At 33.1% G+C, this 144,179-nt stretch overlaps 3 protein-coding genes across 3 annotated transcripts; all 3 read right to left on the reverse strand.

The window, feature by feature from the left end:
• Positions 1–7,209: 7,209 nt before the first annotated feature.
• LOC128225818 (receptor-type tyrosine-protein phosphatase alpha-like) lies at positions 7,210–14,450 on the reverse strand. Its single transcript, XM_052935714.1, has 16 exons — positions 14,328–14,450; positions 14,062–14,149; positions 13,773–13,846; positions 13,569–13,605; positions 13,335–13,438; positions 12,918–13,028; positions 12,402–12,553; positions 12,103–12,238; positions 11,739–11,888; positions 11,332–11,413; positions 11,120–11,193; positions 10,107–10,244; positions 9,709–9,834; positions 8,079–8,239; positions 7,607–7,745; positions 7,210–7,281 (listed from the first exon to the last, which is right to left on the reverse strand). The coding sequence occupies exons 1-16, from the start codon at positions 14,364–14,366 to the stop codon at positions 7,210–7,212; spliced, it is 1,683 nt and encodes a 560-aa protein (XP_052791674.1). The 5' UTR covers positions 14,367–14,450.
• Positions 14,451–15,346: 896 nt separating this feature from the next.
• LOC128225819 (multiple epidermal growth factor-like domains protein 10) lies at positions 15,347–20,836 on the reverse strand. The gene is made up of 5 exons (XM_052935715.1): positions 20,815–20,836; positions 20,540–20,680; positions 16,347–16,481; positions 15,864–15,972; positions 15,347–15,479 (listed from the first exon to the last, which is right to left on the reverse strand). The coding sequence occupies exons 1-5, from the start codon at positions 20,834–20,836 to the stop codon at positions 15,347–15,349; spliced, it is 540 nt and encodes a 179-aa protein (XP_052791675.1).
• A 3,616-nt stretch (positions 20,837–24,452) lies between these two features.
• LOC128225821 (uncharacterized) lies at positions 24,453–90,517 on the reverse strand. The gene is made up of 14 exons (XM_052935718.1): positions 90,512–90,517; positions 82,102–82,165; positions 81,545–81,772; positions 72,017–72,220; positions 69,361–69,486; positions 66,123–66,263; positions 65,230–65,370; positions 32,091–32,321; positions 29,811–30,050; positions 26,826–27,062; positions 26,091–26,321; positions 25,815–25,952; positions 25,494–25,631; positions 24,453–24,559 (listed from the first exon to the last, which is right to left on the reverse strand). Exons 1-14 carry the CDS (start codon positions 90,515–90,517, stop codon positions 24,453–24,455), a joined length of 2,232 nt encoding a protein of 743 aa, XP_052791678.1.
• Between the last annotated feature and the right edge of the window lie 53,662 nt (positions 90,518–144,179).

Here is a 144,179-nt window from a genome sequence, read left to right on the forward strand (position 1 = left end):
ATCACAAACAAGAAACATAGAACAGCACAAAACTTTACAAACAGCGCACGGTTATGGCCTCTGAAGGTCTACTGCTGGAGATGTGTTCGAGTAGGGCGCGTTTCATATGATTTCTTATATACGTCTCGCAATGTATATCAGAAATACAAATGTGCACCTCTATACAACATTGTATACGTCTACTGTGTATGGCACTGATAAAACAGACTGCTCTGGTAGAATGTTAATCTTGAATAAAGCAAGTAATGTCAGAGTTTATTAGCGAATATAAAAAACAATATGGTTACAAAAGAAAAACATGTATACAAGTACAAATACTATTCTTAATGTGTTGATATGTTTTGTTTAATTTAAAAGCATGAACAAACACCAACTAGCAACTGACAGTTACTTACTAGAACAAGCATTCGTAATATCAATTAATTTTCAGTTGCGTTGCTACGCGTTTTATTTACTCAATTTGTCTCCCATAATTTCAAATATTTATTTAATACTTATGTGAAAAACTTCAGAAACAAGCTCAGTAGCCAACAGTTTAAACACCAACCCCGTTTAACGGCGCAGGCACAACGCCAAAAACATAAAACACAAAAACGAGACAGTCTTGTTTCGTTTTTGTGTTCTATGTCTTTGGCATTTACCCTGTGCCATTACACCACGGGGTTTATGTATAACCTTTCGAATACTGAGCTTGTGTCTGTACTTTTTCATATAACTATTGGAATTATAAGTGAAAGGCCATCTTGCCCTAAAACTTTACCTGGACGCCGACGTAGGTGTATACCAATTGCTGCAAATTAATCAAGTTTAATGACTATATTAATGTTTGTGTAACTTCTTTGTTATTGTATGTATAAAGGTTATTGATAATTGGACTTTGATCTTAAGTCATTACATTTAAAAATGTTGTCAATTTAGTTGCTATTTTGTTATTTGTTAAAAATCAATATTGAGTGGATGCACATTAAAACGTTGCCAATGCAATGTTATGAGTAACATACCGCTAATTTATCATAGAGATTTTCTCGATCATTCTTCATCTTTTCCCTGTTGTAATTCCACAACTTATGAATTTTGATTTCAGGAGCGCCGTCATTAACCCTGTAGAAGTCGCCCTCGTTTGCATATGTTGGGGAGTATATCAATAATGAACATGGGATAACATATCAACATGGCATTATTAATGTATCTTGACAAAGAAACACGTTATAATTATATGCTCAGGAATATGAAAGAAAAAACCTTTATCAATAATAATCAGTGTTTGTACGTTTATGTTTCAATTGATATTTGTTTTTTTATAGTGAAGTGTTCGAAAAAAAAACAGTCCAGGGAAAATCCAATTAATTACCTTTAGTCAACTAGCAAATTCTAGCAATTCGAGATTCAAGCAATAATTATTATCATTAACCATCGCCGACACGACGTTACGTTTACACATTTAAACCCATCATAATCAATATATACCGTTGTTCCAATACATAGGCTCATTTGAACCATTATTTATCATTACAAATGCAAAAGATTTGGCCCTATCTGATCTTGCCGGAGATTTATTTGAGAGGTATGCTTGTCTCTATTCAGTTTTCTGGGAAATGTAGTACGATTTTCATTTATACCTGCTACCGTGTGAGAAATATAAGCGCCCTGACCCCTCGCTAACAGGGTGATTATTGTACAGGCTGATCTACCGGATTGCTAACACACTCTGAACACCTGTTAAGGTAAGGATACTATTAAGTAGAAAATGCATCAAAATATATTATCAAAGCAAATATTAAACTTACAGCAATATTTGCAAATTTTCAATCTACAAGCATATCGTATCATTTAACGTCTTATCTTTATGAAACATACATAATACAAAAAGCAACAACAAGAAAAAAAACTAAAACTCATGGAGTTAATACATTAGTAAGTATTTTACGTGCACAATTTATGAGTCACTTATTTATTATTAGTTTCTTTTTTCTTGTGTTCATCAATTCTTAAGAAAATAACATAGAAGGTATTTTAATATGATGTAGGTTACTATCGCCTGCGTATAACCTTATATTTATATCACAAATGCACAAGAAGTTAAACTCATCTTCTATGTCCACAGTAGCACATATGTTACAGTATCTTAGATTTCTGTCAATGCGATTTCTTCCATTCGCCCAGTTTCAATTATTAGACTGTGACATGATGTCCTCATTTGTGTCAATAATTATAACAAATAGTGGTGAATATTTTACTGTAAAGATGAATCTCGTATTCAAAGATACCCTAAATTTCCTGATACACAGTTGCATATAACAATCATATAATATGCGTTTTAAGCTCGGTAAAGATATATCTTTATCAACTAAATACGGCTGTTCCCTCACATCACCCAAACAATACATATACAACAAGTTTTTCACATTCGACAACCAGTTTTTTTATTCAGTACGTTATGCACGGAACATGCATATAATGTTTTCATTATGCAGTTTATTAAAACACAGCAACTTTAACCAGTACGTCATAATTTTGTAATATAGATAGTAGGCGTCTTCACAGTTCAACACAAATAACAGCATGGCTCGGAGATAAGTTATCACCTTAAGTTCGTTTACAGAAACGCAAATGTATACTCTCTATTGTTTTGGAGTTTTTAAAGCCAAACACTTCTGATGAATAATTGAGTATAGACACTCCAAACGCCTCAAACAATTTGTATTTTGTCTTCGCTGTGAAACTCAAATCTTAAAATTAAACTATAAAACGTGAAAGGCCTTTACGGCTTTACCACACAATTGATTTACGTTTGAACTGAATGACCCATCAAAGTTAAAAAAAATCGTTTCTAAATAATATACGTTGTCCACAATCTCGAAAGAAATGACACCATACATCCAGGGTTCATAACTGCGTAAACGACCGCGACGTCTAAACACAATAAAAAATGTTTTTATTCAAAATGTACTCTTAGCCTCAATCTAGCACAGTAGGCCTTAAGATTGCCCAAACTGCGATGCATGTATTTTTCTGTTTCGGCTACAATCACCATATCGTTAGCATACAACATTACAATAATACTGACTTCTTCAAATGTAATCCACTATCAATGTTTGACTGTGAAAGAATTTCCAGGTCTTCTGTAAAGATGGACCAGAAAAGGGGAGAACAAATATCACATTGATTAAAACTAACTGATATTTAAATAAAAGCTGAAATTTGATTATAATGTTTAAATTACGATCGAACAAAAGCATACAAAGATCTCACAGTTTTTAGTATTTTACTATTTATTCCTATTTTAGACATATTGAACCACTGAGCATTTCTATTCATGCTGTCAAAACATTTCTTCTTGACTACGCATGCGCTATAGGAGGACATCCGTTATGTAGCGTCTGATCAATTTAGGATCATAGACAAAATATGGTGTCAGTTGTTCAAAATCACCACAGAAGACGAACTGTGCATCCGTTACTTTGTTGTTTTTGTCACACCAAATAGTCAGTCGTTTATTTATTAGTGAGGAATATTTTTTTTTCTAAACAGCTCATAAGAGTAATTCCCCTGTAGTTGTTAGACACCGCGTCGTCGCCCTTTTTGAAGACAGGAACGATAATTCCCTCCCATGTTTGCCTCTTTTCACATGTACTTGTGTTGAAATAAAACTTGGAAGTATTAGCAATTAACATGTCAGTACTCATCAACATAGTAACACGGAATGAGCAGTGACACTGAGAACTGTCACCTAGGCACTTACAGATTCAGTAGAGCCTTGCAATGAGGTTTTATTGCTGTACATTTTCAGACTATAACGATTTAAACAAATACATTGGTTACATCTCGTTTTCGGTGGAAGAGCCCTTACCCGGTTTCCGTCCTGTTATTTTGCGATATTGTACATCCGGTAAACGAATGCAGCGTGCCGTCTTTGTTTTGTTTTAAATTTGATGACTATTTAATAAATTTATAAGTTTAAGTTACTAACTATATACATTTTTTTGTATTTCAGGCAAGATTGTAACGTTTTAATCGATTGTGCATTATCGATTAAATCCGGGTTTTTTTTATCCCGCAGTGAAAACAATGAAATGCGGCTAAGTTATAACACTTCTGGTGTCGAAGCATTGTGCTCTTCTTAATTTAATCATTCTGATGTTTTGTGTTAATATAACTTATATCTTAGATTTCTTAAACCCTTCAAGATTTCCCCCATTTTGAAAATAAATAATGAAAAATAACACGGGCGATTGATAAAACCCAGTGTTTTTCGGCAAAAACGCTTTGAACCAAAATTCGAGGGTCAATATCACTTTCTTCTTAACACATAAAGAAAACAAAATACACTACCATCATTTTTAAGTGAAGCCTCCAATCGACCATTGAGGCCAATTAAGTCGTAATTAAAGGATTCTTGAGTTTGCGATAACCGGGATTTGCAAACACAGAGTGGAGGTTTTTATAAGTGTATTGGATTTGGTAACGAACGGTTTGTACCCCTGATCTGTTCCGAGAATTTTTCCCCACCAACCGGTGAATCATGGATAAACACCAAACGAACCGTTCGCGTTTTCACATTGCTCACAATGACATGTAGTGTTACAATTATACCAAAAAAAGATGTATGCCACAGAATGAAATTGTTCATGGTTTGTTCATATTACAATAATCCAACAATATGTTCCTTATTAGCTAAATTCACATTAAAAACTGAATGGAAATTCTGAGATTGTTTCTGTAGTTTTTCATATAAATATTAATCAATTCATTTCGATAATCAGGACAATACGGAGATATTTTTTTCAGAAACGAAGCGTTTTCATTTACATGAATAGGTTACAATTGACCAAATTACTGTCAATAACACATTTATACCCGTTTTCGTAAGCTCAATGACCGGATCAATCTCAAATCTTAGATTAAGTTTGTAAAGATTACATATCTGTGTATTGACATCAAAACCTGACATGATTTCATTTATTGAAGGGTCTAATCTCTGTTGATTTGAAATATATATTAGTGTTTAAACAATAGGGATCAATCTCATCGAACAAGTACCAGAGCCTTTTTCCATCAAGTCCTATGATATAGATGCGTTCAGGGTAATCTCTGATAAGAGCACTCGTTGTGGGCTTTAAAACTTCATGCTAAATCTTACTGTCCTTACTAGGCTCTCTCACGAATACAAACAAAAGGTCGTCGGCTGAAATCCTGCAAAATAATGTTGATGTATGTGTCTAATTGTTTATGCCATTCATGCATTTAAATGATGCCCGTATTTTGTCCCTACACAATTGTTTGGCTTACAAATGGGAAATAAGAATAGTATTTGTTGTATTGACGATGAGTAACTCTTGACCGCACTGAACAAAAGAATGTCAAAATCTAAACGTATGCGAAATATTCGTCCATACGGTGGTTATTTAGTGGCATCTAGCCAAATGTGCAATTTTAATAATTAAACTAATTAGTCAGCTTTGTATGTAATATTTGATCTAGCGATGTTTTGAATGAACTTGCACCTCTTTTTCTTAAGTATAAGTTTCTACTCTCATCCTTAGCTTTTGCTACTGCATAATTTCTTGTTATTTTGTTATTGGAAGATACGCTTATTGCCTTTTTTTGATTTTGAGAAAAGAGTTTTAAAGAAAAAAATGGATGCAATTTATCATCTTCTTCCTGGTATGTTTTACTAAAGCCTTATATACAAACTGTGTGCTGTTTTTTGCAAAAAAAACAACATAAATATATTTAAAAATAACGATGACAGCTAACTTTCACAGCTTTATCTACAGCTTAATGCTGATTGCATCGGTTAACTACTTACAGTAATAAATGAAAATGTGCAATTCATTCTACATGCTTATGAACCGTTTGAAGTAAAAATAGTATTGGGCTTCAATAATTATCTAGGAATTGTTTTCAGTATTGAAAGTAAGTTGAAAAAAGTAATTGCTATATTTTGCTATACCTTACTGCAATTTTGTCGGAATAATATCTAATGTTTGTGTTAAGATTGTAATGTGATAAGGTTATATCATATTGAAAAGATGTCCTAGTATTTCAATCGTATATTAATTTTACCTTTTAATTTATAGATTTATTTTATAATTTAAGTTCGACAGTACAAGAAGAATATTTGGTGAACTACAATCTACAGGTCAAATGCCTTGTCAATAATACAACGTTAAGACGACTTATTTTAACAAAACACACAACTCGATTTAATCCGATGTTGAATAGACCTCAGAAAATGATGTACAGTGACATGTTAACGTCATCTTTTGCCTCTGTTTAACCACTGCTGGAAACGTACGCGGATACGATGCATACTATTGATTCGGTATGATACAGAGATTTATTGCGAAAATAACACAATTCGGTTACAGAGATCAACGTGTTTTAAAAATACATCTCGTCTTAAAGGCAATCTCTCACAAATTCCATGTTGTTGACAATTGTTTTTAAATTGAGCTGAACTGTGGTTATTGTAGGTATACATATAAACACACACTTACCAATAACTTTTTTATACTTAAATTCAAGCCTTAATTCCCATATCAATAGCTTTGCTCCCTTTATATCATCATATTTTGAAGTATATGAATATATAAATTATATATATTACATGTATAAATAAGTCTCAATTACAAATATAGTTGCGACTTACCCTTGCTTCCAGAAGTAAATTAACATTACACATGAAATTTAATATTTCGATGCCTGTGTCTATAACACGTAATATTGGTTACCCTTCAAGTAATATTTGATTTTATCTGAACACATTTAAACATATGCATATTATAAGAGGTATTATAACAATAAACACACAAGCTCAATAAAAAAGATTATATAAATGTCTGTTCTTCTAAGTGTCATTAAAATGTATGTTCATGAAAGGTGCATCGAACGCAATAAGTCTAAAATTAATCAATGATAATATCTTGTGAATCTTAATTATAAAACAAGTTTAAACTTTAAGCTTAAAAGAGTGCTTCCTCATTTCATGCAACAATTTTCAGAATGTTATCATAAAAATGATATTGTTTTAGTTATGTGTTATTAAAGTCATGTTTCGTTTTTGAATGCACAGAAGTTTAATCCATACTGATCTACTGTATACCTGGTTTAATCAAAACCATGCACAACTATTAAATGTAAACCGCCATTTCATATAATAAATGTGACACAGTCTGTACAAATGGGTAAACACTATTCTGCCATGGCCTACAAATTTTGATAAACATCCATCTGTTTGACATATTCTTGCATGACGTCGTAGATGTATCGAAGTTGTGCCTACAAAACAGGAAATTGATATAAATTCGTTCCTCAGTAGTGACCCTTGGGTAGGCAAACCAGATGTGTTACTGCACAGTTTGAAAGGTTCTCAAACAAATAAAGTATTAAACTGAATTGGTTTGTAAGTTCGTTCTGTAATTAAACATGATTGATATTTGATAAATATCGAAGTGACGTCACGAAAATTGTGTCTGTATCTAAAAAGGCGTTAGCAACTTTTTAGTCGGTAAATCAAGGACGGTCGAAACACTTCTTTTATGTTATTACCATATAGCGTCCTGGGTATAAGTTTATTTGTGAACACTTCGTATGTCAAACCTACCGGGTTCTGCACAATATCTTTATTGCGTTGTTTCATGGTCTTCACGCTGTCGACGATGTTTATCTGGCCCTTGTTGTCTTGAACCCGATGAACTTCATTCAGAAGTACAGCTACAACCCCACTGCGACGATATCCTGATCTGTAAAATCAGAATAATAGATTTGTGTTATGGAATGCTTCTAATTGAGCACCAAACATGCACACATGGCATCCACGTTAACTCATACCGCCTATACCATTAAATGCGGATACTTGTTCACACAATTGAGGTGTGAAAGCTGTTTGGCTTCCAAACAATTTACCTTTCTGAAAATTAAACAATGCAATACAAGTATTGTTTGCGTTTCAAGTTTGTTCTTTAACTTTATATTTACCTAAAATATGAATGTTCAACGTTTCCGTGTATAACCAATAAATCGAATTTATGCTGAAGAAATAGTTTTGAAGCAAACAAATAGTTCGCTGATCTTACCCGCAATATATGAGGATTGGTCTAGTCACGTCGAGCTGAGGCTGCCACCTGTTGACTGCCTCCAAAATGTCCAACATGGGTTGGACCGCCATGGGCGTGTCCTCGCCATCCCGCCAGGCCAAAAACTCAAACTGGCGGATTGACATTAGATAATCCTCATCCTTAAATGTTCAAAAGATTGCAGAGAGAGTAACAGTGTCCGTTTTACTATTGGTGTATTTGGTACGCTGTATCGTGTATAATTTAGGCTAACAAAATAATTGGTGTGATGAAAATTACAATATGAATCGTTATCTCACCTAATTTGAATTCTTTGTTATTTCATCCATAAATTTCTTTTAAATACATAAATATTTAAGTTAAATATTCAATAGTTCGAGTAACTTTTTGAATTTTAACTCTACATAAGGTATGTGTTTCTATGAAATGCCGAACCTGTATTACGCTCTGAAATTTCAAGCCGTTTTGTTCATTAAACGTCCTATCGTGTTAAAATAATATATATTTGCTCAATTAAGTATTATATATTACTAACTGCTATGCCATCTTGTCGAAATGATATGTAAATATGTCTGTATTTACACCTCAACTTACATTCCTTAAATAAAATGCCTTTCGGCATTTTCGGAGCGCGAATCACCGTATTTCAATATACATGGGATTTGTTCACCTTGTTTGTATTGTGTCAGCAAGTCCCGTTTGAAATAATCAACATTTCAAAAAATGTTATTTTATGATATGTGAAATGTATTGGTGCCATTATTGATTCAATTTTACGTTTACAAGTGTTTTCAAGTGGTTGATCTTTTACCACGTAATTGTGACTTCAATTGATAATTTATATATACAATGAAGTATTGTATCAACAATTATTGAATTAAATAATGAAGAATTGTTGTAAATATATGTAATGAATTGCGGGATTGATGTCATGATCGGGGAATATGAACGCAATTAGGACTCCACACATTTTCCTAACCCCAACTGCGTTCATACACCTATAATAAAATCAATGCCGCATTTATTTTTTTACATATATGCTATCCTCTTAATATGCTGTTATATTATATAAACTGTACATGATGTTTTGTGTAAAAGAACGTGTAAACTTGTCTACATAGTGTGCTATCTTGTCAATCGGACAAAATACTCACTTCTCTTCTATATTCTACTTGTTATCCTGTCCAACAGAAAGATGTTTTGATAAAAGTAGCGAACTGCACTGTCTTTTCCAGTTACAATGTTATATTATCTAAATTTGCAACGATGTCTAACTTGTCAAAGTATATTGCGATCTTGTTCGAACTGATCGTTAAAATGTCACAAAATAGTGTTGTCATCTTAAAAGTTGATATTAAATTGTCAAGGTTGTGTACTACTCGTATTATGTGAACTATGTCTTGTCTAAATAATATGTGATATTGTCAAATGAGCGAGTCATAATGTGCAAACACATGTTTTTGTCACCACGGTTTTGCATTTCGTTGAATGAATGTACTGGTATGCCAAAATGTAGTTTAACATAATTACACGTTATATGAACAAACCGACAATGCATCATTGCAAAGTTTCATTACAACAAGTAATATATAAAAAAAAACACTCTTTGTTAGTCTGTCATATCATTCACCTCATGGTTAACGTCCTTGAATGAAAAGCACTTCTCTTGGAAAGATTTATTCTGTTTTTCATGGATACAGTTGACTTTAAACTTGCCGATTTGTCTTCCGTCACTGCTTCCAAGGTATTGACAAGTCTGAAATTAAGTTTAAATACTTTATCAATAGTGCTAACAATCTTAAGTTATGGATGCTTGTGTGTTAATATTTTGATTTTGAAATATGTGTATCATGCTGTTTTTTACGAACGAACACTAGTGACGTATCGCAATGAATCACACTAGTACACAACGTTATTCTAACAGTATGGCAAATAAACTAAACGTTAAATAGTCGCTTGGGTAAAACGTCGCATTCCATCGAAAAGCCTGTTGTATTACATTAATGGCAACTGAATTAATTTAACAACCTTGTATGCGACATTTGACTGCGCCGTCAGCATAATTACGGTGGTGATGTGTTGTTCCTCAATCAAGGACCAAAATTCTTCCAGCGTATTTTCTGTCGGCGACATGCCCATCAGGAACGTGTTTGTATTCGCGTAGTTCTATAAAGGAAACCATACAACATATATTTCAAACTAGCCGTATATGTAGAGTAGAACACCGTTGATTTAAACCTAATTGGCTCGAAAACCTCGATGGCTCAATATGGATGTAAAGGACCGATTTCTTTATACTAAAGTTATGCACTCCCGCTTGGCTCAATTTTTCTGAGGTTTGAGGTAATTTCATCGGTCCCTGGGTGTTATAGCCATTTGGGTTTGACTGTAGGCATATAGGGGTACTGAAACTAAACAAATGCAGTAACTTTCCCTTTTAAACTTTTATGTTGATAAACCATGTTACTACATTTAACATGACGCCGAACCATCGTACTATAATTGGTCATACTTGATAACCCAAACGTGATTTTAATTAGTCACGTGATAATGCTGGTCAAACTTACGTCACTCTAACTTGAATCCATTGCATGATTTTGTTAGACAAAGAAGGTAGTAACCTAGGGCGGTCTTCTTCTAATATAACATGATGTCAGTAAAACTAATTACAGTATTTGTCTCTCAGCATGTTTGTTTCAAACTATACCATTGACACTTATTCCAACTTAATGGTGGACAATGATATTTATAGCAGCTACATCAGAAATATCAACAAGGTGATCTTGTAGTAAATTTACATTTACAAATAGTTAGCTGCGCATTGATGTTCATTGATGTGCGTTTTAACAACCCGTTCGCCTTATTGCTTATTGATTCAGTATAATTAAGTATTCTAAACGTATAGCATGCGTTGTGAAAAAAAGGGGTCTTATCATAATAATAAGTAACGTTGACTAAATAAAAAAAGATAAATACAGACAAAAACACAACTTGTTAATCACGTAAATGCCGTGCAATAATTTTCAGTAGTTTTCACTCACCGGTAAGAAAATAGTTCCAAGTCGTTGGCCAATGTTAGATCCTCTGTTTTTCAGTTTAGGGCGATAGGCATCTACTTAAGATAGATAATACAAAAAATAATTCTAGTAATATCAGAAGTTAGTATGTTGACATCACATATAATGTTAGAAATAATAGGAAAGTAATTATATAGCAAAATTCAGTCCAGTATCTAATCGCTTAACATAATTACTTTCAGAGTGCAGGGATTCCATGTTTCCATATTCATGACCACTTTCCTGTACCGTCTCTTCTTTGATTCCATTTTTAATCAGCTGTAAAGCGATTAATAACTTGGATGGTTTCAACAATACATAACTGCCAGTTTCAGTTTGTCTAATAAAATACCAATGCGTTGTTAATTACTTATGGCATTCCTTTAGAATAAGGGAAACAAAACTAAAAGTAGATCTCGAACAAGAAGCACAAAATACATGTTATACTAAGTGAAGACAGTCACCAACCCTCACTAGTATCAGGTTGAACGGTTTTATTTTCGATGAGAATTGATAAGGCGTACTCTATTTTAGGTGAATTTTAATTAATATTTAGATATATATCTTTCTCGAGATGGTCATACCTAACAGTTTTTTAACTTACGTCGAACTGTTCTTCAACTCTCGTCCTTGGCGACCCGGGTTCTTTTGTGACCATGTGCTTGTAGAAACTATCAAACTGCTTGGAGTAGACGTGATGTGTGCCGATCAGTAAAGCCTCTGCTACAGCCTCGTGAAGGTACACATATTGTTCCTATCAATATGTATGAAACTATGAATGCTAATTTATTGGATACGCTTGCTGTTTATGACATGACTATGGTATTCACCTTATTCAGTAGCTCAAGCACATACCATATATTAGCATCACTGTTGAAGTATACTGTGTTGATACGTTCAGTGTTCGTATGAGCTGTCATTTCGCCATTGTAACAAAATAAGAAAATAAACTTAAAAAAGAAACAAACCTTTGTCTGAACCATGTTCACCCTCTGCCTGCGCAGTGTCTGTACCATTTGTAGAGGGCGAATAGACTTCTCTGCTTTTGCCTGGTGTATCAGGTTGTCAAGGGCGATAAATGTTCCCGTCCGACCGACTCCAGCACTTTAAGGCATAAAATGATAAGTTTTTGTTCAAGTGGTAGCATCTTATTGTTTTAATTTATTTTTCATTCATGAATGGGAACATTGGGTTGAGATGAGATGGCAATACTTGGCACTATATTGGGATATAGCAACATCAACTATAGACAATTCAGTCGCCTTACCTGCAGTGCACTACAATTGGTGATCCATACGCTGAATTGTTAGTGTCAACAGCTGTCCAGAAGTTGACAAGACACCAAGCACTGTCTGGAACGTCCATGTCAGGCCATGCTTTGAAATGGAATTGGCGTATTCGTCGTGGTTTACTTTCAGGCTAAAAATAGTAATTTGGACATAATTTGAAATATTAATTATCACCTTCGATTATTACTGGCGCTCCAAAATGCATTTGTGTTGATTCCTTAAACTGTTTACGAAATGCTTTTGTTTTGAGGTAAACACACACAAACATAATAGTCCTTAGTCATGTTTCAAACAGTGTTGAACCTAAACTAGGATTTACTGTTTAAAATTACCCTCATTTCTGTTGATGAAAGGAACATAGAATGATTCATATAAATATATTTTTTCATAGTTTTCTTAAACTTACAACACAAAACATTAATTTATATCGTATCGCAGTTAATATTGTATATCATGGGTAACTACACAAATCCAACAGTCATCTGTACCTGCACGGCTTCCCATGTGCGTATATTGTAGTCGTTGAATTCTTTCGTATTGATGTATGATATGTCAATGCCACCGTATGAACAACTTTCACCTTTCTCTGGCCAGTATTGTATGCACTTTATATGTAGTGTTTATGGTTAAAAAGATTAATCGACGTTAATAAAATGTATGTATTAGCAATTAGTATGATTTCTGCGAACTCGTATAAAGAGTATGAGTTCTGTTTGAATTCCATAATGATAATACAAGTTCGAAGACGAAATATATTATAAAAAGATGAAACAATTGGTACATATTCAATATCCTCGTAAATTTTATTATAATATACGTCCATAATAAAGAGTTATACAGATTCATACATTGGATAGCTTTAAACACAATATAAGTGTAAGATAAACGCATCTTATATGTAAGCTTAATACAAATACCGAAGCCATTTCTATGAGATTTGTCAACATCACAATTTTGTCAGACTTTTGTTGCCAAACCATCTGCCAAAATTCATCAATCATGTTCTTCATAGGACCTGAAGCAAGGATAAAGATGTATTGAATGGTTAACCTCATAGGTCATACAGAGTTACAGAAACTTTGAATAAGAGAAACCAAAGACAAAACCCTCCGCCATATAATTTCAAGAAAAAATAAATTACTAACCTTGTGATGCGATGAATTTATTTACTTTCTCATAACCCTACAAACAAACAGGGAACTGCGAGTATCATATTGACATTTATAAAAATTCATACTTATGAAGTATTCGAAAACAAATTCATCAAAAGTGCTTTCTAAAAGGTTTAAAGATATCGACTTAAGTGAAAATTGATGATCGGAATAAATTCAGTTAGAAATACAACTTACATTGATGAAACAAGCATTGATATAATCTGGATCGTCTGGTTTTGCCTTTTGAAGTGGTACACGTGAATGGTCGTCTGAAAGAAGTTGTTTCAGGCGTTTATATAATAACAAAAACATTTTAACGGAATACAGTAAAATAATCAACTCGGTGGTGTAAAATGTAGAGAGAACGGGAATCGCAAATATTAGGAAATAGCCGATACTTGATAGCCCAAAAGCATTGGTTAAATACAGTTAAGTAAATTTATAATAATAATGATAATATAAGACAAACGTGGGCGGGGCTTACATGCATACATTTCCTTGTATCGGTTTTTGCCCTTGTACCTTTCCTGAGATGCGACTTCATGTTTATGGACAAGGCCAGTCGGTAGTGTCTGAAACATACGGGGTTATATTGAATTTAAAAATGATTAAAAGACCAGTTGATACACGTTTAACATTTGTGCAATCAAACATGATAAAAGTAGAACTTTACGTCTTTTTAGTTTTTGTGTGATTATGATTTTTTAAATGCAAATTAATCATATTTAATGGAATCCGATCATTACCTACCGCAAACTCGTCATAAAGATGTTTTCTATTATTCTTCATTTTTTCTCTGACGTAACTCCATAATTCAGAAATCTTAATTCCAGGAGCGCTGTCGTTAAAACTGTAGTAATCGCCCTCGTTTGCGGCTTCTGAATTGTACAGACATAATGCTAATTAGTTTATGAAAATTTAATACATAGCTACATAACAACAGCAGTTAACTTCCACGCAAAACTTGGCAAACATATTCACCATAATCAGACCGTGAGCCGGTGGAAGACGCACACCTGTGTGGTCGCTGGTCAAAATGCATTGTAATTTGGCTTGTCCAGGCTGTGACTGGGCTATGCATTTTGGGGATTTTAAAAACTGGCACAAATGTTCACCATCAAAGACGGCGTGTCGCGTGCAGATCATTGTCAGTACGTCAAAAGCTAAAGTAAATGGACATTGTTCAATATTCCTTGTACTTGGTTGTCCGGTATGTACCATTATCCTGCATTGGTTCGTTTAAGAATCGGTGGATACAAATTTACATCGTGTAAAGCTGATCTGTGAAACATAAGACTTATGTCAAGACGTCAAAGGTCAAGGTCACATTTAAGGGGTTTTAGTCAAAATTGCTTGTTTTTGTCCCTTCCTGTCTTACACTTGGTCATGAATTTGGAGATTTAAAATAGCTTGGCACAACAGTCAACCATGTGTTGCTTGTTGTTGGCATGGACAAAGCTAATGTAACAAAATAAGTACCTTATTCATAGAAACACTTTGATATTTGATTCAGCAACCTTTCATAAAACTATTTAATGATTTCTGTTTAGCGGTGGATTGACAAATTTCAACATATAATGCGCACCATGAGTTTCCCTTCTCTATCTTTATGGGTCAGTAAGCTTTATTTCATCTTCAGATTGAAAAACTGCTTATCGTGGCTTTGCATTTTGATGTGATATTACGTATACACATTTAAATAGATGTAAACTTTTCTGGAAAAAATATATTAGTGAAGAAGCCCAAACATTCCAATATCATAAGACATACTAACCGTTGTTAGAATACATAGGATTGTTGGAAGCATTATTCCTCATTTCAAGTGCATCAGGTTTTCCCCGATTTGATCTTGCCGGTAGTTTATTAGAGAAGTCTTTGGCAGGATTATCCTTGTTTAGCTTTCTGAAAAATGTAGTGTAATACAATTTTGATTTCATAGGATGATAATTTATTCAAAAATAATATTCAAACTTTTTGAAGTATTAATATATTGTTAAGGATTTCTCAATTAAGATTACAATTATTTCGAAATAACGTTGTATGAATTATTATATTTTTTACTTGTTCGACGTATATACAATACACCATGCAGCAGATTCAGAATAGAACAGAATGATTCTAATCCGAGTATATTCAATAGTGCCTGCCATGGAGGTCTTTCCTATGCAGAATTGCAAAATGTAACATGAAACGTGTTTATTGTATAGTGAACATACTTGCCGCTATTCTTTCTAACATGCGTTTCACTTCATACTATACTCATACATACATATTCGTGTGAAATACCTTCTTCTTATAATAAAGAAAACCCCGCCAGCAACTGCTCCTGCAGCAACTAAGAATGCCATGATACCTCCCACAATACCTCCGACTGGTGATTTTGTTTGTTTAAGTTCTAAAAAAAGATAAATATAATACTTATTATACATAGTTTACTTATAAAAAAATCGGCATTAATAAGACTATTATTATTATTGTTAAAAGAGGAATTATAAGACAATAAACACACCCACAAAACAAAAACCATACTATGATGTTTACATCTAATGGCATCATTAGATACAGGCGTTGTTTTAAAACGGTAGCGTCGAACATATGAGTTTTATGTTAACGTTGTATTCATCTTCAAGTAATCTTTTGTGCGATAGTTCTTACTAGTATGTGAATTTTATATATTTAATGTCAGTTAAGACAATGAAGATTTATTACTAGACCTTACAAAACTTCAAATCTAAAATAATTTAAATAAAACGGATTTAAATTAAATACCTTCACTGCAGGAATCCCCTTGGAATCCCGGATAACATTGTTTTGAGAATAAAGAACAGGACCCGTTGATGTGATGACACTCGTCACAATGGCACGCTTCCGAACAGTTCTTCCCAAATCTTTGATTTCCGCATTCTTAATAAAAGCAAAATAACAAAATGCGTTTACGCTTTTTCAACAAAGCTTGTTATATAGTTGTACTGTTTAAACCAGTCAACTGCTAGGATAATAGTATTTTAAAAAACAAGATACACCACGCATAGATACTTCAAAAGTTAAAGTCAACACTAAAACCTTTGCAATCGGTATTGTTTAATTAAAACATATAAACGCATAAATGCTTTGTATGAATTTAAGAACGATTGAGTCGAAGTATTTCATCATTATAAATAGTTGTGTTTCGAAGATGTTTAGATAGGTTGTTGAAACTAATTTAGTTTAAATACCATAATGAAGTACAAGCAAGCGCAAAAGTTTTAAAGTTAAAGCAACTACAGTACTGCTAAGACCAAACTTTACACTCTTGTTCACTAGGAGTGCACTATTAGTGAACAATTTGTGCACTATTGATAAACTAATGTAGTCTGTAGTTTATTAGATAAGCCAGTATTGATTTTCCTGGTCCACTCAGATTGGCCTTACTATATTGATTTAATTTTACTGATAAGATCATTTTCTCTAGTAGTTCATTGTTTAACTTGTGACAAAACATTTTAGTATACTGCATTTATTGATGAATTAATGATGTTCATCATTTAATGGGCCAGTAACTAAAGACAAGGAGTTTCTACCCATCATTTACTTGTCATATTTGTCATTTTTTAAATTCTAATGTAGGTGAAATAAGAATAAAACATTTCTTAAATAAATACAATAAATTTCTTTGTAAGCCAATATTTGAAAAAAGGGTTGTTATAAATATAATTGTGCTACTATTGTAACATCCAAACATTTTTTTGGTAAATCAGACATTTAATTAAAGTCAATTAGTGATTACAAAATAATAATTCTGAATCCTAAGTATTTAAGTGAACAGCACTATTATATTCTCAAACTGTGAATGCAAAACCAATCTTTATGATAACAAAGGTAATTGTAATTTAAAAGAAGAAGTGTTGATAAAAAATACCTCACCCTTAATTAGATTTAAAAATAGAAGCTCAGGCTATTTCTTCAGAAACAGCATTTTCAAACATGCATTACATTATAACTTCAAAAAGTTTATAAATACTTTTTTAAATGAATTTGCAATTGTCTGTAACTTTCCTGTATAGATGTTACTAACTATATTCACGACTAATTTCATTACTTTTCATAAATAAACATCTTAAAAGCATAGTTTAAGCATTTGATACTGAATGTATCTATTTATCTTTATCTATAAAAAGAGCACAAAAGGGAATTATCCTACCAAATGGCCCACTTACCAGGCATTAAAATTGAATTTCAGAAAATGATAAAATGCTTATTCATACTTTTGTAATGAGATTACCCATTGTAACAATGTTAGCCCCAATAGGTCGAGGTAATAAACAATACACAGGAAGTATCAGGAACCCTGCTGTGATTACATTAAAAATGGCAAAAAAGGGAATTATCCTATGCATCCAACCATTAAACAGGCATTACAATGAATATAAGTGCTATTAAACTTGCTATTTGATGTTAAAATACATGATATGCATGGTAAATATTAAATATCTCTACTCAAACATCTTAACAATTTGATTCACAAATGATGAAAAGTGTCGTAAAGAAATAGTATTTTTATTTTATAATGCAGTTGCAACACAAATTATAAACTATTTTCCATCTTTTATAAAAACATATTTGTTACCATCTCTTCTCTAAAACCAAATTTGTAAAACATTTATTGAGTTTCCTTCAAAGGCCTAGTTTTAAGAAGATTGTCATGTGAATTATCTGCTGTGTATCCCTTGTTTATTGCACTGCTGTCATTGCAGGGCTAATTTCCTGTGTATTTGTTGATTGGCTCGGGGCCATTTGGAGGTGACAGTAGAAAATAGCATTGTCTTATTAATACACAACATACTCTTGCATAAACGATATATGCATAGCCAATGTATTAATTTGACAGATGAGAAGTAAATAATAAACAAATAAAGTAACATTTAATACATTTATGTTGTATGATATAAATCATATAAATGGGATATTATTAATAATATCTAACATTACTCTTATTCTTACTCTAAAGCATTGTTATAATGCTTTTAATATGATTTAAAAAGTTATCAAAATGAAACAATAAGTCAAACACTGACAGATCTGAGATTTGATAGACAGCCGGAGGCAATAAAGATAAAGATCAATACACAGAATTGTGTACTATGGGGGGCACTTAAAGAAGGCTTAGGGTAGCCTTCAATGGATAGTATTTCATTTCATACTGTCGTAGCAGAACCAATTATACAAAACCTAAAATATTTGTTTATTTATTATGTGTTTCAAATCAGAAATGCAATTAATAAATCTGGGTACAATTTAGAAAATATACTATTATAATTAATGGTGTACTTATTTGGTAATGATTGCTGCTAGGCTGTCACCTTAAATCATAATACATTTGTTAAACAAAAATAAACATAAAATTGAAAGTTTTAGAATAGATGGAAGAAAATCTTGGTTTATATGACCTTTGAATGAATCAACATCGGCACAACAATTTCAGTTTGAGCTTGGAACAATACGGCATGAACTTTGATGATTTACTATTTCAAATAACGAACAATTTGTAAATATCACCTTGTGAAAAAGTTTAAATAAAGGCTCATGAATACATTTAATCGTTATGTTCAATAAGTGTTTGAAGATGAAACCCTTTAACCCAGAACCAAAGTTATATCATTATACCTATCAATTAATATCAAAATAATGCAATGCATATTTAAAAAGAAAACAAAAAAAAAACATTTAAATATCTTTGTTTTGACAATTTCTTTTTTATAAAACAACATCAGTTATTTAATTTAATAAATCTATATTAATTACATGAAAGGTCCAAATGGATTATAATTATTCTATTAACATTAAAACATCTGTTTAAACTACACACATCATTCTAAGTTTCACTGTAAATATAGCTTTTATGACAGACTGAAGAAGCCTTATCTGGTCAGCCCCTTGTCTACATTTAGTCTTTCCCTGGTTTTCCCCTTGTCTTACCCTAGTGCACTACGAAGTGCACTGATGGTGAACTGATAGTGAACAAGAAGTTCACTAACTGTCAAGTTTGGTCTTAACAGTACTGTAGGAGCATAGATGTTATCTGCTCAACACAAGGTAAGGCGTTAGAAATCCTCAATCGCATTGACAGCTAAAGCTAAAAGGAAGGACAAAATAAATACACTAGTTAAGTGAGGATCAAGCAAAAGTAGGGTTAAATTGTCTGGTTGACAGCTCGACACTACCATCCTTCCTTACAGTCCTAAATTATACATAATCCATATATTATGCACATGACGTTTCATTTACACAGTTACATGTGTATCTTGAGTTTTAGTCGAATTGTCTTATGTCACAGGTTTAGCTAGAAGGGCTCCTTTGCCAATGACAGTTTCCATTGGCTGGATCACAGGTTGTATCTGTTACACAGATAAATGTATAATTACTGTCTAGACCACTGAAATAGATTAACAGTATTTATACATGTGGAATTTATTCAATTATTAAACGGTTTAACTAATGTTAATTAAACAAAATGAAACGTATTTGATAAAAAGCATTTTATTTTTAAATCACATTTGATTAGTTTCAGTTTTGTTTAGTTGTGCGATGGCTTAGGTTCCGTTGTTTTGCTTGCATTTGGTTTGCAGTATTAATGAACATTTTTTGTATCATGTTTAGTTTTCAGAAGCATACATTCTGTGAAGGTCGACCAATTGTTGTACCTCACCACTCATTTTGAGGTATAATCTTACTCAAAAATCATTGTACCAATTTAGGTCGAGCTCTGATATTAAGTTTAGAAACTGTCGTGAATCTAGCAAAAACTTCAAAGTTGACAAGACATGGGATAGGAGGGATATAACGTATATTAACACATATTAAGAATAGACAAAGCAGCAATGAACGCACGCAGAAGAAAGCGAAGACAATTAAGAGTATGGAAAAAAATAAGACTAAGGTATTGATTGAAATATTGATGTAAGTACGACAGAGCTTTTGCAGACCTTCATCACATTGGTCAGTTTTCCAGCCATCCTCACAAACACCACGTGCAGGACATATACCATTAGATTTGTCGCAGTCGGTATCATTAAAGCAATGGCAAGAAGAACTACAGTTTTGTCCAAACAGTTGGTGACCACATGCTTAAATGAAAGTCAGAGGGTATTTATTTATTGTTCAATAGTATAAAAACTAAAATTATATAATTACATTGTTAATATTACTCGAGTAGGATTATATTCGATCAAAGCAATGTCAAGTTTATAAAAAAATGTACACCCCGCAGATAGAAGTGTCATTTTAAATAATGTTTTACAATTAAAATCATAAAAACATAACAAAGGGTACAGACACAAACTACAATTGTCTCCTCTCCACCCTGAGGCACATAAGCTGTCCGGACAGTTTCCAGTGAACTTTTCACAGGTGAAATTCCTGTTGCAGTGACAGGTACCGCTGCAGTTTTGTCCGAATGTCCCGTTGTCACAAGCTTAAATAAGTGTAAAAAATGTAAAAATACATGATCATTGGAAATTGTATATTCGCGGCAGTTAAAGAAAAAATGACTTAATCATACATCAACTATTAGTGATATTATGTTACTTTAATATTCGAATGGTCGGCCCAAATCCATCAAATCAAAGAAGAATGCTTAGATATGTTTAAGTTGGTTTCCTATACTAATACATTTATGACTTTCATAAATAATTATTGGGTATAAAAATGGTTTGCTGGATTATTGCTTATCTTAAACATATTACCACTACTAACCTTCATTGCAGTTCGTCCCTTTCCAACCAGGATTTCATTGATTAATTTCGCATTTTCCATTTATGTGGCTGCATGACGATGCGTTAAAACATTGACATTCTCAGCTGCAATTCTCCCCGAATTTCGGAAATTCACATTCTGCGAATACCGACCAATTATGGAAACTACCTTACCTTTTTTATTGGGTATCCTTTCAATTGGGAAGTACCCAATTTCTACCAGAATATCATAGTATAATGTACGTCTAGCTCTCTCTCTCTCTCTCTCTCTCTCTCTCTCTCTCTCTCTCTCTCTCTCTCTCTCTCTCTCTCTCTCTCTAGCAAAATATTCATAAATGGTCTTGCGCATCTAGCAAAATGTGATGAGGCATGTACATAGGAGGAAGACAGCGCATTGCAATGAATACATAGTAGTATCATATGTAATGTATACGAATAGCAATAGTATACACATGCAGAAGACCATTAGGTGTCAATAATACTATTAAAACTACAGGGAGAAGCCCAGTAGTAAAAATAGACTAAATACTCTGTTTAAACGCACAAGAAAAGTGCCCAAACGCCATCGAACAATGACCTCTAAATTGATAGTGGACAAGTTATACTTTTGTATGCAATAACAACATGAATGATGAACAATGAATGTCATACCATTTTCACGTTCAGATATATTGAATTGCTGTACACATTTTGAAGATTACTTCAGTATTAAACAAAGTAAAACAATAATTTTCTTTTATCAAAACTGATTTTCATAATTTGATATGACTGCATTGAAATACTCATGTTTGTTTATTTAGATATCTGACGAGATTGACACCAGATGAACGATGGAACTTTTATTAAGAGCAACAAGGCGTTCGCATACTTTTATCACATTGGTCGTTTTTCCAGCCATCCTCACAAACACCAAGCGCCGGACACAGACCGTTAGCTTTGTCGCAGTCGGTACCATTAACACAATGACAAGAAGAGCTGCAGTTCTGTCCAAATAGTTGGTGATCACAAGCTTAAATGAAAGCCAGATGATATCTATGTATTGTTGTGTACAAAAGATACTATTGTATAATAACATTGTAAATTTTACATAAGTTGGCTATCAACTGTATGTTAAAATCAAATCAAAACTTATATAACGACAATGTATAATCAACCAATATATAGAATCAACAGTTGTCAGAGAGACAGTGCGCTCGACTATTCCGCCGCTTTTAAGTTAAGAATTGCAGAGCTTTAGTGAACATTCATATATCTATGTTAAATCAAAATATATAAAAAACTTTAACTAGAAATAATACACAAACAATAAAGGGCCAAAAGTCGTATTATATGCGATTGTCATCATACTTAATTGTTTAAACTCTCAATGCAATATATCAAAAACTTATTGCCGTACATGTGCTTACATACAAAACCTTAAAGTGACACTCTTATTCAGAATCGATGCATACACTTGAATAGCAAACATACATTTTGAGTGATAAACCCTTAACTGCTTACTTAATAATGCATCTATGGAGAGTATTAATAACTGATAACAAGGTTGAATCCTTGTATTTATTAGATGAACACGCAATAACATTAAATGATTGGTGAATGTTAAAAGATTAAATGTGATCTACTATAGTCTCAAAAGGTAGAATTACCATGTTTTTTGCAACTTTTTTTCTAATTAAACTCGATATCCTTCATAAGCACCATTATATTCGACATGTATTAATCTTTTTTGGTAAAATAAAACAATTTATTGTTGTAAATCCTATTTGGGATTAACAGTGCATCTTAAACCAGAATTTCTATGTCGAAGAATAAAGGAACAAAACTTAAATCATATGCAAAATAGAGTTATCTTAACTGTATAACGTAATGTTATATGGTAAGAAGTACTTTTCTGGTGCAAAACTTAAACAAACATTTCTATATCGAAAAAAAGGGCATTTGTTTTGCATTATATGCGTGAGAGATTTATCTTACTCAAGTAATTGGATAAATGATAAGGAGCTTGTGTATAAAGTTTCAATGAAATACAGAACGTATTTGCTGAAATATTGACTAAAATGTGGTGACATGCAAAACCTTAAACATAATTGCTAAGCCAAAAAATAAAGGCGCCTTATTTGCAAAATAGGGTTATCGCACTTGGCTATTCAAATAGGTCAAATGCTTAGATATCGTTGTATTAAGTTTATATGCAATATAAAAACTATTTGCTGACATATTAATCTATGAGTGCCTAGATGCAAAACCTTTACCAGGATTTCTGTATTGAATAAGAATGCGCCGTTTTAAGTATTGTTTGCATGCTACAATTATCTAACTTACATAAACATGTATGTAAGCTTTTTGGAAGCAAATGTATAAAGTTTCAATGCAAAACACGTTGTATTTGCTCAGATATTGAGCGAAATATGGTTACATACAAAATTTTAAGTAAAACAATGAAAGGCAATTAGCATTCTATGCAAATTCGAGTTATATAACATGGTTATACAGGTAGGTTGGATGGTTGAGTACCGTTATATAAAGTCTAAATGTAATACATCAGGTAAATGCTCATATATTAACATATAAGTGCTGATAGAGTCGTCTTACTTAATTAATTATAGTTTAGAACACATATATAATGTTTAAATGCGACATATGATGCAGAACCTTAATCAGAAATTTTATTTCGAATAATAAAGTGCCATAAGTTGCATGTTATCTAAAACAAAATTATCTTAATTGCTTATTTAAGTAGATTGTTTGGTTAAGTACCAATTGTATGAATCCTTCATGCAATACGTCAAGTAGTTGCTGAGATATTGACATATGTCTGCTTACATAAAAAAAACCTTTACCAGAATATCAATAAAGGCCCACAGTTTGCATAATATTCAAATTAGTGTATATAACTTGATTTATGAATTAGAATGGTTGCAATGCAATAAATCATTTATGAACGTCATTACATGCAACGCCTTAACGCCGGTGTGACGTCGTCGTCAACCACGACGCTAGGGTAATTAGCATAGCTCTTCCTATTCTTCGAGTAAAAGAGCAAAATATTCGTAACTGTACAAAGAGAAAAGTCATTTTTTGTGCACCGACAAGTCAAAAACATACTAGACATTAAGAAAGTACTCACGAAAACTACAATTGTCCCCTATCCACCCTGAGGCACATACACCATCTGGACAGTATCCATTGAACACATCACACGTATAACTATTGCAGTGGCAGGTTCCGTTGCAACTTTGTCCGAATGTTCCGCTGTCACATGCTGATCGACGTTTGAAAATAATATATAAAAATAGATAATGCTGATAATATCTTTTTTATTTTAACGGATGTACTCTTTTGCAGGAAACATAAAACAAAATATTTACTTGTTTATACATCAAAGATATTGTGATAAGTAATAGAAATTAAATATTCTAGGACTCGGCGCACTTGGCTTCGTTTTTTGTTTGGCTTCCGTTAAAACACATTTATGCCCATTCTTAACTAATGATATGTATCTTAACATTGCTATCTAACAATATATATATATACATTTCGAAGACATGTTGTTGTGTATTCACAGTCATTGAAACATTTTGCTTTTGGTGGGTCTACAGCTCAATACGATAACAATATTACAACATCATCAGGGTTTGAACGCAAATGGGCAGGTCAAGGTGTGTGGAGCCTAAAGACTCCACGCTTACCTATATTTACACCAATAGTTCATTATTTGTTTCCAGAATTGAAAAATACTTCATTTCTTTTTAGAAACCCTTTTAGTAATTATTTCGCATTTCATAGTTGATTTTAACATACAATTGAAATATGATTGACAACCATATTTTAACAAATCATTAAGTAACACATTTTAACTTGTTGCATTAAATTTACCATGGCCTGCTGACACAATAAAACAATAACAAATTAAAATAAATCAATTTACATGTGTATGCGATCATTCGCGGTCCGATGTTGCGTTGATCGGCCAGTACTCGAAATTTTCGTTCATTTAAGAGATAGAAGTTGAGGTGTAAATATTAGTAAATGATATTTTGTCCAATAAACATGTATATCTAAAATATATTTAGTGCGGCAATTCAAAACGAAACATAAATACGCACACAAACGCATTCAAAGAATTGTTGTTTGACAGTGAATGATCATGAAATTCTTCTATTATTTTAATATTAATTTGACTTACGTATGTTACAACTAGGTGATTGCCATCCACGGGCACACCGTTCATTTGGGCAAAAACCTGTATCCTTTTTACATTCTTTATTCGCATAGCAGTAACATCGATTTTTGCAGTTCTCCCCATATTTACCAGGGCTGCATACTATTCATGAAACATTCGAAAACATTTGTATTACGGTGTAAATAGTTTGTATAATGCAACTAAAAAAAGACGGACTTAAAACCGAAAACCGTCGTCCATTTTGTGAAATTTCTTAAGAAAGTGCGAAGAAGTTTGAAGATATTATCTCATCAATGTTTTGTACTGTGTGTTTAACTAACTTACATATGTTACAGGCTTCTCCTGTCCATCCTGCAGCACAACCGGGTGGTGAACATTCACCAGTAACACCATTACAACGTGGGTCATGTTTACAATGACATTGGTCTGAGCATTTTTCTCCAAAGTGTCCATCAGAACAATCTTCAATAAGAATTTATTTCTATGTTTTTTACACGATATTTGTAGTTTATGTCACAAAACATCTTCGAAACATTATACTTATTTTCCACTGATTAATTTCAAGAATAATCAAACTAATTTATGATATAGTTACTGTACCTCTGGTGTAAAGTTTCACTTCACATATCGTCATTACTGTTGAGGCGTATTTGGTAGTAATGGTAAGATACCTAAAAAGTCTTTGCGACTTAAGATCCAGTACTACTCCATTGATATTATCAGACTTAATAATATCTCCTAATTCTGTCCAGTCGCTAAGATTAGCTGCATCAGTGATCGATATATTGTTGGCGAAGATAGTGAGGTTGGAACTTTGTCCTGTCCGTATTCCTGGTGTTAAAAGTGTTATTATGCAAGTAACCTTATGATTGTACTCAATTAAACCCAGTGAACAAGGTTAAATCAGTATGTTTGTGGGATAAGTATCAATAATATTTAGCATACACATATTTCATCCAAAGCATAACGTTCAATTTTCTTGAAACAGTTATATTTTCAGTTATAAGTCTTGTATAATATAGTTATTTATAGTTATGCATTTGCAACATATTGCTTTAATCTAATGATTATTTTTATACTTTGTTATCATATTGAAATAATTACTAAAACTATTGTTCTAACATCAACATGTTTAAGATTTGCAAAGACAATGTATTACCAGTGTTAATTGCTTTATCTTTTATAAGACCTCGGTAAGAATACGCCTTTTATTTGATAATTGCGCTTGAAATTATTCCCATTTAACAAAGAAATGAATATGAAAACTGACCAAGGAGGTAAGGTTGTTGATACCCATTAGTCTTCGAACCAGTCGTGTAAAATAATTGTAATTACCATTATCCCTCCCATAAAGTCGTATGTAACCAACTGCAGTAACTTCTGAAAGATCAAGTTGTAGCCATGGATGTTTCACACCCAAGGCTACGCTACATCGTTGACACAATACAAAGTCATCACTGGACAAATCATGAAGAATGCTCCCGTCAATGGACTTCGATGCGTCACACGCGTTATACTGGCTTGATATTGAAGGCGTTACAATTGTGTGGCCTGGTATGATAATATTATTGTCTGAAACAAAATGAACATGAATACTTACAAATCCAGTGTTTTGTAAAGAATTTGAAAAACTCGGCCCAATGGACGTTCAAACTTGAAAGGTAGGGGCCATTTAAAAATCGGCCATAAATAAAGTGCAAACTTCGTAAATAAAATATAAAATTGAATACATCAAGTGTAATCATCCAGAACAGTAATATTCACAACACATGGTTGCTTTGTTGTTGGTGTTAGTTTATCATACAATAGCCAAGAAAAGTCAGCCCCAGACGAACAACATTAAACAAAAAAAACAATTACACAATTTTATGACGTCACACTGAGAGTACATCCATTTACTCGGTTTATGTGACCTACATCGGTCTGTCAAGTTTTAATGTGTGCACGGATTTTAAGTTATTTGCTGTCGCTTTCTACGATGATTTTGTAGCGTTTTCTTAAGTGTACATGGAGTTTCACAACATGCAGATGATTACGGCAAAGCATTATTCTGTACTGCATGGCTGTTGATGTTGAAAAAGTCCCACCAAGAAAGTTTCCAGAGAACATGATGTTCTAGCCGTCATGAGATATGTAAGGAGAAGTCTGTGCTGCGGAATTCATGATTGTGTTTTTGGTAACCGACAGCTGATCGAACTGGCAAGCAAATGGCATTGATTGCATATTGCCTGTGGTTGTCAAGATGTAGATGTTTAAAATGTTCTTGTGTTGTTTGTCACTTATGTGGCTGTATTTGTTGACTAACTGAATATTTCTGTGACTAGTGATTTACATTATCTGGTTTGGGGAACATTGTTATCAGAACTATTTTTAACAAGATGCTTTCTAGCACTATGAGCCATTTGTCTATCGGAAGTCCTACAGCTTCATTATTGAGGTAAGGACTTATTGGCGTTTAAACCATTGTGTTTACAAACAATGCGGAGGGATATCTAGGTCGCGTGTGATTAGTCCTTATGTGTAAGATAAAAATATTCGTAATGGGTATATTACACAGAAAACAAGGGTAAGCATGTGATAAAATCATTATTTTTTTCCGGTGCAATTGTGGCTATAACGAAACAAAAGGAAAGTACCAGTACCAGCCGCATATAAACACATATGATGATCTGACTAATGAGAATCGGATACATACGGCGGTACCTAACAATCCTTTATAAACACCCCTAGCTGTATATAGTATATACGTAGTGTGTTGTTTGTGGAGTTTTATGTTGTTCCATGTTTCTGGTTTGCAACTGTTTGCTTTTATGTTCTATGCCATTGACGCTGACCCTGTGTCATTGATCGAGGTTATGTTTACAATTTTTTACAATGGTGAGTAATTGTTATTAATCATTTTCAGAAAACGTTCCTGCATCTTCTTCAAAGACAAATGAATGACAGTAAATTTGCAAATGATAATGTGTCTTCTTTTTTTAATTGTTCCAAGAATCGTCATGGTGATGGTCTTTGATATTGAAATTTGGCATTTAAAAAACGTATTCAATTCATTATAGTTGGTATATTTAGAACACACAGATATTGTACTTTATAAAGTATGCGATAATGTTCGTTTTCTCAGGCCGGCGGTCAAATATAGTTGACTAAGAATATTGCAATCAATGTGTGTCTTGCCATTGCAGATATAATATTTATGTTGAGACCTGAAGTACAGTCCAAATATCGTATTTATAATTTTTGTCCCGGTTCCAATTATTTCGCGTTTAATGTCCACTGTGTTTCATTCTTGCGAACTGTGATTGATAGTAACATGCAGTCTTTGCGAAAGCAGTCTTAGGAGATTCCGGCATTGCCGATTCTAAACGATGTTCCGTATAAGTAGATCATTGCCGTTACGGAAATCATTCGTTTACTTTCATCGTTGTTCGTATGCCTTAGAGTTTTCTCAGTTTATTTTTTCCATCTGGCTGAATGACATTTATAATAATTCACATGCACTGTCTGGTGGAAAACTATTCACGGCAATCAAATGATTGCTTTGGTGTGATGTCCGTATGTTTATATTTAACATTTTTGTAAGAGAGTGTCCGATTCGTTGCGTAACAGTCTTTCTGTCCGTGTGTTTGTGCGACTGAGGTGAGGATGTGTCGTTTTTATTGCGCGTTAAGTGTGCTTATGTCAGAAACGTATGACAATATGATACTTCATTAACTCGATATGGAATACTTTCTAAAAATGATAATTCGCTGGAGTCTGCGGTGTGTCAGTTATTTAGTGTTACTCATTATTACATTTATCATCATTTTCATTTCAGTAAATACGGTTACTGTTAATAGCATCAATCCTGAATCATACGTTGTTCTTTCATTATTGGCAGAATTTTATTAAGCCATGTTAGTTAGCTACTTTATCATCCTTGTTTAGTAAGAACATAATATCAGTAAATGCAATATCTCACTTGAATTTCCAGCATTTCTACACGTTTCACCTTAAATTTCTTTAACATTACGGCCAGATAAAACACAGATGATGATATACCAAATTTCCAACGCAGTGTCTTTATAACAAATTGAATGTTTTATTCATAAATGTCTGTATTCGAGAACAAATTACAACCAAAAGTATTTATTCCGATTGATCATAAACGCACATCAGTTGACTTTATTCATTGCGCCTTAAGATACCGTTACGAACAATACACATAGACATTGAAGAGGATATTAGACAGGTCATATTTCAGGTTAAAACACAGTTTCCATAAGTTAAATAATACCCATTCCACGTCGTTTCGGAAAAGCGGAATACATCAAAACTTACCTCTTCCTTGTATAAGCTCAAATATTTCCACCTCACAAAGAAGAATTGGATAAGTTGGAAGATCGACTGAGTGTGGTTTAGGAAGGCTCAATCGACAGAAACGTGCTTCTATTGGCGTTGATAGGTTAAAATCAAATGTTCCATTAGCAGGATATGGTAGTGTTGTAAGCGGAAGTATGTTCCCATTATTATTCAGGATGTTAGATGTTGATAGATGTACAGTAAATCCCTCCAATTGTTCTGAAAGGAAGAGGTCTGAATGAACTCGATATTAACATTGTTCTAATCGACATAAATAGTATGTTTATAATTGAGAACAAGCCAACCTAAATACATAAAACCAAAGACCAGCAGCGGTTCTGTGTACACGATTGTAGGACATTTTGATTTGTACAATGACTAAGATCTCCTTCGAAATCACAAACTCCATGGGCTATCTTAAAGTATAGATAATAAAGTTTCGATTGTAAGCAAACATTTAGAATAATAAAATTCATGTAAACACCAAAAATGATTTCAAATACTGTATCCCTTTTTAATTTCCGTCTAAAATATTGCATAATTTTAACATAAATATGGATACCGGATTCAATTTCTTTAATTCACTTTCCTTCTGATGACGTATCCCTCACTTGTCAAGAACGCATGCTCGAATCGGACGGATGTTGTTAAATATCAATGTTTTTGATAAGAAAAACATATTGTTAATTTTATTTTAAGAAGCTTCAAAGGTAAAACATAAATACATACTGAGAATGCTATGTATAACAAGTTATCTGGTCCAAGTTAAACTTACTCTCAATAAAGGAGATTCAAAATAAATGTTTTGTTTTTTTTGTTAATCATGCAAGGACAGCTTTCTTCTTCCAGGGTAAATTATTAAGTTGGTTTATAAAGTAAGAAACAGAAAAAGGGCTAACAATAATCTTTTAGTCTGCTATGAAGGTTATAAGCTACTCAGCAAACATAAAGAGGCTAGCATTTTTATTTTCAGTAACAATAAGACAAACAAAATGTCTTCAGGAAGACGTGTTTTCAATTTGTTAAATTCTGCATCAATTGCATTAATTTTATAGAAATAAATGGGTTTTAAAGGATAGAAACAAGGAATTTTACAATGAATTCGCGTGGTATTTTAAGAATAAGTATACTATAAAATTGGGATACCAGTTAGACTTATCAACCACCTTTAAACGCATGTTTCGCTAAGGTATGTGTCCATCATAAATATCCAAAGTAAATACAGGTTTGTGCCCATTACCTTTGTTATTACAAGACCACTTCCAGGCTAATAGGTCAAAGGGAATAGAGAACATCTCTTGTTTCAAAAGCCATTGTGATAACAGGTAAAATGTTTACTCTGATTTGATAAAACATATTCTTAATTTTCAGAGAAGAAAGGTTTTGTTTTTTTTTAGCATTTTGAATAAGAAACTCAACATTGGATTTCGATATAAACCGACTCATAGCCTTTTATTATCCATAAGTGTTTATGCAAATATTCTAACGTTTATGAACAGTATTATGGACCGTTCAAAAATGTTCAAAGCATTTTCGATGAATGTCGCTGTATTTGGCGGACCACAGTTTCACTGATTTTTTTAAACCAATACATATAACACTGGAATACGGACGCATATGCAACTTATGTAGCTCCTTCTTGAAATGATCGGAGATGTGAAATATTTTGTTAATGAAGTTTGTGCAGGATTTAACTATATTTTTCTTTGCCTTCATTTTGTGAATGAAATAAACTAAAATGTCCAGTTTGTAAACATATAAATGTTTTGTCTTTCAAAAAAGTAGAAATACGAGAGAATGAAGATAAATATAAATCTAAGCAAAATGTATCAACATTACATAAAATTCTATTAAAAGTACACATGAAAACCTTTATTCGACTGTATTTCTGTCACTTACAACCTTTACACTCTCTCCATCGATGCTACTTACAACTAGAATATAATATTATTATATAAAAACCCTTTGTTATTATAAGCCATTTTTCCATGCTCTTGTAGACAGCATAATTATGCACTGCTTGATATATATTGTGATTTTATGAATAACATTCCTAACCATACGGCATGGTTATAATATGATGTTGTTGTTGTTTATATATTTATATACATAACTTAGTTTAATTTACGTCTATATTTAAATTTTTAACTTGAATACACACGTATTTTGTGATAAGAGTAGAATAAAACTTTTAGTGAATAATATTATACTTGATACGGCTAAAATGTATATGAAACATATAAATATCCTTTTTATTACTTGTAACATTGTCCTTTCGTCCGTAAACTCTTATCCTGCTAATGTTGTGAACTGCTCCAAGATCCACCTGCCACCACGGAGGGTCACCATACTCGGATAAGGTGAAATGAGAGGAGTCTACAGGACTACATGTTTTGTCTCCGTCCACCGCGTTACTTGAGGGCCATATTTCGGTTTTAGAATTAGAAACTGTGTACTGCAGGGTAGGTTTAGACAATGCCACATTGATAGCTGAAATATAATGTTTTGTTGCGGAATCGTTGATGTATTTGGAAAAAAGGTGTGTTAACATTTTTAGACGATTGGTGCCACATTTGATAATACTAAAAGCATGTTCGGATATGAAACGTCATGGTGCAAGGGTTAAAGTTATTGTAGTATAGTATAGTCCATAGGTTTTGTGGACGTGGAACGACGATCAATAATATTTCATTTTAAAAACTCGTGTTAAGACGAAGTGGATTTAATATACTTGAAAATCAACACACATACTGTCACTACCATGAAATCCTTACCTATATCAGTTAAGTCCGCTAGTGATACTATGAGCAGAACGCCAAGCCATGGTCTTGTAACCCACTGAATAAAACACATGTAAACAATGGTATTTGTCAAAGGATCACTTTTCCTTTCAGCATGCACGCAAAAACAAGACAGATTCTGGTTTTCGTACACAACCCATTTTTTCTAAAAATGTTTTCGAGTGGTTTTAGGTTGATGAAGAAATTGAAATATAAAAACTTGAGCTCCGTTTAAAACAAAAAGTAGTATTAAATTTCATAAAAGTTATATCTTTCAAATATGAAGTACTGTTAACAATGATTAAATCTCAGTAGACCTTTTAAAGGTTTCAAATCCCAACATTATAAACGAAGCTTACCGTTGATATTTTTTAAGAAATTTCCTACTTTCATAACTTGCTTCGGCAAGCCTTACTCATAACTGAGATACTGATATACATGTAAATAGGCCATGTCACGAGATGTCATATATATAACGATATTAAGAATTTTGTGAGTAAGTTAAACTTACATATTTCCTGATTGAATTGAATATAATAAAAATGTCCTTTTTATGATAACGATTGTTATACTGTTAACATGCCTGTCACATTCTTTGTCCTGGTGAAACTAAACACGAAAGGCCAATTTGTTTTATCTACGCTGATGATGAGCCAAATAACACAATAGGACAAAGCAATTTCAATTTCCGCGCTTCTTTCATTACAGAAGTAGTGCCTATACAAATAAAAAACATAATATAATTCCGATCATTTAAATCCTTTGATATGACAACTGAAAACTGAGATGACATCCAGATAGAATAACAATATTTACAGTTTATTTACTATTGACGACGTTTGCATTATTTTGAATGTGAATTACACCCGTTTGTATAAGGTCATACTAGTGATTTGTTCACGACGTCAATAACTTTTTAAATACAGAAAGTGATGAACACTGAAACTACGTTTGACTTTCTTCCTTTTTTAAATATGGAAATACTGTTTCAAATCGAATTGTTTACAAACATGCGCAGAAGTATTGTTGATTTGATTTAAACATATTGTATGCCTTTATTCTTTCAACATGATCGGTATATTCACAAAAATGATGGAGAGTATACAAAAAGTATATGTGTTGGACACAAGTTTTAACAACATTAGTAACGTCTTCCCCATGATCATATACTATTGTTATATGACACAGGTGAAAAACAGCAAAATACTAGGTAATTATATTTTACCGGACACACCGTTCAGCATGTGAAGAAACTATATTATATTATATAAATAACTAACTTTGGCACTTTAATGAAGGACTATTTTATTTCAGTGTTTTTAAATATATTTTGCAAAATCAACATTATACGTTTGATACAAACTTATATTCAACTAGTTATAACATGACAAATGTTACACCTTTTTAAAAGGTTCTTTTTTTCAAAACATTAACATATTCTATTCAATAAGCACGACTATGGGAACTGTGTTAATGTGTACGACCTTATACTGCTTAACGTGATGACCACTGACTGTATCGATCTCAATGAATGTTCTATTGTTTAAATACATACACGTGTTAATATGAAATAATCGTCAATTGTTATCATGCAAATAATAAAGCAAAAACCGCATTTTTATGGCTTGAACATCTGCAAACGACCTGACAGGTGTTCTAACAACAAAGTACCAAGTAGACCCGGTAAAAAATGTTTTGAGAGCCCCGTATCAAGATGGCTGCTTTTTCGAGGCTCTGATTTTCTAGGGCTTTTTACTCAATTTTATGAACAGTTTGAATCAAACATGACTCTAAGATTGTGTTATAATGCCATTTTTTTCTACACGATGGCCAATACCCTGAAAGCAACACCCTCAAACTTTACTAGAAAATGAGCCTCGCAAGGAGAGTGTGTGGGTAAAACAACTATTGTGACTCATAAAACGGGTTCTAACATTCCATTGAAAGATTTGTTGAAGACTATCGAAAATATTTATTACCTGTTTTCAAATGTATATAGGGTATTCCAGAAAAAAATAACAACTGTCGTCATAATCAGAATGTATACCATTTTTGGCTATTGCAGAATCATTGCTCAGCTCCACTGATTATGTTCAGCAAAACGACCAAGCAACGGAGGCGATTATTGGATTTCCAAACTACAGAACACTGAATTGTAGCTATACATCTCCACCAGATCCAGAAAATTGACTAGAAGTAAACACAGCGTTTCTCAGATAAGTCCTTGTTAAATTAATAGACATGTTGTTAGATACGTTAGAAAACTCTTTTTACAGCAACCTATTCGTAAGGAACGACGAGACAGAGATGCACAAGGAAAAGGACTCATGAATTCCTTCCAAGATGATTCCTCATTCAAGAGACATACATACCTTGAAATTAAGAATGTTGAGTCTATGTGTCTCGAAACTGACATTAACAAAATAACATTTGGTATTTTACGTGTAAACAAACAACCATCATAGTCTTATGCCATATTCGAAATAATTGTTAACAACTGTTGAGTCAGAAAGACTTCTAAATGCATTTGATATGTATTGGTGACATGAATTGTGACTTAATCTAAAATGACAAATGCTCTGTGTTAGATTAAAAATTGGTGATAATTGTAATCATACCAATATTATAAAGACAGACAGACATAAATATTTATTCCGACGTGTACATAGTACATTGTCTATAAAATTCTACATATTTCATGAAATATACAAATAACATTCAATATGTATGATGATATGTATATATAAATAAATATAGTAAACATTCACGTGTCAGGTAAATACAAAAAAAAAACTACAAAAAACAAGACATAACACCAAACTAACACCAGACAGACAAACAAATAAAGGAAAAGAAATACAACATCATAGAGCAATATTTGTTTGTGAGTTAAATGAAAACGAGGATGTATCATTCTGAAAACAACTATTTAATGCTACCTTTATTGACAAACTGTACAACGCTAATAGTATATCGTAGCACATTATATATCCTAGAGTATATTTAAAAAAAGTATTATTGACGTATCGAGCTTTTTAAATTTAACTATAGTCATTCGCGGAAACCGGTAAACGGACTGTAGTCATATACGATCACGTGACTTAATATACGTATCATTCCGGACATTTAATAAATCGGATAACACGTGATGTTATGATCTTGAAAAACATAAAATACGATTGTTTATAAGAAGTATTATATGATATGTGTCGTTTAACTATAATTCTGTATGTGTTCCGAGGATGTCTATGTAATTAAAACTAAGTCAGGACACTTGGCATAGGATTAACATTTCTAACTAACTTCGAGACAGCAGATGCCAACTTGCACGTCAGATAAGTAAACATTGTTGAAATATGCAGTTATTATATAATTTGAATACATACAATAAAGACATATTTAGATCACGGTCAATCTGCCTTCTAATCTTAATCAACAGAGCTTAAAAGTAGACAACACAGAAATATAAAATGGCCAACTTGTTTCACCAAATAACACTATCCAGCACCTATTAATCTAATTATCTCAAACAGTTGAAACCTTTAACGAAAGACCATAAATTTCAACTGTGATTGTCATAATATGATAGCTTCATTGTAATTCACTGTTTAAGTGAGGTTTGTGCACGTAAACTGGTTTAAACCACCAGTAAATTTACATTTTACTGACCGTTCTTAGAAATTCGTGATAAAAAATCTAGTTTTGTTTATAAAGTATATATGCACTGCACTGTTTGTGGGGTTTTGTGCTGTAGTTCCATGTTTTTTTTGTTGTTGTTGTTTTTTGTTTTTTTGTAACGGTATGTCTTTGGCGTTTACATTGTACCATTAAACGTAGTAAAAGTTTGGCTACTGAGCTTGTCTCTGTAGTTTTTCATATAAATATTGTCTTTGTTTCCATTAACTCAAACATTTGAAATCTTTCATTAAGATCAAATTTGTATTTTGACGTAATATACTTGTTTTAAAGTGATGTATTCCGTATTGATCGAAGGTAAGTAATTTGTTTTTCTTCTGTTATTTCACTAATGAAATTTCATATTTACCGGAAAGCATACATAATATGCGATAACCTACTTGTTTTGATTTAAGAATGTATTCTTTAAAATATTAAAACAATATGTCATTTATTTTATCTAAGTCCATTTCGAAACAATTTCCGTAATTTAACTGGATACATTTAATGACTTGTACCCAGATTTAAGGTACAAATCATTGCATTTGAATGTGTTCCTGAACGTCTCGCATTTATACGCTGTCAATATCCTTTTTGTCTGAATATTTTATTTCTTTAAATGTAAATATAAACTCCAAATGTACAATTTCAATTGAAATGCATTTGATTGCATTTGGGTCAATGTGAGATACACCCATAACAGTAGATTGTTCCTAGATTAATTTGATGAGTATAATTATTACATGTGTTACAATTGCAATTGGAACATTTGATATTATTGTCAAAATTTATCATGTTTAGTATGTGTTTATGAGACTCAGTTTAGACTGAGAAATGGCTAAGTACTATAATCAAAGAGAACAAGTTAAAACTTGTATGTATTTTTTTAGCTAACAGCACGGAAACATTGACTACAAATTGTTTTCAAAAAGTCAGTCGGCCCACAGCAAGAACGAATTACCTAGGAGGACCTTTGAGGAAACACGTGCCTGGTCGTTGTCCCGAACCCATAACCACCGGAGCATGATACTCTTCCAACTGAGCTAGCCAGGGCACTGGTTCGCCAACCGCACCTCAAACACTCTACAGTCCTTCCTCATTAACCATTTTGGCTAACTTATGTACTGAGGGCTGCGTTTTACTCCTGACACCAGGATATTTAAACAGCGTTTGTTATAGGGCTCGAAAATGTGGCCGCCGTAACACTAGCATGGCATTCGAATCACTGTTTTAACAGGATGACTTGTCCAAACCAAACACTACAACACATACACTTTTTATAGCGGTCTTAAAGTGGACCGAACAAAATATATATGGAATATCAACAATGTAATCTTTGTCATTAATCATAAAGAAATGCTGAAAAACAATTAATAAATATAATTTGTCACCAGTGTGAACAAAACTGCTATTATTTCCAATTCATGCATACAATTACTTGTTCCCATGCATTCATTCTCATCACAATGTTCCTTTATATTTCGTAAGGGATCATCAAGTTACTGAATATGTATGAGTGATAAGAATAAATCAATATTAATTAGGTATGAATTAGAACAACATCTCAACAATGTCGGGTTTCTCAAAAACGTATTGAAATAAAGATAATGGTGTAATATTCCTGATATACTTATTCAGTTTCATTCGCATATTTTATTCGCACTCCGTGATCATTTCTGACAATATCTCGGTTTTTTACCACCTAGTAGAATGCAGTTAGGGAAGTATAAATTCATGCCAAAGAAGCATAGTTCTTGTTAGCAGATAATATGACGATACATAATGGCATGGACAGTATTCACACAAACCATGTCACATAGTTTTAAGATAACTGAATAGTTTATGTACAAAACAATAAAATTAATGAGAGATTTTATAACTGTGAGTTATTGAAATTTTCTCACAATCGAAAGAAGCAATATGCCCCTAAATTCATGGTTTACCACTATTGGATAATACGCATTTAAGTTATTGTCATTACAATGTCAGATTGACGCCTCCACCGCCGGACGTCATGAGAAATGTCATGACATACTTTTCAGAACGTCACGACCACTTATATTTAATGTCGCCTGAATTTTAGACTAGTTTTCCTGTGTCATCCCCTGATTTAAATATGTAAAACAATAACATCAAAATCCAAATCTAAATAGAGATAATGGTATTTCTCTTATCAGTGTTTTTTTCTATATTTCCTATTATCATCATGACTTGCGATCGGCCGAACTGTGTTAATTCTTACGTTTCTGTTTTGATATCTCAGTAAACGTGATATCATTGTTTTACGAATACTGGGCTTGTCTCTGTATTTTTATTCCGTAAACGTATTATCTACATATCCCGGGCCCACAACCAATCAGACTTGCACAGACGTATTTGAGGAACCATAAGCTTGTATTTGATTAACACTTTACAGTAATTTTAGATATATCTCTTGTTGTGTCTTAAATTTTGATAAGACCTAAAAGTCCAATTATGTTAAAGTGATGTAAAAGTAGGTTCTCATATTTATATCCAAATGGCTTCTCTGAACCTTTTTAATCTTTTTAACGCATTGAATGATAAAAGAATGCAATTACAAAATGCAATAAACCCGAAAGTTTAACCTAAACTAAGGGTAATCTTAATTGAGCGCGCAAAATTACGAAAATGCATATCACGTGACTTCCTGAATTCTATGCTGCTTTTTATAAGTATTTTTATGTATTTTTAAGCTTAAAAGTTTTCCCGGTTACGCATCTGAAAACACATTTTTTTCAATATTTTCTGTATGATTTGGAAATCTTAGTGTAAAAACGTTTTGTTTTAAGTGTGTTGCGAACCCATGCCGTTAAAGTCAAGAGTTAACCAGTTCTTTCGCCCCATGGTACACTAGACCACGCGGAATTCGATACATCTCGACGATATCTTGACCATATATTAATAGTATAACGTGATAATGGTAATCAACAAACGACGCAAAAGAAACGTACTTATCTACCATATTTCACTTAACAACAGTGATGCTACGCTCCGCCCACTTGTGTGCCTCATTAACATTTTGTAAGCCCGTGGGCAAGTTTGGAATTTTGTTGGTAATTCCTTTACATTTATTTTTAATAAAGCATCGTTCGAGCTTGGGGATTTCATCGGACATTGTATGAGACTCTTTCATAGTCATTTACTTATTTTTCTCTCTAATTATTTAATTCTAAATGACACCGAGACTTTATGTTTTAGTAACGATTTATTTCCTTGAATACCTCATCGTTCTGCTGCCGAATCGAGTGTGATACCATCGTGTATGTTGTGTATTGGTCATGGAAAAACTTTTATAAGTTTAAATTCTGCGAAAAGTTCCACAATTAATTAACATGTCAAAAGCGTACGAAAGAAATTATAATAATTTCCTATACAACACAACATATATTTATACATATGTATACGCTTAAACGTGGATATTTTTAACACAACAGTCTGAATTTAAATGCTACGTTTAATTACCAAAATATCAAGACATTGTCAGTTCTTTGCGATCCGAACGTGAGAAAGCTACCATTTATTATAAAAAAAATTCCCTAAATACTGTAAAGGTTTATGCGATCCAAATTGAACATCCCTAATATATATGTTAATATATTTATATTCATAACTTACCTATATTTGAGTTAAATAAAGAGTACAAGTATTTAGTGTGTAAGTATCTAAACTTATTACCTACCAGAATTGTCGCCATTTGCGCGTGTTATTCCTTTATATCCATTTGACACTGGCTTTAACAAGGAAGTGCAAACATTCAATTATCAAAACACAATACCCGAGCGATATCTAAAGCAAACCTCAACAGTTGATAACACATGTTTAGTAGGTCAAACCTACACGATTGTATACTGATAAATTATGACTGCCTTCATATGAAAGAAAATTACATTTTTCAGTTGCCATTTCAACAAAAACAATGTTTGAGACAAATGTTAATCAAATACTCACAAATTTAAACTTAAACAGCAAGGGATAAACTTACCATAAATATAATATCAACTTTGTTTTATTAAACAAAACTCGCATTTAGCTTAATTCATTTCAATAAATGTATAAATAAGATATCCCGACGTAGAATTATGTAATGCATTGCTTAGGGTTTTATATTCTTTTCGAGTTTCAAAGGGGGGATACGCGGTAATTAATAGTTAGTGTGCACATTGACTGTTGAGAGCTGTTACTAGTTTTAGTTGTGCAGTATTTGGGTAACAAGATAAAACAATGAAGGAGTGTTTGGTACTTTAGGTGGAGTGGGATGTATTTTTATCCGTCGGTTATACTTTTTGGCCATCTCTTATAATAGCACTGTCACAAACACGAAAATGTCCGTGTTTTGTGGACGGCGTGGTTGAAATTGAATTGTGGTTGGACAAGGAAAAGTGCGGAAAAGTTCTTTAAATATTATGATAAAAGGTCAACACAATCTTCAAAACGGGGATCAGTACGAATTAAGTACGGCGTACTATGATGAAGGATGTTTTACTATGGGTGGCAAGTTGCGAGTGGACAGGTCTGCTGTGAACCACGTTGAACCACATTTAATTATGGTCAGCCTCGATAAACTGCGTCAACTATTGATCGATACGTATGATTACGTTTGCATGCGGTTAAAGTACTTAGAATGTGAGCATCGAAAATTAGTTAAACGAACTAAAACGCGAAGAAAGGCAGCATGTTTAATTTTATGACAAAATACTGATACATGTAGGTTCGTTTTAGAAGGTTTAAGTACGGATGAATAAAAATATTCAAGCACATTGGAAGAAATCAACACCTAAATGGCCATGTTTCACTTTTGTGCGTGTTTAAAACGCTTAGATACTTGCAGGTTTGAGATGAGTCTTAAATATAGTTTGATAAAGTATTGGCATGGATTGATACGGATTACCACGTTTAGATACGGCTCTGCTAAGGATTAATACGATTAGTTTGTATGTGAGTGTGACTGGCGCATAAGCCATTCAGTGATAAAAGATGATAAAACCTGATAAGCATTTATAACTTGTGCTAGTTCGTTTTTGAACAACAATCAATTTTTTTTATTTAAACTGAATTTCGATGTCAATGAAAACAATACAAATAAAATACAATACAATACACTATTAAAACTTTTAAATGCAATGGACAGTTAAAACAACATTTGATACTTTCCTTTCTTTATCAATTCCTCTTTAATATGATAATCCAGCTTGAAGCATTAGTCTTTTCAATAAACTGTATTCACAAGATCACAAGATTCACAAGATCAATTTTCGCGTCCATTGAAAGGACAAAACATTATACGTATAAGGAAACATATTTACCTAGTTATCTGATCATTGTATTTTTCTGAATCAAATATGCTACAGATCAAACGGAGTTGCAATATCTTTGACTAGTCTTGTCAAATCATAAACAATTTAGGTTTTTCGATATCACTGCTACGGTCGACTTAAATACGTATTTCGCTAATTTCATGTTGAATGTGTGAAAAATAATACTCATGTTTTTGAATGCCCTAAGTAATTCAAATCTGCATAGGGCCGATGGTTTTTTACGATTTTGATAAAGCAACATGTGAAAAAGATTCATAATGCAGATTTCTTTTTGATTTAAGGTTGAATTACCACATGTATACTCAAAACGTCGTATTTTAGAATCGGTCGTATGAACGTATTTAACTATCGGTTGTATGCAATCAAGAACGTTTTTAGTCAGAAAATAGTAGGATTCAATTTACTTTTCCAAAAAATAAGAATGTTAAAACTTAACTATAGTATAGAAAATGTCTTTCAGAGTATTATCGATGTAGAACTGGAAAAAGAACTAAATAACCAAACAATTATAAATATTAACAGAGTGAAGCCGAGCATTGTTTTTGACAGTGACAGTGGCATTTGACCAAAGTGTCCCTTTATCTTTAGAATAATGCGTACCAGGTAAAATAATCTGTCAGAAATGGACACTTGTGTCCGCTCCCGCCAGTTAACCCCATTGATGGGTGAGAGATTGTGATTAAAAGAAGGACGGGAAAGAAAGTTAACGCCTGTCAGCAGACAGTAAAACTGATTGTAAATAAAACAAAGGCTTAATTGGTGCTTGAGTGACTTCCCCTTTTGCCAAACAGACCATGACTTGAGCAATTGCAATTAAACCGATGGACAGGTGAGGGCAGTTGGTGTACACATGTATTCGTAAATACTTGCAAATGTCCCTATAAACGCTTACTGCTTTCATGAATTATGCAAAAATGATGAAAATCCATACCATAATGATAATTAGTTGTATGAAGATCGATCTCCTGCAATAGGATATTGCATTGGACCTTGTCTGAATGATAAAATCTCGCCTGTCCGGTGCTTCTGATGTACTAAGATTCATGCTTCCTAAAACTCTCTCTTTCTGACGTTCAGGGTCATAATCTGAATACTCCATCTTGAAAAGTAGAATACAACAGTAAGTAGTAGTAGTTGTAGTAGTAGAAGTAGTAGTAGTAGTAGAAGTAGTAGTAGTAGTAGTAGTAGTAGTAGTAGTAGTAGTAGTAGTAGTAGTAGTAGTAGTAGTAGTAGTAGTAGTAGTTGTAGTAGTAGAAGTAGTTGTAGTAGTAGTAGTAGTAGTAGTAGTAGTAGTAGTAGTAGTAGTAGTAGTAGTAGTAGTAGTAGTAGTAGTAGTAGTAGTAGTAGTAGTAGTAGTAGTAGTAGTAGTAGTAGTAGTAGTAGTAGTAGTAGTAGTAGTAGTAGTAGTAGAAGTAGTAGTAGTAGTAGTAGTAGTAGTAGTAGTGTAGTAGTAGTAGTAGTAGTGGTAGTGGTAGTGGTAGTAGTAGTAGTAGTAGTAGTAGTAGTAGTAGTAGTAGTAGAAGTAGTAGTAGTAGTAGTAGTAGTAGTAGTAGTAGTAGTAGTAGTAGTAGTAGTAGTAGTAGAAGTAGTAGTATTAAAAGTAGTAGTAGTAGTGGTGGTGGTGGAGGAGAAGGTGGCGGTGGCAGCAGCATCAGTAATAACAGAAGCAGCAGCAGTAGCATTGTTTTGATAAAATAAATACAATGATACAAGCTGCATCTTTATAATGATACAAATGTTGAGAGGAAAAACACACCTCATTATTGTTTTAGCCTTAATGCAGTTTCTGAAACCCTTAACATATGAACAAGGACGTTTTAAAACTAATTTATCAGTTTAAGTACTCTAAAATACACCAAAAGTCATACAAAAAAACAATAATAGAATGAGCTCACATGTCACCTGAATGTCTAAAGATCTCGTTTAGCATCATAAATATTCTAAAAGATATTGGATTCTTCAATGCAATATATTTTAGTAAAATAAATATTTTACTTCATTTATGTTCCCAATTCTGCGCAAACACCTGTGTTTTATGCTTAACATTGTCAGACATATGACAAGTATTCCAATTCGTTAAATAACATTTTACAGAATTCTGTCAGGGCCACCGCGTATGAATGTGTTGATTTAATACGATATACTCAATAGAACGATGATGAAAACGCATAAACGCATAAACGACGATATGATAACAAAAACGCGAAAGTACGATGATAATAAAGCGGCATCGTATCATTTCATCGTTAATTGTAGTGTTGATGGGTATGAACAATGATTCTGATTATGGAATCCGTATAAATGTGTATCAGATCTATGTTCTTAACAAATTTTACTTTGCATTAGACGGCGATTGCTCGATTATGATTACGCGATAGTAGGATGATTATATCGCGACAATACGATAATGATACGCGATATGATATTAAACATGACAGTACCATTATGATAACACGACAGTACAAAACTACGATCTCGAAAACGCGATATCACGAAATAACGAAAGTGAGGACGCGACAGTACGATGGTAAATTATAGTTTATCCCATTTTCATCATCGAAATGTCGTATTGTCGCGCTTTCGGTATCGGACTATCGCGTTTTTACTTATAAACATCCAATGAAATCGTGACATATACCAGGAAATAAATTAGTTAGTTTTGCAACTCTGTTTAACATGCATGAACTAATAAAGGTGTTCACGATGGATAATATGATTTACATTGCTTTCATTTGTCTAAAACATCTATGTTGGGTAATAGTAAAAATGTAGACTACAACAACACTTTTCGACTCTATGGCTCGTTGATATTATTATACCTTATTTTGCTAAATAGGCGTCGGTCAAAAGAGTTTGCCTGAGTGTGAAACTACTTACGAAGATGTAACAAAAAAGTCTTTGTTAGCCTTTCCCGTATATCTAGATGTAAAGTAGCTGTTAACATATTAAAGTATGCAAAGGGTTCCGAGACAACCAAAATATACATGGTTTAATTGTATTTTGTTGTAGGAGCTCCCCAAAAGAATTGTTGTCAATATTAAGTCTGAAATGTCACATTCTGTTATATTATAATCATAATTATACTCCGATATCGGCATAAAACTATCCTACAGATAAGTTTTCTCACATATTACACTTTTAAATTAAATGCGCACCTGCAGTTCAAACCTCGAACATGATAAAATTGGAATGTCAAGATATTGAATATTTCACCGGTCGACAATGTTATCTTACCAGTGCCATGCACTTGTTTGCACTATTTTCGACGTTTGGAATAAACAATATACTTCAAATTAATCAACGATTTCTTCGTTAACGTCTTCAAAATATGCAATTATTCAGTACTTACCTAAATAAGCATCATATGTTTACCTGTGCAGAGGTTGACTTTTAATCTTTGTGTTATAGTTTATACAAATAACCTCTTGAAATGGAGCGGACGTCTTTATTCATTTATTTATTTATACACCAGTTTCTTTTTTAAATTCATAAAATAGATATGCGAATCTATTTTAACAAATGTCAATTTTAACTCCATGGAATAACCCAGCAACCATAAAGTAAGCATGATCTTATTTTGAGGCGCAAAAAACCAAGTCTTAGTAACACTTAACGAGACAAATGTACTGTCTTTCGACGACAATTACATTTATTTAAACATAAATTCGAACTTCGAAATTATACATAAGATATCAAACAATCATAATGTTCTGTTCTGTTCTATTTCGTACCTACTCCTTATCTAGGACAACATGGCCAAAGGACGAATATATATGATTATGTCATCTTTAGTAAATGATAATAAAAATCAGTACAAATACTACTAATACTAATACTTCTACTTCTACTACTTCTTCTACTATGTAGCACTACTTCTACTACTACTACTACTACTACTACTACTACTACTACTACTACTACTACTACTACTACTACTACTACTACTACTACTACTACTACTACTACTACTACTACTACTACTACTACTACTACTACTACTACTACTACTACCACAACTACTACTACTACTACTACTACTACTACTACTACTACTACTACTACTACTACTACTACTACTACTACTACTACTACTACTACTACTACCACAACTACTACTACCACTACCACTACTACTACTACTACTAATACTACTACTACTACTACTACTACTATTATTACTACGCTTACTACTACTACTACTTATAATAATACTAATAACAAAGAATGACAATAATGAGAAGAACAAGAAGAAGAGGAAGAAGAAGAAGAAGAAGAAGAAGAAGAAGAAGAAGAAGAAGAAGAAGAAGAAGAAGAAGAAGAAGAAGAAACATAAAAAAGGAGAAGATACTAATATTAATAATTGATAATAACAGTAACAATAAATAATAAATTATTTTATGCCTTATTTCATCTGTATTTCACACACATTCAGTTGTATTATTTGAAATACTCTGATAAACATTTGAAGTCATTCAAACAAAAAGATAGAACGAATGATAGATTAGGCTAACCTTCCACTTGAATGTCTAAAGCTCTCGTATAGCAACATAAATATTTCAAAAAGTATTATATTCTTTAATGCAGTATATCAAAGTAAAACGTAATATTAAACGGAGTTAATTCATGTTCCCAATTCTGCGTGTTTTCTTTTGTATTAAATAATTTACTTTATTAAATGAACTAAGATATAAAAGTCAGCGAGTATCGTATTAAAACAAATAACATTAATTCACGGTTCAGGATATTTAGCTTCCTTATCAAAAATACATTATTTTCACGTTTTTTTTATATATTTCGCTACCAACAAAATCACAAAAATTGTACCGAATCCTTCGGCAATCAAACAAATTCAATATCAAATGTCGCCAAAAAAGTCGCATCATTAAAAGCCGGCTTAACTTAAATATCAAAGAAATGGAAATAAATAATTCAAAACAAGGTCTCACTTTACATTGATAACTGAGTTGACTTAACGAAGATTTATTTATTTAATTGCTTTACTTCAACCATTTCAAACATTATCTTTCTCACGGAGACGGACACGAAACGATCATAAGTGGTTTTGAGAGATAAGATAATTGTGCTTGTTTAAGGATAAGGGATGAGATCGTGTTTTTGTGCACAATCTCGGAAACGGATTTGACTTCATAATCGTTATTTCATGGTAGATCGAATGACTTCTTGTTCAAATCGATATCTGGAGATGGAGATAAGGCGTATAATGTTAGGCCATATGTCAGGTACTGTTTAATGTCATATGACACTAAAGGAATGTCAAACACGTCGATAATCTTTGTTCTGAATACCCGAACATCATCATTTAATTATGTCTGCACATTCAAATGCACATAAGTTTTTAATCAATTCAAAGTTGTATTACATACTTAATCGGTACGGTTTTATGTTTTGCATAAACAGGCATATACAAAATATTCTTATTCGTTGGACGATATATTACAGAGTTCCACCAAGGCCATCGCCTGTGAATGTGTTGATTTGAAATATACATACAAAATGTCGAATTCAGATTATGAAGGTAAACATTTATTCAGATTATGAATCCGTATAAAATTTGTATCAGATATATGTTATTTACGTAGTTTACTTTGCGCATGCACATGCGTACCGGAAGGCGATTGCTCGATAATGATAATGCGACAGTAAGATGATGAAACAGCGAATGTACGATGATGATACCACGACAGTACGATGAGGATACAGCGACAGCCCGATGAGGAAACCGCGACAGTACGATACTGATACCGCGACAGTACGATTATATGATACCGCGACAGTACGATGATGATACCGCGTCAGTACGATGATGATACCGCGACAGCCCGATGAGAATACCGCGACAGTACGATGATTATACGGCGACAGACCGATGAGGATACCGCGACAGTACGATGATTATACGGCGACAGACCGATGAGGATACCGCGACAGTACGATGATGAAAACGCGATAGTACGATGATGATAACAAGATAGTTCGATGAGGATATCGCGATAGTACGATAAAAAACACGCGATAGAAGGATGATTTTACCACGAAAGTATGATGAGGATACCGTGACAGTAGAGAAGGATACAGAGACAGTTTGATGAGGAAACAGCGACAGCCCGATGATGATACCGCGGCAGTACGATAAGGATACAGCGACATTACGATGATGATACAGCGACAGCCCGATTAGGATACCGAGGCAGTAAGATGATAATGACTTGACAGTCCGATGAAGGTTCCGCGATAGTACGATGCTGATACTGTGACAGTACTTTGAATATACCGCGACAATACGATAAGGATATCGCGTTAGTATGTTGTGGAAACCGCGGAATTTCGATGAGGATACCACGACAGTACGATTGATGCTAACGCGGATAGTACGATGAGGATATCACAACAGTACTATGATGATAACGCAATAGTACCATGATGATACTGCGACAGTACGCCGATGATAACGCGATAGTACGATGAGAATACCGCGTCAGTACGATGCTAATACCGCGACAGTACAATGAGGATAGAGTGACAGCCCGATAAGGATACCGCGACAGTACGATTATGATAGAGCGACAGTACGATGAGGATACAGCGACAGCCCGATAGGATATAGCGACAGTACGATGAGGATAGAGCGTCAGTACGATGAGGTTACAGCGACAGTACGATGAGGATACAGCGACAGTACCATGAGGATACAGCGACAGCCCGATGAGGATACCGGGACAGTACGATGATGAAACAGCGACAGCCCAATGAGGATACCGCGACAGTTCGATGAGGATACCGCGACAGTACTATGATGATACAGCGACAGCCCGATGAGGATACTGCGACAGTACGATGAGGATACAGCGACAGTAGGAGGATGATACAGCGACAGCCCGATGAGGATACCGCGACAGTACGATAATGAAAACGCGATAGTACGATGATGATAACGCGATAGTATGGTGAGGATATCGCGATATTACGATACAGAAAACGCGATAGAAGGATGATTATACCACGAAAGTTCGATGAGGATACCGCGACAATACGATGAAGATACCGCGACAATACAATGAGGATACCGCGACAGTAGATGATAATAACTCGACAGTCCGATGAAGGTTCCGCGATAGTACGCTGCTGATACTGTGACAGTACTATGAAGATACCGCGACATTACGATGATGATAACGCGACAATACGATAAGGATACCGCGTAATTACGTTGAGGAAACAGCAAAATTACGATGAAGACACGCCGATAGAACACTTGATGCTAACGCGGATAGTAAGATGAGGATATTGCGACACTACGACGATGATAACGCGATAGTACCATGACAGTACTGCGACAGGACGACGATGATAACGCGATTGTACGATGAGGAAACCGCGACAGTACGATGATGATACCGTGACAGTACGATGATGATACCGCGACAGAACGATGATGATACCGCGACAGTACTATAATCATACTGCGACAGTACGATAGTGATACCGCGACAGTAGGATGATTATACTGCGACAGTAAGATGATAATAATCGAACAGGCGGCTTTTCTTAATCGTAGTTTCGTGATATCGAGTATCGCGTTTCAGATCAACACATTCACAGGCGATGGTCTCAACTGAATTCCGTAAAGTGTGTATATTTGAGTTGTCAGTGAATGATTTGTTAAAGAATCAGCTGAATTGAAGTTCGACAGACGCCTTAAAGTAGAACTGAACTGATATTTGACATTTAATTATTACATAACGATATAAAAGAATGATAATTTTCAATTTTGATACGATATGTTATTCAGTTCAAATCATTTTCATCAGCTGGCAATTTTGTTACAAACTACCTCCTGTTCCTGATTTTCCGAGAAAATCGACTGACTTGCGTCCCTTGGCGTTGCTATACGTGCGTAGTTGCTTCCCTTGGTACTGCCTCTCGGTTTTGAAAGAGAATGAAGATGAAACGGGAGCCAGTCAATCGACATATCAACTTCCGCGTCCGCGAAAATTTAGTAACAAAACATGGACTTTCCGAGGTTTCCATTCCACTAACACGGTTAATCACCAAAATAACGAGTAAAACATATGGATTTTGCTTAATCTTTCGAAGTAGACGATTTTAATTTGAAAGTTAACAGAAGAAATGGAAGTAATCAAAATGTTAACCAAGTCAAACACAGAAAGTTTGACTTTGAAACAGTTTTAAACTGACGATAAGTCCTGTGTTCCTGAACCTGAAGTCTGAATCTGTGTTCCTGAACCTGAAGTCTGAATCTGTGAATAATTGAGTGTACCAGTATAATATGCAGGGGCGGTTATACAATTTCAATTGGGGATCGGTGTGTAACCCCAAATAGGCAACAGCTTTGCCTCTGTACAATCCACTCCTTTGACCAGATGTGATGTTGAAAGACCAAGAAAAAAATTGCCAGCCATCAAAAATATAGGCACTAAATTCTAATGCATAACAGTAGTGACACGCTAAACGATAGCAATGCCAAGCTGATATAGTGGCAGTCATTTGACTAACAAAAGGAATGTCGTGCTATGTTACATCAAAAGTGGCTTTAAAAACCTACATATTTATCGATGGAGTACTATCAAAGTTTGTATTGAAAGAAAGGCCGTCTCTAACCGTCGGCTTGACTAAAGAGTAACATCCCTTTTATGTAAATTAGCCATGGAATAGATTATTTGCAAAGCAAAAGTTCTCAAATGTCAACCAAATTTTACATTAAAGTTAGCTAGATAAAACCTGCACAAAAGGTTAAATCATTTAGCAGAAACTTCAAATGCATGCATCTATTTATAACATTAATTTTGCAAAACTATCTTTGTGAAAGTTGCAATGAAGCGCATATGTTGTTCATTCTAAAGGTGTGAGAACTTCATCATGGTTCACGCTGGCTTTGACCAAACACATGTATTCTCTACGTAGGAAATTGGTGAAATTACTACAAACATCTGAACATGATTAGTATGCCATGAATGTACTATGCACTGGCAGTTCCAAACCAGTGCATTTGTAGTCTATGGGATGCTTAGTCACAATCTGCCATTTACAGAATATGACAGAGTTATTCAAATTAACTAGATAAGGTAAGTGTGATATGATTTCAAAGAATAAAGTCATGTGGAAAGATTAAGGACAAAATTGCAACTCTAGGGTCTAAACAGCAAAGTGGTCAAGACATGTTAAAGCTGGACTCCCACACATATAGCATTTTTACAACTTTTTTATTCTTTGTCTTTGAAAGAGCAAATTGTTGCGTAGGTATCAGCAAGTATACGATAAAAGATTGCTGACAAAAGATCAGATCATAGAACTTCATATTTAGATTTTAAAATTCATGTTTTATGGCTTAAATGGTTACTAACGGTTTAAGAAAAATGCATAGAACATCAATTTTTGAACTTATATATAAAAATCTGAGATCATTTTTTTTTGTCAGCAGTTATCTGAATACAGAATATTTCACCAATAAAATCATAAAAAAGCAACATTACTTTATAACATGTACATAAAGAACGAATCTCCACCAACACAAAATTTGATATACAGATTTAATGTCCTTAAACTTTGATTTTATTTTAGTTCTTCTGAGTGACAGTGAAAACATTTATAAAAATGGTCATTTATAAACATTACTAAGTATTATTAATTATTTGAAAAGTGTAAACTTACATTTCTATGAGCACAATTTAAACAGTATCTTAATTCCATGTATTTAATACATGTAGTATTGTTAAAAATCATACACAAGTTTTATCAAATTAATTCTCTATTTTTTTATATGTATGAATTTTTATTCATTACAACATAAAATGCATTTCAACAAGCAGTTTTATTTTTAAAATTTTCAGGAAAGATTTTTCATTGTTTTCAATGCTCAGGACAATGAAGAAATTGACAAACTTAATAATAATTAATTGCAAGTGTAAACCTCTTTTCAATAAAAAAGATAAATGTCATTATTTGGGAGTGACAGAATACATACATTGTCCATTTCACTCTTTGTACTCAATGCATTTATAGCAGCTGATTGCTGTTTGTTCACAAAATGACTTGTATATATGTAAATATGGTAAACATATATTTTCAAGTGGGGTTTAATTAAAATGATTCAGAGAAAAAAACTAAGATTTTTCAGTCAGCTGTACAACAAAAATTTAGAATGATAAGAAGTTTGTCTTAAAGCATTAATATTTTAAGTTTACTGATTTGTCACAATTTGATAAAGAATAGAGAATTTCACAAGCAGATCCAGTGGGATGGGGGCACTGTAGGGCACTGTAGTTTGAGTGGTTTTTAGAGTCCAACACCAGACGCACTGTTCATCCAAGGTTAACTTTGATGTTAAATGGTTAAATGCTAGTTCTGGCTTTATATCTTTGATGTTTACAACTCATTAAAGTTATGGCGTAACCCCCATAGTAAAGTCAACCAGAATCAATTGAGTGTGATGATGCAATGTAATCACATGACCATGATGACGTCGATGGATTCTATTTATAGTATCAGATTCACATTGTTCATTTAGTTGAATCCAATTGCAGTGAGGCTGAAAATAACTTTTGATAAGTAAAAGAATTGATTTATTTCAAATTTGTTATTAGTTATTTACTTATTATTTGAAATAGAAAAAATAACAGCAAAATAAACACTACATTTGTGAGGTCAAATGTAGGTCACATGGGTATTTTCTGAAAATCTTGGTGTCACGTGATTGAATTTGAACACAACTATGACCTAGTTAAGGAATGCTTGTAAAAGGATTTATTACAATGCTAAATCAACTAACTTTAAAGCGTTTTTCGGTGTTGAAAATGTGTTTGTGAACTACATTTTACTTCATTTACCTGAGGATACAGTTATTTTGTATGTACAATGCATACAAGTGAAATAACAGCGTGACATTAAAATGTCACTAATTCTGGTAGGGTTTGGATACGGCGTTCTCTTCAGCGAACACATCCAAAAAGGTAATATATAACGTGTTTGCTGAAGTTCTTTAGCTAGTTAAATGCAAAAGTGTCTTGATAAGTCTTTAGATTAAAGGGAGAGGGGTGAAGTTTGTGGGTAATCCTATACGAACATGGGGCATCGGTTAGTGTTTTAGTGATCATAGGTTCGCGCCCATCATTGGGCCACTTGTTGTGGAGGTCATTCTTTGATAAAATACAAGTACGGTAATTATCAAATCACTCACCTTTATCACTCACAATTTTATCTTCCTAAGTAGAGTGCAACACAGCATTTCATTAAAAATGCTGCCTTAAAACAGCCAAATGTAAAGCAATATTATGGAATGCTGGTTGTTCCAATTTCCTTGTATCAAAAAATCTCCAATGTTTATAACCTGTCCAAGTCCTCGCAAGTATTACGATTGAATGGCACGGCAATAATTGTTTGGTAAATCAATCCGTTTCAACCAGCTGCCCCAACATACGAGCACGGTCGTAAAAGTTTAAGATCGTCTGCATTTCATTATCGCTACCTTATTTTGTGCCACTGACTTGTCTATCATTGACGATTTCTGAAAGTTGTGTTGCCATGTCCTCCATTTTAAATGGCTTATTTTAATCCAAGGGAAGTAACACGTTTATATTTATCGCAAGGATACAGACTGACCTCATATAAAACACTTCGTATCGCTATTCAAACCGACTTCGTAGATTTTGTAGATTTAATTCTTATATCAATTATGTAGGCGATATCAGGAACCCAGAAATATTTAACATTTTCCGGGAAATTAAAGCAATGCATTGTGGTAAATGGTGCAATGCATTTTTGTACTCGCTGGGCATGCGCACTTAAAACAAAGGGAGACAACACAGTGTCCACTCATTTCAAGGGCATTAATTCATCTAGCAACAATAGAATGGGCAGAACAGAGGCCGGATTCCGTGGTAACGGTAGACCGTAGAAGCAAAATTTAAGCTTTGAATATTAAACTTGAGCGCGTTTAGTAGAAACAATGAATAAAATTAAGAACTAGAAATTACAGTTCAGTTCATCTTTAAGAACTTGTTTATTTGCAATTTTAAATTTAGTTCAGTAAAACTTGGAGAAAAACGTTAGCGCCCTATCCCTTTTGCGGCATAGAAACACATACAACAAGGTTACTGGTTTTTAGTGGGTACTCACGCATTTTATTGAACGAATATTTGTATTTTATTTTCTATATAAATAGTGGTCAATGCGAGTTTTTTTATGCTATGCGCTAAAATAACGTTAAAACGTGAGACACTTCGATGTTGGTTTGATTTATGAAACCCAGCTATGTGGAATACATGTGCTGCGACTATCATCGAGTTCCATAAATGTTTCTAGGTTGTTTTTGTCGACAATGAATGGAGGAATCGATTAGTGTAGTTACCTGGTTCATTTAAACATAAACAAACAAACAACTAGTATTTACGGCATTTTAAATTAGAATGTTCAAAATTTATTCAAATGTCGCCATTAAACAACTAAAACATTTCGCTTAACAGGTGGAAACACATGGTTTATCTTAAATAACTAGAACATACATGTAATATCAATCATTACATACATAAGCAAAGTTATCAATCTGAAACAACCACTGAAATCGTTGTAGAATTTAGGGAAATAAATAAGTTGGTCTTGCAAATGTCCTATACGTCAAATTTAATCAACTTGTATGAACTAATAATGGTTTTACGGTGGGTAATTATATAATATCATAGAAATGGTATTCATTTGTCTTAAACATCTATTTCGGGTAATAATGAAAATATAGACTACAACAAGACTTATCGACTCTATGGATCGATGCTTTTATTATACTTAATGCTTGGGAATAATACCTAAAGAAGCAACCAAGAGTTTGTCTGAGGGAGAAAGTACCTACGAAAATAACAACACATATTCTTTGTTTACCTTCGCCGTATATTTAGATGAAAAGTAGACCTTGGCATATTAAAGGATAATAATACATCCAGGCCAACCAAAAATATATTGTTTTAGTGTGTTGGGTTGTAAGTACTCCCCGAATGAACTGCTGGTTATATTTAGCCTGAAGTGTATTGTATTATTTTTTATACTGTGATACCGTCATAAAAAGATTCATTCAATCACATTTAGTTTAAGTGATTATATGTGCACTAAGGGGTGGAGCGCAACTGCAGATCCCCATCGCTCCTAAAATATGTAAGAGTAATACACTAACACGAATTTGTTAATTTTACAAAATGAAGAAGGTTGCAATGTCATGATATTGAATAATCTACCGGCTGCCATGTTGATCAATCAAGTGTCTTTCACTAATTTGCATTTAAGTTTGAGGCATTTGATACTACTAATAAATCAACGATTGGCTTGTTTTCATCTCAAAACTATGACATTTTGAAGTACTTCCTTATTAAAATAGCATGTGTTTACTTGTGCAGACGTGGAATTTTAAGCTTCGCATAACATTTAATACAAATAAACACTTTTGCGTTTGGCGTGATCGGGAATATTGATACTTCCTACACCGGAAAGTTTGATATCAAATAGCATACGCGAATTCATTTTAAACCATTGTACATGATCTCTGCACGAATTGTCCCAAAGCAAAAAAGTGAGCATGGTCTTATTTCGAGGCAAAAGAAAAAAAAGTCTAAACAAACACTTTACGAGAGACTAGTTCAGATAGTATTAAAAAACACGAACAAACGCCACTTACCTAAAGGTTATATAACTATAACTACACATTTAATATTAATGAATATACAGTGGGAATTTCATTTTGGATTAAGGAAGTTTGAGAGTAAAATGTCCGACCATAGAGTAACATTTTCTTCAAGACAATATGGGCAAAGGACGAATAAAGCACGTTTCTCAGATTAATGCATTTGACCAATATAAACGACAATCGGGGATGATTCCGGCCTGTAGTGGAAGCATGGCCATATGCACATCTGTCTCGCAGAGCACCATGGCACCGGTTCCCATAATATGCACTCCCGAGCATATAGTAAGGCAAGCAGCCGAAGACGTGGCTACACACGCCCCGGATTCAATTAGGGAACAAAAAAGGAGGAGTACATTGATCATCAATTGTATGTCTATAAACATATCGCCACATAAGGAATCCACGCTCGAGCTGTTACAGTACATATGGACTATTCGGAAATGTGACTCTCGTCAAGGCTGTAGTGCGTGGCGTTCTTATGATTAACAATTTCGCCTCAATAAGGCTACAGTAACATTTCCCGGTCAATGATTAACAACGATTTATGGTGGAGATATTATTTAGTTCTTGACAATCCAATTGCCGCCCTGCCACGTAAGAATACTTCGTTCGCATGCTTTCTTTTAATACGGTGCCCTGTCACTGAAAATTTGCAAATTTCAGCATACTTTCTCCACGTGCGGCGTCGACAACCATGGCAATCGTAATCATAGGTGCCATCCTGTACCAGACAGAGGCCAAGACCTAGACGACCCGAGACAACACAATATCACGATGCGCTATAATACCAGATTCGGCCCTGAACTATCTGAAATTAAAGAAGCAGACCATGCCTTATGTCCAATATAAATAAGCACCCTTATAGTATTTTACAAAACGGTTGAAACCGAAAGTTTGTTAAATGATTTTACTCAAGTGTTTGATTTACATTACAGATGATCTAGGCGGGAGTGCATGAACTTATATCAGATACCGTTAACCGATACATAATCCAAGACGGCTGGCAGAGTCGCATCCCTTTTATTTCCCAACCTCTAGCAATGTTCATAGTGTCTCCCATCGGACTGGTCCCATTAATCAGCAAACGAATTTTGTATGATCCCATCTATCCGGCAATGACCTCTCCCTTACATCCGTGCACTATATCAATTTTGACAAGGCAGTCAAAATGGCATAAGATCTAGGTCTGAAATGTCTCTTTTTTAAGAAAGACATTAATAACGCATTAAAACTCCTACCTTTTAAACCTCAATACTTCTCGCTTTAAGGGTTTCCTTTTTATGAGGCGTTTTATTTCGCTAAAGCTCTACTATTTGGAGCCTCAATTAGCTGCGCAACATTTGAGCGTGTTGTTATATATTTAGAGCATTAAGGCCCTTATGTCGTCTAGTTTGTTGATCCATTATCTTAGGGGGCTTCATAAGGGGTGATGAGACTTAACCATCTTGCCTCCGTCTTATGGATACTTTTAGCTGAAATTTGCAACAGTTAAACGTCTCCTTGGCCTAATATAAGCCATATGGACGTTCCGATATCATCTATCAATCTAAACACCAATGATATAGCGGTACGGAACAATAAACTCAAGGAATTCAAAGATATAGTCCACCCGTAACAAAAAACAAGGACAGTGAATAGGAAATTTAAGTATGCTTTCCAATTTGAATGGCCGTGAGGAAGTGTATTCCTGCCAGACATGTCATCATTAGTCAAGGTTGGGGTAGTACTTGTCTTTGACCAGATCGTGTATTGTTTAACGTTGGAGCTTCTATCTCTAGTACATTTTGTGGACAAATTGGAGCTAGCAGTGCTACCTCCGGTGTTTAAGTAATAAGGGCCCTGTTCCTATATAATATGGCAGACACTTTACGAGTTTTTATTAACATTAATCTAGCGATCAGACTACCAACGAGATATTAACGCTATTTACGCGTGAGGTTGTATTCGAAAATTGTGGCCATATTTACACGGCCTCTAAACGCCAGCTTCACCACTTTACGGCGGTGCAAAGAATAAGAGCTGTCGATACTTCCGTGGTGGAGCTGTGCCCTATGTTTACATGAACAAACGTGAGTATGGTTTATATTTTATTTGATAATTTCATTTAACGGATATATTTCGAAAATCGGAGAATGTAATGTACCGTGTAAGAATACTTCTACCGCAGGCTGGTTACTATTTCGTTTCAATATTGTGTAAACTGTGGAGCTTTTCTCCCGAATCAGACTTGTATGTGCATATTTTGAGATCTGATTGCATAGCAAGTACATTTCGGTGCTTACACATCCCGTAAGAACATTCTCACGCATGCAAACATATCTAGAATGTATGCCGGAACACAACAGAACTGATAAGCACTTCTTAAAAAGGAAAAATGCACATATTTATAAAAGTGGTGGCGCTTTTGCCCTAGTGGTGGCGCTGAAACAAAACTCTTCGCGAACTACCTTAACCTTTCTGAAAACTATTTCGAAAACAAACGGCTAGGTGCTTTAGTTTTACATAGAACTATAAGTATCTATCATGTGTGTCCAATACGGATAGGGAAATCTGACCCGAGTGCAGGCGCATAAGCCGGTAACAAGGCTTGCCGAGTTACCGGCCACGCAGCGTGGCCGAGGAACGGATTTTTCGATCCGGTTTATATATTTTCTTGCATATCTAAAAATTATCAATTTGTGGGAAAATTGACGTAAAAACGCAGTTTCGTACATTTTACCAAAAAGCGTACAATAAAATATATAAGAAGTGGCGCGTTGTTGGGCGTGACTTATCTTACATGGGGGTGTACGATGCGTTTATCCAGCACTTGTCACATGACCGGAAACACACGTCCGGTATGCAAGAATACTTCTCTCTTAACCGGAAACACATGCTAGATACTTATGGTTTAAATTAACAGCACCTAAAAATAGTTTTCAGTAAGGTTAGATTCGTGTAGAGTTTTGTTTCCGCTAGAAGTATGCATAACCAGCATAACAATGAATGATAAACATAGCAACCTTAGTATTCATCCCAAAAGCGTTAACTTTTTATATTACTTCAAGCGCAAAACAAACTCGATTACGGAGTAGATAACGCCACCACTACTCGACAGCGCCTACACTAGGGCAACAGCGACACCACTTTTATAAATATGTGCATTTTTCCTTTTTAGTAAGTGCTTATCAGTTTTGTTGTATTCTGGCATAGGTAATATGCGTAACAGTTATGTTTGCATGCGTAAGAATGTTCTTACGGGGTGTGTAAGCACCGAAGTGTACTTGCTATGCAATCAGATATCAAAATATGCACATGTCCGATTCGGGAGAAAAGCTCCTGGCACCACAGTTTGCACAATATTGAAAAATGAAATAGTAACCAGCCTGCAGTAGAAGTGTTTTTACACGGTACCACATTATCGAAATATATACGTAAAATGAAATTGTCAAATAAAATATAAACCATACTCACGTTTGTTCATGTAAACATAGAGCACAGCTCCACCAAGGAAGTGTCGACAGCTCTTTTTCTTTGCACCACCGTAAAGTAGTGTAGCTGGCGTTTAGAGACCGTGATTTAGTGATGTCGTGGACTTTAAATGACTACAAAAGATACATTCTGTAAGCAAAGGAATATTGACGTTGAAGCCATAATCTTTATGTGTGTTAATGTTAAGTTTCAAATGCGTAAAACATTTAAAAACAACAAAACGCAACTATATGGGGATACTTACACATAACCCTTCCAGTGAATGGTTCAGATAATGCATATTATATAAGTAACAAACACATCAGAACTTCAACTATTTTAATTTCATATCTTCTTAAATTAATCCAAATGAAATACAAAACCCGTGGCTATTTCAAACTCGATCCCTTCTGTTTCCGAGTTACTGAAAAATATGACGGGACACTGGCAAAGTCATACAACACCGTGTCCTGTCTAAAATAGTCAGTTATGATAAAAGTTATCATTAGTTTACTTTTCTGGTTAAATATCGCCGTTTATCCTTTCATGTTTCACAACAATATGCAGGCTGATACAAACATTAAGAGTCATTCATACCACAGTTCACCTATAACACATAATAGATTAGAAGTGCCTGGTTGATTAACACTTAAAATAAGTTATATTTATGACAATTTGGATAAATAATCCTGCCGCCCTCATTCGCCTATCGTCTGTTTACTGGGGTTGCACTCACTGCAAAAGCAAAACAATACCGAAGTGGTTAACGAACTAGCGTGCAAATTTCAATGTTGACCTTCATTCATCATTTCAACATTATAATAGTTATATAAGTCTTTACTTGCATATTTATAATGCAATGGTATACATTTAACAATTCAAATGTCTAACTTTCTGTTACGTCAAGGCTATCATAATCAGATGATTGAGATGGTCCTGTCGTTGTAAAGTAGTTGGTGTCTGTCTTCTGTTCTTCTTTCCTGAACATAGAATGCTATTATATACCCTGAACAAGCTTCTTTATTGGTAACTTTTCATTTGGAAATACCTTTCAAAATATATATATCAAGATAAACGTCTGGAACTTGCTTGCTCTTTCTAAAGCAAACATTAAGAGTAGTGTAATATATGAACGATATTTGACCAGTTATTTACGGTTCTTTGCCAAAGAGAATTTTCGTTCAGTTTATTGAATATAGGTTCCGAAATGTAATCTTAAAAACAATCAGAGGTCAAGATAGTTATATTAGCTATATTTAAACCACTTATAAGAAATAATGGAAACATTTTGTCATACTCTTTAACATATACAAACGTTTTTACCGTTTTCTGAGTTTTTAATTTACAAGCAGCTTTTGTATATTGTGTTTTATTTAAAATATGTCAACCTTTTCGGGGGATTACCATACTTCAGTTTCTCTTTCTATAATGACACGTCAAAAACATCTTGCACAATTATTCCATACATATACATGCATGAATAGCAAATGTTGTAGGAAATCAATTGGATGATTTAGAAAAAAAAATGAGTTGACGTATAAGAATAGGTGCTCAAATATGATCCTGTTCGCTTACGTAATTGGTTTCGATAATTAGGTGACTCAACGTGTAAGGCCATAAACCGATGAATGTAAAACAAATGACATTAAATACCTGAAGCTTGCCTACCTTCTGCAATACAATAATACAAAAACAACATTTGCTATGGCTGAAACAAACAGCAATGTTGATGAGACAGCGGCAACAACAACCGCTATGGTATTTCCGTCTTTGTGAGTCGACTGATCTTCGTTTTGATTAGACTCTGAAATAATGTGAAGACGTGAGTAAATATATGGAATTTACTAGTTATGGACTCCATTCTGCCCAGAAATGGAGAATATTCTTGAATATTTCGACCTTCGCTGAATGTTTTTTTCGAATAAAATTTCACAGGGAGAAATCTCTTGATTTAAAAACAGTATCAACATATTTTAAATGTTTGGTTATATAAAGAACGAATGCACGTGCCAGACATACTCTTAAAGAATCGATGAAGTGACTTCCATCTCTCATTCCTTTTATTAACGGCCTTTGCGATTATCATCCGATAACTGAATTAAATTCAATAAACATGAACAGTTAACAAGTAGAACGACTGTTTGTACTTAAATAAACCAATACCTCGTATTAATGATGTCAACATGTATGAACAGTTGCTATTTTGCAAGTAAATTCAATTTTTCCGCTTCCTTTGTTTTGTTTTTTGAATGTCAACGCAGAATAAAAAAACGCCGCCCTAACAGTCCACGCTGGTTATCAAACACTAGCACATCTTCCTAAACTGCGTTCGCGTTTGCCACCCTTTGGGATTTTAATAATAAATATGTTCAAGCAGATCAATAAAATTTTATTTATTTAGTCAAGACATTATTTTGCAGTCGCCAAAATTGATTTTAAGGCGAAAATGGAATTCACGTGTGAACATTATACGGCCCGCAAAATAATAATCGAAAAATCTTCCTGGGCCGCAAAACTGATAATCGCTGAGTCATGCAAATAATCGCGAAATCCCTGTACAAATGTGTTACTATATATAGTAACATATGTATTAAATGCAAATTTAGAATAGCTTATCCTGTAATTGATTTGATTGTGTCAGCAGGCCACGAAAAACTTAAATCAGCACGTTTAAAAGACTTTTTTTATAATTTGTTTAAATATGGCTGTGATAAGTATTTCAATTTTACATTAAAAATCAACTATTGTAGTTGTATAGTTGCAAGTTGTATATTTTCCCGCGATATTATGACGTCATTTGACAAATGAGTTGCGTGATTGATGTCATTATCGGGGAGATGGCTCCACACGCGTTAACTAGCCCAACTGCGTTCATGCCCCGATATTGACATCGATCGCGCAATTCATTCAAGAATTAAATTAAACACACAATCAAGTTTGAAGTATCCACCCTCGAGAGGATAAACAATAAGTACAAACCCTCGTCACAATACTGTCCCATATATCCCTTTAAACATCCTTTACGGCATGTTCCATCTCGTTTGTTGCAATCTCCGTTCGTGCAAAAAGGACAATGGTGGATACAGTCTTCGCCAAACGTTCCGTCTCTACATGCTGCAAAATACGTATAAATGACGTTGTTTTTTTTCAAAAATGTGCTCAAATAAGAAGCTCTTAAAATATGTAAGTGACAAAGATAGATTTAAATATATGTTTTGTTCATATCAACTTGGATTGTTTATTATAGATCTAGTTTTCATTATGTGTACACAAAAATAACTTAAGTGTACTGCAGTGCTCGTTAATGATAAGCCGAAGCCATATGCACATCCATCAAACAATTGGTCGCATATGAAGTTAAATATAAATTTTCCACTGCAGTTACCGCTACAGCTGAACAGACATCCGTTACAATATTTTCAAAAACTAACACTTGTTTCTTATATTTCCGATATACCCAGGTCAACACCCGTTAGAGCACTTCTTTGCCGTACGTGGTAATCCCACCTCGGCACTGTCCAAAATGTAATAAACAATCTTCGTCTGATGTACAGGCTTAATACATTAGTACATACATAGCATTGATGGCATTGTTTCATTGACTTCAGACATCAGAACCCCAAAGACATCAGAACGTCAGCTAATTAGTTGTACACAAATATATTTTTATCTAGGCAAACATCTATTTGGACTATGACAATTTCTGTTTTTGCACTACACTACAGTATTTCCATTAGTGTGGCCAAAATGGAGTGTAAAAGCATTATCCGTACATCAATAAAGACTAGCATAGGTCATACTTAATAATATATTAACATAATTGACAGCAATAAAGACATCAATTGAGGCCATAGTGCATAGATTAACTGTGGAGCGTAATATTTTATTTCGTTATACAGTTACAGCCTAAAGGAATATATTGTGATAATTTAAACTACGTAATCTTAATCTAACAAAAACGGGGCTTACACAAAATAATTTTGAAACTGGATGAAACGACACTATGAACATATATAAATATTAAAAATATGGTATAATAGTTTGAAACCCAAGACGTCATAATTATTTTTTTATATGAAGCTTAGCATCTGTTGCAACACTAACTATTAAACCTCTTTAATTTTCGATATAGCACAAGTTTATGTAAATATTGACACTGGGTGATGAGTATTATATAAAGTTAAATTTTCTAAAATGATCTAGAATTGGTTTTAAGGCTTTCCGTTGGCCTTGGTTTCGTTTGACCCAATTTTAATTGAAAATATTAAAATCGTAAGAGATGTAAATGCAGCTCTAGACGACATATTGTGATGGTGCTTTATAGTATGAGTATGTTGAGTACAACGTTATAACGGTTATCTGATCTGTGTTTACGCCTATGACTTTTATAGTACCTTAAAAACAAAGCACGACTCGAGTTGAAGATATATATCCTTTATATCCAGGTTCAAACAATGCTTAAACAATAACTATTGTCTAGGTTCATACTTTTCATGATCACATTCTGTATTATAACTGACTTTGTATTGACATCCACTTCGATTGTGTATTGACGCCGTTATTTCATTTTTCAACTGTTTATTTATATGGTTTGTACAATTTAAACCGCTAACCGTTTTCATTCTGCATTTAATCATTTAGGAAACTCTTTGTGAGTAAAGTTCAATAATGTATTTGAACTTTAAGATGATTTTATTATATATTTAATATATTTTTTACTCTGTATAACAAATGTTGTATTCCACTCTAAACTTGACGACGATGAGTAAACTTACTCTAAAATTAGAGTTGTTTTTGAGAAAAAGGCAAGTCGCAAAAGGGCGAACAACAATGTGATGCAAATTGGGTTCATGCATCAATTCCATTGTTTGTTGAATGTAAAGACGTTGCGTACATTGTTGGCGTACATCGGGAATTTGTTATTTTTTTACACTTCTATGCTTCATGAAATTTGTTATAGGAATACGATTGTTTATATTTTTATGACCGGAAAGGCAAAAATATAGCCCTATTAGTAAATACGGTTGCATATTTGATTTTTAAATAGTATAATCTTAATTCGACATATAACAATAGAAATCATAATATACCAATGCACATTTTTAACGGCTTAGTAAATAAAAACAATCCGCCATAAAAGAAGACTCGTTGACGTGACGTCAAATTTATATGACCTAATCATATGCAGTTCAAGACTTCCGGTAAAAAATGGTATGCGAAAGACAAATCAATTTGAAAAAGTAAGATTTGATTTTTTCTCGCGACCAGGTTTGTAAAAACTTCTGTTTATCTATTGATTGTTTTTTATAATATTTATGTCGACAAAAAGTACATTAATTCTACCTTTTCATTAGTAAGGGTTTGTCCTATTTTGACATTGATTTTAGCGTTTAATATATGTATACTTTAATCTAGCCGCGATGTCACGCGTGTTAATAAATGCAAAAAAAGTTAACTATGTTGTTACGTGCCCAAATATTTAAAGAATTATGCATTTGTTTAGAATTGCTGCAAAATACATTAAAGTGTATTGAACACATGCAAATTGCAAAGTCTAGCCACGATGGCACAGCCTTGAAATTAACGTAATGTCGACGTTACGTTTGAAAACTAACTCTCATAATTAGATTAAAATGAATTATGTATAGATCCTTTCTACTCCACTATATAGATGAAGTTTGAAACTTGAGCAGAAAACTAACCTACTATTGACTAGAAAAGAAACAGACGTTTCAAATGTATAAGCTTCATTACTATATACCATAAAAATGCAAAAACAAACTTAACATGCATAAAAACATCAACGGTCAAAGAAAATGTATATTTACATGTTGTTTCAGCTTCCCCGAAAAAAAACGAAAATCAAGAGAAAATATATCAGAAAAATGTACGAGACAAACAATGTGCAATAGTTCATAATTAGTTTGTAATAAATTGTATATTTGAGTATGAAATTTTACGTCGAACACTGACATATGTTAGTATACAATCTTGTTTGTGTAATGGTATTTTCATATAGAGGTTGAATAAACAATATGCGTACACAAATATCAAATATTTCTTAAAATATCGAAACAACATTACTTATGAGAACTGTAGCCCAAACACGTAAAGAAATCCTCAAGTAACGTTAAAAGGGTTGAAAATGACGATAACAAACAAAACTAAAACGTTGTGTTATCGATGTCGAAATATATGTGCAGTGTTCAACATTTAAGCAAATACAAATATGCCACCTGGTGAACCTGGTGAAAGTTTGATGAACAGTTTGGGCCAAACTCTCCGGGGGCACAGGCTTGGACATAAATTCAGTTAACTAACTCTATTGCATTTAAGTAGCTTATTTTCGCTGCACACGGTTATTTTGCGCTTACAACTCACCTCAACTAAAAAAAAAACTTTTAATAAAAGTGTTTGGAGTAAATGATATTTCTTAAAAAAACGATACTTACGAGTTGAGCAAAAATCTCCTTTGTATCCGGGTGCACATCCGCTCGGACAATGGCCGCTGTGGACATTGCACGTTGTGTTCTCGCCACTACACTGACCGCAATGTGACGTACATCCTGGTCCATACTCTCCGGGGGAACATTCTGTAAAAGTAATTATTATACTGACCTCTTTTTCTATGTTAATCCTTAAACGATATTGGGACGTCCGGATGTTTGAAGGAAATTAGAGTTAAATCAAATTATATGTTTTTTTACTCGATTTTTTTAAAGAAATAGTACAGTATAAAAACACTTATTAGATGTCACTATCATGCATTGTTATTTAAAGTGACAATCATATATAAAATCAATACATACACATGTGTAATAAACATAAATTTTACTTCCTAAAAATGCATTTATAGAAACTATTATTAACTGATAACAAGATTGTAACCGTTTATCTAAAAATGCGCTCATATTAAATGACTGGTGGATCCTAAAAGATTTACAGTAATCAACTATTGTCTAATGAGGTTGAAAATCCATGTTTACTGCACATTTATTTAAAATAAAACACGGTATCCTTCATAGACATCTTTGTACATCTTTTAGTTTAACAATTTTGTAAACTTCTTGTGAGCAACGTACAAAACAACACTTACCTCTCAGAATACGAGCATGTTGATGTCTTTTCATTTGCAAAAGGATGTCATTAATTGATATGAAGATCAGAATTGTTATTGCTGTATTATGGTAGGAAAATATTTTGAACGAGTTTGTAACTTTGATCCTTCAAATTAACTTGCATGATTTGTCATTGTTATAGTTCATTTCGAACCAAACATTATGTTAATATAAAAATGTAAAACATAATATTTAAATCCTTGAACAATAATGACATAATAACACACTGGTTTTGCAGAATTCCCCTTTGTATCCAGCGGCACATCCGGCTTGACAATGCCCGTTGTATGAGTCGCACGTTGTGTTGCCGTCATGACAGTAGCCACAGTGTGATGAACAGTTTGAGCCAAACTCGCCGGCAGCACAGGCTGATGTATGTGTTCAGTTAAAGTGACACTCTTATTCAAAATCAATACATACACATGTATAACACACATACATTTTGACTGATAAACCTTTAACTACTTACTACTAAATAGTACATTTATGGGCATATTAATTACTGGTTATTAGACTGTAACCGTGTATTTAATAGCTGAAAATGCAAAACTATTATATGATTCTTGAATGCTTAAAGATTTACTGTGATCTACTATAGTCTCATAAGGTAGATATACTGTGTTTAATACACATTTCTATCAAATTAAACTTGGTATCTCTTATAAGAACCATTGTTTTCGACATTATTCATCCTTTTTGAATAACTAATTGTGGTAAATCTAATATGGAAGAGAGAGTGCATCTTTAATTAACTCTATTGCATTTTAGTAGCTTATTATTACTGCACAAATTTCATTTTCGGTTACAACTCACTCTCCGAAAGACTTTTTTATTTACACTGCCAATATTAGTAATTTAAAGAAAAAACGATACTAACGAGTTGAGCATACATCTCCTTTGTATCCGGATGCACATCCGCTCGGACAATGACCGCTGTAGACGTTGCACGTTGTGTTCCCGCCACTGCACTGACCGCAATTGGACGTACATCCGGCTCCATACTCTCCGGGGGAACATTCTGTAAAAGTATTGACATTATTACTGACGACATCTTCATTCTTAATACTTATACAATGTTTTTTTTCTTTCGGAATATTGCACGTAGAGTGTTTATGATCATTCACAGTACAATTAAAACAATAAAACATAACTATATGTTATTTTGTCAATGGGTTTAGCAAAACAATACAAGAGTAAAAGGACAAGAGCTTTATTTTACGATTATGCAATTCGATTTCAGTTGTAAGCAATTTGTTCACGTATACAGAGCAAATTTCAAAAACACACACTAATTCTGAGGATATATTCATATCGTTGCCGTTCATGTCATGTCTAAGGTTAAACAGTTTTTATGAATTGCACTAAAGAAAGAAATAGTTGTTCATTATTGCAAATGGAAAATCGTATCAAAAGGGTTCGCATCTTGGCCATTCAAAGCCACTTTTGTGTTTGTTATTTTCTTAAGGAATCATGCATTTTGTGTATGGAAAAAGTAAATTGGAAACATAATTTAAAATGATTTATAACCCAGTTTCAACTGGCGTGATTTGCAGAATTCCCCTTTGTATCCAGCGGCACATCCGGTTGGGCAGTACCCGCTGTATGCGTCACATGTCCTATTGCCGTCATGACAGTAACCACAGTTTGATGTACAGTTTGGGCCAAATTTGCAGGGTGCACCGGCTAGAACATTTATTTTGTTTACCAACTCTATCACAGTTTGGTATTTGTCTGCCTTTGCATAGTTATAATAGTTTTTGCGTTACAATGTTTAGTATCCAATGAAAACATTTAAATTGCAACAAATAAATTGCGGGATATGATCAAAATTGCGCTGGTCAAAAGGTGCCAAATTGCGTTCATATCCCCGATAATGACATCAATCCCGCAACTCATTACTACTATATTTTCACCAATAGTTCATTATTTCATTCAAGAATTGTAAAAAAAAATCTTCATTTCATTTACGAAAACCTTTCAGTGACCCATTCTTACTCATTCTGTAAATAAAACAACCGTGACGATCCAAAAACGTTATATCAAATGACTTCACAATAACGCGGGAAAAGATCAACCACTTGAAATCACTTGTAAACGTAAAATTGAAACAGTAATGGCAACAATACATTTAACATATCATAAATTTACACTTCCTAAAGAGTTTATTAATATTTTCGGGACCTACTGACACAATACAAACTAAATAAAGATCAACAATTTTCATTTACTTTGTCATGTATAGGATTTGCGATCCGAACATATCCGAATATGTTGCGTTCATTTTGAAAAGGAAGTTAAAGTGTAAATATTGTACAATTAAGTTTATAATTAAAACAATGTTTCTGTATGTTTCATTATATTTTGCAGATCTTGAAAATTATTATTATTATTATTATTATTATTATTATTATTATTATTATTGTTGTTATTATTATTATTATTATTATTATTATTATTATTATTATTATAGATACATAAATTCAAAAGGCGCTTTGTTTTCGAATACCAAGTTATACTGTAAAATAAATAATTATATATATTAATAATTTGTCCAACGCAATTGCATAAGCAATTCAAGTTTCAAAATACGATAGTACGTATTCCACCAAGCAAATAAGGGCGTATTACATTCTGCTTACGACACATCATAAGCGAAAATACTGCGTCATTAAAATGACATGTATTTTGAATCAAGTTTTCTATACGTCATTTAACCAGTGTATATCAAATCGGTTATAAGTACTCCTTTAAAATCCGGAACGGCGTGTTCGACTCTCATGGATATTTGAAGATATTGGTTTTATTGAGCTTGCGCCACATAAATTACGATTTTGTAAACATCCACTCGAGTCGAACTAATCACCATTTATATAATTTAATATATTATGGTGAATTGATCCCATAATTGTTTAAACATGCAAAAGCTGTTATGAACATGTAAGATTTTTAATTACATTATTCTCTTTTAAGATAAATTGCACATACCCTTTTTGCATTAGTGAATTTGTCGTGAGTTCTAAAGGGTATCTCAGCGCACATTGACTGTATTATGACTTGACCTCGAAGTAACACCATTTAGATTTTAAAATATTCTAAATGTATCATGTGACATGTACCAGAAATGACTGCAATTTCCAGAATGTCACATGTCACTTATGAGATTTAAAACTCGTTTAAATCATGATGGTATAAAAATTCGATGCAATGAATAAATTATATTATTTGTTAAATAGCTTAAGCAAGTATATTTAAATTAGCATGTGTATAAAAGGACCGTATTTTGGTCACAGGCGGTCCCGTTCCATCTCAGAAGGCAAACGGAGCACGCCCCGTTGCCGTATCGCATTCAACAGCACAGTGACCTTCATGTAGACAATTTTGATAACTAGTATAAGTGAGTATACACTGCACCAAACTGGCAGGCTTGTTAGAATCATTTATCTTATTTTACAAACATATGCATACGTTGCTGACATGCCTCCTTCTGCCATCCTTTTTGACATATTGGACAGTGTCCTGTTGCCATATCGTAGTCACCTTCACAATGATTTTCATGGAGACACCCGTAGCCAAAGTATCCTCGTCTGCAAACTAATTGTATTTCAAAGTTAAATATCGTGTCTTGTATAATATTAAAATATCAAAACGCGATACTACAATTAAACAATCGCACAAACAGAAGGCTTACACAGACAAGCATATCGCTAAAAAACGATGAATTATCTCCGATGTCGTACAACTTCGAAAGCAAATAACACAAAAACAAAGTCCAGACCCCAGTTTTATAAAAACCTTAACGTGGTAAGACAGATACCTAGTATCTATTTTTCGATAACCGTTCAGGCAAGTTTCTAGCTAACGCATGCTTTTAAAGACAGATATACATAATTATATGCAAACATGAATGACAGTAAAATATGAATATATTTACAAATAAATCGGCAGAATGGCATCATTTTTAAAATATTTTAACAGAACCCCCACTAGCACATTTTAATCTATAACGTTTAGATTATGGTAAGGGCATGTTCCATGTCCCTCGACCATTCGACAGCCAATGCGGAATGAAGGAACTATCACTATTATGTGTATTCTGTAATTGAGTGAATTCTATTTTGAAATTTAACGGAAAATAATTTGTATAAGAACAATGTCAACTTTACACATTGAGAGCGTAAACACATAATTATCGAAAAAGAAAGAAATACGTAGGAATTCGTCGCGGTCTATGACTGATATTCTTTTATGTTAATGATGTATAAGTATTTATTGCTTCTCCCTTATGTTTGGAATGGTAACCCGTGCTAAGTTTAGAACCGACTACATAGGGCATAAAGTGAAGAACACACATCAAAATGATTTGCACATTATGTTGTTAGCATTTCAAAGTATTTTCCCAATGGCTCGCTGGTAAAGTATGTAATAAATAAATCATACCTACTCTTCGTCGTATTGAAAACTAGTATGTTTTAATATGGTCATTTATGTAAATAATGTATATTAGTTGTGTACTTTGTACAAGTCTAAAATAAACACTTCCGCCTGTCTGTCTTTGTTTGTTTGTCGGTCTGTCTGACAAAACTTTGTAAAAAATGGCAAAAGAAACAAAGACTTTAATTGATAACACGAACATTAAACAGTACTAGAACGTTATATTGTTTATTAAAGCTAAACGGTATTCAGGCTTCCAAATTAAAATAAAGCAATATAATTCTGGATTCTGGTCCTAGAATAAGCGGTATTTGGGATTCCTGTAGTAAAGCGACAGTAAATGTAAATGTCATTACTTGATGAATCTGCAAAACAACATAAGTGTATTCTGCACGGGGATTAAAGAAACGTTAAAGTATCGATCGTAGAACAGTCAAATATAAAAAATCATTATACTTATATATACATCATTAAGTTATTACTCAATAAATCACTCATTTTATTTATCCATAAAACAAACTGTCATGATAGTCTTATCATTTGGTTCCTATACAAGCACAAATGCTTATTGAGTATGTTCATATAACTGGTAGGACAAACATTTAAAGAATATTATTATTTAAACATGAACTGAATTGTTTTATACATGTTTATACTATATGTATCTTTTGTACTTAATGTTAACCTTTTTGTCAATACTTCCTTTCAAACAAACATACGCGTGCAGCTATGCCACGTGTATGTATTTTGTATAAAAGATGATTATGCATGACTTTATGATATCATCAAAAAAGACAAATAAGCGTAATAGCGAGTTGGCTAAACGTTTTTTTTTTAACTCATGTAGCAATTAAAATAAAAGCGTATTAATAATATAGAACAAAAGGTTTAGTTATTAACTAAAAAATAACTATGAAAAAAAAAAGAAAAAAAAAGTCCAGCTTCAAAAGCTTAAATATAAACCATTTTTAATAACACAGGGCCAAACATGTGACTTTGCTTTAATAAAAACAATTGCATGTGACTCCTTCAATATCTTTGTTTAATCTACCTCAAATGCGTTTAGATAAATGAATAAACTTCATCAAGGAAAATAATGTAAATTTTTCAAAATAAGCATATTAAAAGTAACATGGGTTGGCATTTTTTGTAAAATGCATCTAATTAAATTTATTAAAATTAATGTAGTTTGAACTGAGTCTATGCAATTCTGTATTTTACTCGCAATATGGTGTTACAATGCGGCAAGCCAAATAACTTTAAAAGCGCACACTATGATTTGATGCAAAATATGTTTCATTCGAATCTTTATCATGTTCCACTCCTTTAACTATTATGACCAAGACATGGGTATGATTTGTATACAGTTAAAAAAGAATAAGATATATTTTCGCGCTTTTTAAACAAGGGAATTTGTGGCTACGTGGTCATTTAATCTAAAAACCCATGTATAAAAGACTAATATCTTTATTTGCTAAAAAGCATATGTTTCTTGAGGGTTTTGATCATTAAATTCAAATGAATTAAACTTGATTAACATCACAATAAAGATTTTATTTTTGCATCAACTTATATTATGCGCCGTCAAACAGTGTCTGCGATAAATCTATAAGAAGCACGCAATTCTTTAAGAAAGATTCAGTCTTGTAAAAAAATACAAGTATTCCAATATTTACTTCAACAGTATTACCTTGATCAAACACTTTGACTTCACATATGGTCATGTATGTTCTGTCCATTTTTCTTATATCTATAATTTGCACTGAGTCGGGTGGGTCTATCCGAATAAAATATATATAGTCTCCTTCATTTGGATTTCCGGTGTAAATCGATCGAAGAGAGGAACTGCTATTTCCAACAGAAACATTAAACGGTGTTCCTTGCCAATAATTTCCTGCAAAAATGTTGCATTTAGTCATTGAACGAGGAGAGACATATATATTCTATATATATAGAGAGAGAAAAGAATATATTTTAAAACTATTATGATCCCCGACTATCGTTGCTGCGAAATGAAAACTCCAATGTGCGTGTGGTTACATAATTTAAATAGAAAGCACACCTTTTTAAACGTTTCAAGTTTCAAGTGTTACGTAAGCGATGCTGTTTTATATAAGCATATGGATTTTATACGTTTTATAAACGAATGAAACAAATATTTATTTACTCGAATCAGACCGCCCTGTTATTTGAATGGCCTGAATCAGATATGGTTTTCCAATGTTTATCGTCCACCAGGGATCATTTGTGATACTGCAACAATGGCATATAGGTGGGTTTGTATTCCCGTTTATATAATTTATTGCCATTTCAGCACTATGTATATGGGATCCTTCGTGGTAAGGAGAACCCATTTCAACTGAAATATTTCCTCTGGGAATATGAGGTATAATATCTGAAATAGTAGAGTTTTCATATTATTCCATCTAAATAAAAATACTGTATATTGATGTTTTCATTTTATTTTATACTGCTACTTAACCAACCAACCTAACAACCTTGACTTTATATGAACATGCTCTGGTGTTTCTTTTCTGCATTCAAACAGCTACGTCTTTAACTGTAGCAACTGTTTGTAAAAAAGCAATGCGAAGAAATCAGAAAAATCCTATGTAAAGTTGAATGGTTGATGATTGAATAATATTGATGAACTAAAATAAATTGAATATATGTATCGATACTAAGCAAATTGAATAAAGAATACTAGCATTGTCTATTAAGGTATTAGCCATGTAATACAACTCGGGAAACATCGGATAACATCGACATATATTGCCACTCGCCGTAACAGATCGCGACGAACATCGGGCGTATTCGGGCTGTACCGGATGTTGCTATTTTTAGAAACAGAAGGTATTTCCCCGCTATTTGTAGGTCAATAATGGAATTTCTACATCGTAGTATTTGGAAACTCGGTGATGTTTTTCTCATAAATATATATTTAAAATAAATAAACACTAAAAGTGCACGCTGACAGTTGATTAAGATACATATAACAATTTGAGTCATTGCAGTAAAACATGGATTATAATTGAGTTATACGCGTAAGAGAAGATTTTCTGTCGAAAAAACGAACAGTCAACAATCAGCATGGAACTGGGATATTCAGATATTCGTATCAAACTCAAAGGGCTATGAATGTTAGTATCCTTGAGCAGTTTTGTACGTTGATGTGTTCAAAAACGTTTGTTTTGTTAAATTATCTTTTGAATTCTTAAATCTTTTTTATTAGCTAAATGTCAAGACAGCATGCTCATATTTTTACATGTACTTAAGTACATGTTACGTTTACTTATAAATGTACATGTTAAATATTTTAATATGTACTTATGTACATTATTTATGTATATGATATGAGTATGTAATCTTTAATTTGATTCTTTTATCTTAGAAAAATTTTAGACTTAAAATTTTGTTTAAAAATGATGTATTTTGGTACGTGCCCTATTTTTAACATACCATAATACATGTACATACCTGTTATTTGTTTACAAAATGCATATTTTCAAAATTAACCTGTGGGGAAAAGTTGTACTTGGTTTGGGGCTTGGAGCCACGACTGCTTGTACACTAGCGACATTCATTGGCTTGGTGTAGGTCTCGTTAAATCCCCAGACTGTCGTGAATCATTATCAACCATATGCACAACAACTACATATCTATGCCTACCAACCCTTACTCTTGTCTAAAATGGATATAAGTGCAGAATGTTTAATACTTGTGAATATGTATTTTACGGTGGCAGTTTCTGCTGGTTGATAATCAGAAGTCTCAATTCTTTCAGGCAGGAAAATGACTGAATATTACTAAGTCAACAACACTCGGTTCTGAAGAATTCCAGCCTGCATTCAATACCATGTTGGATCCTTTAGGGTGAATTTGTCAGCCATGTCTATCCACAAGGCAGTTGCATCTGATAGAGATGAAGTGAGTATTTCATATAAAACATATTTGACTTGGTTTTTGTTTGGTGGTGGTGGTGGTGGTGGTGGTGGTGGTGGTGGTGGTGATGATGATGATGATGATGATGATGATGATGATGATGATGATGATGATGATGATGATGAATTTTATTGATAAATTTTATAATTTTCTTTATATATATACATGTATGTTTCAAAATAATGATGAGAAATATTAAAAAGATAAACTATAGTTTGTTTTGTATATGTATGGCAGTATAATTATATATACTGATTAGTTAGTAAGGCTTTAAAGTAAAACTTTATTCCTTTACAGCACTAAACGTTGAACTTCAAATGTTGAAGAGTGAAGAATTATTGAGAAAAAATCTTAATGTTAGAATACCAATGACAAAATAAAACAGATAGACATCAAATTATCCACAGAGATTGTTTACATGTTATAATATTTAAAAAAAAAACATTAGTTGAGAACTTTCACTCTGACATTTTTGGAGAGGCATTAACGCCAACTTAGTGTTCTTGTTTCTTCACATATTTTAGTTTGAAAGTACACTATTTTTTAAACTTTGTATTCTGAGTTAGTATCATAAGTAAAATTCATTAACTTGGAGGAATACATTCTATAAATAAGTCCAATTAAGCTTTGTAAATTTTAACAAGAAAAATGTTAAGCATTTTATTAGCTATAAAAATGTATGGTTACATGACATTATGTATATTTTCTTCAAGACTGGAGGTAAACTATCGTAAATTGTGTTTCAAATTGTTAAATAGACATCATATATAATATTTAAAATGATTTCAGCAGCTTGCCTTATATTTAACTATTTTTTATAAATTTTATAAAACTGCTATATATTTCAAACATCTAAAAACTGCTCTGTTCCGAAGATCAATCAAATTGATTTTTTCCCATGAGTATCAAAAATGTATCAATATAAGTTTTCTGTTAAATGAGGTTTATTTTACCAGAAACTGTTGTGCTTATTTCATAATCTCTGATAATGCGAAAAAAAAATCAAATATAGACAAAATATTTACTTGTCACTCTTTGAAGCCCTTGGAGTTTGGGAGTGGGTGTAATAAAACATAGATAACTTTTTTTAATTTACGGTAATTTTTTTTTTCAAAATTTGGATAAAAGTCCCATAGTGTACCCTGATTATAACTCTGTTGTCGGTTAAAGCCTTTATAAAAGTGTGTATAACGAGGCTAATACCTTAAAGCATTTAAAACAAAACAAAAACCTACCACTTCCTTTGAATAATTGAAATATTTCCACCTCACAAAGGACAAAAGGATACATTGGTAGGAGGACTGAAGCCGGTCTTGGAAGACTCAATCGACAGAAGCGTGCCTCCGTCGGCGTTGAAATATTCAAATCAAATATACCATCGTTAGGATATGGTGTTGTGGTTAGCGGTAGTATATGACCATTGTTATTTGTGATGTTCGATATTGATAAATGTATATTAAATCCCTCCAACTGATCTGCAAGGATAAGAATATTATTAAGTAGTCAATATTTCGCTTTAATAATAGATGCTTAGTATATAAGCTAAGTTAGTGCCATTACCAAACATCTTGTCAATAAAATTTATGAACTTTTAAATGCATTAGTGTACGCTAATTAGTACAAAGCTAGGAAATAATAATACAGCATGAGCTGTGGTATTTTGGACTAATCTACTTTCATAAATAATCAATATTTCTTTTGCAAGGAAGAAATCATAAAACGGAGTGGGATGTATCGTATATGCATTTACAAACTTAGTTCAAACATTCCGTGGCGTACTCAAGAGATCATGCATAGTCCTTATTTGTTCTTATAAGGACTTACTTTACAAAACACCTAAATTCTGTAAGTTGTTTTAAAAACATTTCAAAATGGGATAATATGTTCTTGCACATAATTTTCGTATTAAAGGGTAAGCTCACTGCTGTATTGGTTGTCTACCCAGTTGTCTATTTGTCACATGTATGCATATATATGAGTTGTTTTAATATATGTAAGAAAACACTCCACACGCTACCGTCATATATTATCGAAATTAATTTTGAAAATGATATATTATTGATCATAATTGTTAGTTCTATTGTAACGTTGTTGTTATTAATGTTGTCGTAAGATTAATATGTGTTGAATGATTAATCGGGTCTATCGTGTTTTCTCAAAGATTCCGTTTAAGCATATGAGCAAGTTATATTCAATAACAAAATCCCTTTAATGCTAAAATTCACAGCGATACACAAACTTGCTGCACGCAGATCAGCTGTTCACTATTTATCTCCTTCCATCGTCGACAGTTTGGACTCAGTCTTTGTTTCCTCAGTCTGTACCCAGTCCGTCGTCAATAGTATCTCTCCTGTCGCCCACATCCGTTGAATCTGTTCTCAACACTATATGTTTTTAATATTTTGCCAATATTTCCGTGAAAGCTTACATGATTAAAGCAAATTCTGCATTGTAAATAGTATCCTTGTTTCAGAATCAGGTATTTGAAATCATGCACTCATGTGTTTATCAAAGTGCATCATCTTTTTATTTGAGTCTGTATTTCGGTCGTAGTATTCCATCTGTTGGTCGTAGTCTTATAGAGCACACTTGTTAACTTGTCATGCTATATCATGTCAAATAAACCTTCCTTGTTTTGTTAATACGAGCCACACGATGCTGTCAATAACCTGTCTACAACTCATCCCATGTTACGAACCTTATAGCCTTTTTTATAATGAAGTTCATTATTTTGTGATAAAATTAGATATAGTTTTAAAAACATAACAGCTTTAGTGGAGTTTGCCGTGCCGTAGTTGCTGTACTTGGATGAAAAGTTGTAATTTTTATTATAATCTTATGAATGATGAAACATTTTACATGACAGAACATTGACAACTATTGGTTGGATAATCACAAACGCATGGAATACATTCAATATTGAATATAATCAAACTAATTTTAAGTTGACATATATAGTGGTATATAATCTTTTTATTATAACTTATACCTGCACATGCTCAAGTGACCTAGTTCACCGTTATTTTATTTGATGAACCGAATCAGTCCGAAGGATTTAACAGTTATGACAATTTTATTTTAGTTTATACCATTTGGAGCTATTCAACTTTTAACCCTTCCGGCTATGGCCACAAATCCGAACACTTTTGGAGGTTCTTACCATTATTTTAGAGAGTTTTTGCAATAGTAAGTTAAAATTTAGTATGAAAACTCTTTGGTAAATGTGACAACATCTGTCACAGTACAGACTCACGGTCTCATCAATTTTAAGTCAAAAATCGTTCAGTGTATGGACAGAAAATCACTAAATAATTATACTATAGGGGGCACCAATACTGAACACTTAAATAGCGAAAAAACATGGTCATACAATTAGATTTAAATGTGCTATATTAAATAAACAGTTGCTGCAAAACTATTTGTTGTTTCCGCTCTTATTCAAAACATGCCATTGAGATGTAAAGTGTGATTTCAATAAAAAATATATTGAATGTGGGTCAACATAACTGCAATGCCTCAAAGATGCGCATGTGCCCTCTGACGCCATTCTCCCATGTGCTACATTTTGATCCTTAAGCGTATTAGAACAATAAATTGCATTTAAGAAAAATACTCAGCAAAACCAGATGAAACTATACTGCAAGATTTCTATTAATATTAACATTTTGTGACTTTATTATTTCAATAAATTTGGGTACATTTGGTCCTGTATAAAAGTATTTCTTAAGATATTGCTTTCTTAAATCTTTATACAATGGACATTCTAGAATAAAATGAAATTCATCCTCAAAGATATTACACGCAATACATTTTATTTCACAATGTGGAATTGCAACTGGTTTGTGCCACCTCCCGGATTCTACCTCTAGTCTATGGGCCGACATTCTAAGTCTAGCCAATGCTGTTCTATTCTTCGATAGATAACATTAGACAAATAAGATTGAAGTTTAAAATCAGCAAAAAGTATATATGTCTTTGCTCTCGTGGATTTTTTAACTCCGTTAACCAATTTTGAATAAAACATCGGTAACTAGTTGTTTAAATGATAATATAAATAGGTTGAAATCCCCTAAGCCTTGCGCATTCCAAACATGGCTTAACCCCGATGCCTTACTAAGTAAGCCCACGATCTAGAATTAGGGAAATCATCTTAATCACAATACATCTTATTATATACTATTCTAACATATTTAGTATACTCCATGGCAATAATCTTCAGCCAATATCGTATGACATTTGTACAATGCTGTTCTTCCTAGTTCCCCATATACAAAGTTATTCTGAGTTTGTGCTCTTACTCCTAATAAATTCTTACAACTGTTTAAATGTACTCTTTCTAACTGTAAACTATTATGTAATCCCCATACTTCTGAACCATAGCTTAAGATCGGAGAAATTAACTTGTCAAACAAATCTTAACTATGATTTATTGACAAAGAGGTGAATTTATTTAAACAATTCTTAAGTTTAAACATTTCTTTAAGAGCTTGTCCTGATAGTGTTTCAAAAGTGTTTGAAAAAGACCCTATGTGGTGAAAACGATACCTAGATATGTAAATTTAGATTTCTAATTCCTGACCATTATATAAAAATCCTAAAGTTCTCCCAAATCTTCCACCTTTTTAAAAACCATAATTTTCGTTTTAGCAGAATTTACAATGAACTTCCATCTATTGCAATATTATTCTAACAGTAATAATACTTTCTGTAGACCTGTTTCTGTTTCCGACAATACAACAATATCATCAGCATACAAAAACAAAAAATAATTTAGGAGTCCCCACATCGACCCCCTTAAAATTATGAAAATCCAAGTACTCTTTAATGTCATTGAAGTACATCGAAAATAGAAATGGGATAATGATTCGCCCTGACGTACACCAAGAAAACAATCAAAGTGTTCACTTAGTGTATTATCATACTTAACTCTCACTTTCACATTAATATACATATATTTTATTATATCCAGCATTTCCCCTCTAACTCCAAATTTAATTAGCTTGTGCCACAAAACCTCTTTTACAACATAATCAAACGCCTTTGTAAAATCAACAAATGCTGTGTTCAATTTCTTGTTTTTGCTCAATAACTATGAAATAATACCCTGCAAAACAAATATAATATTATCAACAGTACTCATCTTTTGTCGAAAGCCTGACAATGCTTCTATGTATACATGATGTCGTTTAGCCCACTGATTTAATCTTTCATTTAAGACTTAAGTAAACAATTTATCTAAACAACTCAACAATGTTATTCCCCTATAATTACTTGCACAGTTAACATCCCCGTTTTTATGAAGGGGCACAATATATCCTTCAGTCCAGTCATCTGGAAAGAAACTCATATCAAACAATTTCTTGAATAAATTGCATATAAAATTGTAAAGTTAACATTTATTGATCCGTATTTGAAAAAATCATTTAAAAAATAATCTGGCCCCGCAGTTTTTCCATTATTTAGTTTTCTACAGGCTTTTTTAATTTCATCGACTGTTATTTGCATATCTAATTTTGCATCCATAACGTCTAACTCTCAATTTAAGAATCTTTCATTGCGATATAAAACATCTTCATCGGGTTGGAAAAATGTGAATCTGGGTCATTTATTGACTTGAAGTATTCCAATCACATTTGAGAGAACCTGTATTTTTTACAACATAACTTTTAAGTAATCTCTAATATAACTTATCATTATGAGTTCTAGCATTTTCAAGCAATTTTGTTTGATTTTTATCATAAGAACTACACTCTTCATTGAAATAGATACTGTCTGTATTATATTTAACACAGTTTGTTGCATTCCGATTGGTATATATATTCGTTTTAAACAAAGGTTTAAATATATTGTCGAACACATTTGAAAACTGATGTAAATTTACATCTATATCAGCTTGGCAACTTGATATATTTATATGCATACATAATGCATCAAACTTCTCAGTACTTTCAACACATAGTAGTGAATTAATAAATAAATATATATTTTTTTTCATTATCCCATCTATGCATAAAGGGAATTGTAGTTGCATCAGTAGTTTGTACCTTATGCTCATTATCTAGACCAAATGCATTAGGTTGTGCCTTAACACCAAAATTGACAACACAATGATCATATATAATATTAGGCTCTATAACTTCAAAAGATAAAAAAATAATTAAAAGCTGTCTATACATAAAACATACTCAACAACACTACAACCTTGAGAATTAACACGTGTATATATACCTACAAGACTATCTTTCCCACATCTACCTTTTACAATTCTCATTCCTGTAGATTTACAAAATTCTAACAAGCATTTTCCATATTAATTTACAGTTGTATCTTGACTTTGCTTAAATATACATTCATTTGCTACATAGTCATCAGGTTAAATATTATGCATATGTACACTTTCATTCTTAACATAATCTGGTTTCTACCCGACCCTTGCATTAAAATCACCACATATCAAGTAAGTACATGATTAATCATACTTATTTTGTACAACATGTCAACAATACATAAAACATCATTTGTTCAACTTACTATTATCTACTGCTACCTTGAGGTGCATTGTACAATAAACACATGTTTTGACAGTTTTCATATACATAAATAATAATCCACCACTATCTCCTTTAGTACATTTACTTTTGTTTTGTCTATTTAATATAAAAGGAATAACATCTTCAACTTCACAGTCACAGTAATCATTTAACCAAGTCTCAGTGAATAGCAAAATATATTATTAAATAAGAAGAAATCTGGAAGAGGCCGACCCATTAAACAAACCTTTATTTCTAATTGAAATTGTCCAATTGGTTGAGGAGAAATTGTTTAAAGGAAAATGTTAGCGACGGGCGGAAGACAATCACCCTATTACAATAGCTCGTGCGGAGCACAAAGTGATTTGATGACCTTAAATAACTTAAAAGTATCCATAATCAATGAACGTCAGAAAAAAAAACTAAATAAAAGTTTGTTCCACATAGTGAATAACATGTATAACGGATCTGACACTCGTTGTCATTTAATATAAACTCAAATGTAAATATCATAGAATCCAAGCAACAACACCATCTAAAAAATGCCTTCACTGAGCATACATGTAGGAAGTAAAATGGTCTATTTTTTACAAGAAAAACATTATGTTTCCGATTAGTGCTTAAAATTGTTTTATTGTATTTATGCAGATATAATTACAATTGATAGTAAATGAGAATCACAAAAAGGTTTAGAAGTAAAGATTCGTATAAATAAAGTATACACTATCTAAATAATGTTTTATTACTTGAAACATTGTCCCTTCGGCCGTAGACTTTTATCCTGCTTATGTTGTAAACAGCTCCAAGATCCACCTGCCACCAAGGAGGGTTTCCACACCCGGATAAGGTGAAATGATGACTGTCCACAGGACTACATGTTTTGTCACCGTCCACCGCGTTACTTGCGGACCAGAAACCAGCTCCAGGATCCTTTGTGTACTGCCAGGCAGGCTTGTTCAAGGCTACATTGGAGGCTGTTATCAAAATGTTTTTGCTTCAGTAATGAATGTAAATTAGATAAGAGTTATTTGAGTAGTTTCGAAAAAGCAACTGATATTCATATTAAATGAATTCACGGCGTTTTAACGTCATTGTTTGAAACATAGCAATGCCGAAACGTGATTGAACCAACGGTAGCAGATATGCAACAGCAATAACATTTCTTTAAATGAAGATCCGCGTTTGAAGACGAAACTACGTAGACTTTAGATAGTATTTATAAGACTCATTTTTATAAACATTGACTACTTCAATACTTCAGTCCACTAACAAAATTGAATGGCGTATCAGATTATCTACTTACCAGTTCTAAAGGAATCTGTTGAAGAAACTATCAAAAGAACGCCTGGAAATAATCTGGTAACCCACTGAAACGTAAAATGTATAATGAATTTAATTTCCCAAAATATTAAGTTTCATTTTAGGTTCATGCACGACTGACTAAGTGACTTGTAGGTTTACAACAAAACGTTTGTAAAAAGAATATATAGAGCCGAAATAAAAACAGCATGCTCGCACCGAAAATTTGTACCCCCCCCCCATTTCTATTGAAATGGAACCAACAAGTAATTGATAACGGTTTTATCAAAGTGGTAATGTGAAAACTGTTAATTATATGTTGTTGCATAAAGTGAGTGCTTAACAGCCGTTCAAGTAAGGCAAAAGCGTAAAATCGGTTTATCCTTCTAGTATTTATTGTTACGGTGTAATACATGTTTAAACAAGGTGAATATCGAACCATATCGGAACAGTAAGGTTTACTTTGGGCCTAGATCTTATATAAGCAACTTGTTTTGAATGGCTATGAGAAAATCATCTAACAACGCGAATGTGATTGAAGTGGTTATAAACATAGTTCAAACATCTGCTGATTAGAAACGAATTCAATTAAGTGATATATTTATTACAAATACATCTGTACACGAGCGTGTGTTACAAGATCCTTTTTAATCAATTTAATTTTTAAACAAATTTTCCAATGTAAACACAATACAAATACAAACGTATGTTAATAAAATAATAAATCAATTCTAATTATTAAAAAAGATCTTGCCGAAAAAATTTAACGTTCGAGTAGTAAAATTGTGTTGATATTTATTATACACTATTGGCATGACGAATTTGAATAAATTCAAAATCGAGTATTCAAAATAGTGTATAGTATTCACATTTGTTTCAATTTAATACCGGAGGCTTAAATTTGCATGCAATGATAGCGAATAATCCTTGCTTGCTTAAAGGTTTGTGGATATGTATTTATGCCCTTGTATTTCGCAACCAGGCATTTAACATAAATAGTTGTAAGTATCTCTCGTTATAGTATGTTTATCGATATATTCGTACGTGACTACATGAGTGTTAGAATGAATATATAGTACAAACAATACCACACTTTTACGACACATAAATGTTGAGTAGTATCAATGAGATTGGTCTAGTGGACTTTCTCTAAACATATCAAAAATATTTTGTTTAAGCTCAGAACACGGAGATTGAATGAGCTCAGTGATAAGGGTCTGCACAAGCAAGCGTGCTTAGATAAATGGGATTAAAGAAACTGATGATACAATCAGTCTGTATCCCTCTGTCAACACTAAAGCTATTTATTCTTTTTTGTGCAGGAAATTAATTTGCGAACACAGTTTTTATTATTGTCGAAGAGTATATTTAACGTACAAGACTTCGATGTATATTGATACGTGTGTTATGAATTTAGTTTACAAGGTTCCCTTCGTATTTCTACAACGGCGGTGTTCAAAGGAAGACTATAACGGGAAACGTAAATTGGATGGATGCATTTTCAAATAATTATGTATTACAAAAGTAGTTCCTAGAAGAATAACAATATAGGAAATTTTAATACGTTGCATTCATTATTTGATCTATATTGATTTTCCAGATAAGTTGATGCAAAGCAAATTGTCAATTTGTAAAATAATGTCTGAACGTCTCTTGGCTGTTTTGGGGTTTGCAAATCTGTTTCCTATAAATCTTTTTAACCAATACAAGTTGAGGATAAGTTCGGGTTTCTGCAAAAACTCAATTTATTGTCCTCAAGGTGTCAAGGCGTGAACCATTTCCAAAGCTTTCTCTGTATTTCTGAGTGAATGTCTGTGTCAGATACGACAGTTTGACAACATGAAGCCAAGATGTTCATTGTGTCGTCTGCTAAGGGAAATTTTGCTTAACAATAACGTTAATGAAAATAAATAGTAGTATTGGCCCAAGAATTGACCCATGGATGACACAGCTTGGAGAAGCAAAATAAAATGATTACTCCACTTTAGGACAAACAGAGATTATTTGATAATGAACGAAGTAGGAGACCCTAAATACATTTTGATTCGAGCTTTTGTTTGAGGAGACTATTGTGACCGACATTGCAAAATGCCTTTTATATATCACATACAAGACGCAGATGCATCAACGCCGCATTAAAGCAAGATTTTTTATTTGACGATGCAATTTTGCAAACCTAGGATTTGGGCTAGTGACCTAGTATTTTTAACCAAAAAGACCCATTATACTTATCGGAGATATCGTTCATTCAAATAACCTGATCAACAGACAATATTCCATTAGTGTAAGGAAAAATGAAATTTTTATAAATAAATCAGCTTTTCCAATAAGATCTGTCCCAGAGACCTAGTTTTCGACCCTAGATGACACACTTTAACATCTAAGGTTTCTTGTACACAGATATTTTAAGTTATTTTTTTTTTTTAAACATATGGGTAGATATGAAATTCATAATTGGGAGGTGTGTTTATAAATAGCAAATGAATTTAGTTGTTGACTGATATTGATAGGTCTGGTAACCATAGAATGTTTTTTATGACATCGGGAAAATATTTCCTAAGATCTGACCTAGTTACCTAATTTTTATCTGGGGTGACCCATATTTACAAATGTCTAAGACAACATGTAAACAAATATTCTGACCAAGATCCATAAAGATTTAACAAAATTTAATGAATATTTAGGACCTTGGATTTTTTCTCCTAAGATTTGACCTTGTGACCTAGATTTTGACCAGGGATGACACATATTGAAGAACTGTCAAGATATTATGCCGACACATATTCTGACCAAGTTTCATAAAGATTTGACAAATATTGTTGAATTTATGACATGGAATTGTTTTCCTAAGATTTGACATATTGACCTACAATTTGACCAGTGATGACCGATATAAAAATAAGCAAGATATTATGCGGACAAATATTCTGACCAAGTTTCATCAAAATATGAAAAATGTTTTTTATTTATGACGTGGAAATATTTTTCCTAAGATTTGACCTAGTGACCTAGATTTTGACCCGGGTTGACCATATTAAAAATATGCAAGATATCATGCAGACAAGCATTCATATATATGCAAAAAGCTACAGAAACATGCTCAGTAGCAAAACGTTAAACTTAAACCCGGTTTAGTGGCAATGGGCAAACGCCAAAGACATAGAACACAAATTCACAAACAAGAAACATAGAACAGCACAAATCTCTACAAACAGCACAGTGCATAAATACTATATATATAAATAATTGGTATGTTTATCAAGAATTGTTAAGTACCGCCTTGGAACGGTCAGTAAAATGTAAATTTACTGGGGGTTTAAACCAGTTTATGTGTACAAACCTCACTCTTATCCCAACAATTCTTAATAAAGATAAAACGCAAAAGGTAAATCTTATCAATTTATGCATTAACTTGAGGAAACTTATCAATAAAACAAATAATAATAATAACGAAAAGGTAAAACCCAAGTACTTCAATGATTAGAGATCCCAACTCTATCTGCAGACGGAGGAAACAATTCAGAGCACCTAATGCAAATAATTTTCAAAGATACGATGCAGTCATCGTTAGAAACCAAAAACATCACACACAGTCTTCCTTATAAAATAATAGGTTTAAAACTGTGTGATCATAGAGTTTCATAATAAAAAGCATCATTGTACTAAAACTGGGAACAAATAAAAAAAAACATTATTAAAAATAAAAGCGACTTGTATATGCTATTCTCTTCTTCCAAATGATTTGAAAACGTAAAATATTTAAAGAAAACTAAGTCCCAACCAAACCACTCGGAGTCAGTCAACACGTGTCCGCCAAAAAAGGTTTTAAAGATAACATAAATTAGCAAATTCTTCATAAAAATCAAAGCATTGAAAGTTAAGTTATAAAAGGATGCTATATTCAACCCAATATTTAGTTTCAGGTATTCATCTTCAAAATCAAGATGGCAAGTGCCTTCAAACAGTTGCCTTTATATCCATGGTTTAAATAAAATCCATGTTTAATCTAGATTTAATCAAAATTGTTGAATTTATTACCATGATATATTTCATCTAAATATTTGACCTAGTGACCTAGTTTTTTACACGAGATGTCCCATATTCATATTTTTTTCAAATTAATATGCCGACAAATAGTCTGACCAAGTTTGATAACCATTGGGTAAAAACTCTTGATTTTATTACATAAAATGAAATCATTAACGCAGAATTGTTAACGAGATTTTCGCCATTCTATAACCCGTAATTTTTCGATGAAAAATCCTGTTAAAAATGGTATGCTCGTATGTTTGTACAACACTTGTAATCAAAAAGATGCATTCTGGAAGTGAGAAACATCTTAAGCACAAGTTTAATCAAGAGTTTGAAAGGGACAGTTTTGGTTTGATTGAAACTTCATTGACAATTACTAATGTTCTCTAGCAAGTACGTTATAATAATAATTAAATAAATAAATATAACATACACAAGCTTTATGGGAACGGTTTTATTACAACAGTGACGTAAAACTTCGAAAGTTATGGCAGGCGATTAAGAAATATTGTAAGTATGCATGCTATCCTGATCGGGAAATCCCGGCCTTGTCGAGCCCAATGCTTTTTCGACGTGTGACCTCTATCTATTTGTGCAATACAAAACGCTTAGACAACGGTAGTATAATTAATAAATTGATAATAAAGTGCAATAACCTGAAAGGAGTTTACCAGACGTTTTGCCATTATCCGTCACTAAACTGTTTATTCCTTATCATGTGACACTGACTATAACAAGGAAGTTCACGTGTGTCGATATCAGCGATAGCTAAAAGAAAGGTAAACAGTAGATAACCCTTATTTGAAGTAGGTAAAAAAACGATTGTTCAATGATAAATAGAGAACGTGCCTATATGACAGTTAATCACATTTTCCCATGTCATCTTATCCACGTTAAGCTAATACACATAACTTAAATCAGAACAAAACGGGCAATTTGAAATGCTTAAATTAAAGATGAAATTCCATTTTGGGTACGCAGTATACAGGGGCTTAAGAAGTAGAAATAAACCTTAAACATGTATTTTGATCTAATCAGAACATTATGTTCTTGAACACGCTGGGTTTTTTTTCAACATATTAAAGCTGCACTCTCACAGATTAACCTTTTAAACATTTATCATTTATTTCTTTGTTTTGGAAAGAGCAAATTTTTGCGTAAATATCTGCGAACCAATAATAACAGATTGCTGACAAAATATCAGATCGCAGATAGTTAATGTTTTATGGATTAAACCGTTACTTACGGTTTAAGAAAAATGCATAAAACATTAATTTTTGAACTTAAATATAAAAATCTTATATTTTGTCAGCAGTCTTATATCACTGGTTTCAATGGAATTTTGCAAAAATTGGCTCGTTCCAAGGCAAACAATAAAAAAGTTGTCAAAACAGTTGTAAAAAAAGTTTGTACGACACTTACACTATTTTTTAATGCGCAATGCAAACTATACAATGGAATGAGCAGTCACAAAATATTAACAGAAATGTATTCTTTAACGTCTTTGTGAAATTCGTGTTTAGCCTTCATGTTGTTTGATGGTTTACTCCCTTCTTTAATTTAATATCATCAAGGTCTCTTTTTATGTCAGTTAAAAGACTAAAGGCGATCATGATTTATATTGTACATATTAGACAATATTAGTGATGTTCAAAATCTATTTGTTTATGTTTCCTTTTCAAATATGCTACAGAACAAACATGTTTTAAATATATAAGTGCTGCGTTCAGGAAGCTTGTCATTTTTATCACTAGAAGTGGAATGAGCAGAAACCGACTCTCAAACATTTGACTGCCGTCTCTGCTGTGTGCGTCTTCAAATTCTTATTTAATGGTTGCATATCTTTTGTCTTCACAAAGTATTTCCCATATCGCGGAATTCCTGCCAATGTATATAATGATTACATAAATCACTTGGAATTAAGCTTAAGTTATTGCACGAATATCCAAATAAAGTTTAATACAGACTATTGATTAATTTTATTCATAACACTTTTCTCATTTACATCTAACTCTTTTAGTAATTTGATTCATTTTAATATAATTTATAAAAATACAGCAAAATAATACAAAATGTCCTTCTAAAGAAACAATCAATTTAAACTTAGTGAAGGGATTTAACAACTACCAAAACAATAACATTGCCGAAGGCATCCGCTGAATATGGAGTGCCTGCTACAACCATGCATTACAACACAAAAGAAACAGCGTGGTCACAGAGGTCAGAGACTAGATATTAAGCCAGAGGACGTGGCCGCCATAGTACAGTGGTGCCTCTTCATGGCCAACCAGGGAGTTTATCTGAGGAAGTGCGTAAAAGAAGTGAGGTTATCTTTGTGATATCGATATAGTTATAATTTATGGCGGGTCAAACAAGGTAATAACTCAGGACCATTATTCATAAAACATTCTAAAAATGGTTTAAGTAAAACAGTCAGATTCATTTATAAGGAAAGTGATTTAAATTTGAAAATGAATTAAGATGTTTTATAAATGCCGCCCCTACTCCACCTTCTTTTATTCATTTTTTTCATATTACATGATGGAATGTGATTTGGAAAGAATAAACCAAGACGTTTTCAAAATACAAGTTCAATGTATTTCAAAGTATAACTCTTCAGCATTATTACCGGATACAACATTACATACAGGTTGCTTTGCAATTTTTACGAATTACATTTTAAACATGATTTTGGTAAAAACGCATTTTTATTCAATCGCAAAAGTTCTTTAAGAATGCACATGAATAGTTTTACTCGTTGTTTGATATTATATAAACAATAGTGAGTTTTTGATTTGCCAGTATTATTTTACTTAAAAACAATGATTTTAACATTTTTGAAACCATTATATGAATTTAAGTTTCCAGTCTGTTTGAGGTAATCTAATTTGAAACTTTATCATTTAATAGCCATTAAACATGGTTTGCTGAATAGGCACTAAAACACATTGATCTTATTGACGGAATTAGGATTTGATTGGAAATAAGCTTAAAACAAATCTTTAATAAAAATACTCCGAAAAAAAAAAAGGATATATGTTTTAACTTTAAAACGATTGTACATTAAAACGATAACGATGAATATATGATAACGATGAAAACTCCAACACAGAGAAGAACAACATATTCAGTTCATACAATTGTTTGTTTGTGAAGGTCGTTTTCATTGTCATCATTATTTTATTTTACAATAATAGTTTGGCTGATCCATTTTGATCATGTAATCCTCCATGTTACAACATTGAGACCTTTCAAAACTGACGTCGCGTCTCCACGCGATGTCAATAACATCATTACACATCCCAAATGTGATAACAATACGTTGAATGGTTGTAAATACAATTTTAAATAGTAAAATGCGCATGTTATTGTTCTCCCATTGGTTGTTAAAGGACTCAGCGATCTGTAAACGGACCACCGTGAATATAGTTGTTAAAAGAGATTCATCATTTGTAGCTAATTGTATTGTATCATCCTGTAAATATTAAAGCAATACTTTAAACACGAAACTGACGTTACACGTAATTACCCCCTAGGCATAGTTCTTGTTATAAAATGAAAGCAACAAAAGACATGTAATATACATTACCAGGTTTATAATGACATACAAAGTAAAAAACGTTCACATTGTTCTTTGATATGTCTGGTCAATATTCCTTTAAACGAATGGCTAATTGAATAATTAAGCTACTTTTTTATTTACAAAATGAAAACACCGTAAACAAAATAAAGAATATATGTAAGAATACATTGTCAATCTTCTGCAATGTAGGAAGTGTTCAAGTTGCCTTACAATTAAGGAACTTAGGAATTTTAAGTCATAATTCTTCCTTATAAATGACTTATGATAACAAAGAACATCGAAGTTTATTGACCTGGACATTTTATAGACTGCAGTAGTCGAAATAAATGTGTTTAGCATGACCTGCATATTAAGCAATTTAGGCTGATAAATTGTTTCAAACATTTGTTATGTAAATTAAGAAGTTTCCATTTTAATACAGAGCTTTTGATTTATAAAATTTCGTCATTCAATCCGTATGATAGGATGTGTACAGTTAGCCTATCAACAATTTTGGGATTTTAAGTAATGGATCTGTAAAATGATATATTTTGTTTCATGGAATAACAATTATCCCTATAAACGATTTCAAGCCTTTAAACTTTACGTTAATCGGTTGGGTTTTATAAGTTCGAGTGATGAGGTTAATACATATCGCACGACACGGACCGTTGCATACGATTGATCATCAGGAAAATAATAAAAGGTTATAAAAACGCACTGACTAGCCAACTGATATATTGTTTCATAACTTTTAAGTAGGTTTTAGATACTAAAATTGTTTCAAATCACTGGCGGATCCAGACGGGGGCACACCCACCTCCATCTCCTACAATCATCTGCCTTTACATTTTTATGTCAATCTAGAGGTAAAAATGTATGCCCAAAATGCACCATTTCGGTATAGACATTGTAAAACATTTCTTAGGGCAATATCCCCCATACCAACACTTTAAACTAAATAAATTAAGGTATTGTCGAAGGGGCGCAAGTCTAAAGGTTATGCCTACTCTAACGTTGAATCCCGAATCCGCCTTTGCTAAAAGACCTCTTTACAAAGTTATTTAATTTTGATATAAAGCTACTTTGAAATACAGATTCATAACATGCAGTGAGTAACACGGAATTTCCCTCCCGCGACCATTGTTTATCATTTAACCACGCAATATGATATATTGAAGTGAAATTGAACAGAATGTAATAAAGAAAATATAATGACCTTCATAAACGTGAGAAATAAAATAAAATGTATTTTTCAACTGGTTTTTTGCAGAAGAAAATAACCATTAAATAATAATTCAAGTACTTATCTTATTAAGACAGTATATATCACCGGTGTTTTCCATTAGTGTACGATAAATTAGGACAAGTTAAATGCTGCTTTTATTAGACTTTCCTACACCATTTATTAAAAACATACACGTGCTGTTGTTTGGTTGATATACACAGTTCTGTTAAAGATTTTGTTCTCAAACATATCATTTCTCTCGCTTTACTTTATTTAACACCACCTTGATGTTCTAAAAAATATCTTTACACCGTCTTAATTTGAACGCGAGTTATAAATTATTATATTTATGGAGATATAAGATAAACAAAGACTGATTTTGATACAAAGCAGCTAAAAAAGGGTTCAAACGATATATGGCAGAACAAAAGACAACAAGGCAGAGAGAATGTGTATAAATCATTGAACTTCTGCACTTAAAACGTGTTAACATTGATATCACCTGTAAATCCGTCTTTCTCTATCTTTAAACGTCCTTGTCATGTTTTACTTTGTATCAATATTCATGGAGTGATTAACTTGAATAAAATAACAAATAACAAATTCAGTCAATGCCGATGCTTCTGAAAAAAGATAATGTTTATGATAAAAACTGCATTTCATTCAAATGAAGATTTCCGCGGGAAATATATATGGCGTTGTCTGTCTGTCAGTTTGATACAGTTCTACGTAACTACTTCGAGGTAATCAATTATAACTATGTCAAGTGTAAATAATCTTAGTGCGCTGGTTCATCCAGAACCATTTCTTTGAGACTTACTGATGGGAAATGATGAAATATATATGAAGTTTGTATAACTACGGGAATGGTACGCATAGTGGTATTGAGACAATTATTGACATTTTATGAATGAAATACATTTGTCTGTTTGGAACCATTTATAAATAATATACACAATGTAGAAAAATCTAAATGATATACAACCCTAGTGCATGTTTTGTCTAGATTGGATCAGTACAATCAGAGTTATTGTCCTTTGATAAATGTATTGCATTGTTCCGTTTGAGGCGATAACTATATTTTTGAAAAATATAACCTTCCGAAGCGAGTATCAATCGACACTATGCAAAACAAAAATCTCAAACAAAATTGTTTTCCCAATTTGTATTATTCACTAAAATTACTTTTTCGACATAAATTACTAAATTGGAGAAGTGAAACGTTTGCTTCTTCAACAATGAATCATTCAACTAATAATAAATGCTACTTGTCACAAAATATAAACTCCAACAGAACAAAATATGTGCTTATATTTTTACATTTTGTGAATAGGATTTTAATAAAAAATAAATGCCCAGATGTCAATCATTTCAATCTTTTCTTCAAGCTTTAATGGTTAACGAAACATTGTTTTGGAATTTTATTTTATAACAATATGGCTAAATAATTTGACCGTCACTCACTACTAATGTGTTAAACACATTTTGTTGACAACGAAGTACGACAGAAGCAAACTGGATACTCAAAAGAGCTTACAATGAGCACGTCGTGTATGATATAGTAGCTTTGTCATGACCCGTGATCTTCCATCGAGAATAATATCATTCTATTGTCTGTAAGAATCTAAACATAGTACTTTCTGAAACAAATCAACCATGGTCTTAGTTTAAGACCGCTGTTGCTCTACCAATTTCACACAACATATTATTCCCTGTGAAATTCCAAGTGCATTTTAATATAAGGTCGTCAGTTTATTTATAGACTGTATGCTTTCAAACAAACCGACATAGTTCACATAATGCATTCCCGGTGGAAATACCCTGTGCATTTTGTGCAGAGTCGTAGGCAAAAATCGACCCATTGTCACACAATAGAAAGTGTAGAACAAACGCCGTAATATACGTTTTAAAGTTCTTCATAATATATATGTTTATGCCAATGAAAGATTACATACTATCTCGGCAAAAATGTTAACCACATACAGCAGACATTCAACGCGAATCAGTTCCCAGTCTCTCAGAGCAATGCCTCACGTAGGGGTCAAAGGCTTAAGCCTGTGTTTGTTTCCGTTACAACACTCCTTAACCATATTTTGAACAAAACACGGTCAATGGTCAACCACAACGAGACGTCGTGCAACGCAAAAGCCCCAGCCTACTACTTTTAAGACCAAAGTTACACTTCTTTGTTTAAGTCCATGTTTTTTCAATCAGCACAATAACTTCTTAACCGTTCACTTCAAGGCTTAATGATCAAGACAACGACAATGAGATTGACACAATGTCACGGCCAAACAAACAGATTACATAATGTCCAGAGGGCCATTTAATCAGTGGGCCAGTTGTTTACCATATCATAAATTATGAATAATGAATTCCAACACTTAGACTCTAACAAAGGTTTGGTATCAATTAATATGTTAATGTTGAATATTTGGGTCATATTTTGACTTCAATATATACGTATACAATTGCCTTCTGGTTTTATTATCACATATAACATAAAACGGGTCAAAGGGAATAATTAAACATATTCCGTGTCTAAATAACAGAGATAACATGTTCAACACTTTCCTCAGTTAAATTGATTTGTATAATATTGTAATTTATGTAAGTTATGCTGTAACGATGTATCTAAATATTATAGTCTGTTTATTTTCGTTAATCCTTTTATGTTTCACTAACATGTAAAGGCTAAAATAATTACATTGCAGTCATTCGTATCACTGATTGACACAAAAAATAAGCCATGATGAAGGCAATTTGATCAGTTTAACATGTCGCCCGGCCCGGAAAACACTATCGTCTGTTTCCTGGGGTTGAACTAACTGCAATATAAAATAAAATTATGCCAAGATTGAAATGGAATGGACTGCAAAATGCAAGATTAACCGAAATACATGGATTCAGTGTAGTACCATGTACATGTTCATGTACCGATACTTTCGAAGTAACGTCTAAAGCGTGGTGATAGACGTATATTTGAAAGTGAAATGCCTTACGTTCTGTTACATCAAGGCTATCATAATCAGATGAAATAGATGATCCTGGGGTTGTACAATAATTCGTGTCTGCCTTCTCTTTTTCCTTTCTGTATATAGAAAAACGATAACCTTATTTGATTTGGTTTTCGGAACAGTGCAATAAGTTTATTTACGGAATAAATAATAAAAAACCGCCAACGCCCGCACTCTTTTGCTAAAAAGGCGTTATTCTGCCATGTTGTCTTAAGGAAAAAAAACACACACATACTGTATCTTCAATCAGAAAGAAACTGTGTCCAAAATTTATTTATTTAAGTCACACATAATGCAAACGAACGCTCTCGCATACATTGTGTGAAAAATATCACCTGCTTGATATGACTACGAGATTTTGTAAATTTATATTGAACGATGGGCATTGGTTACCGAGAATAATTGATGCTTCCCAAGAAAGATAATAGTCGATGTCACTTGAGACTTATGTTGATTCCGCTCAATGTAAGATAGAATTTAGTCAAGAATTGCCTGTATCTAGTTTACATGAACACATGACTACATAACCAATTAATATACATTCACAAAATAAATAATTAAATTACACGATTTTTAATTCAATGATTGCATCGTTTTTCCAAATGCTCTCTTATGACCTTCTATTGACTCTTGTATGCAGTTTAACTAATTGGTTTCATTTAACACCAAATCACAAACGCGATACAATAACACATTAACTGTATGGTTAAATGATATGTTATACCTGTGGCTTGCCTTCTTTCTGCAATACAGAATTATTGCAGCTATATTTGCCACTATAAAAAAAAACAGCAAAGTTGAGACAGCAGCAACAATAATGGCTGTGGTATTTCCGTCTTTATAAGTCGACAGATCTTATCGGGATTCTTTTCTGAAAATAAGGATGGACTTTTGGTTTGAAAAAACACAACGAGTAATATGTAGTATGAAGTATGGTGCTTCGTATTATTGTTATTGTTATTATAAATCAGCATCAATATGGATGCAACAATCTTTATTAAACTATCAAAACATATGTATGTTAGATGCAAAATGAAATATAGGTTATATTTACATCCGTACTTTATTTTCTGAACGATAAAAATTGATTTCATTTTGCATGAACCGGTCGACCTTTCGTTACCTTTGTAGGCGGAGTTTGGCAAGAAAGCAACGCTCTGATTGGACGCTGGTGAATCACCGCGCGTAGTGATCTTACTACGATCTACTTTATAGCTAAAATAGAAGGGCACATGTTCTGTCGAATGTCGGCTTGTTTACATGTTTCTTTTGATGTTTTACGTAGAATTTAAATGAAAGACATTATTTTTAAGAAATATCATTTGAAAAATGGATGGTTTTGCATTTGATAACAAAAGAACACTCTATGAACAAATAATAAAAACATATTAAAATTGACACGCGGTTTTTACTACGGTTCGTCTGCAACAACTGTCAAAACAAACATGGCGGATGATGAGTTCGGGGATTTCTTTTTAGAACAACTGTTTGATCAATTATCGGATTCAGACAATGAATTACTTTCAACATAGAATTAGGCGATATCTTCGTCCAGTCATTCGAAAAAGTCAGTAATAATATACTTCCAACTGAGACAACACCAGTGTCACTGGCGATAACACCAGTGTCACTGGCAGTGGAAGGGACATCAGAACCGAAACCAAAACGGTTTAAGGCACTGGTAGATGATGGAATCGACAACATTGAGGGAAAACATCAATCAACCTCCACAAAGAAAAACACCCAATGGGGCATAAATTTGTTTCAGGGTATGAAATAAATCATTAAACCCTTTTTATAATAATGAAGTAACAATTTTCTAAAGAAAAGTCCTTTCCAATGACTTGCATTAATCAATTAAGGATTGACTCTTATTTTTTGTGCCTTCATGCAGTATGAACGCTCGGTCGCGATATTGCAAATCCATGAATCGCGCTAGCGATTCTTGAATAATTTGCAAAATCGCGGCCAGGCGTTTATTCTGCACGAACGCACAAAAAATAAAAACTCAATACTTTTATTTTCTCACTTTATTGCTTTATTTTTTTCAACCTACAAGTGTTCGAGAAAAACTGTGTACTCTTATAAGTCGTCCATGAATCCCACTAGTGTTTCTTGGGAAATTTACAAAGCCCATTTACCAGGCTATAACATTGCATGAAGACACAAAAAATATAAATCGTCCCCAATAAAATTAGTTATTTAATAATACAAAAAATAGCTGTAAAGAGCTTCCTTTATGAAATTAAATCACTTACCAGAGAATGGTACACAAACCCAAGTCAATATTTAAATCAGAACGATGTGTTTCTATGCACCAATATATAAATCAAAATTTCTACTCAATAAAATAAAGAGTATTCAAAATTACCATATATACTAGTGCATATTTGTTGATCAACAATGTTTGATTTTCTCCATCCATTCAGTGTAACCTGAAATTGGGTATGAAAATTAAATGAATATTCACTAATTGTAACACTATGTTCAAAACTATAAAAACACAGTCGATAGTCTAAAATAATACTATAATACCATATTTTTTACCAATTATAAAAAAAGATATACAGCATTGTGAAAATAAAAACGACATTGTTTACATTTAAGGCAGGAAAAATGTAGATTATCATCCGTAGTTTAAAAAAACAAACACAGGGTAGTGTTGTTTTCTTTAAATTTTAAAGAACAATTGCCGGGTTATAATCAATAAAAAGTGTTGGCTCTAGGTTTAGAACAGGTCTAGGTTCAATAGTGATACAAATATATATCAACCATTAAAATCTTTTCTTTTCAGAATGGCACAAGGAAGTTTTCGAACACGAGTTAGATTTTTACACAGTCACTAAGGACAATCTCGCTAAAAAAACTAAGAAAGTTCTACTGCGAAGCTTCTCCGAACCAAAATAGTCACCGTGAAAAAGTTCTACCAGCCCATCAAGCCAATGAGTACCATCGCAATGACCAACATAAGAAAAGCGATAAATCGGTTTCTTAAGGATATTGACAGGAATCTTGATATTGTACGTGACCCAGACTTCACAAAATCTAATCGCACCTTTGATGGACATTTAAAAAGCAGATGGAATGCGGAACTTCTCGTCCAACCAAGCATAAGGAAATCGTCTCATGTGATGATCTGAAGAAAATTTCCGATTACATGAAAGGCTATGAAAACTCTCCAATCATTCTGAGAGAGGCAGCATGGTTCCTTATAGCTATCCATTTTGTCACAAGAGGCATGGAGTTCCATTACCGGCTTCGGAAGAACAGCATTGAGTTCCGTGAGGATGCTGATGGCGAATTCCTGATTCTGAACCAAGAAACCAAAGAAAAAAATCACCAAGGTGGCACAAACCAAAACAGTCCCCTCTCTGAAAAGAGAATATATGCAACACGAGAGGCTCTATGTCCTGTGAAAGTTCTCAGGCAGTTTATCAGTAAACAAAATATCAATGCCAAGATGCTCTTTAACCAAATGGACACTCACGCACTTGCAAATCCATCTCAATTTAAAATTTGGTACACTCAGAAGCCCCTGGCAAAAAGAACATTTGAACTGGTAACATAAGCACCACAGCTGGTCTCAATCAACGCTACACTGCACACTGTCCGTATAATTAATTACTTCGTTTCAAAGTTGTGATGATTATAACTAACACTGCTGTTGATTCAGATGTAACGTATCACCTCCACCCTAAGGTTTCAGCGGAAGCATATAGATTTGGCGATGTCCGTTCATCCGTCCGTTCGGAGCCCTTTCTGTTGGACTTCTTAACACACATAAAGGAAACTTGTGTCAAGTGTGCGTTTTTTAATTTTCCACTATGCAATTTACCATATACCTTTCTTTCTAAATCTTTAAGCAATGCAAGGACTCTCAGTGTTTTGACCCTACATTTAAGCAAATGCTAGAACTTTAGAAGTTGACCGAATTTTTCTCAGCACTTCCGCGAAAGAATCCAAAACCATATATAATATTTTAAATTTCAATATAAATTTATCAACACATTATATGTTCAACACATATCGGTTTTATTGAAGATATTCACTTATATCAATTGTCATACAAACGCATCAAAATAGGTCCTCCCGGGCAAACTTGATTTCGTATGCTGTTATGTTTTTGTTAACTAGGCCGGAGAAGTAGGTTTCCTCCCGGCTTCTCTGGATTGTCCCACAACACAAGACCAAGCGCTTCAGTTAATCTTGTAATAACTTGCTACAACCATTGTTAAAAAGTTATGTTCACACTTCATTTACATTCGGGAGTATATTATCCCATATGGCAAATGTTGCACGTAAAGTCGCAGTATACGAGTTACAATAGCATTTCATTGTTTTATGATATAAAGTAATCGGTACAAATATATGTTGACTTGTGCTCCTAACCATATGGTCAACGCTGTCTTCTGAATGAGCAACTGTTGTGTTTGGTGATTCATGCATAGTATTAAAGGTTAGTCTTTTTTTGCATTTACAAATGTTGTGTTATCTAAGTAAAATCGCTTTATGACAAACCTCTGCGAACGTCAAACTACACAATTATAAAATAATCATGCATGCGTCACACCATAATCAAACACTTTCGTTTCAAACTTAATATTAGATGCTACAATGTCATCGCCTAAAAGGATTCCAACTTTTTAAATGAAATAAGGTTTAAATGATAGATGGTAGAAACGTTCAGGCAGATGAAATGTCTTGAATCAATGATCGTTTGATATTTTCAGCTTCGGCTTTTAAAATGTCATAGTATTTATTAATATATCCCATTGACTCTAGCACCGGGACTGAGTTCACTTTATGGCATTTAAACATATTACATGAAACAAACAAAACTGGTCTTATGGTTGCATGTAGAAATTGTTTCGGCTCCTTCCTTCCGTCCAGTGTTCGCGTCCGCAAACAAGACTCACCAAAACAAGTGTTTACTAAATCGAACAAATTAGCAGGATACATATTTGAGCTATCTGATGTCCAGGTTTATGTAACATTTTGGGGCAAAGTGTCCGATTGAAGCAATATTACAAGGGTGGAAAATAATTACGAGTGTTAAAACTTAGATACTGATGGATTGGACCCTTCAGTAAATGTTGATATATCCTTAAATATTGTCTTTGAAGTCCACGGTTTTGAACAACGTTTAAAGAAAAAGACCTAAAGATTATGTTATCTTTATGTTTAATGTTCATGTGGGCGGGTGGTTTGGTCGTCATTGTTCTTTTTTTATATTGACTTTGGGTTCGCTCCGACTTAAACCAGATTATTTGTTTCAGCAATATCGGTACCAAATGGTAAAATAGTTTTTTAAAATAAATGTGTTCAGATGCATCAAAGGAAAATTTGTATCTTGGTGCCAAAACATTAGAGCATCCCTTTAAACACCATTCGTTTTAAATCAATGTTCAGGGTGACACATATGTATTTGAAGAAAATACGAAACAAAATTCAAAACCACTTCAATACCCACTTCATTTGAATGGAGTGAAACCAATGGCTATGTCAATCTTCATCATTAAGTCAACTTTGGACTTATGACAAATAAGAATCCTTCGGCACAAACATTGAATTTATACAATGAACAAAGGAAACCAATTAAAAACACCAAATTTGTATAATACTATAAAGAAAACCAAGGAAAGTTATGAACTTCTCCCCTGTTAATGGTATTTTTATTATCTAACCATAAGACAGATATTGTCATTGTAACACCACACCTTTTTTGAAAGTAAAGCAGAAGCGATGTATGTGATCATAAGCTGTCTGTTCAATGTACATTATTTCCCAGACTTATGTATTAGCATCTAATTAAACAGGGAAATGTACCACATAATAAACCTAGGCTGAATCACAAAAAAAAACTAAACATTATTGAAGACAGTGTAAACAATTTTACATAATATAGTAACATCAGTCATAAAACAGTGAAATGAAACACATTATAGACCTAGGATAAATCACCCAAACACTTAACATTGTCGAACATAATGCGATGAATTAAACATCATCAACACATTACACTACTGTCTATTTCCTCGAGTTGAACTCACTGCAAAAGAAATTACACAAAACAATTTCACTGTAAATATGAAGAACGACAAATAACGAAAGTGCATTTTTACATGGTAATTCTTTTATTAAGACCATTATTCTTGCACCTTAAACTTTAAACTTCTCTAGATAACTGTTTACATCAAACAACACGTACAACTTGAAAACAATAGTTTAAGGGTTTATAAATTGACACACATTAAAAAGGTAAAAATGACTCACGTTCAATTGCATCAAGGCTGTCGTAATCAGATGGCGCTGATGGTCCAGGTACTGTGAAATAATCGGTGTCCACCTTCTCTTTCCTTTTTCTATACAAAGAAGGAATAGCATTTATATTTCTAAATAGATGAATATATAAATATATAAATATACGGTCAATGTGCATCACGGACAAAGCCCCTAAGGAACCATTATCTGATCTGGTGACACTGCAACATTGGCAATTTTCATATATACAAAGACTATCAGAAGAAACGTTGTAGTTATCTTAAAGCTTCCTTATGTTACAGTTGTATAATCAAATAAACATACAAATAATTAATAATTGAACAAAAACAACGTATTGTTTGTACCACAATGAAAAATGATTATAACGTTCAAATATTAAAGTAACCCTTATAAGCAAACTTATGACGCAAGATTGTCGGGTGAGGTGTATAGTGTAGTGTTTCATGAAATTACCTGTACTTGGACGTTCTTCTGCAATACTGGAAAACATTAGCTACGATTGAAACAAACAGCAATGTTGATGAGACAGCGGCAACAACAAGAATGATGTTATTTGCTTGTCGAGTCCACTGGTCATTATTTTGATTCTGACCTGAAATAATGTTTAGACGTGAGCTATAACATTACGAACTTCGTGGAAACGCAGTATACGTCTAAATAAGATTAAGTCCCAACCCCGTCATACCCCGCCACAAACTGTTACGTCGCATTTAGCTGCAAAAGTATTGCACTAACCCATACAAGTTTATCATATTAATGTTGGTTAGCAGGGAAATTGTGCACCTGCAATATGTATAACATTTCTTGTCGTATTACAAGCGTTATTGCCCTCCATTTTGTAAAATAATTGTATGAAACTTTCATGTTTTATGTACCTCGAAAATGTTTTTACATACAAACATAACACTTGTGATGTTGGTCAGTTTGATCGGCATCTGAAATTTGTGTAACATTCGTTTTGTCTAACTTAACGATTTGTCATAGACGTAGTGCAGAATCCCTTTGTGTGACATTTCCTTTTTGTCTATCAGGAGTAATGGTCCTTGATTTATCAAGAAAAGGTCCGAACAATATTGATTGGCATGTAGTTCCACGAATATTTCACATACACATAAATAAAAAAACACATACGATTGTTGATAACCAGCGGAAATTTGTCACAATATGAGATACATTTCATTTGATTCAACAAGAGTTATGATCAGGCTAAAACAAAGCAAAATGTTTGTCCGTTTTATAATATTAACATGTTCATATTTATGTCAAAACACAACATTTAGTCATTCCCGTTTTCAGGCGGCGTCTTGTGTATTCATTACCCCTTTGATAACTCTAGTTAGTGATTTACATCACGATAGATAAATAAATAAAAAATGCTCTTACTAGTTTGAATTGGTTCTGAACAAGTATCACCGACCCATCCACTAAAACAAGGATATACTCCACAAGATCCGTCCACATGATTGCATTCATCGCAATGGCATGTGATGTTGCAGTTAATTCCAAAGTGATGATTTTCACATTCTGAAATATTGTACAAATTGTTAATTATAAAAAATGTATTGCACACTCAAAGGGACGTTCTTATTTAATTTAAAAATCCAACGACAATAAAGACATTCGTGTAGGTCAGGCTAGTTTTGACTGATATCAACTATGATACTATAACATGCTTTATGTGAACTCGTTGAAATAACGATCAATCGGTAGATGTTTTCCTTAAAAAATACAAACCCTCCGTACAAAACTGCCCCAAATAACCCTTCATACATCCACTACGACAAGTTCCATCTAATGTGTTGCAATCGCCGTTCATGCAAAAATCACACTTGTGGGTACAGTCTTTGCCGAATGTTCCATTCTTACATTCTGCAAAAGACGAATATCTAAGACACACTATACATAAAATAACAAAGACATATATCTTTCATATATCAAAGTCATATATATTTCTCATAACTATGCGAAACTGTATTTTACTCATCACTTATTCAGACTGCTTTGTAAAGATCAAAGTTGTCAAGATCAAGTCAATGATGTGTATACCAAAAAATACTAACGTGTACTGCAATGTTTGTCTCGTGCAAAGTCGAAGCCAGGCTCACATCCTTTCGAGCATTCGCCGCTTTTGTAGTTACATGTATCTTTTTCACTGCAGTTGCCGCTACAGTTTAACAGACATCCGTCACCATATTTTCCAAAAGGACAAGCTGTTTCACAAAAAGAAATAATTATGTTTTACTTGAAATGTTCTGAAAAGGTAACCAGAAAGTATGGCCTTTAATATCAAATTATTCATAGTTCAGACTTATATAAAATTGCATGTGTGTCCGATAATCGCAGGTTCAATCTGTTTGGGCAAATGCCGTTGTGTATATTCTAGAATTCTAGGCTCATTGAACGCTCGGAAAGGCATGCCCATTGTGCAAGAAATATATACATTTATAGTTACAAGGACATAATTATGCGAAACTGTTTTTTACTCATCACTTGTTTATAATGCTTAAAAAAGCAAAAATATCTTACGTGTTCTGCAATGCCTGTCAATTGCAAAGTCAAAACCACGTTCACATCCATATGAACATTCGCCGTTAATGTAATTACAGGTATTATTTTCACTGCAGTTGCCGCTACAGTTGAACAGACATCCGTCACCATATTTTCCAAATGGACAATCTGCTGTTCAAAAATACTAAATTGTTTTAAATAATAAATACTTTGCTTTATTTTAAATGTGTTTAAACTATGACTCTATAAAAGTCTGTGTTTCAACCTTACATGATTCATAATGCTGACGTATAAGTAGTTGTATGTGTTTCCAATATACCACTGTTCAAATCCGTGTGTGCATTAGACGTTTTCTATTTTGCGTGTGGTTTTCACACGTTGGCACTTACCACAAAGATATAGTTAAACCTCTTCCGATGCTAAAAGTGTATTCATGAATTCTTAATTTAAATTCCTTGAAAGCTTCCGTTTCATTAACGAATGCATTTAGTTAAACGATCTTCAATTTTATTTTAGGTTTGTTATAGTCATAGTGTTAGTTGTAAACAATTTGGGTGTGACTCCATGTTGTCTTCTGGCATGATAGAATAATCGGTTTTGACAGTGACAATTTCTTTTTTGTAACACAGTATAACCATCACATATATGGGAATTAATAATGACTACATTCTTCAAGTCCATCAAAATAGTGTACAAACTAGTACTGCTGTTCTGATTTAAAGTTTGGTTTTGATCCGTTTGCCTTAAGTTATTTGATACTATTTTTAATAAATGTAAGACTGTTTGCTTAGAACAAATGGGAACGAGTCTAAGGGTTTAAAATGATAACAGGTGTATGTTAATCCGGGATATGACAATACTGCTATATAATACGATAATGTTTCATAGAACATGATAACGGTTATGGAATTTGATTGTTACGCTTGTAAAACCCTTTGGCATATCAGGTGATTTAAAAAAAATCATAGATGACGAACAAGCACATTGCAACTTACGGGTTTGACATGCATCTCCATTGAATCCAGCAGCGCACCCATTCGGACATTGGCCGTTGTATACACTGCACGTGGTGTAGCCATCACGACACCAACCGCAATTGCGTGTACAGTCTGGACCATATTCTCCGGGATCACAGGCTGTAGGATTAATAACAATACAGGTCATTGAGATTTTTCAAACGTTCTCCATTTGCAATATTTCTGAAGAAAGGTTGTGGATTTTGATCACGTTCTAATTAGGTTACATAAATGATAACTTATAACCATAATCAACACAATTTCCTGTGTCAATTGATTTTTGTTTTTTAGTATATCATAGTTTGTTGCAATAATACACAATTTACTAAATATGTTAAAACAGGTAACAATAGACACACAGAAAAAGTGCAATCTTATATTGTTAACGTTCGTATAACAAACTAGTAAAGGTATTGGGCTACGAGTAATTCCAACATCAGTTACGGCCCTTTCGGCATAGATAAACCGGCATTGTTCTATTAGGGCCTTCTGTAATACAATTTGGCGAGGGAAGGCCAGACATTTAAAAAAAAGTCAAATACGTCCTTTCAATTTAGGTTTGAGGTGCATTGTTGTTGTTTTTTGTAAAGCAAATATATATTGAGTTTTATGAAGTATTGTACAATAGTGACTTAAATTCACAAAGCTTTAATACGTAATTTACTTGCTACTATCAATAATATTTGCCTCTAAAAAGATTCGTACTTTTGTCAACATAGGTAATTTAACAATTGTTGTATTAAGACAAAATCTGAAAAAAACCTACCTACGAAATATGTTCATACCCCATAAAATGTCTATACAGATATTTTTAGCACACCGGATAGGCATTTCCGGTGAATTCAGCCGTGCTGGAAAACTCCATCTCGCATCCCCCCATGTCACGCGCTATGACGTAATACTTTCATGTTCTTTTATTAAACACTAATGTAACCATAGTTATAAGATAGATGAGTTCGATTAACATTAACTTTACAAAAATATTCCTTAAAAACAAAACAAAACAACCCTTAAAAGACGTGATATCGAAGGAACTTATTGACGTATGCGGTGAATACAAATTACTGCCTGTCATGACGTCAGTAAACATCATCGCACCCGCTTTTTGGTGAAATGTAAAAAAAAACATGTACGCGATTTCTTATGTATTTTCTTCACAAAAAATGTAATTAAAGGTATGCTAGAAAAAACATCTATCATGTTTGTCCGTTCCGGATAGAAAATTCCGACCCTAGGGCACGCTGCGTAGCCGGTTACTCGGCAAGCCTCGTTACCTGGCAACGAAGGTGCCCTCGGGTCGGATTTATCTATCCGGAACGGGAACACATGACAGATATTATTAGTAAGGACACAAATCAAATGGTTGCTAAATATTAAATCTTAAAAATGACAGGTAGTTTGACTTCTTAGAAAAAAGTGTATGTGGACTTTCAAATCTATTTTTTTTAGCAATTGTGTTTAATAAAAGGTGAAAACAGTTCAGTATTTCAATTCATGACATTTAACAAACAAATAACTCACTGGTTTTACAGAAGTCTCCTTTGTATCCAGCGGCACATCCGGCGGCTGGACAGTACCCGTTGAATATGTCACACGTCGTGTTGCCGTCATGACAGTAGCCACATTTGGAGGTACAGTTTGGTCCAAACTCTCCGGAAACACAGGCTTGAGCAAAAATTGTTATTAATAACTAAATCGAGTTCATTTCAGAAACGAATAAACCTCTTCACATGGTTAGTAGACGGTTACAAATAGTGTACGTAAATACTGGTTTGTAATATATATATATTATCATGGGTAAATTATTTATTTCAAAAATCTCGACACTTACCAGTTGAGCATAAATCTCCTTTATATCCGGGTGCACATCCGCTCGAACAATGACCGTTGTATAAGTTGCACGTTGTGTTTCCACCACTACAATGACCGCACTGTGACGTACACGCGTGTCCAAACTCCCCGAGAGAACATTCTGTAGGAATTGTTAACATTATACTGATCCACACATCTATTTTGATACTTACACGTTTTTTCTTCTTCTGAGTTTCACTCTATGGCTATTTATTTATATGATCATGTCATTTGAAACCTTACTGGGTACTCGCCAGAGTATATTCTGTGGAAATATTTACATTATACTGACCCAAACTTCTATTTATATTCTATTACTTACATGGTTGTTTGTGGTTGCTGATTTCCACCGTGTGACTATTTATTTAAATGCTCATTACATTTAAAACCTTAAATTGTTTTCTCGCAAAGGTGAATACCAAAACAAACTCTTGCAATGAGTACAGGCTATTTTTTCATATTAAACCAATCCATTGCAGCATTCTTTAAATATCACGGTAATCATGTAACATAATTAAATGGTTTGTGAAAGTATAATATCATTGCTACCTTAATTTTCAAAATATTCGCGTGTTTGGTCGATAAAGACCGATCAAGGTAACTTCTTATAATATCTAGAATATTTTCTATTGAGCAATATAATATATTTTATACTTTTACACACGAGTATATGACATACTAAGTTAAGCATGGAAGGTGCGTGATGACATGCAATAAGATTGTTTGTGTGCTGTAAAAATGATCAAAACGGAAAATCCATCTTTCTTGAAATTTAAAGAGTAGAGCAAATATCCTTTGTATCATTTCATTAAGTTGGGTAAGATACCGACTTAAATGCACAAAGCCAAAATACGTAGTTTACTTGCTAGTGTCCACAACGTTTGCCTCTAAAACCAATCGTAATTGTTTCACCGTAGGTTATTAAAATGTTGTTGTTTTGGGATAAATTCTTATAAAACATTCCTATGAAATCTATTCATACCTCTCAAAATACCTATACAGATATGTAAGGAGATAAGTGTTATGTGTGCTAAATATTAAAACTTAAAATGACATGTAATTTGACTTATTGAAAAATTGTATTTGGTCCTTCAATTCGACTTTTCAAATTGTGCCTATAAAAAGTGAAAACAGAACAGTATTTCAATTCATGACATTTAACAAACAAATAACTCACTGGTTTTACAGAAGTATCCTTTGTATCCAGTGGCACATCTCCGCGAGCATAGGCTTTAAAATGACTTATATTAAATATATCGATTTCATTTTAAAAACAAATGTGTCTCTGCACGTGGTTAATAGACGGTAACAAATCATGTACCTTCATTGTTTTTTAATATATACATTATCATATTTTATGAGCAAAACAATATTTTAACTAACTCGTCACTTACAAGTTGAACAAACATCGCCTTTGTATCCGGATGCACATCCGCTCGGACATTGACCGCTGTATACGTTGCACGTTGTGTTCCCGCCACTGCACTGACCGCAATGTGACGTATATCCGGGTCCATACTCTCCGGGGGAACATTCTGTAGAAATATTTTTTACAGTGCTGTTGTTGTACCTGATTTTCGCTGCTCGACTATTTATTCAAATATTCAGTACATTCGAAACCGCAAATGTTTTATCGCAACATTGTATATGTAATCAAATGATTATCGAAACGAAACTACAGTGAACAAAAAGCTTGATTTCTCGAAACAGAATATTTTGTAAAATTTGAACTCTTCTGTTGTTTTCTAGTGAGCAATAAACAAAACCAACTCTTATTCATAATTTTCAGAATATATTTTATAATCTTTTTTGAGAAGTGTTTTCAATTAATGCAAAGAAATGCAATTATTTGATTATGGTAAGAAATCAAAGTACTGAAAAATGGCCCGAAACAATGATTGTAAGGAGAGAAATAAAGTTTCTCAAATCTGATTTCTTTTCAAACGTTGAAACATCGCAGACATAACGACATTCGCAAAATTAATACTTATATTGTTTTTGTTTATCCTCTTCTTTTCTTTTTGCTTCCTTATATTCATGAATCCATACCATTCATTTTGTGCTTTAATTTAACTTTTAGAAGCCTCCATTGGTGCGGAAATCTATCCTTCACAATCGTAAACTACCTTTTGATTAGAATCAAGAAGTTAGTCTAAACATACTCTATGTCAATGAGATAATACCCGCATCGTCATGCTGATATATCTTTCCATGTAAATATGTTCTTCTATTGCCTTTCACAATACAAAGCAGTTGGGTATATGTGTATGCCTTTAGCTTATTCAAATGTTTCTTAAGACAAATTTTGATGAAACCTTTGTATGTAAACTTTGCACTTTTCAAAACGCCTATACATGTTTTGAAGGACACATGTATTATGCCCCGAAATATTGGGCCGATAATGACGTTCATTTCACTTTTTGAAATTAAATATTTTGGTCCTTGACTTGCAAAGTAATGAAATATTACAGTAAGTGAAGCAAGCGCACATTATTGACAAACTATGAAAAGGCACAAGTGACCCACTTGTTTTACAGATGACTCCTTTGAATCCAGGTGCACATCCAGCAGGACAGTGTCCGTTGTACGTGTTGCACGTCGCGTTTCCGTCACGACACTGCCCACAGTGTGATGTACAGTCTAGTCCATACTCTCCGGAAGTACAGGCTGGATAATAGATAACGCCAAGTAATACTATTGCATTTTAGAAGCTTATGTGTCTTTGAGCATGTATAATAGTTAAAACAGTCAATTATTGCAGAAACATATTTTGAACAATAGTAAGAGGTTCTTAGTAATGATAAGTACTGAATAACATGTAAATTAAATATTTTATATACGAGTGTGCTGACAGCGTGATTATTCATGGCAGTTGGTAATTATTGGTTCCCTAAATTGTCATAGTTTTATGATACATATATGGAAGTAAAGCCCTTTATGGACAAGAGTAACGGATAAGCTTACGTATAGTACACAACTGCCCTCTGTATCCAGATACACACCCCTGCGGACAAAAACCGTTGTCCCTGTTGCATGTGGTGGTGCCATCAATACATTGACCACAGTGTGATGTACACCCTGGTCCATACTCGCCTGGGACACATACTGTAGAAAGTATTTAAATAAATTAATATGATGACCATTGTTAATGTATTAGAAACAATAGGATGTATTAACTTTTACATATTATTCAAAATATTTATCAATTGCGCTATGTTTCAACGACGAATATCTTTTAATGATGCAAATTAAATTTATAATTAGTATACTAATATAGTATTTGTATTAAGTACACGTTCGACTCGTTGATAAAAACCGTGTTTGCTTATGATCTGTATTAATATATACATATTTTTTCATAGGTTTGAAGTTCATTACTTTAAGTTAAAAGGTAAAATAAAGATGAAAGCAAGTGTTTAAACTGAATACGTCATTAATAAGCAAATGACTGATCAAAATATATGCAACGGATATACAAACGTTTTGAAGCGATGTTGGTATGGGTGAAGATATACCATTGAAACATTATGTTGTTATAAGAATCTAAAGCCCACGAGCACTAGAACCAAACTCAAAAATCACTAGTGGCACAACATCTAGTCAGCGGTAAAAATCAGTCGGTGATACACAATGAGCATCATAATCACAAACTCAATTTGCGCATTTGGTAAAGGCCCCACGCAGACTGTCGTCAATGTTCAAGTGTATGGAGGCTATTCGTTGCCAAAAGTCCAGACGTGTATGTGTGTATTTTATGTTTGTAACATTGATGATTTACCAATGTACATTTTACAAACACCAACTCATTTTACATATCACACTGTACATTTTCATTTTTCATTGTGCCGATTGCAGTTTTATTCTCGTTGCATCTATTCAACAGAAGGTTCAGTCGTGTTTATAGAGTCGTTTATGGTAATCACTTGTAATTCTGTGAAAGTCACATGCCGATTTTTACGTTGCGGTTTGTAGAAGACAGATTTCAGTCCGTAGTTCTACAAAGTACATTGTATGGTGGTGACTTTTCATTCGCAGTTGAACATGTTTACGAGATGAATTTAATTTTATTTATAGATAGCTCCGCCTTAACCATGTCTTAACTCCTCTTTACGTCTTTCGGAAATTTCCGCTATCACTCGGCTCTATTTGAACCAATTATGGATACTTTGGACCATGGACATTGCGAACCTTATTATGGACATTACGAATCATCTATATTATGACATTATGGACTATGATTTGGAAACAAGATAGATTATAAATTATTTCATGTCGAAATAAATAATATATGATATTACAATATGTTTTTGTCTAGTATATAATAGTTATAAATACGCACATATGACATGAAATGAGATGTATGCAAAATGATACTTGACTCAAACACAACAAAATGTAAGTCATTAGCATTAAATTATACTTCAAGAATGAAAAGTCCCATTGTCTTATTTTTCTTTTAAAGCTGCACTCTCACAGATTGACCGTGTTGACAATTATTTTATCTTTTGTTTTGGAATGAGCCAATTTTTGCGTAAATGTCTGGATACCATTGGTATATGACTGCTGACAAAAGATCAGATACAGTTTTTCAGTTTTACGTTCGCAAATTGATGTTTTATGGCTAAAAGTGATACTACAGTAACGTTTTAAGAAAAATGAAAAATGTCGACAGTTTTCCAAACAATTTAGATCTGCTTTATTGTGAGTAATCTTATTATTTGTATAGAAAGCACTGCTGTCAAAAATAACCGAGTCTGGGACAAAAAAAAAATGTCAAAACTGTCAATCTGTGAGAGTGCAACTTTAAATTACTATAAAAACTATTTTAAATTCTACCATTAGAGGACACTTTCTTGCCTTTTTGCAATGTTTAAGATTGCAAGTAATATTAGATAATTTAAAATTTACGAAGAAAAAAATCTATATTTTCATTAAGTTGAAATTATTTACGAAGATGCCCCAGAGGTTTATTACCTGGTAGCTGGAACTGTATGGGTAAAATACACTAAGATTACAACTTCATATAACTCGTACATTATACTGTAACTCGTCTGTAACGAATATTATTTTATAAGTAATTAATAAAGTATTTTAATGATGAAGTCAATTTATTGCTAATAAACAATTATTAGTTGCTGCTACCTTTTATACCACACCCACACTCAACAGTCAAGGCTTTTTTCACATTTAGGTGAAGCGGCCCTAGCCCTTTTGGAGGGGAAAAATTGCGCGTTTGTTTTTCTAATCTAAGACTCACGATATCTGTTTTTTTCATGTTCTTGAAATCCCCAACTTGATTGTCATGGTTCACAGTGGCAGATCTCGTAATTCATAACTGGGGGACACAAGTGGGTTGGAGGGCTGTTCGTCCATCCACATGGATATTTTGTTTCAATGATGTATTGAAATTACACGTTTACACCATACATGCTTATTAAGATAGTAAATGTATAACATCAGACAAAACTAGGTGGATATCATTATGATTTCCATCAAAACTTTCGTGGGTTTGCTGGAGCTGGTTTTGAACAGGGACTTGCGTTAGAGGGGCTTTACTTAGGGGCACGACTTTTTGGACATGATCCCTCGAGTGGGCATGACATTTTTATGTTTAAAATGTGTGAAGTGGGGTTTAGGGGTACTCCCCCTAGAATATTTTAAATATTTTTAGTCTGAATTGGTGAATTATGGCGTAATTAAGTACTTTTTTTCTGAGAAATATTGACAAAAAAATAACCTTTAAGTTTACTTGCGGGCCAACTGGGGGGGACACAGGCCCTACAGCTCCCCCCCACTGAACGACCCGCCCATGGTCCACTTGTAAATAAAGTAAATGAACAATATTTGCTGGTTGGGTATATAAGTAAAAAAACCTGACAGTGGCAGTATAAATCTGGGTCCGTGAGCCCAGCTCAGATACACCCAACTGCAATTGACTAAATCATATGGTGATTTATAACCCATTTAGGAACATTGATCGTCAGAATAAAATAAAAGATGAAGTTAATATTTTATTTTTTTATTGTGAAATAAAGAGAGAGTACTCGGACTTACAACCGGGAATTTACAGGAAGAAGGCGAAGATGTTATCTCCCTTGCTTGATTCGACATAAATAAAATCCAATTCGTTGGCTCCGCCCATTCACCTTCGTTTCTTTCGGTGACATTTACCATATAAGGTATAGGCGTAATCGTCTATCCTTGTAATTCTGAACTTGTCAATTCACTTTTGTAAACCTAGACTTGTTGGACTGCAAATGTTCATTTTACGAATGCGAGTGTCGACTGTAGGATTGCAGTTTTACATATGCATGATTCGGCTTTCTAAATTACATCATTATATTGTTAAAGGCAAGTGATACGATCTATGTTTTAGTGAGTTTATACAGGGTAGATCTGACAAATATACATTTTGACTACTATAATGGCAAATGACAAATCAATACGGAAAAACTGACGAATAGAAACAACAAATAGCGCTTCTACATTGACAAATGTAAGAGATATTTTGTACGATTAAGAAGCACATTGTGTGAATTACACGTCTGGACTTTTGGCAACGAATAGCCTCCATACAAGTGTACTCCATCCGACAAGTTTTCTCGTTGCGGCGTGGAGAAATATCGCAATTTTCAAAAATGTTGTGGTTAAAAGCTGTATCACGTGTATGGTAGTAAACAGGAGATGTGTATACTGAGTCGTTGCATCAGCTGTGACAGATAAACAAATGGAACCAACGAGAAAGACCGCAAAGTCTCCAAAAAACTAGCTGGCTCCTCAACAATGTCCCCGCTTGAGCGTATGTCCAAATTTCTTCCGACAATTCACAGAACAATGAAACTCGATTGAAATTTGCCGTTCAAGATGGTTCACAGTTCCAGGTGCAAGTAACTTGACATCCCTGAACCTAGTCATTACAATTTAAAGCGAATGGTTTAACCAAGGGGCTCACTCTAGAGATGAGTTCGGACTCATCAAATACCGCTCGAAGCGTTGTGCGTTCACTTATCCAAATAACAAAATCCTCATGCTAAAGCCAATCTCTTTTAGTCCTTTTTTATAACAGCGTTACGACACAAATGAAAATTTCGTTACAGAGAGCACAAGTCACTGGAAAATTTATAAGTAAAATGAAAAACTCATGTAGAACTTATAAGATTTAACACCCACTATATGTTTCGTATACCTAGCTGTATCCGATATCTTTAACTTGGTTCTAAATAAACAAAAGAACTTTCATCACCCACGCTTAGAAAGAAATGTATGCACGGTAATCACATTATTTACCGTTCTTTAAATTTCAAAATGTATAAAAGCTATAGTTAAGTCCTTCTGATATATCGAAACGTATACTTCGTAGTCCGTTAAGTACGATTTACCGGAGAAGCATCATCTAATTCATTTTACAAATAAATTCGATTTCAGTGGTGACGTTATGTGAAGGAATGATTGTTTCTTTCAATACTTAAAGTGGTTAACATAACGGGATGAGCACAAGTTTCCGTTTAATCTAGCATTCAATACATTTTGGTGTATTTTATTTGTATTTTTCTTCGATATTGACAAAATGTTAGACACTTTAAGAGGAGATGAGGGCATGTCATTTAATACGCTGGATGCAATTAAATCATTTCTGAAAAAAACTATAAACAAACCTGCTATTTAATTCTGTATCTATGTCTTTTTTTACAATTCATTTTCTTACAGGGTAAATTGGTTTAACACTAATAATTGAATAACTTTGCATTGTTGTTTTTTTCTGTACTTCACAAATGAACTTCATCAATATAGAAAAATATAGTTAACGCACTTGGCTGACTTTTCGTAAGCAAATATTTGAATAATTGTATTAGCATATTTTCAGAACTGATTCAGTTAATCCCACATTTTCTTTCATGCTTTACGATGAAATATGGGGTTTTAACAGTGAAATAACAACAGTGAAAATATCAATTTGATATTTTCACTGCAAAATAAGGAGTGAAAATATCAATTTTCAGAACTACTTTTAAAATCCTTTGTTGTTACATGTACTTGCCTTGGTCAAAACAGAACACTGGACTTCAGTAAATTATGTCAAAAAAGGTTAAAAAAAATAAAGAAATATTTTATAAATTTAAATAAATATATAATTGGAAATTAACAACTTACCGTTTAATACCGGTTATCCCGTTTATCAAACCTTTTACTGATCTTTGAAGCTGAATGTTCGAACATTTGCTTTCATTCCAAACAAATTACAGACAAAAACAACTGTTCGAACATAAATAAAATTGTATAGCATCGATCAAATGTATTTTGAACTGTTAACCGTTGTAGTACGTAAAATGAGCTTCCTCGAGAATTCACACAACAATTTACAGATAGATCCGATATTTTTTACCCCACCCACATCTCAAAATGTGTCAACAAACTAGCGTGGCATTTACTCTTCTGGAAAACAAACATTTTAAAGCGAAACAGACTGGTCTCTGACAGTAAGATAACTGTATATTAACTTACTATAAAAACACGCGTATATGCAGTCTTAAACTAAGAAGAATGGTTAAAATCCAATGAGTATCCACATTTGTTTTGCTAACACATTTGACCTTCCAAATTTTCATTCTATAAATAGCGGCGTAGTAATTTGGTTAAAATAAAAAGTGTTTTCATTATTTTTTGGAACATTTGTGCACTAATAATACTTCATTTTTTACTGTTCATAAAGCTTTGCAATAAAAAACGAGCGAATATTAAGCTATAAGAATGAATAGCAGGGAACTATTTCTCAGCAAACCGAAAGTAAAAAAGTTGACAGCTATAATTATGCATGAGGGGCGCCCCACGGGTAGCGGCGTAAAGCCCACCCTTTTCAAAAAAGGGGGTAATTCAGAAATAAATAAAAAAACAAATAAAACTCCGAAAATAAGCATAAAAGAAACAGAAAATGTGTTTATTTCAGTGTAAGATCGTATTTAATTTCACTCGTGTTCATAAAAAAACTACATTTTCACTCGTGGCTTCGCCACTCGTGAAAATATGTTTTTCTATGACACTCGTGAAATAAAATACGATCTTACACTGAAATAAACAAATATCCTCTATATATTATCCTTTAAAAATATAAATATACAGGTTCTTTTCAACTCTACATGTGGGTTTTTAGCAGCCAATTGCACCTCATGTAATACAGGTATTTTCTGTATTGCATTTCGTCTGTACTTTGATTTGTATGGCAGCAAAAGTTCGAACATTCACCTTTTTAAACCGAGAAAACGTTTGAAATTGATATTTTCACTGTAGTTATTACCCTCATAAAACTTTTATGTCATCGAAAAGCATGACATGAAATGCTATAAAAGTGTTTCTAAAGTAATCAGTCGATAGCAATATATGACGTATAACAGTGTTAAATATTCACCGTAAGTTCTTAATTATGACTTGTTCATTTTATTTTTCACATTTGCAACTGCATATTTGGTTTATAAAATCTTACAATTAATTTGCTGAAACAAGCATATTTAACTGTTCATAAGAAGTGCACGGCCATACCTTGGTCACAGGGTGTCCCTTTCCATCCCGGCAAGCAAACTGAGCACTCCCCTGTCGCCATATCGTAATCTACAGCACAATGTCCCTCATTTAGACATCCATATCCATAGTAACCAGGAGTGCAAGCTAAAACAACATCACTGTTTTAGTAATACTTATATTACTTCTTCTTCTTCTTCTTTTACTACTATTACTACGACGACGACGACGACGGCTACTACTACTACTACTACTTCTTCTACTACTACTACTACTACTACTTCTACTAGTACCACTTCTAGTACGACGACGACGACTACGACGACTACGACGACTACTACTACAGCTACTACTGCTACTACTACTACTACTACTACTACTACTACTACTACTACTACTACTACTACTACGACTACTACTACTACTACTACTACTACTACTACTACTACTACTACTACTACTTCTACTACTTCTACTACTACTACTACTACTACTACTACTACTACTACTACTACTACTACTACTACTACTACTACTACTACTACTACTACTACTACTACTACTACTACTACTACTACTACTACTACTACTACTACTACTACTACTACTACTACTACTACTACTACTACTACTACTACTACTACTACTGCTACTACTACTACTACTACTACTACTACTACTACCACCACCACTACTACTACTACTCCGACTACTACTTCTACTAGTACTACTACTACTTCTACTACTACTACTACTACTACTACTACTACTACTACTACTACTACTACTACTACTACTACTACTACTACTACTACTACTACTACTACTACTAATACTACTACTACTACTACTACTACTACTACTACTACTACTACTACTACTACTACTACTTCTACTACTACTACTACTACTACTACTACTACTACTACTACTACTACTACTACTACTTCTACTACTACTACTGTTACTAATTCTGCTACTACAACAACAACAACTACTACTACTACTACTACTACTACTACTACTTCTACTACTACTACTACTACTACTACTACTACTACTACTGCTACTACCACTTCTACTACTACTACTACTAACACTACTAATACTTCTACTTATACTTCTAATGCTACTTATACTACTACTACTTCTACTACTACTACTACTACTACTACTACTACTATTACAACTTCTACTTCTACTCGGGGATTTTCTCAAAAATATTTTGTGTGGGTTTTTTTATTTTTAGTTTACCCTACGCTAGTAGCTTGTAGCTTTGCGTTTGAAATTTAAATAAAAATGGACCGATCAGATAAATAATACTTATAAGTTATTCTCTACACAATATTTTGCTGCGGCTTTGACCGACAGCGACGATTAAACACTACTTGTTTCAAGAGAAGTTCAAATCATGCAGGACGGAGAAAAATAAATGTTTTATGACATAGCATAAGGCCACATCAATGTTATGCTTTGTTTTACTGTGTAAGCCGCAAAATATTAAAGCATGGGCGTGAAATAAACCATTCCACTTCATTTAACAAATGATGTATTGCACATATACGGAAGACCAACTGCTACCCGCTTATTATGTTTAATGATATATACTACACAAAAAAAAAAACATTTTGGGGGTTTAAAAAAACTCCGAAAATCTCCCCGATTTAAAAATTAATTGATTGAAATTACTTGTACTTGTAATCAACAACATTCAATGATCTGAAAAAATGTTTGCTCGAACAAACCTGTGTGTGATGTTTTATACGCAAGATCCTTTCAAAGGGTTAAAGGCCATTATTTATGAAACCTACCACAACCCAAGATAGAGTCATGTTAAATATAAGTATTGTCAAAAACAGCGTTACAAAATTAATAAGGCATGGTAAAGATAGAGCCCAGACAGGGTTCATATCAACAGTACTCATTTTGACAATTCAGTGTGACCTTGACCTTTGAGGTACAGACGTCGGATTTCTGTGGGAGTGTTTTTGAGGAACATCAATATAGACAATGAAAATCGTTGTTATTTTATTTACTGAATCTTTCAATCATTTAGTAAATGAAACATTATACTAGAGTATTGTTTTCATCGACAGTTTTAGACAGTGATGCCAATGGCTTATTATGTGGATCGTTAAAAATCATATGCTCATTTGAATGACGAAGACCGATACAGTATGAAGTCGCAAGTGAATACTTTTCAAATGTCAATGATTTAATTAAAAGTATATCTGTTTAGATTTTCATTGTTTGACGGAGATCGGACTCAGCACAAATTATGTAAAATGTTCTTACCGGCCTTCACGCGTGATGTATAAGCAATGAATGATATATTTCTGGTCCTTTAGCTGAACCATACACAACCAGTTTTTATAACGGCATTTGAAGGAAGTAGTCCCTATAACACATAACCATTGGAAGGACTTCTAGCCCGTTATATAACATAAATATTTTGTTACCCACATGTATTAGATATCTGGACTTCGCAAAGGACCATGTTCCCACCAGTGTTCTTTTCTATCCTGACTATCTGCAACACCGTTGGTTTTAACAACGGAAGTGTATAAGAGTACTGCACGGTTGATATATGATACAAAGCAAGCAAAGCGGAGGAAACATTTCCAATACTGACAAGAAGCGGTCCATTATCCCTTTGCCAAACATCTGAATAGAAAAAAGTACATGGTAACTTTTATTTCAATAAACCAAGGTATGCACTGCTTCAATCACTGCTAATATAAATAGAACATAATGTAATGCAATATCATTAGGTCATAACATATTGACATTTATCATGGGTAGTTTTAATAAAGAAAATAATTTTCTTACCATCTCCTCTACCATAAATCCTTATCTCTCTAATTAAATATTTCTTTCCAAGGTCTATCTGCCACCAGTTGGTATATGAAGTTGCACTGCAGCATCCACAGAGGTCTGTATTGTTTTCAATCACGTTGTCTATTGCATTCATTTTTGAGTAATTGAACAATTTAAAGACGATTGGGGGTGCCATTGTCACTTTCACGTCACTGTGAATTTTTTGTATTAAGTTTAACCCTGAAAAATAGTTTGTGAAACATGTATAGTATACGTTTAACCATTATCATTTATTCAAAAATGTCCCGGTTTCCATATGTCTAGCAACAAGTATGTCGATTTCTTTTCTATTAATCTAGCTGTGCAATCCACCCCTTTACGATTACTCTCAGAATTAACCTTTTATTCACTGTTGAATCATAATAATGAAATACGTAATGATTGTGTGTATTAACACTAATTATTTAAAAAAGTATATCGGATAATTAAAGCATTTATTTTTTGAAAATCACAATTGAAATTAGAAAATGATTTTAAATAACCCTATCAAAGGATTGAATGTTTTGGTATTCCGAATCATTTTTGTATCAAAACATTTGTCAGTTCACGTGTCATGATGTCCTTATTTATCCATGACTATCCATGCATAGACCCAACTTTTCGTTTACTGATCATGACGAGCCGCATTTAAAACGCATTAACATATGTATTAACATTCATTATTTGAAAGAAAATGTCAATAAGAAAATTGAAAACACGCTTGAATTAGCTATTGAAAGAAAAGTTAATGCCGAATGAAAAAAGGATGTTTGAAGTGTGGCGGCCTCAGTGTCCGTTCTTGTTCGATTGCCATCAACACATTTTTATCGCAATGTAACGTAATTTGACCTTTCAAAAATACCTGGTTTGTGGTATCAGAAACATTCCAAGGATGTTGATTTTATCTACTCATCAATGCAATTTAAGGGATATACGCTTACTGGGCTTGCAAAATTGTTGACGTAGTGCTTCTTTACAAGAGACGCACTTAATGATTGGACATGTTTTAACGTATTTAACAAATGTCCATAGACAAAAAGCGCGTTCTGTTCTACAACTGAATATTAACAGAATATCTATATGGAATATTCTATAACCATATAATTTAGTATGCCACAATAGATCTTAGTCATACAAAAACACAGTGAAAATCATACAAACACTCAGTGACAATCATACAGACACTCAATGACAGAATAACGTAAAATAAGGTTTCAGTAATTTTATAAGAAGTGTTTATTAAATGGCCCCATACATATTCATTGTACTGGCATTTCTACCGTAAAAAAACGCTGTTTTGCAAATAATGATATTTATTTTTTAAACACATTTCTTAAGTCTGCCTAATAAAATAATTGCAATTGAAATTCAATGTTATCGTAATGTTGAATATCGTTCTTAATAATTTGGGGTTGAAAACTCGTACGTATATAATTGTGATAACATCATTCATTTGCTCTTTTGTAAATATCATGAAGCTTCTTCAACGATAATAAACAACATGTGAACGGCATAACTAAACCAAACTACAAACACATCAAACTCATTTTTAATTACAAGAAATATCATCTTTCTTATTGGCTACAGCTCGTTTTCGATATGAAATGTAAAACGCCTTGGATATACCAGTGCGTTTTGAACATATTCGATAACCAAGGGGTTCTGATACACAATTAAGTTTAACAATTACTGAAAGCTATATATCAATGTAAAGTACTCGCATGATATTTACGAAACTCCATATGGTTGTAAAATTGATATCGTTTTGATATGCGAAGCTAGCTGAGCTAGATTTTGTCGGATCAGTGATCACATATTAAAATCGATTACGGAACATTGAATGCAGCGATCAGTAGAAATTACAGAATTATAAAAGGACAAAAAAAACAGTTTGACGGCAGAATACAAAAACGATTCCAGTGTCAAATATTTCTATATCCTCAAAAGTGGCAAGATCATGATAGATGTGTACGGTCTATGGTAAATTTCGATATAACACTGGGATATAGACGCTTTAAAATTTGTGAAAATATTTTAACAACAATATTCAGATTTTATTAAACGTACTTATTTTGGTTATCATACCGTAAAGTTTATTAAAATGAACGAATTCACACCTTATTAAAATACACAAGTAAATCAAACAAAATAATATAGTCAAAATTAACTGTTTAAGCAAGGTAAGGTGATAAATAAATACACAAACATACCCGTGTCCAATCCATTTATAAACGATATAATTTGTATGGCAATAAACACCCACCATAGTATATTCTGTAAAAGATAAGACACTGATAAATATTAGATAAAACCCTTGACAGTGTATTTTTTTATCATTTTATTTTTCATGTGGAAACCCACACAGTTAAGCTGCGATTTTAGTCCTTAATATGTGAGTTTTAAATCCAAAAACGTCTAGTAGTATTATACCATTCTTATATTTGTTTTCAGAAATACTTGTATTTCATCATTTAAAAGCAAAATTACATTAGTTTCCAAAAATATTTCGTAATGTTGCATAATTGGCAAGAAGGGACTATTTTCAGAGATTTATATGTCAATTAAGTTCATAACAATTACATTCTAACCATTATCTTCTCTTATGTCAATAAATTACGGTCATGTGTAATGGGTGAATATCGGCTTTCGCACCAATTTTTTTTTCTTTCGTCTGTCATTACAAATTTTACAACTTCAGCAAATTTCAATAAATGTCAATTGTTTTGTTTATTTGGAACATGCTTTTGGGAAAGTTTGTAAACTAATGACGTAGAGTTATTAATAATCGTATGTGTATGATTTGTTCTTTAAGGACCGGCAATGCTGCTTGGGTGCTCGTCCTATTTTGTTTTCGAATTATCGCGAGTATATTCGATATAAAAGTAGAAGGAATAACGGTCGGGACTTAGCGAAAAACTCGAACAATACGTAGTTCCCGAGTTAATGGAGTTTTACTGTATACAAATTTTCAGTTAAAGTAATTTCATTTGTTATCAAGCGTCTTTACAATAAATGTGTCCTAATTCCTTTGGTTTTAACAGTAACAAACGGTAAAATCGGGTAACAGAAAACTGAAAGAAACGCAGGTTGTTGCCAAATCGCTGTATGACGTTTACTTGTTTTAATGAAAAATGTCATAATAGATAATAGTTGATAATAATTTATCAATAAGATTCACGTACAAATATATGTTCGCAAGGTTATTTTTTCCCGAGATATATAATAATATTATATATCATCAAAGTGTACCTTCAGTGAACCAATATCTACGGAAGAGCAGAAAAGGCAACTAAAGATTTGTTTAATTTTCGACTGATTAACTAGAGCATTCGTCTTAGTTAAGCATTCGACTTATTTCCTCAAATTTCAACCTACCATATTAATAAATAATTTTGTCTTACATACCTTCAATTTCGACTGACTAATTCGGAATTTAGACTTCTAACTGTAACTTCAATTTAATTCAATTCAATTCAATAATCTTTATTTCAACCAAATGTTGATGTTGAATCATATTAAACGTTTTCCAATATTTAATTTATATCCACTTCTTTGCTTTGCTACTTGTATGTGTTACTTTACGTGATTTTATAGGGAGCGGAGAAACGATCGGAAAAGTGGATGGTCAAACGATAATGCAACATTAAACTTGAACTGAAAATAAACTCATGACCGTCTCACATATACGTTGTACATTTGTAAAAACCTACATAATGTTATAATTGAGAAGTTATCGTAATATTGATACTAAATCTACTTTGATATCAACAATCCTAATGAAAGGTCAAAGGCGTGTTAAACATACATTACCAATTAATATAGGACAGATAATACATATTAAAATTGTTTAGCTAGGTCATATATATAAATATGTTGATCAATTAATATATCCTATGTTTGTTTTACTAATATACTAATCCATTAAGCAACAGATTAAGGAAGATCAGACATGTTGCTTATCTAAATGATTGTGTACCTATGCACTCGTGTGTCCAGTGAATGTACATGACATGCCTTGTCCACTGATTGCATCGATACTTGGTGTATGTTTGGAAAACTGGCTTTTTCAACTCAATTAACATAAAATGTTTATTATTATATATTGTTTTTTTTTTTTAACTTAACACATTTCCCGCTCTATTAATCAAATAAATCACTAAGTTTTGCAAAACTTTAAAGAAACAACATATATACGTTACTTTTAAGTTAATACGAATTTATATTAACTACACAACTAACTGGCATTTGGTATTTTGCAAAAAGGAATTGGATGTAAAGATAAACGATAATATAGAACCTGCAACCGGCTTGCGTTATTACTAACAAATAGAAACGTCGTTCAACTCAGGGTTAAGTCGCGATCTTGGCACGACAATTTTGTATTTATTATAAACCCTACCTATTCCTCGGGCAAAGTTGAACTGCAGCTTATGCGTTATGGAATATCTAGCTTGACTGCAGAAACATTTTGGTAAATACACTGATTTGCTACATATTTTATTTTTATTTTTAGACAATTAACAAGTAATGGAAACCAGTCTCCAACAGGTCTTGGTGTGATGAAAATGGCCTTTTGAAAACCATCCACACAGGTTTTTAGTTCTCTTCAGGCGATTAACCGGTGCCGAATAAAAAAATGTAGCCCTATGGAATAGCGTAACGAGATGATGTTCTCGATCACAGACCGTCACGACACTGTTGTATAAATTGGACTCAGACAGTCAGTCCTGTATTGCAAGAAATTGATGCAACCTCTTGAGGAAAAAGATACAGTGACAGAAACATTTGCGAAGCTTGGCTCAATAATTGGTAAAATGTATACCAAGGCAGTGGTAATGCAACATTGTTACAAGACAAATATAATACTTTTAAAGGTTAGAGTCTCTTCCACAAACCTCAATAGAAGATAGTGACATGTTTGCAAAGGTCAAGAATGTGTATTTGCACTGACCTAGCTGAAGAGACAAACTCGACTTAAGTATGATACGCTGTCAGGTTTAATTGTTTGTTTGGGGTAATCTGCGCAATCGTGTTAGACAATTTCACTAGCTTCAATGGTAACCAACCCGATCCACAAAAAAGTATGTAGCCAAACATGGATGGATATCACATTCGAGACCAAGCTGAGAAGGCTCTTGTCTAATTAACAAGAACAACACATTGGTTATCGACCTTATCGTTTCACTCTATGGTATTTAGAACAACAGGAGAGGACGCTAAGGTCAGTTTCAATGTAGAGGCAAGGGTTTTGGTAACAATCAGTTCAGCTTCTGTTGTGAACCAGACTGAGGCTGGTGAAAGTAACGGTCCTGAAAATGTCTTTTCCGGTCGTGTTTGTAAATCGACTTACAGTACAATGACTACTAATGATGTCATGTTTGAATGCTCGATTGATTCATTTACCAAGAGGTATTCAATTTCTCAGAGCTCACTGAATTGAATGGCAATCAGACCCGTCATCAAATATAATTGTTTTTTTAGAAAGCCTGGGTTAAAGATTTTGGCGGCGAATAGGGCAGATTTCTATTATATTGGCCACATTGAATGGAATTAATAAGTTTGTAATTCAGAAATAATGTGTGAGTAACATATTTATATGTGCCACCTACTTTAAAATAATGGGAGAAGTACTGAACATTGATGACACTTTTGAAAGCTTTACACTGTCGGTGACACACACAATTGTAAACATTGGGGTAATTAAAAAAAAACAAATTCTCACCAGAGCATGCGCCATATAGAAACATAAGCCAGTCTCAACAATATTCATTTAAATCCAGCACCACAGCTCTTAAGTTTGAAATCCGACAAGGAAGTTCGAAAGTTATCATTGTCGATAGCCAATACAAACAGATAACAACTGATAAAAAGAGGGCCGAACATACCCGTTTTTGCTTCAGTTCAATAGTTGATAAAAAAACAAACACTTGTATGTAAAATTTTAAAACTTATCTAGGCCATGCCACTGTTCATAAAATGCACTTAAAATATTCATCATTTTCTTTAACTTTCAATAAATGTTTGAACTATGTGTAAACACAATACATCCTAATTATGATTGTCTAAGTTGTATACAAACCGCGGTAAATCTATTTTTTATCCATTATTTGTATTGTCTTTCACATCGACATTTTAGCTAATTTTTTGCTAACCCAAATATTATGTAAGGTCTTTATGAAACTAAAAAAAAACTTTAAAAATGTTTTTTCATCGACATATTTCGTGTTATGAAATAAAAGTAACATAAGAAATTATCATATGTATAAAGGCAGAGAGGGCAACCCAACTTCAAATTTTTCTTTGATATATGTTAGTCAATCCTCCTCTTATCAAAGGGTTAATTTAACAATACAACTCCATTTACATTTACAAGTACGGACACCCACGTTCGTTTCGTAAGATAGAGTAAATAATAGATACGTTTTGTAAGTTTTGTAAATCAATTCGTCAAATAAAGAAGTTCTCCTGTTGCCTAATAACTAAGGAATGTTTCAAATTTAAGTCATATCTCATCCTATAAACAAACTCGAACGCTGAAATGCGGTTATGATTACAATGAAGACTGAGGCGTATGGACCGGGATCATTTCAGGTGTATAAATCTCACCTTAAACACCCGTTTTCGTTTCAATGATACTGTGTTTAAAATTATCTGCCCTTCGATGTCGCCACGAGGGGATAGCCTATTAAAGAGCGCTATTTATGCGAGGTCATCAATTTGCTGGTGGAATGCGATATAAGGTACAGAACAGGTTTGATGTATTTTAAAATATATTAAATTATTCATATTGAAAACGTATCTAATATTAAAAAACATAAAGAGCCGCGCTTTGACGGGAATAATCGGCTTGTCACATACTTTCGCGACTTTCTTATAACACATCAAGCCCATCCGCAAATATTAGTTCGCAGACCATATTTAATGTTATATTATGATATTTGCCTCTTTTTAATAGAAGAGCTGTCTTACTTGTTTCAGTTTTGTCATACAACTGGCCTATTAACACTAAATTACCTGGCAAATGACTGACATTGAACTGAAAAGGATCAAAAGTATTGCAGCTGAAATAATTCATGTTGAAGGTGCAAATTTCAAGAATTTCATCATTTTTGACCAAGTAATTTTATTGTCAACTTTCAGTTGCAACAATTAGATATAGTCTGTGTGTACTCAATTAAATACACGTAATTCATGGACACAATAATATCTTGTCCCATGGACACAATAATATCTTGTCCTGGCTATGGAAAATTGAAGTGTGCACCCTCGAGACTTAAAATTTTATTATTTGAATCTCGCATATTTTGGTGGGTCAAGTGGTAGACGTTTCAACAATCTTTGAATTTATATATGAGCTAACGATGATAAATGTGACACCTTTTTTCCAGTTTTAGCTTAAAAAACAAACAATATGTCTGTAGATTACCATAAAGTAACTACAGTATGCTTTGGTTATTAATTTATTCCATCGTTTTAGCATTCCTCTGAGGAATGAAAGACGTGCGCCTTTACGTGACATTTTTTTGCCAGAGTCCACCTTGCAGCGCTGTGGTTCTGCATTTTACTGGCGTCTGCTAAAGCTAGCATCATGGCGGCTGTAAAAAGTATACATGGATTAACCTTGTGTTCACGATAACAACTGGTGCTGGCTGTGAATGAAGAACTGTATGGTAGATGTAAAAATGTGTATAATCATATTTATATTTATTCAATAATAAAACCCGCTTTACTCGAAAATATTCAATTTATTTCGATGAATATTCAATGGAAAAGTAAGAGTCGAAAATCTATTTAAAATCCTAAACATACAACAAATACGGTATTTCTGATATAATTCAGTATTCATTTTATTTAAAGTCTTGGTTTATTATAAGAACAATTTCATAGCAATTTTAAGCAAAACACTTACTAGTTTCGACAAGAAATAAACGTATGAAACGCATGAAATATTCAGCGATAATAAATAATAGCAGTATTCGCCGTATCGGAAACTTCTATCCCCTACCTACGCCATAACCAGTAAACATTAACAAGTTGTCCTGCCAAGTTCGAGCAACAAATTTCTTGTACAATTCACCTGTGCATATTTATGGGTACAATGTCGGCAGTTTACATCAACTCAATTCGTTCAGACTTTGTCACAAAATAGAACATAAAGAAAACAAACATTTTGACATTTGTGCTTTGAAAACCCCTTTAGGAATTTGCCAATTTATTGGTTTACATAAATATATGATGAAATATACACCAGGATAATTTGGGTTATCTTTTTGTCAGAGTGTTGTGATGCCCGGAGCGTTATACTTGTGTATGATCTACTTTACGTTTTAAAAGAAGTTTCACTATGCTGAGTTTTCCACTGAGGTACTAGGATGATTCCTCTTTTTACTTTGTTGGACAGCAATTTACAAATGCAGCTGTTGATGAATCTGAAAGAAGGGAATGTGAATATATATTCAAATATTCCAAAACTAATCGTAAAAGTAACAACACATGATACATAGAAGTCCGATGCAAATGAACAGTGAAGTCGCACCTTATGACTTGTCATTGAAACAATTATTTTACTCCAAAATAGAATCTTTCATTGAAATTCTAATTCTAAATTTCAAAAACAAATAACGAGGTGGTGAAGCAGCTTCATCCTCCTTACCAGTACCATGTGTACAAGTCCGCCAAATGTTATGATATATATACAAGAGCCAAACAGCCCTAATTATATAATTAAAGGCAACAGCAAATAGTGTAGCACAGCACATTGCCGTTGTCGAATAAGAGATAACAGAGCAAGACAAAATATTTCTTTTCGAGACAATTAATTTGCAAGTTTCTTTCAAGAGAGGTAAATCGCACGTTACCTTTTACATTTTAACATACATACCGTACTGTCTTTTGGACCTGGGGCTCGTTTAATTTATTTTTCGATACCTCAGACGACCATATTTTACCGCAGAAGAAGAGTGATATTAATAGCCCAATTATCTTCTTAAAATCTCTTGTCGGATAGTGTAATGGCGATGCATATGCATCTCTCTACGCTTAAACTTAATGTTCATGTTTTGTCAATGGGAAAGTACACAGTCATACGTTCTGAATCTAGATGGACAATTTGCATTAGTCGAACAATCAGCGTTCTTTCTTGCCTGAATATAAACTCTTAAAATGTCATGAAACCATCAGTGTCGTGATCATTCAAAAAGCATGTACATTGTCATTAAATTCATAATCATGTAAAACAATATATACGTAGGAATTCATTTTAGTTTTTAGTTTTAAGATAAATCCATATATTTTTCTCTTTAAAATACTAATACTTGCTATCACATATGTATAATTCTTACATGCTAGGTCGACAAGGCCATAAACTGTCTTGATACGGTAATAAACTTTGATATAATTAATGTGACAATGCTTATCAGAATCATCGGATTACCCGTTATTTTTTTCCCATTTATGGACAAACACTGTTTACCTATGGATTTTCTAAAATTCCTTAGGGGCAACCCCCGGGGTTGAAGACTTTTCCTGATGTAATCGGCACATGTTTGCCAGCGTATTGACAATACGGTGTTATCATACAAGACACGTTCACTACTGATGGACCTTACAAAACTGGTAAAACTAGCAACACTTGTGTCAGTATCTTGCTCGTTTAAGGCTCCATGTCTGGCAGGTACCTATATTTATTGTTTATACCGGACTAGTACAGGAGAGGTCATCTATCGTTTCCGCCCACTTCTACAACCGGTTTTCTTCTATTGAGTACGAGTGTTTGCGTGACAAACAACCAAGTTTTACATGAACCATTACACCACATGAAGTCAGTTAAATTGTAAATTGGTCCTCCAGAGAATTTGAAATATTAGGCTTATTATACAGAAACAAATTCTAAGGCGGTTAATATGTTATTTATATTAGAAACGGTGCTTGTTTCGCCACAAACAAAAGTGGCAAAAATAGATTTTCAAGCAAGACTATCATATGTCAAACAGTTACATCCGTAAATTTATACAAATATGTGATTATGTTTTGGGCATCTGATAAATGATCCAAGATGATCTATCTTTAAACAGTTTTTTATCCGTCTTGAAGACTAGTTCCGCCGTTCAAAATAGTCTGATAATGAATATATCAATCACAAACGTCACCATATGTATGAATAAGACTCAGTGAAGGAATCTTACAAACAAAAATCCTTTCATATAATGTTGAATTAGATCGAGCATCGTTTTGATTTAAAGGCTGGTCAATTACGGTTATAATTCAGCGGTACATGTTTTTGTTTTACTTAAAGTTTACTTAACCGCATTGTCGCAAAGCAAAATTGGATTCAATTGTTCCCTTACGTAACATTCCAATAAGATCATTTTCACAATATTATTTAGCTTTTTCATCAAAAACAGCATTATTCACCTGTATGATATGAACTTTCCTAACTACTTCTCTAGTTTTCTAAACGTTACAATAACAGTCGACTTATAGTTATACCTAGACATTTTAATACAACATATATTCTCTTAATCCTCCTCCTTCTCCTTATCCAAATCATTGCTCAACCCAGTTGACTGATCAGTAAAATGCGGGTCCAAAATTGTGCACTACAGATAGACATAATAAAGTTTAACAGACAAAAAGGAGTGAGGCAGAAAAAAACACCAACATTGGGATGGACAGTACAGCAGGATTAATGACTCTGGTTGTAGTTTTTAAATAGTATTCAAATTGTGAATGAATTGAATGCTAAAGCTATATCACGTAAATCCCAGCTAAAAAGTTTTAGGAAAGGCTAAAATTCTTATAAAATATTGCTTTACTAAAAATTCCGGGAAAATTTCGGTAAATATACATGCTTTTTTGAGGAATAATTTGACATTATAAAGAAAACGTTTAGCAATTTGTCAAATCAAACAAACTGATGTATGGCTAAGTAAGACATACACAAGTACGACCTAACAGACGGATGGACATATGAGTTGTATAAAACAACCGATACAATATTTAGCTAGTCACATTAATTTCCAAATATATGAAATGCAGAAGACATATAGGACAACTTTGTTGAATAATGTACTTGGGTTTGTGTCACCAATGTTTGACCTATGTAACACAGTGACCCTCACCCATATTAACTCATCTCTGTTAAGATCATCATTCCTATCTTCAGCTAATTAGTGGTCAAAATGATATAGCGCATATTTTCATAGGAGCTTCATTACCTTTACTGGCAGGTGTCGCTCAGATATTCAGAGAATACTAGTATATGGAGCAGTTGATTGCTTTAGCATATGTTTAGGATGGCCCGAAGACTTGAATAATATTTATAAAATGACATGTCTTTTGCTAAACTCATATCTCACGTGGTGCCATCGAAACTCAATTTTTTTTACTAAATTCTGTCAAATGGGTTTGTTTGGCCTAGCTAAATATAATGACACTTTAACTTTTGATTGACAATCTCTTTTTGTGACGATAGCCAGTGCAATCCTTTCATTATTGTCGTATGATGGTAAAAGTACTATGAAGTCATTAAACTATTTAGGGGAATTTAAGTAAAAAAGGTAGTTTTTCAAATGCTACTAATTGCAAGGAAATCAGCAGGTGTTTCACCATAAAACATTATAGATTGAACAGTCTAAAACAGTTTTTCATATAAACACATATTTAATGTTTTGTGTTCCTTGTTGTGTGTGCGTGTGTTCAATGTTCACTAATGTGATATAATAAATAAGGTACACAAGGGTGCTCTAACTATTTATTATGAACTACGCTAAACAATGTACACCAACAGACTGACCAAGCATGCAATAAAGATATGAAGTATAGTCTGTTTCTAGAATCTGCAACAGACACTGCCTACTCTTGCTTCTGAATGAAAACAAAGTTGAACAAATCGTTAGTAAAATACTTACTATTTTACATTTTTTCAACTGCATTACACAGCAAAACATGTTACAAATTGTATATCTTATACAATTTATAAACATTTTACCTCAAAAACAAATATGAATTGCAAACGACTCATTATATGGCTTCAAATCAAATCAAATCAAATTTTATTTTCAATCGGTATGACATAACAGAGAAAACATTAGCTTTGAATAGCTATTGACCGACTAAATTTTCCACACTTGCTTGACCGACTAAATTTGTTCACACTAACTAGCCCTTCTTTCCGATATATGTCCCTGGTTTAAACAGCTATAGGGTACTTTCAAATAAAAGACTATAGTTTAAACAATTGATTTATTAGTCAGGTAACAGTTAAATGTGAGAAACAAGCTTTGAAAAAGCATAACTTAATATATAGACATCCTATAACAAAAATCAACGGTTAAAAAATAACAAGAGCATAAGCAATGACAACCGACGGAATAACTAATACTATTCTTATGTTGTATGTTTCCTTAACAATACTTTTTCTTGCGCATTTCTGTTTTTATCCTGATTTGAAATGTGTGATGGGCTTGTCTTTTTCTCGACGCTGGTTTGTCATCGGCGTTTCCTGGCGATCTCCCACGCTCGCAGATGATTGCTGACTCTTATTATGTTATTCTGTAGTTATGAAATACGGTTTGGTATTAATTACTATAAAGATTATTAATTCGACATGAATATGGCAACTCTTATCAGTGCATTTCTGATATTAAGTATCATAATAAAAATAATCCGAATTCGTTTAAGCTAAATGCCTAATGATATTGACTAGGTGTTGTGCCCTTTAACCCAACTTTTAGAAAATAGTGTGTGGTCCATGAGTAACCAAAGTATGTAAAAAGTTGGGAGGAATCAGTTCATCAGATGAAACGAAAATTTAACAGTCGTGTAATTTAAACACTCATTTTTAGTCAATGTTTCCCAAAAAGAGAGCAGATAAACTTTATTATTGTCCATCATTCATATTGTGATCGTGTCTGTCTGTTCGTATATAATTCACTGATATAGAAAAGGAATTATGCTTAAGTTAAATAAAAAATAATATGTACTGAAACATAAAAAATAAACTACTAGTCGTATCAGTATTGTGGCAATATATTTGAGCTTCCTAAATAAGCTAGCGGACATAGTGTGATTTTTCTGATACTGTTCTTAACATAACGTTTTCCGAATCATTTCCAAACTCTGATATTCAGTTGTGTTATGTTTGTTTAAACAGAAGTGTGTACTAAAGAAACACTATTTCAATGACATACTTTCGGCAACATCAAGGGTGGTATAATCAGAAGCCACAGACTCTCCTGGTACAGCGTAATTATTTTTGTCCGTCTTTTGGTTTTTAGCTTGGCTGAAATTATACATTTTTAATATGGTCAACTGAATATAATTCAAATATTAACCGTCAACATAAGTTATACAATTTCTGATCAAGACTATATATACATTTTTTTTATTTGTGTTTTCAAGGATCACACCCCATGCACTTAAGCTATGCAGAGAGTTGTCAATACATTGGAATGTTTGTGGTTGAAAAACGGCTTAACAATAGATATCAATGATGCATTTTAGGTACAGTTTTCTTCACGGAACTGCAAAAATGCAAAATATTCTCTAGAAACTCTGATATTGTGCTAATAATACTCTTATTGAAGTTCAGCCATGATTTGGGTAATAAACATAATTCGCCTAACAATAAGCCAATACACTAGGCTAAGGTAAAACAGCAAGAAAATGTTTTATGAATGCATACAATTGAATCTGCTTTCAAATATCTAAACATTAGCAAAGTACATATATTTATGAAGTGTACTGAAGTGTCAGAGCACCAACATTAAATCACCTTTTCCTTGCTTTTCGTCTGCAATATATTATTACCGCAATCGTGTTTCCAATAATTGACACAACGAGCAAAGTTGTCACAACTGCAATAGCTATATTCCCACCTCCTGTCTTTTGGCTTTGAAATTGCTTTTTGTCTGCAATATAGAAATTACATACTATCGGAACAATTAACCGCGCAGTCAAAAGAAACACTGTTTCAATTAAAGGATAAGAAATCACACATGTAGAGAGAATACCTTTCCGTATAAACGAAATATTGACTAGCTACCTACCGTTACTACTGCTACTACCGCTACTACTGCTACTGCTACTGCTTCTGTTACCGCTACTGCTATTGCTACTACTGCTACTACTACTATAACTACTACTACAACTGCCAGTTTTACTATTACTACTTCTGCTTCAACAACTACAACTTCTGCTACTGCTACTTCTGCTACTGCTACTACCACCACAACAACTACTACTACTATTACTACTACTTCTACTTCTACTACAACTACTTCTACTCCAACAACTACTGAACTACTTTTTTAAAGATAGCCCTTCCAAATCTGACGTTTTGATGTTGAAAGATGTAAGCAAAACTAGAACGATTCGGTTGACCAATGGTAATCACTGCCAGTCCCCCAGCATTTTTATGTTAGTTTTTCTGTACATGAATTTACATTGAAATTAAATCTACGACATGTGAAAGAGTGAAGTAAGTAAACAAAGTAACCTAGTTTTTACCATTCAATTTGACTAAAATATATATTATGATATCGTATAATTTAATCAAGGACAACTTTAATACATATCAGCGTTATTAATGAATAGCATTATATTGTCGGCAAGGTAAAAGTTGACCAATTTGCTTGTTACTGGTATATTATGAGAGTTATGCCAATTTTACCTATAATTTCGTGGTAAGTTTGTTGTTGTTTTTTGAAGCGGTGAAATACAAGACAATTAATATTAATAATTTTTGCTTAAAAATGCATGCTTAACTGATTGCTGAAGAAAGTTGTATATATAGATGGAATTTTTGCTGGTGCTAAAATACTTACTCATATTCCTTTCTGTCTTCAAGTGTTCAATAAAAGTTAACATGAATATCATACGAGATCGAGCAGCTGTCTTTTTTGGATCCGTCCATTAAATGATAAAAAAGCTTATTCTGATGTAACACCGGCTATTTTGTTTTAGTATTACAATAAATTGGCTGAGCAACAGATACGGCACCCACCACCCGAGTCATTGAGAGTCTACAGAAGCTCTTTTTCTCAAGTAAATAATTTCAATCACGAAGTTTGCGGATAATGTAACGGATTTGTTGACAAAGAAAACACTCAATAAATAGCATGTGGTATAAGTGAAAGGGTTGTTATTAGCTTCATTGACCTTATTGTTATTAGTGACATTGTTTTTATTTATTTTTTTAAAAGGATTCTAATTTGTAGACGTTACTGAGGGTGCTTTAATATCAATATATGTATATTTCTTAGGTCAAAATATCATTCAAATTACATCTTTCTCTTTTCAAGAGTTCAATATATGCCAATATGAATTTCAATAAAGTCAATGAATCATGCTGCAGTTAATTAAAAAAGGTAAGAATATAAACAGATGGTTCTTACGTTGTTCTTTGAACTGCTTATTGAAGGCTTTTTTTTGGACAAGAACAAGTAGTTGCACAATGAGCCGTCATTACCGAATAATATTATATGCCGTTATTATCACAGCAAATCCATTTTATTCTGATATTACGATAATAATACAGAGTTAACAAACCTTGGTCACATTTGAGTCCGGTGTAGCCAGGCACACATCCGCCTGATGAACAGTCTCCTGATACTTTATCACATATCGCTCTACTCGAACAATTACCGCAGTGGATGGAGCAACCCTGCCCGTACCATCCGTCAGCGCAGGCTGCGTATAAAAATCATATTTCTGTACAAGAATCAACAAATAAATCTGACTGGAGGGTTGGCAGCTTAGTCTGATAATGCATACACAATCCGCATTGCATACTTCGTATGTATTTTCTTGATTGGGATGTCACCTTTAATTTGATATGAGTGACGGTCATGTCAGTTTCCACGCTCAAACCAATACGCGAGCCAATTTTGTGAAGACATGAGAAAAGGTCCCTTGTTAGGATAGAACTGTAACATACTGATACGTATTAAGCATTTTCCATACGTATTTGCTCGATACAAAGCAACAGAACTCTATTTAAGTATTACAACCCAAATTGCGTCGATAGCAGAAAACAAATATTTTCAAAAAATGAAAACGGTGATGCTTTGTTTACCACAAAAGGAAAGAAAGGTTAAACAATCAAAATGTATCACAATTGTATGAATGGGAGTTATATCAGTTAAACAAGATCAACATGATCCGAACACTTTTAAAACCATTTACGAAAATATGGTATAAGTTTCCATTTAATCCTAAAATAAATTGCGGATATGAATAAAATATTTCATGCCTTGATATTTCATTTCCTTTCAAATTTGTATATTTTTTATAATTTTGGAATTGTGAACATCTAAAAGTGTTTTTTTTTTTATTTACCTTGTCCACAAGTATTGTCCGTAATGAAATCAAAACCCGCTACACAGCCGAATGAGCATAAACCGTTAATGAAATTGCAAGTTTCATTGTTCCGACAATTTCCACTGCAGCTGTTCTGACACGCAAGTCAATAGTTGCCGGTCGTACATGCTATAACAGAAACGGAAAACTATGTGAGAAAACATCACTTTATCCAGTGAAATTAATTGTATTGAAAGCATGATTCTAAATGGTAAAATGGTACAAGTGTATTCATAAATAATAAGGTATACATCAAGATTATTAATAAGGAAATATATAACTCAGTATAATGGAATTTAATATGCTGGATTATTTTCAAATTTCTTAAAAGCTATTTAAGAAATGAATTTAAAACTGCATCTCTATTTTAACTATTTTAATTTCCTTTTACACGCATATATAAAACGATATCATTCTTTGACGAACACCTTTTTAAACGAAAAATACAAATTCAAGATATGTTTTCACTTATTTACTAAATTTCAAAACTTCACATGATAAACACATGATATTTAGTTAAAACTATGGCGTTTCTTTATTTTTAGTATTAATCACCGTTACCTTGACCCAAACAACCCCATTCGCAATCCAAATATACATCTCCACTTCAGCTTGCAATACACTTGGTTCTCATATTTATACATCATTTCAGTTACATGCACCTGTACCTTAAATTCAACCCCGTAACACGACTTTCCATTAAAGTGCTAAATGCAGATATCCAACGCTACTCGAAACCTTAACTTATGTATTGAATGGAATACGTGTTTCATCTACTAGTAGTAAAAATGACATTGGCATTAAACATACTCTTAATGAAAAAACAAAGTAAGTCTCCAATTGAGCCTTTTTTACATACCCATTTCAGTTTTACGGTATAGGTTAGGAGTGTATCGGTAATTAACACATAAAAGGACGATTGTATACAATTATAAGTGCGTAATATTTGCAACGTGATATGTTTACTAAGAATAAAATTGTTTGAAAGTATGCTTTACCTTAGCCCTTATGATAACCATTAATTCAATTTCAATGATCCAAGGTATATTGGTTGCGGTGAAAAATCTGTAAATTATGGTAGTTTTTGGCGTACTTTGATTACAGTATATTCCAAAATAACCCGGTGAACATCCTCTTGGACAGCTTCCATTTTTCAAGTCACAACGGCTACCATCTAGACAGTTGCCGCAAGGTTTTGTGCAGTTTTCACCGTAAGATCTGGTGTTGCAGCCTGCAAGTGAAAGGCTAAATACTAACATCTCTTCCAATTAAATGCAATTTCAGGGAAAGATCTTTTTCAAAATTGGTTCAAAAATCGGACCGAAAGTCAGCTGTAAACTGCGTTTTACATTTTTTGTCATTTGAATGCTATTACAATCGTTTTGTTATTCTAAGATTGTGCATATGTATTCCATTAATAAGCGGTCATTGTATCAGGCAGACGATGAGTATAAAAATGTTTGAATATTTATTTCAATCAATAAAATGCTGTGTGACTTTCAATACCCAAAAGTCGGCTCATTTTTTAGTTAAGTCTCGAAAATAAGACGAATTACAAGTTACTGTTGTCTATCTGCATATAAAAATACATTTTCCGCTTTCGCCTTCAATTTCTCTTCAGCGAATCCGTTAATTTATTTTTATGTATTCATTTAACTTAGAAAGGTACAATACTTACTATGCAAGCAAAGCGAGCCTTTATATCCTGTTTCACATCCCAGTTTGCATGTTCCGTAGACATGGTCGCACTGTGGAAAACCTCCTTTGCAATGTCGACAGTTTCCAGCGCATCTATCTCCATATGTTCCGTTTGGGCAATCTGTAGAAGAAACCAATTACTATAAAGCTCCAATGATAATTGGATTGCAACAAATTGCTTATTCACTTTTCCCACTTAACGCGCATTAAGAATATCATCATTAATGGTATTGTTTAGGCATGTTTAAAGCTGTTTGACATTTTACTTAATTAAATCATATAGATATATAATTATTATTAAAATAGTCAGTCAAAATAGTATTGAAAATATGCATATAATTCACCGGAATACACCATTTGAGTATAGCAACAACAAAACACCCGTTAAGTTCGCACTCGCTTACATTACATCATTGAATCGTTTCTGATTTGTGTCATATTTTTTAAATTGTGACACGAAATATTCACCCTTTTTTGAATAGCAAACTGTAGCAATATCCAATTACTTAATATCGCATCTTGTTTGTACCTTCATGGTTTATAAAACAATAAGGCTTAGTTGTTTTTAAACTAAAAGTAAGTTTGATGAAAAATTAAACGTTAAACCATTTATATTGTATGAATTTACCAGTTTCAAATATTTTCACTTCACAAAGCGCCATGTATTCCTGAGTTATTAAGACAGTCGTGATGTTGATGCTTCGTGCAAGTCTAGGGGGGGTTATTTTTTGGTCTAATCCGAATTTACTGATGTTCCCTGGGATAACAACGTTGCTGCCAAGCAATGGGTTAGCAACAGAAACCTGTAGGCCATAGTTGTGGTCAGTATGCTCTGAAAGAGACAAATGTAGTGACGCTAACGTGATTGATTAGTGCATACACTTACATTGTTTTGTATAAAGTTTATTGGCATTTTGGCATCTTTCCTTTAAGTTCTAAAGCTAAAGATATTAAAATACAATTAATATACTTATAAATATTTAATGACATGTTATGGTTTAATATGTTCATATCGCAAATTGTCCTGTCTCAGCTCCTATGGCTGAATATTTTATCTTGCTTCGGACAAACTACTACGTTTTGCGATTAAAGACTGCTCATGCATGTACAACTATCACAATCATTACAATAATATATGTTGCTGAGACGACCTTTAAATGGGCGTAATTTTCCTTTGGTGAATTGTTGAAAATCTATCTTTGGTTTGAACGCGCTTCTATGATTATTGATATTGCTAGTAATGTAATAAGTATTTAAGCGCGTTGAATAGGTCGACAATTTTGAACAAGTTTTTTCACAACAAATGTGAGCATCATGTACTCTCTTACCGCTTCCAACAACTTGTATGCTTCCAATAAGGTGTTCGCCGCCTAAATCGAGTGACCACCACGGGTTTGCTCCAGCTGTAACACTACAGGCTTGACAAAGTTGTATATCACCTAAGCCACGATCTTCGATGCCATTCAATGCTTTTTCGGCTGTGCAATCGCCATTGTACACTGAGGATTGCGTTGGAAAACCAGTTACTGTGGGTAAGGAATTCACGTTACACCAAATGCACAATTCGTATTATTTAAATGCATTTTAACCCGATAAAAAATCAGAAATAACATTTACCAAATCAGTATTTGTTTAAATGTGATATTTGCTGGCAACCTTCATAAAAAATGAAATGTTATTAGTATTTAAATCAAATGAAATATTCCTCATTGAGGGATTAAATCCATTTTGATTGCTTGCGCTCTGCCACTGTAGTTTAAAAAAAAAAAACGTTCAAAATTTTATCGCCACCAATACAGTAAGTAGTGGACCGTTTTCAACTCAGTATAAGTATTATTATAGTAATGTATATATCGATGAACATTGAGCAAAACGTAGGATGAGGCCAGAATCAATAAACTACCATATCAGGTTAAATGGCACGACAATCGTACATGTTCTCTCCACACACGACCAGTTTCTGTCCTGATTTGCACCATTGAGTTGATGAGATAATTTATGAAATAATGGTAAGATTTAAAGGAGAGATTTAACATTGCAAATCGCAGTTTAGATAGTTTCATCAAAATACATATTTACGCAAATAGTTGACTTGAAATAGCAAAAACCAAATTTACTTACAATAGTCCGGCCCATACACTTTTACATTGCATATGGTCATAACAGCACCACTTTGATATAGACTTGATATATTTATATGTTGTATCATCTGGTATGGATACATTTTCGCCGAAAGGAATGTATAATTTTTAGAAGATATTTGAATACTTTCCCCGTTATGTGTTTTTAAAACGGTATTGTTAAACTCGCTTCCTGTAACAAAAGAAAAGCATTATATATAACAAGCACTACAATAATATAGTCTATAAGTAAACAGTTCATCGTTGGCTTAGGGCAAGTTTAATCGACAGAATAAACCTGAACCTGAGACTCATTATTGACCAGTTTACTATAAATCGATATCCGTTTTTCAGGATACAAAGTGAAAATAATAAGGTCTTAAGTGTTTAAAGATAGGTCAATATCAGTATTTTATAGTTGTTATTTTTAAATCAAAAATAGTAAATTTTTGAGTTTGCATATAGCCTGAACAATATGTTTCGCGTAATCTTTGGAATACAAATCATCTAGTTACAAATATTTAATTATACTGTTGCCGGTGAAATCTTCAAATATTTTGAAAATATCTAATGATGTTTCTTGTAGTGGTTAATATACAATGATTACATCACCACCACAACGACGCTACGGTAGGAATGTATAAGGTGGAGCGCGTACAAAGCATGTACTATTCTTTTGTGATTTCTATGATTAACAAATACTCTTTCATCATATTTTAATGTTATGATAGATGACATACGTTTGTGATTGTTTAAATGTCGTTTCACTGACATAGGTAAACTGGACACAATAATATATAACGATATAGTTAGAGATGCATCTAACAAAAACGATTGTGAAATACATTTAAAGGTCGCAGTTGTCTGAAACATTAATTATATTTGTTGAAAATACTGAGAGCAAATTTAAACATTGAACTTCAACAATATTTGTTATTTATCAAAGCATGCGGTCAGTGCATGGCTATGCATTAAGTCCGAATAACTGCACAAAACGCGAACTGTCCATATATAGTAATCAACCTAATACTGAGACATACGTACTCTTTAAATAAGTCCTAGTGGAACAATTATCGTCGTTCTTGTTTAAAAATAATTCTATAACATAAACGGATAACTCAGTATCTGTTCTTCTCTATGCATTATCAATTGGTTTCCAAAAACCCCAAACAGTTGGGTTTTAAAATATTTATACGGAAAAAATAAAACAATATTTACCGTCTGGTTCGTCACGACGCCCAAACACATCTATACGGCTGACGGAATATGTTTGCCTTAGGTCTATGTGGATATATCCAGGTGTAACAATTACAGCACAACATTGGCACAGAAAAACATTTATTTGACTGTAGTTAGAAAGAATTTTTTCTGCGGACCAATCGGGGTAATGCCATGAGCTAGTGATTACTGGTGTTATGCCAGGCTGCTGAAGAAGATCACGATCTACAATCAATAAGCAAAAACTGTTGTCATATATTATATTGTTAAATTCAAAAGACATATCAGAGCAACTGTATCAGCTTTTTCGTTCAATATAGTTTGTTATGAAATTACGTGTAAAGAGTCCAGTGTATATTGTAGCTATTTTTACCTGCCGAAACATTCGTGGAACCAAACCAAATCAAAAGTAGTATTTTTGACTTCATCCGAAACCATGTAGAATGAGAAAAAAAAAATCATTTGTACCTGAAAAGGAATAAAAAGGACAAAAAATAAAGTGAGAGATCCAATCCTTTTCTTCATTTCTAGAGTCAACTACTTGTTCTTGAAGAATGATTTAACTTTCTGGGATGGTTGACTCATCTCCAAATATTACATAAGGTAAAGACATATGTGTGGATACTTATGATTTCCATATCAATGTATAGGTTTTTCCTTATGACATACTTATCAATGGTCACATTAAATTAAGGTTTTATCAGGACCAATCTATCATTTGTGTCGACTCTGATCGCTTTCACAAGGCTTTATTTAGCCACTTATTTATCTCTCCTCCGGTATATAAATCAGCTGGCCATTACCAGGTTCTTCTGCATTTAAAATCAAGCGTGCTTGCATCTTTCAACCAGTTATATTTACGTAATATGTCACAAATAATTACCTATCTCTATTTAAATACCATTTAAACTGATCACAACTGTCGTATTGTTTTTATAAATATGTTTCTGCCGAATGATATTCACAGCAAGAAATATATACAGAATCTTCTCTTATTACAATTTTGTACAGGTATTTGCAAGTCTGTGTAATATTAAACGAAATAAAAACAACACCACTTACCTGATTATTTGATGTGTCTTAATCCTCTCTCTTAACACTACACATATGAAGACGGAAGCTTTAAACCTTTTTCTGCTTTCAGTTGTAACATCCTTAACTGCAACGAAAGTCAAACAAATACAATCTAATTCTCATTATAGAGGGGGCCAACCTATCACGATCCTGCCTATCAACTAATCACCGCACTTGAATGTCTACCGCTTTTGTTTAGTAACCTAAATATTTCATAATTTAAAAGATTATTTAATATAAATAAGAAATTATTTGAGTATGTACATGTATGTACATTAAGTTTTTTTGAATGTGTAGATATATTTTCTCCTTTATAAAAACACAGAAAAAATACAACAATTAATAATACGAATCGATTGGCAGCCTTAACGGGGCTGTCTCACAGATGATAAAATAGCGAAAACAAATGTCAAATAATGACATAAACTTGGCATCGATGTGTACAATGCATTGAAACTTACTAATTGAAGTACCACATAGTTTACAATTTATTTAAGTTTAGCAGTTATTTCGTATTATTCCATTAAAAAAGATTACTGGGTATGTCTACCTGGTAAAATTCATTCCTTACGCGTTATTGACTAGTCGGCGTTATCACGTGATATTACCCAGGTATGTTTATAGCTTAATAATGTCACCCGTTTAGTGTAAGCCTTGATAGATCAGAAGGAAGGAAGACGTTGGAATTAATTTTGACGACCCGGGTTCGAACCCGGTCTCCGACACAATCTTTTTTTACATCTTGGTACTTTTTTACAATATTGCCATCAAAGCGAAACACATTCTATTAGATAAATGTCCTGAGATTCGTTACCGAAAAAAACTTTTTTTGGTGCAAATCTGTGACCCTTTAAACAGACAATTTAAAAGCTGGTCGAAATTTTCATTCAATCTAAAATAGAATAATGCAACCGCTTAATAATTTTACAGCTTTAACATGGAAATGATTAAGGTACAGACATTGTGTTTGTCGCCAGCAATTCCAGTTGATTGGATATAACTTCTAAGCGAATAAAAGATAAGCAATTTATAATATTTGAAAATAATATGTTTTTTTTCATGTTTCTTCAACCCTTTAAAACTCCATCTACTTCAACTAGGCGTGCAGGAACCTTTTGGGAATAATGTCATTGTGTTGTGTTTTGGATATTGGTTGAGATTGTGTCTTATGTAAGATTCAGTAAAATAAATAATGCAGACCAGCCGATATGTTATAAAACACAAGACTAACGCCCAACATACACTTTTATAAGAGTTCCACAGTATACAAAACAACACCGACAGACAACTCATGCTTCACAATATACCTTATAATACATGTAGGGGTGACCGCCATCGAACGGTGTCACAAAATAAAAACAAGTTTATATACATTCAATCGAACTGTTGCGCTTTAATTGATCATTGATTTCATTATAAAACATATATTAAGTATAATCAAAGCCAGGATAACATGAATAAAATTCTGCGTTGTCATGTTTCACTTGTTTGATATCAATGATGAAAACCAACATATTATTTTCGTACAGATAAAAAGGATAAGCCTTTGTAGATTTTATCTTTTTAATGAATAGCTACGTAGTCACATACGTATCAGTTAAAACGTGCCAAAACATTGAAAAAATATATATTTGTATCTGTACCTTAATCATTTCCATGTTTTAGTTTTTATCATTAAAGGTACTCGTTTAACTTTTAATAAAATCAATCTTCTTTTGGTATGACGAAAAAAGTGTGGCAAATCAATAGGAGTGTTAAAATCAAGATACTCTTCAGCAATGTTGAAATTTGCTAAAAATTCCACAAGTTTCTTTAGCGTTGATAAATTAAAACAAATAAGAGTGAGTATATAACTATGATATAATCTCGTATAACGTTTGATAAATTCCCAAAATCCACATGATGCTTTATTAAATAGAAATGTACGGGAAATGCAAATGTAATTCTTAACTTGACCACTAACTCATTATATGAGGTAAATAATTTGGCGGTGCATAGCGCTTTGCAAACAATACCTGATCAGTTGCCAGAAAAACTAGAGAAATAACTAGAGAAATAAACTTTCACATAAAGACGATAAAGTTCATGTTTCTATAATATACACGTCTGTTAAGTATTTTACTCTCAAACTTCTTATTTCCCTCGCTTTCGTTGATTTTACACCATTTTTCCCTAAAAGATTAAATTTTTGCATCGCCATTATTTGAACGCAAAATATTAACTTTTGTTTTGTATTAAAAAAGGAGACAAACAAAGAAAACATATAAAACTCAATTATAATGTTTGCCCTTGTAAAACTGTTTCACTGTGTGACCATTAAATGTTTCAAAAAGTGACTGTTAATAATAGCTCCTACGATTGAATGTTTTGATGAAATATTGATGACCTCGCTGTTCTCTTATTTTTTTCTGAAATAAAGTGAACAGTTGCCAATGATAAATAAAAAAAAGCTGCTTTGACAATATATGCCAGAATTGAAAACGGCAGAGTGTTTATAAATAATTAAACGTTTCGCAATTTCGACTATTATAACGTCAGAGTAAACATTGATAGCAACAATACATCCGTCTTTGTCAATCTTAAGTGGTAGCAAATATGCTTTAAACGCCCTCATTATGTTTAGCTATGTTTGTTTATTCATGGAGTGATAAACTTGAATATCGTAACAAGTTCAATCTCTGCAATTGCTTCCGAAAAGGATTTAGATATTTAACTGCATTTCATTCAGACTTATTTTTTTTCCGGACGCCGAAGGTTTCTGCGAAGTGATACACAATTTTATTTGTTGTTTCTGCGAAGGGATATGCGTTGTCTCTTATGTTAATACTGAACAGAAATCAATTAGACAAGTGCACTGACCCACTCGCAAAGGTTCGTCTGGATCTGTTTAGTAATGGTTATTGCACTTCAATTAATGAAAACGGCTGAAAAAAAAAACCGAAACCATAACAATTTAGTTAAGAAAACGTTATGCATTTTGTGAATTTTAACTTTGTTGTGCACCGGCTACTTGTTGTCAGTAACATGACTCTTATTGCTCTTCGATTAATAAAAACAAATTGTCCATCTAGAGTTTTTTTATGAATCCAACAGACGGAAAATAATGAGACTTATGTGCAGTGTGAATAACTACAGTGCGGCTGTGCATGCGCAAGGTTTGTTCGAATCGAGGCACATGGGTTATTGCCTTTTTATGAATGAAATTAATATTTCTGCTTGGAACCATTCTTGTATAATAAATTACACTTTGTCAACCCTAGTGCATGTTAAGTCGAGATTGGATCAAAACCATTAGAGTTATTTCTCTTTGATAAATGAAATCATTATATTTGTATTTGTCCTTTTTAGGTGATATCTATGTTGTTGTTGTTTTTTTTCGGAATAAAACATTCAAAAACATTCTGCCCTCTGAACACTTACTTGAATGTATATACACAGCGCTTGTTAAGCCAAATCAAATTTTTTTAAAAGTATTGTTTCATGAAATTTATTTTCGTAAAACAACTAATTGAGTCAATTCATATACATTCAATTTTTTACGGTTTTATTTTTGTATTATTTGCTAAATTTTAAATATGTCGCAAAAATAAAACCATTCCTATGCAAAAGAGACTCTTCAAGTTTATCACTGGCCAGCTCGTTAAATAGCCGTGACACATCATACCTATCTCTTACCGGCATAAGTGTGAAACCGCTTTAAGAATAATGCTACCCATACACACTGAGTCTTATCCACATTAACAAATAA

Source organism: Mya arenaria, chromosome 3 (genome assembly GCF_026914265.1).
Source record: "Mya arenaria isolate MELC-2E11 chromosome 3, ASM2691426v1".
NCBI lineage: Eukaryota > Metazoa > Mollusca > Bivalvia > Myida > Myidae > Mya > Mya arenaria.

Bases quoted from the DNA above. Each gene is read 5' to 3' on its own strand.
- LOC128225819 (XM_052935715.1), bottom strand. From the start codon at position 20,836: ATGACACTTCTATCTGCGGGGT. The intron at 20,681-20,814 runs GTACATTTTTTT...CTTTCATTTAAG, and splicing joins GACACTTCTATCTGCGGGGT to CATGTGGTCACCAACTGTTT. The intron at 15,480-15,863 runs GTATTTCACACG...TACATTTTTCAG, and splicing joins TTCTTTATTATAAGAAGAAG to AAAGCTAAACAAGGATAATC.
- LOC128225821 (XM_052935718.1), bottom strand. The intron at 72,221-81,544 runs GTAATAAAACAT...ACATTTTTGCAG, and splicing joins CCGAAGGGACAATGTTTCAA to GAAATTATTGGCAAGGAACA. The intron at 32,322-65,229 runs GTAAGTATCGTT...ATTATATTTCAG, and splicing joins AGGAGATTTTTGCTCAACTC to CTATCAATGTGGCATTGTCT.
- LOC128225818 (XM_052935714.1), bottom strand. From the start codon at position 14,366: ATGAAGAATAATAGAAAACATCTTTATGACGAGTTTGCG. The intron at 11,194-11,331 runs GTAATTATGTTA...ATCTATCTTAAG, and splicing joins GGAATCCCTGCACTCTGAAA to TAGATGCCTATCGCCCTAAA. The intron at 7,282-7,606 runs GTAGGTTTGACA...CCTGTTTTGTAG, and splicing joins AAGATATTGTGCAGAACCCG to GCACAACTTCGATACATCTA.